This window comes from Cannabis sativa, chromosome 4, assembly GCF_029168945.1.
Source record: "Cannabis sativa cultivar Pink pepper isolate KNU-18-1 chromosome 4, ASM2916894v1, whole genome shotgun sequence".
In the NCBI taxonomy this organism is placed as follows: domain Eukaryota; kingdom Viridiplantae; phylum Streptophyta; class Magnoliopsida; order Rosales; family Cannabaceae; genus Cannabis; species Cannabis sativa.
In genome coordinates, this window is record NC_083604.1 from 299,956 (window position 1) to 437,448 (window position 137,493).

The 137,493-nt window shown below is 31.8% G+C and overlaps 12 protein-coding genes and 1 non-coding gene across 28 annotated transcripts; 5 read left to right on the top strand and 8 right to left on the bottom strand.

The window, feature by feature from the left end:
* Window positions 1-4,238: 4,238 nt before the first annotated feature.
* Window positions 4,239-8,612, bottom strand: LOC115714892 (kelch repeat-containing protein At3g27220). The gene is made up of 8 exons (XM_061113109.1): window positions 8,560-8,612; window positions 8,284-8,486; window positions 6,975-7,163; window positions 6,206-6,435; window positions 5,720-5,890; window positions 5,464-5,569; window positions 5,156-5,362; window positions 4,239-4,619 (listed from the first exon to the last, which is right to left on the bottom strand). The coding sequence occupies exons 2-8, from the start codon at window positions 8,449-8,451 to the stop codon at window positions 4,449-4,451; spliced, it is 1,242 nt and encodes a 413-aa protein (XP_060969092.1). The 5' UTR covers window positions 8,452-8,486; window positions 8,560-8,612; the 3' UTR covers window positions 4,239-4,448.
* TRNAS-CGA (transfer RNA serine (anticodon CGA)) lies at window positions 8,539-8,620 on the bottom strand. The gene has a single exon. It is a non-coding gene; the product is annotated as a tRNA-Ser (tRNA).
* A 12,387-nt stretch (window positions 8,621-21,007) lies between these two features.
* LOC115712049 (B3 domain-containing protein At3g06220) lies at window positions 21,008-29,072 on the top strand. 9 transcript variants are annotated; one of them, XM_061113110.1, is made up of 6 exons: window positions 21,008-21,092; window positions 21,260-21,312; window positions 22,465-22,660; window positions 27,157-27,460; window positions 28,245-28,432; window positions 28,626-29,072. In XM_061113110.1, exons 3-6 carry the CDS (start codon window positions 22,643-22,645, stop codon window positions 28,875-28,877), a joined length of 762 nt encoding a protein of 253 aa, XP_060969093.1. In that variant the 5' UTR covers window positions 21,008-21,092; window positions 21,260-21,312; window positions 22,465-22,642; the 3' UTR covers window positions 28,878-29,072. The 9 variants fall into 9 exon arrangements, with proteins under 9 accessions (XP_060969093.1, XP_030496126.2, XP_030496121.2 ...); XM_030640266.2 differs by having other exon boundaries at window positions 21,010-21,092; window positions 22,499-22,660; XM_030640261.2 differs by lacking the exon at window positions 21,008-21,092 and adding an exon at window positions 21,104-21,157 and having other exon boundaries at window positions 22,499-22,660.
* Window positions 29,073-29,337: 265 nt separating this feature from the next.
* LOC115712983 (DNA-directed RNA polymerase I subunit 2) lies at window positions 29,338-38,268 on the bottom strand. Its single transcript, XM_030641438.2, has 28 exons — window positions 38,109-38,268; window positions 37,368-37,535; window positions 37,064-37,146; window positions 36,835-36,957; window positions 36,508-36,584; window positions 36,160-36,223; window positions 35,877-35,947; window positions 35,647-35,724; window positions 35,495-35,540; window positions 35,209-35,389; window positions 35,047-35,099; window positions 34,865-34,938; window positions 34,671-34,788; window positions 34,384-34,471; window positions 34,125-34,240; window positions 33,899-34,026; window positions 33,709-33,788; window positions 32,978-33,219; window positions 32,733-32,897; window positions 32,493-32,657; window positions 32,307-32,381; window positions 32,119-32,222; window positions 31,943-32,018; window positions 31,620-31,748; window positions 31,032-31,172; window positions 30,742-30,954; window positions 30,411-30,668; window positions 29,338-30,053 (listed from the first exon to the last, which is right to left on the bottom strand). The coding sequence occupies exons 2-28, from the start codon at window positions 37,519-37,521 to the stop codon at window positions 29,640-29,642; spliced, it is 3,516 nt and encodes a 1,171-aa protein (XP_030497298.2). The 5' UTR covers window positions 37,522-37,535; window positions 38,109-38,268; the 3' UTR covers window positions 29,338-29,639.
* Window positions 38,269-42,142: 3,874 nt separating this feature from the next.
* LOC115715005 (epidermis-specific secreted glycoprotein EP1-like) lies at window positions 42,143-43,643 on the top strand. The gene has a single exon (XM_030643785.2). The coding sequence runs from the start codon at window positions 42,180-42,182 to the stop codon at window positions 43,506-43,508; it is 1,329 nt and encodes a 442-aa protein (XP_030499645.2). The 5' UTR covers window positions 42,143-42,179; the 3' UTR covers window positions 43,509-43,643.
* A 1,379-nt stretch (window positions 43,644-45,022) lies between these two features.
* Window positions 45,023-46,487, top strand: LOC115715277 (epidermis-specific secreted glycoprotein EP1). Its single transcript, XM_030644125.2, has one exon. The coding sequence runs from the start codon at window positions 45,072-45,074 to the stop codon at window positions 46,380-46,382; it is 1,311 nt and encodes a 436-aa protein (XP_030499985.2). The 5' UTR covers window positions 45,023-45,071; the 3' UTR covers window positions 46,383-46,487.
* A 126-nt stretch (window positions 46,488-46,613) lies between these two features.
* On the bottom strand, window positions 46,614-51,318 carry LOC115715276 (uncharacterized membrane protein At1g16860). The gene is made up of 5 exons (XM_030644122.2): window positions 51,026-51,318; window positions 48,879-49,814; window positions 47,780-47,935; window positions 47,330-47,541; window positions 46,614-47,245 (listed from the first exon to the last, which is right to left on the bottom strand). The coding sequence occupies exons 2-5, from the start codon at window positions 49,752-49,754 to the stop codon at window positions 47,053-47,055; spliced, it is 1,437 nt and encodes a 478-aa protein (XP_030499982.1). The 5' UTR covers window positions 49,755-49,814; window positions 51,026-51,318; the 3' UTR covers window positions 46,614-47,052.
* A 6,327-nt stretch (window positions 51,319-57,645) lies between these two features.
* Window positions 57,646-62,267, bottom strand: LOC115712979 (uncharacterized membrane protein At1g16860). 4 transcript variants are annotated; one of them, XM_061113115.1, is made up of 6 exons: window positions 61,944-62,240; window positions 60,521-60,966; window positions 59,444-60,443; window positions 58,712-58,867; window positions 58,270-58,481; window positions 57,646-58,199 (listed from the first exon to the last, which is right to left on the bottom strand). In XM_061113115.1, the coding sequence occupies exons 3-6, from the start codon at window positions 60,317-60,319 to the stop codon at window positions 58,007-58,009; spliced, it is 1,437 nt and encodes a 478-aa protein (XP_060969098.1). In that variant the 5' UTR covers window positions 60,320-60,443; window positions 60,521-60,966; window positions 61,944-62,240; the 3' UTR covers window positions 57,646-58,006. The 4 variants fall into 4 exon arrangements, with proteins under 4 accessions (XP_060969098.1, XP_060969096.1, XP_060969095.1 ...); XM_061113113.1 differs by lacking the exon at window positions 60,521-60,966 and adding an exon at window positions 61,455-61,490 and having other exon boundaries at window positions 59,444-60,391; XM_061113112.1 differs by lacking the exon at window positions 60,521-60,966 and having other exon boundaries at window positions 59,444-60,391; window positions 61,944-62,267.
* Window positions 62,268-67,084: 4,817 nt separating this feature from the next.
* LOC115714288 (ylmG homolog protein 1-2, chloroplastic) lies at window positions 67,085-68,866 on the bottom strand. Of its 4 annotated transcripts, none has more exons than XM_061113116.1 (2): window positions 68,088-68,866; window positions 67,085-67,371 (listed from the first exon to the last, which is right to left on the bottom strand). In XM_061113116.1, exon 1 carries the CDS (start codon window positions 68,790-68,792, stop codon window positions 68,124-68,126), a length of 669 nt encoding a protein of 222 aa, XP_060969099.1. In that variant the 5' UTR covers window positions 68,793-68,866; the 3' UTR covers window positions 67,085-67,371; window positions 68,088-68,123. The 4 variants fall into 4 exon arrangements, with proteins under 4 accessions (XP_060969099.1, XP_060969100.1, XP_030498793.1 ...); XM_061113117.1 differs by having other exon boundaries at window positions 67,085-67,398; XM_030642933.2 differs by having other exon boundaries at window positions 68,083-68,866.
* An 881-nt stretch (window positions 68,867-69,747) lies between these two features.
* On the bottom strand, window positions 69,748-76,762 carry LOC115714772 (probable helicase MAGATAMA 3). Its single transcript, XM_030643526.2, has 20 exons — window positions 76,501-76,762; window positions 76,246-76,399; window positions 75,574-75,701; window positions 74,917-75,123; window positions 74,551-74,742; window positions 74,292-74,327; window positions 73,910-73,995; window positions 73,755-73,805; window positions 73,548-73,659; window positions 73,362-73,467; window positions 72,835-72,932; window positions 72,569-72,673; window positions 72,406-72,498; window positions 72,261-72,314; window positions 72,083-72,141; window positions 71,903-71,987; window positions 70,994-71,362; window positions 70,793-70,915; window positions 70,631-70,720; window positions 69,748-70,204 (listed from the first exon to the last, which is right to left on the bottom strand). Exons 1-20 carry the CDS (start codon window positions 76,600-76,602, stop codon window positions 69,980-69,982), a joined length of 2,475 nt encoding a protein of 824 aa, XP_030499386.2. The 5' UTR covers window positions 76,603-76,762; the 3' UTR covers window positions 69,748-69,979.
* A 1,394-nt stretch (window positions 76,763-78,156) lies between these two features.
* Window positions 78,157-82,622, top strand: LOC115715329 (uncharacterized). Its single transcript, XM_030644186.2, has 11 exons — window positions 78,157-78,360; window positions 79,241-79,354; window positions 79,456-79,574; window positions 79,662-79,711; window positions 79,785-79,888; window positions 80,546-80,630; window positions 80,744-80,852; window positions 81,479-81,632; window positions 81,714-81,785; window positions 81,961-82,074; window positions 82,347-82,622. Exons 1-11 carry the CDS (start codon window positions 78,259-78,261, stop codon window positions 82,437-82,439), a joined length of 1,116 nt encoding a protein of 371 aa, XP_030500046.2. The 5' UTR covers window positions 78,157-78,258; the 3' UTR covers window positions 82,440-82,622.
* Window positions 82,623-84,146: 1,524 nt separating this feature from the next.
* LOC115715330 (uncharacterized) lies at window positions 84,147-85,661 on the top strand. 2 transcript variants are annotated; one of them, XM_030644189.2, is made up of 2 exons: window positions 84,147-84,556; window positions 85,176-85,661. In XM_030644189.2, the coding sequence occupies exons 1-2, from the start codon at window positions 84,276-84,278 to the stop codon at window positions 85,411-85,413; spliced, it is 519 nt and encodes a 172-aa protein (XP_030500049.2). In that variant the 5' UTR covers window positions 84,147-84,275; the 3' UTR covers window positions 85,414-85,661. The 2 variants fall into 2 exon arrangements, with proteins under 2 accessions (XP_030500049.2, XP_060969101.1); XM_061113118.1 differs by having other exon boundaries at window positions 84,170-84,556; window positions 85,182-85,661.
* Window positions 85,662-87,478: 1,817 nt separating this feature from the next.
* Window positions 87,479-88,000, bottom strand: LOC115724051 (mitogen-activated protein kinase kinase kinase 20-like). The gene is made up of 2 exons (XM_030653504.2): window positions 87,651-88,000; window positions 87,479-87,566 (listed from the first exon to the last, which is right to left on the bottom strand). The coding sequence occupies exons 1-2, from the start codon at window positions 87,998-88,000 to the stop codon at window positions 87,479-87,481; spliced, it is 438 nt and encodes a 145-aa protein (XP_030509364.2).
* Window positions 88,001-137,493: the final 49,493 nt, after the last annotated feature.

Below are 137,493 nucleotides of genomic sequence, written 5' to 3' on the forward strand. Positions count from 1 at the left end.
CAGATGGAAGTTTTGGTAGTAAAAATTGAGTTTTCTTTTTCTCGGTATGAAAAAGTGTGTTTCTCCCCGTAAATTTAATCGCATGATATAGACCAGTGGAACCTTTTAGCATTTTTCTTAGTAGTATAGTTAGTTTTGATTACAATTACCGAATCAAAAATAAAACAGGAACGATATTACCGAATGAAATTTTTGGGTTAAGTCTGAACTAGGTTGCTCTCTTTAAAACGTTCGTAGCACTGCCCAGGAACACCATTGCACTATAGCGAACTGTTGAATACACCCTTAAAATAGATATTGTAGATGGAAAAACTAAGTTTTTTTTTTTTTCTCGATATGAAAAGATGTGTTTCTCCTATTAATTCAATCGCATTATATAGACTAATAAAATGAAAAATTATAATAGGAAGAAGAACCAACCAACCAGCTCGGCTCGGCTCGGACAGCATGTATGTATGGTGGGTCAAGTATGTGTGTCCTCACATTTTCACACAAAACTTGATATCCCTTGGGACTCTATCCCAAGTCCCAAAATTATACCTTGTATACTTTTATAAGCAATGACTCATATCTCACGTGAGACTCGTTTTATTACACACTTAGAATACTTTTATTTTGTCAAAAATTCATAAACTTTGTAAAAAATTCCAACACTATTTATTACTATTTAATATTGATTTGTGTGGACAATAAATATATATATTTATATTTATATAATAAGCTCTTAAATAGGGGTGTTCGCGGTGCGAGTGATGCGGTTTTTAACTATTTTTTCAAATAAACTCGCACATGCAGTTTTTCTAATTTTCCAAACCGCACCCGCACCGCAAAAAATGATGTGGTGCGATTTCTGCGGTTTGAACTATTACAATTTTTTTTTTTTTTTTGAAATCATCATAAAATAATTAAACTATCATTAATATAATTATTCCAAAACACTTAAGAAAATACAACATATTTGAGACTAATAAAAGTTATAACAACAACAATAAGTCAATAATCTTTTTAAAGTTTCACTTAAATTCCAATAACAATATAGATTTACAACTAACAAACTTTCAGCAATAGATTAAAAATAAAACAAACACAAACTTTCAACTCCAAATTTCAATACACATGTATGGGCTTGGGTTTGTTGCTAAGAAGAGAGAATTTGTGAAGAGTTATGGATTTTGCCTTAAGATTTATGAGTTTGGGTTGGGCTCATATGTATGGGCTTAATTAAATAAATATAAAAATTAAAATTTTAAAACATGCGGTGCGGTACGGCATGAATCGCGATTTAATAATTCAAATTCGCAAATCGCACCGCACCGCGCGGTTTGGGAAAAATTCAAACCGCAACCGCACCGCGAAGAATTTCAAACCGTATTTTTTTTGCAGTGCGGACAGTTTGAGCGGTTTGATGTACACCCCTACCCTAAACACTATAAGTTAAGCTAGTATCTTTTTTTACTATATACAAAAACTAATTATTTTTTGAATTGAAGATCCAAATCGGTGTACAATCAAGTTGTCTTTAGGGTATGGCGATTGGGTTGCCCCTCGGCCTCAACCCAATAGCCCTCTCCATCTCTTTTTATTTTAAGTTTTTTTTTTTTTTATTTAAATATTAGCCCATAAAACCCACACAAACTTTTTGATAAAAAATTATTTGAATTACATTTTATTTTGTACTAAAAAAATACACTTTATTTACCAAATAAAATACTTATTTTTAAATTTACCAAATAAAATATAATGAGCTAAACATTCGAAGATCATAAATGATATTATTACGAAGAAAAATAGTGTCTTAACAGGAAAAAAAATGGTGTAAATGATTATTAATTTATTGTGACAATTTTATTAACCACTCCTAAAAAAACCACATAATAAATTTGTGTACAACATTCTATAATTATTGTTAATCAAAATTTGATGATGACATAAACATTATTATTGCCACAATGTTTTGTTTCTAAAGCAAACTTACACTAATAAAAGCCAATATTTATTATTAATTAACCAAGATAAAATCATAACACCCTCTAATAAAAAGTAATCATATATTTTCTCAACTTAAATAATTAGATTAATTGGTAATAAGTTTAAGGGTGATTCTATAATGCACACCCTTAAAATGGATGTACTGATGCACCCTTAACTTGTTTCGGCATCTAGAAGAATTTTTTAGTCTAATTTTTTTTCATATTCATGTATGTTATATCTATTTAAGATATCATACAAAATTTTGAAAAATTCGGAATAATTTACAATATAGAAAACAATGTTCAAACAGTCTATTTTACACGCGTATAAAATAAAATAGTCACGCGTGCAACACGCTGTTTGAACGTAGTTTTCGGCATGTTTAACTTTTCCGAATTTCTTAAAATTTTGCAGGATGTCTTAAATAACTATAACGTACATGACTATGAGAAAAAATTTGACCAAAAAATTATTTCGGATGCTAAAACAAATAGGGTGCATCAATATACCCATTTTAAGGGGTGCATTGTAGAATTTTTCTAAGTTTAATGAGAACAATTCAAAATATAATTATTTATTTATTATTAAAATGTGGATAAATAATAATTGGTGTATTTACAATGCACCCCTTTTAAAGGGGATATATTGATGCATCATTCACTTGTTTTGGCATACAAAACAAAATTTTAGTCTATATTTTTTTTAATATTAGTGCACATTATAATTATTTAAGATATTCTACAAAATTTTAAAAAAATTCAAACTAATTTACAATATAGAAAGTTATGTTCAAACAGTCTATTTTACAAGCGTATAAAATAAATTAGTCACACGTGTAACACACTATTTGAACTATGTTTTCAGCGTGTTAAATTTTTCTAAATTTCTTAAAATTTTACAGAATATGTTAAATAATTATAATATATATAACCATGAGAAAAATTGACTAAAATATTATTTTGAGTATCAAAATAAACAAAGGTGAATCGGTTCATCCTTTTAAAGGGTTGTATGGTTGAATTTTTCAATAATAATACATAATTAATAATGATAAGAAAAGTAAGTTAGCTGAGGAGAGGGGGTTGCTTACAATAATAAGTACAAAAACAAATAAGGCCATTTTTACATACTCCAAATCCACTTGGCTCTAATTTTGAACATTCTTCATTACAACTCTCATCACCACATTTTGTCAACTTCACCACCTTTTGACACGTGTGCTCTGGTATCCTCACCATTCCTTCACTCAAAAATCCCAACAATTCAACTGCACATACAAACATACCATATTCTAATTCCATCATCATCAAAATAACATTCAACAACAATAATAAATTCATAATAATTATATTACTACTTGGATTAATCTTATAAAACATGTTAAGACCATTTGGATTTCAACAATGTATAATTTTATTCATAAATCTTCTTCAAACATTCCTAACAACTAGCTTATATCTAAGATTGTCTCTATTTTTATCGGACCTAAAACAAAATAAAATTCAAATAAGTCTTTGAACCGTTTCTCTAACAATAATTTTTCTAAAGTACTAAGATTAGTGTTAAAAAAAATTAAGAAAAAGAAATTGGGAGACCTCTTGGGTTAAGGGGCCTTGGACTACTGCCCGGTCGCCCTACTCTGAAAACGATCCAGCTTATAATAAAGAGAGAGAGAGAGTAATAACCTGAAAAAAGAAGCAAGAGCAATAGATGGGAGGAAATCTTCATGGTTTTTAGTATCCCTTTGTAATAAACTTGGCCTTAGGATAAAATCACCTAACTACTTCAAAAATTGGCAAAATGTTATTGTTATTGCCTAGTCATATAACAAGACAAGCCTAACATTCTTAAAGCTGAGCTATATATAATATAATAGAATAGAATTTCTATTGGAATGGACCAAAAGGATGGCAAGGAATAAAAATGTAAAATGTATTTCTTAAGATAATTATAATAATTAATTAATTAATTACACCTCTTCTCTACTTACTTAGTAATTAAGATTTCACCATATATAGTCACTTTTGTGTGTTAATAAGCTTTTTGGCACAATCAAATTCCTTGCTTGGCTCATACTTTTCAATACTTATGTGTTAAATTGTTATAAACTCATTGCTATATATCCCTAAAAAATAAGAAATAAAATTTATTTAAACAAGTTGTCTAATCCATTTAAGGACAGTACATACTAATAAAGACCAGAGTCAGTAAAAAAGTAACAATCTTAAAAGAAGCTTGTGCAGTAGTATAGGCAAATTAAGACTAAATGAACAAAGAGAATTGTATCATCTATATATACCATTATACATTCACCAAAACAAATATATGATTAGTAATGTGTTTTAACTATGAGAATTGGGTAAAAATATTTGCTTTACCTTCAATTGAATTCCTAACTCATAAAAGAATATAACAAATGTCAAGAAAAATCACTAAGAGGCTCTTTTGACTTGAGAAGAAAATATTGGGAAGAAAAATCATGAGTTCAATTTTAATTTGGTTCTCCATACTTCTCCGATCACCTTCTTCGGTCCAGGATCCTCCGGTCCCTTGTCTCGTTGTCCTGATGTGAAATACAACCAACCATCCCAGAACCCGACTAGGGTGGTTTTTACTCGGAATGGAAGTTTTCCAATCACTGACCACTCCTGTAATAAACATAGAAAGGATTACACATCAAATCAAACTTAAGGTTGCATTTGGTTGAAAGGAATAAAACCACAGGAATAAAATGGAATGAAATTTATATTTTCTTCCATTTCAAAATGAATAGCCATTCTACCAAAATAGCAGAAAAGACATTCTGATACTTTAAAATGCAAACTAAACAAATGAATAGAATAAAAATTGATTCAATTTCATTCCATTTCGTTACCTCTAACCAAACACAACCTAACATTCTAGTACTATTACTACGAATCGCTTCTCATAGAAATTAACAAATCCAAATTGTTACTAACAAAAGTTATGTTCTTGACAGGGGTTCCACCATGTTTTTAAGATAACTTCTATCTAAAAATATCGTTCGACGTGAAAAGAAGATGAATCTGAAAAGTTACAAACGCGAAGAAGACACTGCCAAGCGAAATTCTATAATGTGTGAAGCGATTACACTGTGACCCTATGCATGGTTCTGTAAGATAAGTAAGTAAAGATTTTGTAATAGATAAAATGAGAGTATTACCAGCTTATTCAAGTTAAATTGGAAAATTTCTCCAACCAAAATCATCTTTTTGGTTAAAGGGTGCTTATCGCTTGTGCCTCCGAGAAGGACAATAGAATTGTTGACAATCACCCAAGCAAATTCGATATGGGAATCTGGTTTCGGCATTGGGGGTAGTTCTTTCCACTTCATCTCATCATCCAACATATAAACATCATTATATACAACCTGCATTAACACTAACAGTTCAGTAAATAAATGAATGAATGAAAATTTCCTATCAAATGACAATAGTTACAACGATAAAAAAGGTGCACAAACTTCGTTACCTCATTCCTTCGAGAACACTTGAAAATAGGCGATCCGGGTTTTGCCATAAAGTCACCTTCCTGACCACCAATTACATAAAGTCGATCATTAACTACAACGCAAGCCCTACAAAAGAAAAAAAAGTATAATTCAGACGGCATTTCTTTAGTTGTTGTAATAATTTATGTGTCCATGAAAAGCATTTCAATTCTTCATTTCTGTGTAAGGAAACCATTTTCAAAAGAAATTTCATCTGTGCATTGCATTCAGACAAACCTATGAGGTCCTCCACGAGGAATAGGTATTTCGGGCCTCCATTCGGTTTCTAACGCTTTACCATCCTTCACAGCAAGACTCCAGTGCTCCAGTGCAGGGGTATGTCGGTTTTCCTTGCTACCTCCCATCACATGGAGTCTACCTCTCCATAGTTGGGTTGCAGGTGCATACCTGAAAAGTAAACAATATAAACCATTCATATAAGGGAGAACGAACTTAGTCGGTTTACAATAATTTACAGAGACTAATAAACTCCAATACCCAGATCACAAAATCAACAAAGGCATATAACTGCATGAATACAACTATAATTAACCATCCCTGCCCCGAAAAAAGATAATGAAGCTTTTCGGTTAGGAATGACTTTGCTTTTCAGTTTCTGTTGCTTGATGATACTAACATTAAAACAAGAACCAATAATAAGTTTTAGCAATAGAATACGAATACATGTCCCAATATCAACGTAGTCGTGATTAAAGTACATACCTAGGAACTGGTAAAGGTGGCATGTCGTTCCACTTCTTTGTCTTGGTATCGAGCACAAATGTACGAGCTGTGGGCCCTCTGCATTGCGGTCCATATTGTCCCGTCACGACATAAATGTATCCCCCATCTGTTACCATTCCCAGATGTGAATGTGCCATCTCTTTTGGCATATCAAACCTTCCTCCCCATGTGTTGTCAGAATAATTGTAAATATCGACATGAGAATGCACCTGTAGATTGTCAACCAACGAAAAAAGAAGAGAAGATTAGGATCCATGACTGTTTGTAATGATAGAATAAGAAAATAAACAATCTTTTCCGAAATAAACACAAACAAGCAAACATCAACAAATATCTTCCACTTCAAAATATGAAAACTCTAGCCTAACAACATTATACAAGTCTCAAATGCATACATTCATATGTACCAGCATCCATAGCGAAAGAATCAATGTAGCATAAGCATATTGTTCTAGCATAAATCAGTATGAAACCATCGAATTGCATTTATTAGGACGTATTGCCCCTTGAATCTAGTCATGAACATGTAATATCCTGTATTAGTAGAATCATTTAGTTCAAATGTAAGTATCCATTTGTTAAATTTCAATAGCAAGTATTTGCTTTATATAATGTATTGGAGTTATTTATAGCTGATTGTGAGATATTGTTTTGTTTGTCTATATCGTTTTCTAAACATCATAGAGCTTTTGAAGACAGAAGAGCAGCATAAAAGTTAAAAATTGAAGGAGCAAGACAAAGTTCTCACAAGATCGATGGTTCCATATCCGGCAAACACAAAAAGAAGGTTTTTTATTTGTATTGCAGCGCCATCAAGACGAGGTACAGGTGCAGGAGCCATCTTTTCCCATTGTAATTCTGGTGCAGGCAGATCCGCATAAGTTGCTGAAAGAATTCTCCCGGAAACAGTTTCATTCTTATATCTGATAGTTTTTTCCTGTGAGCAACAGGAATATCAGTCATTAGTTATGATAAACAAAATGAAATAAGGACTCAATGATGGATTCATAAGACACCAATGGCATTAGTTAACTAACAAACAATGAATAAGGTTTCATAATTCAATCTAAGTGAAGAACTGTGCCATCAAACTCTATAATGTAGTTCAAAAATACACTCTTTTCCCCTCATTTGATCGGGATCAATTGAAACCGCTCCATTACAGGACCATATATTGTCCAAATTATAATATTTTGTCATAACTGTTTCTATTTTAGATTTTGTTGAACGCTCCTGGTTATTCTCTAATGAAGGTTAGTTCGTTCGGATCAAGGAGATTGCTAATGAAGTTTTGTGAGCTGATCAACAAGGAGTTCATACTCATCTTCGAAAGTTCGAAGAAATCAACCGAGTAGGTTATTCAATTCGAAGTTACTATAGTTGTAATCTTAATCCTAGTTACCGTTTTCAAATGTTATCTTTTGCATACATTCAAACTCATATTGTTGATATACTTAATCTATCAATTTAATAGATGCTTCTTTCTGATTTGATCTAAAGTTTATAAAGCTTGTTAGTTTGAATTGTTCTAAATGACACAATTAACATTTGAGTAGCTAAACCACTTTCAAATTGAAAGATCATTAAAACTTAGATCCAAACATAAAATCCTAAACAAAAATAGCTATAACATCAACTCATTCCATTACATTTACAACCAAAATACAACAAATCAAATCCAATCAAAGCTCTCAATTTACTCAAGTGAATCATTATCCAACGAATTCACACAAACCAAACAAGACCCAGTTGAGAATCAAAGTGAATTCTTCAGAAATTGCAAACTTGTTACTGTTCCAAATAACACAATGAACATCTTGAGTAGCTAACCCACTTTCAATCTAAAGATCATTAAACCCTAGATCCAAACATAAAATCATAAACTAAAAATACAATCCAATTAAAGTTCTATACTTTAAGCTTAAACCATACTCAGTGAATCATTACCCAAGTGAATCATTACCCAACGAATTCACACAAACCAAACAAAACCCAATTAAGAATCACCAAAAGAAAGAACAATGAGAGTAAAGAAGAAGAAAAAAGATAGGTGTTACCTTTGGGGGCAATACAATGGTGGTTTGGGGTTTATCTTGAGAAGTCCATTGAGAGGAAAAACGAGGTGAAGAAGCCCAGAAAATGTCGGCAAGGAAAGCAAAGGCCAAAAGGGCTACACATATGAGGAGTAACCTCGTTGATGTGTGCTTTCCGGTGACCCTAACCATCTCAGATATCAATCAATGAATGAATTCTCAATTTTCTGAAAATGAAGAAAGGAAAAGATCCAATCAAAAAATAAAAAATGAAAAAAGCGTCGACAGCAGGATTCGAACCTGCGCAGGCAAAGCCCAACAGATTTCGAGTCTGTCTCCTTAACCACTCGGACATATCGACAATTGTCTATTAGCTATCAATTTATAGATTATAAACAGATAAAATAGTTCATTGGATCACATTTACTTAATTTTGACCCAACCCAAGTACCCAACCGATCTAATCTAATTATTTACTAGATATTTGGATATTAGATTTTATCATCCGATTCAATGGATGTATTAAATTAGATTGATTTTAACTATTGGATGCATTAACTGGTTTTCTATTAGATTGGATTGGATCCATCCAATGCATTTTAGCTACTATTTTAAAAAATATATTTATAATTTAAGACCTAATAATCCAGCATACATAATAAATATTAGTTTAATCCAATATAATTCTCATGATCTCATAATAAAACTGCTAAAAAATAAAACTTATTCAATACACGCTGATAATTTTATTAGTTTTTAGAAAGATAAGAATTCATATTTTAGATCTAAAATTTCTTTCTTTGATCTCATGTGTGGATGTGCACAATAAGAATAAAATCAATTAATATATTTTTTAAATAAAATATATTAAATATATAAATATAATTAGATGACCATTAGATAATAATTGGATCGACTCGGTTCGATTCTCTATTGGATCGTATGTGCCATCCAACAACCGATCCGAAAAATCTCACCCTAGTAATCTCAAAAAATCATGAAATTTTACATGGAGGAAGCTGAGACCGTTATCGATACTTTTCTATTGGTCACGATGAGAGAAAATATAGTTTCTAAGAACTAACTATCATTTTAATCAAAATAGTAAAAATCTCACATTTTTTATAGTGGTACCCCTTTGTGAAATGTGGCCCAGACCTATCTAGGAACATATTTTTTCGTACTAGTCACAATAAATTCGTACGACTAAGATGTGACTATGAAGATTGGTTACACATTAAATTTAATTAAAATGACACTCTAATTCAAATATAGAAAATGTTTTTCTTTTCAGGGTCAATTTCAACAAGTTTTTTTCTTACTCTTATACTCGTTAGTGTTCTCTTAAAATCTTACACATCTCGAAAAATTGTGAAATTTTACAAGGAGGAGCCCGAGACCAGTGACCATCACTTTTCTATTGGTCAAGTTGAGAGAAAATGTAGTTTTCAAGCACTAACAATCATTTTAATCGAAATAGTAAAAATCTTATATTTGTTTATAGTGGTACCCATTTATGAAATGTGGTCCGGACTCATTTGAAAATATTTTTCCACACTAGTTACAATAAATTTGTATTACTAAGACGTGAATATGAAGATTGGTTTTGCGTTAAATTTGGTTAAAATGGCCTCTAATTCAAATATTGAAAATGTTCTTTTTTTTTTCATGGTAAATTTCAACAAGTTTTTTCCTTACTCTTACACTCGTTAGCGTTCTCTTAAATTCTCACCATACGTATCTTGAAAAATCGTAAAATTTTACAAGGAGGGAGCTGAGACTGTTTTTCATCACTTTTCTATTGGTCACGTTGAGAGAAAATATAGTTTCTAAGCAGTAACAATCAGTTTAATCGAAATAGTGAAAATCTCATATTTTTCATAGTGATACCTCTTTGTGAAATGTGGCCGAGACCCATCTCATAATATTTTTCCGCGCTAGTCATAATGAATTTGTACTACTAAGACGTGATCATGAATATTGATTCCACGTTAGATTAATTTGGTGAGAAAGGCTTTTAATTAAAATATTGAAAATAGTCTTCTTTTTAGAGTATATTTCAACAAGTTTTTTCTATACTCTTACACTCGTTAGTGTTTTCTTAAAATCTCACCCTACACATCTCAAAAAATCGTGAAATTTTATAGGGAGGAAGCTGAGACCGTTTTCCATCACTTTTCTTTGGTCACGTAGAGAGAAAATGTAGTTTCCTAGCACTGACTATCATTTTAATCGAAAATAGTAAAAATCTCACATTTTTGATAGTGGTACCCCTTTGTGAAATGTGGTCCAGACCCATCTCAGAATATTTTTACACATTATTCACAATGAATTCGTACTACTAAGACATGACTATGAATATTGATTTCGCATTAAATTTGATTAAAATGACACCCTAGTTCAAATATTGAAAATGTTCTTTTTTTTAGAGTGAAAAGTTTTTCCTTACTCTTATACTCGTTAGTGTTCTTTTAAAATCTCACCCTACACATCTCGACAAATTGTGAAATTTAATAGGGAGGAAGCCAAGACAATTGTCCATCACTTTTCTATTGGTCACGTTGAGAGAAAATATAGATTTCAAGCACTAATAATTATTTTAATCGAATAGTAAAAATCTCACATTTCTGATAGTACGTGGTACCCCATTGTGAAATATGGCCCTGACCCTTCTCGAATATTTTTTCCTACTAGTCTCAATGAATTCATACTAATAAGACGTGAATATATTTATATATATATATAGATTTCACGTTAAATTTGAATAGAATGACCCCTTATTCAAAAATTATAAATGTTCTTTTTTTGAAGAATTTTTTTTTTTTTACTCTTGCACTCGTTATTGTTCTCTTAAAATCTTACCCTACACATCTTGAAAAATCGTGTAATTTCACAAGGAGGAAGCCAAGACTGTTGTCCATCACTTTTTTATTGGTCACTTTGAGAGAATGTTTTCAAGCACTAATAATTATTTTAATCGTAATTGTGAAAATGTCACTTTTTTTTATAGTAGTACCCATTTGTAAAATGTAGCCCGAACCCATCTCAAAATATTTTTTCCCACTAGTTAGAATGAATTCATACTACTAAGTCTTGAATATGAGGATTAGTTTTGTGTTAAATTTGGTTAAAATAGCCCCTTAATCCAAAAATATCACGTGTTCAACTTTTTAAGGTAAATTTCAACACATTTTTTCTTACTCTTACATTCGTTAGTGTTCTTTGAAAATCTCACCAGAGGCATCTCGACAAATTGTGAAATTTAACAAGGAGGAAGCCAAGACCGTTGTCTATCACTTTTCTATTATTCACGTTGAGAGAAAATGTTGTTTTCAAGCAAATAATCATTTTAATCGAAAATTGTGAAAAACTCACTTTTTTTGATAGTGGTACCCCTTTGTGAAATGTGGCACGAATCCATCTCAAAATATTTTTTTCTAAGTCGTGAATATGAAGATTTATTTCGTGTTAAATTTGGTTAAAATAGCTCCTTAATTCAAAAATTGAACATGGTCTTATTTTTAGGGTAAATTTTAACAAGTTTTTTCCTCACTCTTACACTCGTTAGTGTTTTTTTTAAAATCTCACCCTACACATTCAACAAATCATAAAATTTTACAGGAGGAAGCCAAGACCATTGTCCATTAATTTTCTATTGGTCACGTTGAGAGAAAATATAGTTTCAAAAAATAAAATCATTTTAAATGAAATAGTAAAATCTTTAACGTATAAGAAAAACAGTCTTTTTGCAACTAAATTTTTTTAACATTATTTTAGATACTATATAAACTATTGGGTAATTCTACAATGCACCCCCTTAAAAGGGATGTACTGATACACCCTTGACTTGTTTTGGCATCCAGAAAAATTTTTAATCTATTTTTTTTTCATATTCATGTACGTTATAACTATTTAAGATAACCTACAAAATTTTGATAAATTTCGAATAATTTATAATATAATATACAATGTTCAAACAGTCTATTTTACACGCGTATAAAATAAAATAGTCATGTGTGCAATACACTGCTTGAACTTAGTTTTCAGCGTGTTAAAATTTTCCAAATTTCTTAAAATTTTGCAGGATGTCTTAAATAACTATAACGTACATGACCATAAGAAAAAATTTGACTAAAAAATTATTTCGGGTGCTAAAACAGATAAGGGTGCATCAATGTATCTATTTTAAGAAAGTGCATTGTAGAATTTTCCTAAACTATTTATAATTTTTAAAAAATTTATAAGTGATCCTAAATAATTACAACGTACACGATCATGATAAAAAATTAAACTAAAAAGTTTTATTAGATACCGAAACAGATAAAAATGTGTTCCAAAATAGCTTTTTTAACGGTCCTAAATAATAATAATAATCGGTTAAGTAATATTCCTTATTATCTCATTTATATCAATATTTACACATATAATTATTAAAATATTATATATAAATATATTTTGTAAGGAACATGAATATCTTTTTTTTTTTTTTCCTTATGTATATATATTACTTAATTATTACGTATGTATTCTACAAAATTACAAATTTTATGTTAGTGATTTTTTTCTTCAGATAAATAAAAAAATAAATGATATTATAATTATATAGATAAATTATTACAATAATTTGTTAGAAACAAAATAGTAAATCAACAATAAATTTAATTATATTTTTATAGTAGTACTAAGTATACCATGGCAAACCTAAAACTAATATTATATATGTAAATTTTAGTATATAGGACATGTGTCTTATTATTATTTTTTAATTAATTTACTTAAAAACTAGTATATATATAATATGAGTATTAATATAATGTTGACCAAAAGAACAAAAACAATCATACTTTTACTTTTACCATAACCAAACAATTAAATAATCATAATTATATATACAATCATAAACAATGATTTTATCATAATTACGTATATAATCATAATCGATTATATAATTATGATTAATTCATTGTTTGGTTATGGTAAGATCATATATAAATCATCTTTTGCTCATAATTAAATAAATAAAGCATGGTGACGAGGATGCAACTTAATATTTGAGAATGACTATATCCACATTTGATTTGGTAATTAAATAAAAAAAATAATTGACTGTAAAATATTTAATCTTTTAAGCTCGTTTTTTGGAAAAGTTAATTTTTTTTTTAAGTTTAAAATACTTAAACTTCAATTAAAAAAAAGTTTATAATAGTTAAAATACTTATGTTAAACTTAAATACAAAATAAATATTCTAATAGAGCATAAGTATTTGGTATTATAGTATTGTGTGACACTATTATATTTTTTAACATAATTTATAGTATTTATATTATGCAATTATATCCAATATCAATTCAATTTAATCAAATTATAAAAAATTAATATCCAATTACAATTAAATTGTATTATACTTAATTTAAATAATTAGATTGGATTGAATAGTGAATAATGTACGTTGTCAAGGCCGATTAAATTCAATTGCAAATAATATATATTAAAAATAAATATATTTCTTTATATATAAAAATATATATATTCTATTATTATTTATTAGTTTTTCCTACACTCTTCCACACTTAATTAGAGAAAATTTTAAAAACTATATCTTATTATTAGTTGTTGCGTTGAATATTTTGAAATATTTTAATCATTGTTTATTGTATTACTTTAAAATTAATTGAGTTGTATTAAAATTATAAAATTAATAATTTTATGTTATATTTTTGATAATATTTATTTTGTGTGTTATATTATATTTTGTATATGTTTTAGTTAATATTACTAATAACTTAAATATAACTTGAAATCCAATTTAAATACCAAACTAATTTAATTAGTAACTAAATTAGATTGAATTTTGAAGTTTAATTTAATTGTATTGGATTATAATTTTCAAAATCTAATTACTAATTATATTAAATTAGATGGGTATAAAAATATTGAATTGGATTTTAAAATTTGATTTGATTGAGTTGGATGAAGATTTTTAAAATCAAATTACTAATTAAATTAGATCGAATGAGAGTAAAAATGTTTGATTAGAAGTGATAATAAGAAAGGAACTATATGTAAGTGTGATTAAATACTTAATAGTTACTTTAAGAGTAATGTAACATCCCCGCTTCAAGCTTCCATTGGGTCCTTACACCCACGGAATGAATGGCTCTTATACATGAGTACGCCACTCTAGCTACTTCCTGGATTGATGACTGACCCTACAGACCAACACGAGTGTTTCCAGCGTGCTTTGTTCTCACTCGCACGCTTCCTGGAAAAATTTCCCAGGAGGTCACCCATCCTGAAATTGCCCCAGGTCAAGCACGCTTAACTGTGGAGTTCTTTCGAGATGGGTTACCGAAAAACAAGATGCACCTTGTTGATATAGGTAGTACCAATCAATCCATTTAAGCTCTCTTCAACTGTGTAGTCTCATACCTATACAGTCTTAGAATCATCCCACTTGACCTTCCCCAGGCGATGTGGGATTGCACAGCTTACCCGGTATTTCCCCTTACGGATCATGGGACTACTGACTGTCACAATTAATTTACTGTATAAATATTTAAGTTTAACTTTCGATTGCAGATAAATATCTAAGTTTAATTTTTAACGGAAATAATACTTAAGTTACATTTTTAAAACTTCCATAGGTACTTGAACGTTAAGTGTCAAGTTAATGGTCACGTGACAGTTTCTGATTAGTTTAGGTCATTAAATTTTTATTATTTATTTAAAAATTAATTTAAATATATCAATAAGAAAATGACACGTGTATAATAACTTGACACTTAACGGTCAAGTACCTAGAAAGTTATAGAAATATAACTTATTACATGTAAAAATTTAAATTTAGGTATTTATAGCAAAACTAAACTAAGTATTTACACCATAAATTATAATTACTCTTAATAATTAACATTAGTTAGTGACCTGTAACTTGATATTGATCACTCACATTAAGATTTTAATATAATTTTTGTTAAATTAAACAAATAATAAAACTATATATGCACTGATGTGTCACATAAAATGACAATATGCCAACAAAACTTAACATCAAAAGTAAAAAAATAAATAAATAAAGTAAAAAAAATAGAATAACATGCCATGCCAACTTTTTTCTTTAGCTGAGCAATACGTAACTAGAATATTTAGTGGAACATTAAAAGGGAGTTCATAAGGAAAATTAGTAATTATAATTATAAAATAAAATAGCATTATCTAGTAACTACTAATTTTAATTAGAAAAAATTACACTTAATAAAATCAATAGCAGACTTGACTCGATCTTGAGCTAAGGGCCGAGTCAAGTCTGCCATTGATGCATGTAGGGTTTTGCCCTTGAGGCCATAGTATATATATAATTACTATACAAAAATTTGTTTAAATAACTTAAGTTAGTTGTTATCAAGTATAATTAATGATCTTAAACATAAAGTCTAAAAATAAAGATACATAATCTTAAATTTTGTCGTTATTAGAGTACTATCTTGCATTAGGAAACTATTTGCAAAAATAAATGAAATGGAACCGGATAAGAAAATTTGCAATCCAAGGGACCAAGGCCGTCGTTAGGCTAAAGCAGACTATGCCTGTACTTAATTAGGACTCACCCAATCTAAGAGCCCAAATAAAGAAAATAAAATATCATTTTTTAAAAAAATATAGTTTTTTTTTAAAAAAAATTTCTTAAAAATACTAATTTTTTATTGTGACAGTTAGTAGTTCCGTGATCCGTAAGGGGAAATACTGGGTAAGCTGTGCAATTCCACATCGCCTGGGGAAGGTCAAGTGGGATGATTCTGAGACTGTGTAGGTATGAGACTACACAGTTGAAGATGGTTTAAATGGATTGATTGATACTACCTATATTAACAAGGTGCATCTTGTTTTTCGGTAGCCCATCACGAAAAAACTCCACAGTTAAGCGTGCTTGACTTAGGGCAATTTCAGGATGGGTGACCTCCTGGGAAGTTTCCCCAAAAGCGTGCGAGTTAGGACAAAGCACGCTGAAAATACTCGTGTTGGTCTGTAGGGTCAGTCATCAATCCAGGAAGCAGCCAGAGTGACGTACTCGTGTATAAGAACCATTCATTCCGTGGGTGTAAGGACCCAATAGAAACTTGAAGCGGGGACGTTACATTTATAATAAGGGTTCCAATAATTATTTTTTCGAAAACCTAATACAGTTCAGGGTCGGTCCTACAGGACCTTGCAGGCACAAAGCTTGTTGGGATAAAATTTTTATTTAACACACATATCCTTAGAAGAAGGATCCAATAATTTATTTTTAATTAGGTTAAACATGACTTTGGGAGAATTTTTATTATTAAATTATGGTTTGTGGAAGTGTCTGCTAGCTGCCTTTATATAGCTTAATATCATCATTCTAGCTATTCAATATATATTTATACAAATATATGTATATATATATATACACTTTAATATCATTCTCAAGGTGTTTAAAAAAAATATATCACCATCAAAGTGATTTCAAATATATACATATACATATCACATAAAAAGTTACTATTCCATCTAAAAAAGAAGAAAGAAAAGTAACTATGAAGTGTGATAACATATTAAGTGTGATAATAAATTATGGTTTGATTGTGATTGTGTGGGTGTCACCACCTTTGTCTTTTATCCAGACAGAGTATATTCCTTTGAATTACAGCTATTATAAATAAACTTGTAACCCAAGATGTGCATTGCATAACTCATAGTTATTTTCTTCCTAAGTTCCCAATATATTAGGAGAAATTATTAAAAAAAAATGAGTAAGTTCATTACCAATACCAAAAAACTAGTTGCAATATATGGTGGTAAGCTTAGCCATATTATTCTCCAAAAGTCAGATGAAGCCGAAGCCAAAGCCGAAGATGAAGCCAATCAACAACTAGGGCGCTCACGACCCATCGAGTGGGCGTGGCCGGAGATTATTATGGGGTTTTGTTTTGCATCGGCCTTGCAAATAGCAACTCTACAATCCCAACTTCAATCCAAGTTGTCTCCAAACTTGGTTTTGGTCTCTCTAGCCATTTTATTCTCATTTACTTCGATTTTCATTAGCAAGTACATTGCTTCTAAGTGTCCGAAAACAGCCCTAGTGCTTGAGCAACTCGGGGTGTGGTTTACCATCACCGCCTTCTTCACCGCCATTACTGTTTCGCTTACTAAACCTCTGGTTGTTTTTGCATGGTTTCTCTACATTATTTCTTTAATTATTATTATGGTTTGTAATTACATCTTTTAAAAATATTGTTGCGTGTTATATTTAGTGTAATATTATTTTAGTGCACATTTTCTTATAGTATATTTGTATTGCTTGTTGTCTTAGTGAGAATTCAAAAGACTCTTTTCTTTTTCACTTTATATGTATGTGATAAAACTAATGGAAATATTCCATGTAGTATATTATAATGATTATGATTAAGTTGTTTAAGTATTTTGTAATTGAGTTAATGTTGTTTTAGCTTGTTTAATTATGTTGTCAAGTAAATAAATACTTACGTTAATTTTTTATAGTAACAATGCATAAGTTATATTTTTGAAACTTATATAGAGGTATTTGACCATTAAATGTGTCAATGGTCACATGGCAATTCTTGATTAGTTTAGGTTATCAAATTTTTAATTTTTAATTAAAAATTAATTTAAATATACACATTTGTACGAAAGACAAAAAGCATGCAACCCAAAAAATACTTTTACTTTTGCATTATCTTCACACCATAACCAAACAATGAATTAATCATAATTATTTTTTAATAATTAAATAAATTAATAATATTAGTTTAGCATTGTAAAAAGTCTATGGGAATTTTGATTTTACAAGTTTAATGCAACTAGAATCTTAAAGTACGTATGTCATCACCATGGACACTATTTGTTTTATTGTATTATGTACTTTAAGTTTTTTTTTTTTTTTTAAGAAAAATGAATTAACATTTTATTAATTAAAGAGTTTCAACTATTACAATAAGTTAAAATTTAGCATGAGTGTTACTTAAAATACAATTTAAATAAAAACAAGAGTCACGCACAACATAATATTTAAAATTAAACTTAATAATTTCACATAATATTTAACTAAAATTGTATTATAGTAATCATTGTAAATATGTTTTTTCAGTTGTTATTCATCTTTGAGATAATTTATTAATGACTAGAATCAGAGGTATAATTATATAACCTATGTTTAACAAATTAATATTAACTGAAACCAAATATAATAGTCTTAAACATACAAACATTAGTTAAACACAATATGATCCACAATCTCAAATTTTATCGTTACAATACTTTTTATGTAAGTATTTTTATTTTAGACCCCTAAATTACAATAAATTAGCATTTAATTTGATTAGTCTTACATCAGAAAGTTATTAACAAAATTGAATGAAATTCAACTTAAGGGAGAAATTTGCCATTTTTTTCGTAGTTTAAGAGAACTTTTTAGGAAAAAATATTACTAGAGTAAAACTCTACGAGCATTATAATTTAGGAAGTAAAAATCTTATTTATGCTAAAAAAAAAATTATATCTATATAAATTTTTGATATCTTTCAAAAGTAACATGTAATTTAATACTTTTTTTATTATTTATTTATTTTTTAATTTTTTTACAAGGCTCATATTAACACTCTCACAGCCGGCCTCAATGGTTTTTACCTTTTTTTTAAATTTTTATTTTCATTATTTATTTTTTATTTTTTTCTAAGGAAAAAGGTATTATTTTTATTATTATTATTATGTTAAACAAGACTTTGGAAGAAATTAAATTAATAAATTATGGTTTGTGGAAGTGTATGCTCTAGCTGCCTTTTATCCTAACTTAGCATAGCACATTTGATCTAATATCATAATGAAGAAATAGATAAGTATGAATATAATTTATATATTTACATTTATAATATGAAGGAGATCAATGGGTGTGCAAGTGCATTTGCATATGTTTTCTTTTCTTTTTTCTTTTCAAAATAAAAATAAAAATTAATAAATTATGGTTTGTGATTGGTGATTGTGGAGGTGCCACTACCTTTGTCTTTTATCAAAATAGTGTTATATTTCTTTGAATTACAACTATTATAAATAAAAATGTAACCCAAGATGCATTGTATAGTAATTCATAGTTTTTTCTTTGTTTTACTCCTATTAGAAGAAATTAGTTATAAAAAAAAGATAAGAGTAAGTTTATAATCAATATTAAAAAACTAATTGCAACATAGCGTGTTGAGAATTATAGAATTTCATCTCAAAATCAATTGGTGATGAGTAGAGTAACTCATGTTCTTATATATGAGAACATTTAATCCATGTGGGACAATGTTCTCTAATATAGGAGTAAACTTAACCATATTATTCTCCAATGCTCAAATGAAGCCTAGGCCGAAGCCTAAACCAATCAACAACTAGGGTGACCAAGTCTTATCGAGTGGGCATGGTTATAAATTATTATTAGGTTTTACTTTGTGTCAGCCTTGCAAATAGCAACTCTGGATTTTGGTCTCTCTAGCCATTTTACTCTCAATTCACAAGTGATTTTCATCAGCAAATACATTACCTCTAAGTGTCCGAAAACAACCCTAGTGCTTGAGCAACTCGGAGTGTGGTTTATCATCACAGTTTTCTTTGTCGTCGCCAATACTGTTTCGCTTACCAAATCTCTTATTACACTCACGTGGTTTGTCTACATAATTTCGTTAACTATTATCATAGTTTGTAATTGTTTCTTTTAAAAATATTGTAGCGTTATTCTATGTAGTATTTTAGTGCATACAGTAAATTCTTATTAGTTGTTATATTAGTGGAATTTTGATAATTTTTTTTCTTTTTTCATCTTCACTATGTATATTAATTTGTAACGATTATGATTAAGTAGGAATAACATAGTAAAATAATTTTCTTGTCAAGCCATAATTTTGGATTATTTATTTATTTTGTTAAAAAAAAGACTAATTAGAATTTTTACTCATTGAATTTGTTAAATTCAAGGACTTTTGTCCAATTCCATTCATTTTTACTAACGTAGTGGTGATTGTTCATATGCAAATCGTGTCCTCCCAACATTGATATCTACCAAATCATGTCCCCCAAACTCTAACTGGTATAAAATCGTGCTTATTGAACTTTCATTTCATCCATATTAGACTTTCGTTAATAAAAAAAAAGGATAAATACCATTTTAGACCCCGTATTTTGCAAAAGTTATCAATTGGATCCTATATTTTGTTAAATAACAAAATGGACCATGTATTTTCTAAAATGGTACAAATAGGACCGTGAATTGATTTTTTGTCAAAATAAAATTTAATTATAATCCGATTTAAAAGTGTTTATGACAAAATTGTTTACATTTTCTATATCTGTTCGTATTAGGAATTGTTTTCAAGTTGATTATATTAAAAAAAAAGTTGTCAAAAATTAAGTTCAGGATTCTATTTTTACTATTTTGGAAAATACAGGGTCCATTTTGTCATTTAACAAAACACAGAGTCCAATCGGTAACTTTTGCAAAACAAGTGTCTAAAATGGTATTTACCCTTAAAAAGGGGACAAAAGTTTTTGAATCAAATAATCTCAATAGTTCATAAGAAATTTTTAACGTTCTGAAAAGTTCAAGATTATGATTTAGTACACGTCAAAAGTTCGGAAAACAAAAATCCTAATTAGCCTACTTCATGTCAGAAACCAAACAAACTACATAATTTCTACAAAACGACAATGATTCCATATTATTAAACAAATATATATTTAGTAATTAAAAAAAAGTATTTAGATAATATTAAAAAATAATAATTTTATATTAGGTATCTCTTCTCTTACTTCGATTTAGGTATCATTATTTTTTTTTTTTGGGAATTCAAGATTTGATTTTTGTTTCAAATCATAATCATAAAAGTATATCTAATGATTCCCATGGTTCTCTTCTCTTTTTTCCTTAGATATTTCTCATCACCCACTTCAATCTTCTCTTACTGGTGTTATGATTTTCTTGTTTAGGTATTATGGTTTTGGGAATGGAAAATTGAAAGAAACAACTAAAGAATAAGATGGTAAGTTCTCCTTCTTCTTCTTCTTCCAATCTAACAAAGTATTCATCTTTCTAATGGTGTATGTATTTATGTATAAACCCACTTATATATTTATGTTTTATGGTATATTTGTTACTTTAGTCCCATAGTTGAAGGGGAAAAACTCAGTAATAATACCCATTAAGCTCTCTGATATATGTTTTCTGGGTTTGCCACTAATTTTGATTTGAAAATGATAAAACTCAGTAGTACCCATTAAGCTCTCTCATATATGCTCATCATGTCGAATTTTGCTGAGGCAACTCTGATTCATGTTCGTGGGTCGGCTAATATGGTGTGCACTTAGAAATGATGAGCTAGTTTGGATGGATGATTTTCTTTCATACATTTATGATGTATTAAACACTGATTATCTTCAATGAAAGTTCATTGTTTAACAAATTTTGATTTGAAACTTGCTTTGTTTGTGTATAGAAATATGATCAGACAAGGTTAGTTCATCAAGAAATTTGATGTTGTTGTTGTTTGTTAAACTATTTAAATTTCTTTTGTTTACTTTGAACTATAATAAGAGGTATAAGATAGCAAATTTGAATGTTTTTCTGTAGAATCAAATTGGGGTACCAACAGCTTAGGATTGAAAAGTATGCATAATGATCACTCAATGTAAAATGTTTCTTTTGTTACATTGAAAGTCTTTAATGATGTTAATTTTACAATCACTCTTCTTTGCAAGTGGAAAACTGATGAGACCCTATTTCGATCAACCAAACCAGTAGCAAAACACACACACAAACAGCTGCAATAGTAAACCAATTACAATTGATGGGAGCCCTTAGACCCCTTTGATGCAAAGATTTTACTCAATACATTGCATATTGCATACCCTCTCACTTTCTATATGCAAGCACACCATCCTAATCATAGGGCCTAACAAAAACTTTCATTAGAGAGAGTAAAGATTGTTCTGTTTTTTTTCACTTTCAGCTATTAGAATACTCTCATCTATCTTTGTCATTATGTTGTTATAACTAAGCTTAAATATTGTGTATGTGAACACTTTGATTCTTTTCAAAACTCATTTGTTTCTGAAGAAATTGTATATGAAGGTGGTCAAATTCGATGCCATCATCACTAAGAAGATCCTTTGTTACTATCTTCTTGTATATATAGGGAAGAAGTGTTTATATGGTGATTACTTGTGCAGATTGTTAATGGTTAAGAGTGTCATTTAATCAGGTTGAATCGGAACTCTCTCTTGCTTTGAACTTGGTCTATGCTACAATCATATCGGCTTTTGCTTGTTTTGTTGTTAGCAAATTCATAGCTTCCAAGTTTCCTCGATCGGCCCATGTGCTCGAAAGAATCGGTGCGTTTTTTGTTCTAACTGGTTTCTTCATGGCCATTACAATTCCCTTTCATTTTTCTCTCAAACTCTTTTCTTGGATGCTCTATGTCATTTGCTTACTTGTCATAGTACGTTTCACTTGATATATATACGAGTAATTTGCGGTATAAATATTTAACTTTAATTTTCAATTGTAAATAAATACTTAAGTTTAATTTTTGGCGGTAATAATACTTAAATTATAATTTTGGAACTTCGGTAGGTATCTTAATGTTAATTGTTAAGTAAATTGCTATGTGACAATTTCTGATTGGTTCAGGTAACTAATTTTTTTATTTTTTTAAAAAAAATAGTTTAATTATACCAATAAAAAAATAACACGTGGATAATGACTTAACATTTAACGGTCAGGTATTTACGGAAGTTCTAAAAATATAACTTAAGTATTATTACCACAAAAAATTAAACTTATGTATTTGTTTGCATTCGAAAGTTAAACTTAGGTATTTATACTACAAATTATTGTATATAAAATGTAAATATATATATATATATTAGAGTTGTATTAGAACAAGTGATGTAAATTTGATTCTAATGATATATGTTTTGGTTTGAGAAGAATATTACCTATATGATGAATATGGTGTTTGTTGGATATAATGTGTCTGGTTTTAGAATGGTGTCAGCTTGAATTTGATTATAAGAATTTTAGGATCAATGCTAATAATTGAATTGTCTTACTTTGATGATGTTTGTATGGGGTTGAACATAATTATTTGCTTTCCAACTTCTAGGGAAGATTGCTTCTTTTAATGGATGTTTGACAAGACTATATTATATATTTGATATAGTAGGAAAGAAGTGGAAAAGTGTTTTTTTAGTGGAAATATAACTTCATTTTATTAATAAGAATAATAGTCTATAATGATACACATAAATTCAGTAGGAACATATCTTGAAAAAATGACCTAAAAGAGAACAAAATGTTTTGGCAAAACTGTGAACAACTCTATTAGCAGAATGATAAACAATAATGCTTAATTCAGTAACAAGTTTTTGACAATCATCAACTATTAAACCAAATCGAGAATTCAAAGTAAACTCACTCCGAATACCCTAGATTGCTGCAAGACAATCTGTTTCAAGCACAACACTCAACCACGGTTTTGCTTTGATTCAATTAAGAGCTTTTTGGATCCCCATCATTTCTGTTAGGTCAAGTTCGACAACTCCCCTCAGGAAGCTTGTTCTGTCTTCCACAAGGCGACCCTCATGATCACGAGCAAAAAATATGAATTCTAACTAATTACGATCTTCAAACAACTAACAAGTGGTTTTAGAATGAAAAGGATTAACTTAGAAGTGTATGTGAAATTCTTAGTTGCAACTATGAATAAATTTGGGGGAAATCTTTTGTGAATGAAAATGAGACTTTAGTCTTTTTTACTGATTTTCTTTACAACCCTACATGAAAATCATGATTTCATGTGCTTGAATACAAAAGATGAAAAAAACAAAATTATGTAATTAATGCAAGGTTGACCAAAGTCAAAGGTAAACAAAGAATGACATTATGGTCACATGTGTAGAAATCCTTAATATAGTAAAAACTGTCTTTGATGATTTTATTTGTTAAAAAATGGAAAGATTTTATTCAGAAACAAAAGCTACTTTTTGATAGAAGGACCACTACCTACTACACCTAGTAAAGAGAAGAGACCATATTGATTAATTAAAGAGCTTAGTAATAATATTAATGAGAAATCATGTTAAAATTGAACAATTTATCACTAATTTATGTAAGAGAGCAATTAATGCTGCATCTAAAACACTATTTTGATTAAATTATGCCCCTGAACTTCAACATGTATTAAATTGTGTCCCTGAATTTTTGTCAACGTTAGACAATGACTTATTTTAATAAAATTGTTCAAAAAATTTTAAATCTAACAATTTCAATAGTTCAGGAGGAATTTTTAATGATTTGAAAAGTTCAAGAGACATAATTCATTACATGTCAAAGTTCAGAGAACAAAAATCTAAATAAATTTAATAATAATAATAATATATTGTTAAAGAAAGAAAATTGGTCATCTAAATGGAAAATTTAATTAAATTTAAAAACACATTATTTATTCTATGTTTAAACCTCAAAACCAATTAATTAATTTAATATTATTAGAGATTAGTGAAACTTAATAATTACCAAAGACCAGTAGAAGAACTTAATTTGCTAAAGTTCTGCATCTTTTCACCTCAAATTTTCCACAAATATAAAAACTATTTCATTTTTTGCATTTAAAAAACAAATAAACCCTAGTAATTAAAATGGGAAGATTTTTTCAGAAGAAAATAAACAAAAAGATACCCAAAGAATTTTTTTCTTTTTAAAGAAAAAAGCTGTTTTGTTTCATTATTATTACTATTTACTCTTCTATTTGTATATTTGTTTTCTCACTCATAATTAATATTTTCTCTCCAAACCAACCAAACAAATAGATACAAGATAGCTACATTATTAATAATCACCCATGATTAATGACTAACTACAATGTGAAGTTAGGGGGTCACATTTGATGTTTGTCGGCCGTATTCGTGTTGTGTCGAGACTCATGTATAATTAGTATATCATATATGCTCGATTCGAACACAGTCCATTAAGTAATTGCATGTCAGAAAATTTATAAACGGATCGACATGACACGACCTGTGTAACCCATTTATAAATATATTTTGTTTAAATATGTCAACTAGTTGACATATTACGTTTATGGCCCATGTTCTATTAAAAAACTAAAATAATTTTAAATGGATTATTAAAGAGTTAGTTTCGTGTTACTCCTGTCAATCTAAACACAACTTGAACTTATTTAAAACAAACTCAAACTTGTTAACTCTCGTACAGATTTTGAGTCGTGTTATTTTATTTGAACCGTTGCCTCTCTATGGTATGATTTTTATTTAATTATAATTTAAAAGTCAAGAGTGGTCACATGGGTTGATAGAAATAAATCAAGCTTGGAGACCATAATATATGTACACTTCCTAATATAGTAAAAACTCAAAAAAGTAAAAAAAAAAATTATTACAACCTTAATAGAAAGATTCTGATTTTATTCAGAAAAAGTTGTTTTCAAATATTTGATTTCATTATTACTACTCATTTTCAACTCTTTCTCTCTCTCTCTCTTCTCTTTTGTACTATACATACTTTTACATTTTCTCCTCTTTTACTAGCTGGTAAAATATTTTCTTAGAAACCAAACAAAAAGAAAAGAAAATATTTTCTTAGTGATAAGAAATGGGGAGGTTTTCAAAGCTTAAAAGAGTTGAAGTAGTTGATGATAATGATGATGAAGATTGTCATGAGTTTTTCAAAGTGTTCATGCCAACATTTAGTACTAAGAACATGGTATGTATCTTCTAATTATTACTTTCTCTTTCATTTTTTTTTCTTTTTCAACTTTATATTTCATACAAATAAAAAACAGATTTCTTCTTCTTCTTTTTGTATATTTTTATATGTATAAAAGAGTTTGTTTTTTTGTTTTTGTTTACAAAAAGTGGGTACGAGGAATTTGTTTCTCATAATAATCTTTGTTTTTATGTTTGAACAAGTGGGTACGAGGTTTGTTTCTCATATTTGTTTTTATGATATATTCTATAATATTTATTAAATCAAAATAGAGATTATTTTAAAAATATACAAAAATAACAAAAATACAAAAATACAAAAATGCGATTGTGCAGAAGTTTAAATATTTTCACAGTTTTAAAGATTTTATTTACATAAAATATAGATTTTTGATGTATTTTTTATGTTGTACTCTTATTATTTTATTGTTGATTTTTTGTTATTTGTATATTGTTTTTTATGTTGTTTTAATGTTTTTCTTCTGTTATTTTTGTGTTATTTTATAAACACCGTAAAAATATAAAAAAAAATTCTTTAAACGTAAAACAGTAATTTTTTTTACCAAAAATAATTGTTTATGTAAATTTCTTATTAAATTATGTGTGATCGGATACTTAATTATAGCAATAACAACAGGGTCGGTCCTGAGTTGAAATGGGCCTTAAAAATAAATTATACCCTTATTATAAGAACAAATGGTATTTTTAAAAATTATTAAAATTAAAGATATTTTATTATTTAGGTCCTTAAAATAGGTTGGCCCTAGGCACTAACTTAGCCCGCCTTAGCCTAGGGCCGACCCTAAATTACGATATGTCATATTAAATGGTACTAAACACTACTAGTGTATTTTAATATTTATATTTCGTAACATATCATTTATTATTTATTTATTTATTAAAATCTATTATTTTGTTAAATTTTAAAACCACAGAAAAATTGTCTTCATGAGTCTAACCACATAAAGATTCTAACTTTATCTATATTTTGAGCATTAATTAAGGATTAATAGCAACTACTTTCATCTCTATTAATTTCTTATTCTTTTTTTTAAAAAAAAATGTACATTAATTAAGGATTAATTTGTCATATAAATTTACAGTGGATACCACCAAAGTTTGCTGAAAAATTCATGAAGAGAATTCCAAAGGAAGTGAAAGTAAAAGATGAGAATGGAAAAAATTGGTCATTTGGGATGAAAAAGAAAGAAGAAAAAGTGTACATTGTTAATGGAAAATGTCAATGGGAAGAGTTTGTAAAGGAGCACAAGCTTAAACGTGGAGACTTTTTAGTGTTCAAATATTACACTTCCATTGCTAATAGCAACTTTTTTCATGTCAAAATCTATGCTTGCAATGGATGCAACAAGAAACAACTTCATCACAAAACCACTATTACTCAACCAGGTAATATAATATATATGTACTTTATATAAATATATATGGCATGTATAATAGATTCGATTTGATGTACTTTTGTTTTCAACCGTTAAATCAACTTCATTTTGATCCAATAGTTATAGTAACTATGGGACAGGGTTGGCCTTAGGCACAAATTTAAGCTAAAGCGGGTTAGGCCCACGCTTAGGGCTCAAAAAAATATATAATTTTTTAAAATAATGGCCCAATTTTTTTTTTAAGGCTCTTTAAAATTCAGGGTTGGTAGTCTTACACGGGGTGACCACAGAATCATTTTTATAAGACAAAATCTACTCCCTATATATGTACTTTCACATTTTTGTATTTATTAATTTAATAGAGAGGTATTAATAGTATAAATACATAAGTTTATGCATGTTTTGCACTTAAATAATTTAATTATTTTTTTCTTTTAATATTGGGGGAGGGAGGGATTCTAAATTAAGATTCCTTTGTGAGGAGAAGTGTAAAACTACTCGATTATGTTTATGATCATACTTAATTTTTTATTTACATGGCATTAAAATCTAACTTTTAATTTTTGTTGTAATTAACCTTTAATTTTTTAATTAAGGATATTGACATCATATATACTTTTTTTTTTGATGGGGACATCATATATACCTAAATTTATACAAATGTTGCACTTAAATAAACTAAAGGTCAAATATTTAAGTATAATACATGCATAAAGTTAGATACTTATACTTCCTAACATTCTAATTTATTATTCACACATATATATATATATCATCTTATTATATGTGTGTAGGTTCATTTTGTGAGCATGATGAAGATATTAAACCTACTGATGAAGAACTTGAAAAAGTTGGAGAAAATTCTTCAAATGAAGAAGAATATGGTGATGTTAAAACTAATACTACAACTCCTCCTAGTAATAGTATTAGTAGTAACCTTCACTTTTTGACTATTATCAATGATAATACAAGAAAAAAAGTGGTAAATATTCTTTTCCTCATTCATTTCTCTTTTATATTTATGGCTATTTACGAGCTTTGCTCTCGAATTATGACATATGCATCATTGAGCCTCCTAAATTTTCCAATCTGTTAAAAATGATTTTTGAACTATTTACAGTATAACTTATATTTATTTAGTAATAATAATAATATGTCTAGATATATTTTTGCAGAAAATTCCTAGTGGTGTGGTGAGTAAGGTAAAGTTGGAGGAAAAAATAATACTTCATTGTAAGAATAATGAGTTGTTTGGAGTTGGAATAACATATGATAAAGATGGTCAAGCTTTTATATCAAGTAAATGGAGTCATTTTCTCAAGAGGAAGAATCTCAACAACAATGACAAGTGTTTGTTTGAATTTCTCATCAATCCCAAATCCAACATTTGTAGGGAAATGAAAGTTTATATCATCCATACATGGTGAAGATGGTGATCATCACATAATATATATACATAATAGTACTTTTATCTCTACTTAATTAACATTATTATAATTATGATATTATTAATGGGTTTCTTTTGTTATGTTTAACTAGTGTTTGAAATGAACTAAGTATGTATGAACATGTTGGAGTACCAATGACTTTTAATGATTAATGAAATATGTATTATTAACATATCTTATTGTCTCCAAAAAAATTCATTTTGTTTGGGTGTGAATACAAATGATAATTATTGAAATGAAATTGATTGTGTAGACTACATTTCATCACCAAGTTTTAGATTGTAATATCAAGTTTTAGAATTTTTGTAACTAATTGTATTTGTTCTTTTTAAGAAAATATTAGATCAAAATTATACTAATATTATTAGGAAAAAGCCATTTTATCTATACCATAAAATTCACTACTTTTCTCCTTAAACTTAGTAAGTACCAAAAAAGAAGAATATAATATGAATCTATATATTAGGATATTTAATTTCCATAACATCCATAAAAATGAGATACAACTTCAAAAACTCAAAGATCAAATTGAAAATTTAAGACTAAAGGAAGAATCCTAATCTCTCCAATCTCTAATAAATCAAATAGGGTTCATTCCATATTTCAATTCAAAATTAAGGATCATCATCATCTAGAGTAAAATTTGGCTATATAAGACATTTGAAGGAACCAATAAAAAGATATGTACAACAAAATTGAGAATATTTCTTACTCATTCTTTCCGAATTAGTTGCTCGAAAATCAGGCTGTGGCGCTATTACTTAGCTGGAGGCTCATTTTTATGTTCATAGCGGCTAACTCTGCAGCCAAATACCGAAAAACAAAGGGCATTGCGACTGTCTCCATCCCTTTACTCGATTGACACGAATGGCATATGATCTTTCTCGACGATTGTCTAGGAGGTAACCCGCCCACCTGAGGAACAACTCGCTTTTGGTTCTGAATAAAGGATGTTGTGAGGAGACTTCCGCATAGAGAACACACGTTAGCAATATGATGATCGGAACATGTATGAAGCCTATCGTGTAATAAATATGAAGCTCCGTGGGCGAGCATGGAGTCTCTTTCCATCTCCCCGAAACGAATACCACCTCCACGTTTTCGACCTTTGATGGGTTGTCGGGTCACTTGGTCTATAGTTCCCGTGGATCGAACCTGCATTACAATTCTCAATTCTTAAATAGAAATCTCGAAAAGATACACCCAACTTATCCTATGTTTGGTATGGTGGAAAAATAAAAGGAAAGAAAAGTTAGAAGAGAAGGTAAAAAGTTTTCCATCCCTTCAAATTTCTTTCCTTCTTACCAAACATTCACTTGGAGATGAAAACAATTAGTTCATTTTATTCAAATGCAAATATTGAAAAGGAGAACAAACAAAACAAGATTTTCAATTACTCCCCAATGTTTCATAACATAACAAATATTACCATCAATGATAAAATTGTATAAAATTTCAGCTGATATAAATATGTATATAGTTCTTATAGGTAGAGTTTGTAGTGTTGCACACCTGAAATTTATCGGAGACCATGTGTCGTAATCGTTGATAATAGACAGGACCGATAAAGATGTTACATTCGAGTTCTTCACCATAAACCCCACTGTATAATACCTCAGTACCATGGAAATTGAATCCCTTCTCTTTTAACTTTTCACCAAGTTCATCAACAAGTGTCTTGACAGATTTCGATTCAGTTCCATCATCAGCCTTTTTAACTGAACTCGAAAATGGAGTCGCGTTGACAAATTTCCCTTCCAAGCTACCTCCCTATGACAAGAATAATCTATTCTTTAGATTATTCAAAAACAAAAATAATGACAGAAGGAAATGCAAAACAAACCTTCGCAGCGATTGATTCCATAAGCATGCCTATTGTCATTCGAGAAGGAAATGCATGAGGATTTATAATAAGATCCGGACGCATTCCTGTAATTTCAGAAAATGGCATATCGATATCAGGCCACAACTGCGAGCAGACACCTTTCTGCCCATGTCGGCTGCTAAATTTATCACCGATAATGGGATTCCTTGGTTGTCGAAAACGTATACTGGCCTGTTTGAATTAAACAACTTAATATCATGATTTATAACTTAATTTGGTAATATACAATAGTCAAGATTACTACATACCTTATGAACATTTTTCTTGGTCTTCATATCAACAGAAACATAGTCAACAAACGCAGGTTCTGCACCTTTTCGCTTGCTGGTTCTTGTATGACCTGTCACCTCATTGTAAATGGAACAAAAGGGTTCGTTCGGATTTATCATCTGAACACGAAACGAAAGAGGGAGAGAAAAAGAAAGAGGTCAGCCTAACAACAATTTTCGCATAAACATTATATCCGATATCTAATGTGTATGAATGAATACTTTACTACACTCATATTCTACTCTTGCCTAAACACGCTTAACTACGGGACTCTGATAAGATCCAAAGGCATTACTAATATGATTTCACATTACTATTAAATCTGGTGCTTAAGCTAATTGCTTGCAAGTTACTAAGTCTCAATTATCTGTTCTAAAGGAGAAATACACTCTTTATTTATACTGGAACAGAATTACATATGGGAGGAGGAGTTTCTTCCAACCAGAAAGGCTCATCGTCTAGCCAAAGATACTTTCTTTGAATTAAAATTGCACAAGAACAGATTATACTATGTATAAGTAAGGATATAAAGTCACCTTCTTTCTATGTCAAGAGATAAAACTAACCTGACCAACATAAGGGAGGCCATCTGAATCAATCAAAGAATGCATTGATTTATCAACATTACTTCTTCTAAACATTGTTTGATTCCTTTCAGACCTGCTTCCTTGATCAGATAAATCAATTGTCTCTGTCTGCCATATATAAGCGTAAATTAGTATTCATAAACAATCAACTGTAATTGAAGAACAATTTAATACTGTCTAGGAAACATGCTTCACATTCAACAATAATCTAGAACAGTTTGACTAGAACTATGTCTCATACGAATCGTAACGATAAAACTATCATAATCCAATTAGATTTTCTGAAATAAAAAGAAACAAACCTGATATATTTGTCCACGAAACATTCCACGATCGACAGATGACTTATTAAGAATCATAGCATCTTCCATATCGTATCTGAATTTCATAAGAAATAAATGATAACAATCTACAACTTTGAAAAATACGTATAAATATTCATCCTTCATTGGAAAAATACGTATATATACATCCTCACCCGGTATATGCAAGTACAGCAACTATTGCATTTGTGCCTATTGGATACTCATCCAAGTTGTACTTCGTATATGTACTCGTCCGAACAATGGGAGATTGCGGCGTCTATGAATACAACAACAACAACAAAAGAAGGTTCATAAGATAAAGTTATCATTGTTAGACAGAGAGAGAGAGAGAAGAACAAACCTGAAGATGATATAGTTTTTGATCAGCACGACAGTGAAGCGCTTGTATAGCGAAACCCATTGTTTGCTTTCCCATCTACAATTTTTCATAAAAGGAAAATAAGAATGGAAAAACAAGCAGATACCGAAAATTTCTAAACAAGAACAGGAAACAACTTCATCTTGACTTTCGGAAAAGAATAAGAACCTGACACTGGTACATGTTACGTGGACTCTGATTATGATCTGACCAAGGTGTAAGATTAGCTACCATACTTAACATCCCGGTTGGATGTATTTCTTCGTGAGTGGCAGGAAACGCTTCTTTTCTTCCACCATCCCCGCCATCAGGGCATTTTATTTCCATGAAAACCTGACACGACGCGTAATTTGTTAGCGTGTGTTAGTATTTTAGAGTTTAATACACACACTATAGTGCAATATTAACCTGCTCAAATGGACCGACAAGCTCAATATTTTGGTCTTCGGTAGAAGGGATTGAAATATTTTTGACTGGCCGAACAAATCTTGACGGACATGTAGACAGATATAAACCAGGATAAGTACCGTCGATGCTTAAAGGTACATATCCCACTTCGAGATCATCGGGAATCTGAAACGTATCAATCATCATATCAGCATCATGGAACATGTATTAAAGAAAAACAAGGACAGAAAAGAATAAGAACAAACCCCGGAAACAGGTGAGACTTTCAGTTTCCGTAAATGAGCCACTACTTTCTCAATTACACTAGAAGATATAGAACCAACTATTCGACCGTCCAATAGAACAGAAAGAACTTCGGGAGGACCAGCTTGAACCAACTTCGGCAATGCAGGTAACATTCCAACCTGAACCAAAACATTGAGGATAGACATTCTAATCTTGTAAAAGTCTCTAAGTTCTCCATGTGAATCGTAGAAAGATGTGATTCCTGGAAAAATAACATATTTTACTTCATTATTAGCAACACAATAACATTGCCAACCATAGTATCGAGCATCGGGGAATTGAAATTTTTAATTTGTCAAACAGAGCCATTGCTTATCACTGTTTTCATAATTTTTTCATAGATGAGTCAAATTTCAAATGATTAAGATCACCAAATCAAAACTAAACAGAAAAAATCACAACCTACTCAGAAAAAACAAATTAAAGCACACATAAAATTACAACGAGCATGATGCAACACAAACTGAAATAATTTCAGAGATTTTCCTTGACATTGTCCGTGTCGACAAACAATTCGAAATGCCTAGACTTTTTTAGAACAGATCCGAGTCAAATAGCAATATGATTCGAAGCATTTCTTTTTTACACTATTACGGAAACCCAAGAACTCAATTGTATGGTAACCGGGTAGCTGCTTCCCCGTTAAAAATCATGTGAATATTAGTTTAGAAGATAGTTTAAATAAACTTACGGCAATTGCAAGTCAAATGATTTAGCAAGCCACAAGGTTCGCCATCAGGTGTATGAACAGGGCACAGGAAACCCCAAGATCTGTAAATTCAACGTAAAACAATTAAAGAAAATCCAACTTGAATTATTGTTCTTATTAAATAAAAACCACACACATGTTAACATATCAAAACAAAAGCATATATGCTTACTCAGGTAACAGCTTCCGCACGCTGGTTGTACGAAGTCCCGCAAAAGAAGCCCCTCGATGAACCGCACGAAAATGAGAAACGAAACGTAGATAATTAAGCCTCTCTGCCTGAACTGTATAGCCTGCCCTCTAAACAAAAAGTAGAATCCCTTAATAGCAATTCATATTATAGTTTTTATAAGTAATGCAAATCATTGAACTGTAGAAGCATCACCAAGAAGCCATACCTGCTGCAAATCTAAACCAGTCTGAGTCATAATTCTTCCGGTTTTTAAAAGGTTTTCAATAGCTAAACTGACTTGTTTTGCCGGAGCTTTATCCATAACCTTCTTTACTTGAGCCACTGCAATTCCAAAAGTGCCATTTGAAGTTAAACACAATGAAACAACACAATTTTTCTGCTTTGTAAGAACAACCATTTATATACGTATATGCACTCGTGGGACATTATACTAGAAGAGAGATAGGTAAGGCGAAAGCACATACAGTCGCCCAAATCAAAAGGTTTGCCCTTTTTGTCGATCTCATCTTGAAGAAGCTTCTTTACCTTGGACAACCAATCTTCTAATTTTTCCTACAAACCACAATAAGCAATGAATGAGTATGCTAGAGTTTCAAACTAATGTTTCGGAAAACAAGCTGCCGGGCCAATTTAATGCACCGATGGTGAATATAATTCGAAATGTAAGATGTAAGAATGAAAATTCATTATTCCTTTCATATTTTCATTTGACATTTCTTTCCAAATAAAGAGGCATTAAGTTCTTACTTACCTTCAAATAAAGGGTAATCAAGTGACCAGGGAGTAAGACTTCGTGATTTTGCAGGGAATCGGGGTTGTCTGTTACTGAAGTCTGATCGATGAATGAAAAAAGCTTCTGCGCCATAAAACTAGAAACGGGCAAGAATTTAATAAATTATGAACAAGATGCAAACTTTAAAAAGACAATGACGAATTGTAGCTCACATCAACAAATTGAACTTGTCGTGATTATTATCAAGGTGAACAAATATGTAGTCCTTCAGAACAGCATTTGCAATCTGCACAGGCCAAAAACAAGATTACAAACATGAACCGAATAAAACTGGAAACCAAAGCTAATAGTATTGTTTGTTCCGAAAAAACAATATAAGGCTACAGATACTTACATCAGAATAGCTTGCGTTTTCAAGTCCATGCATAATAGGTTTGAAATGCTCTCCTAATTGAGAGAAAGTGAGAATTCACAGAGTTAACACTATAAGTTATAACAAGGAAAACACTTTGAAAAGATAAAAGATTAGAAAGACACAAAAGAATGTAGAAAGTACCAATGTGCTCTAGACATTGAATACGATTAAAAAGGTCCAAATCTCGAACTTCATCTAGAATAATTTGTGCTCTTTCCCCCAATAGCTGAGTCCCAACAACACCTTTTCCCTTATCATACTTCTCATTATAGCAGCAGGTTAAGCTCGCATAAATTTCGTGATCAGTTGTGTCAATAAGGGCCTGCACAATGCATTATTAGAAAATCGAAAATTTTTATAACATTAGAAGTAAAGCAAAAACATGACATAAAAATAGTAGAAGCATAAACAGGAAAAAGATTCTAACCTTTAAAACAATGCCAACGGGAAGCAAGTACTCTCTTCCCTGTACCCTGTAAAAACGAAAAATAAGTAAGTGCATTTGTACATACATTGTAGTTGTATTGGAAAGACAAAAAGCTTGAATTCTTTACTTGAGTCAAACCTAAAACTGCTCACCAGAATCCAAGTCTTGCACTTCCATTTCGAAGGTAGTACAATTTGATTGTCACTGAAGATTCATCTTCCCTTACACATCTAAGGGTCAAAATCAAAAAATCAAGCGGGTGAACAAAAATCGAATATCCTTTATAGATGTTTGAACCAAATTTTAGTTACAACAAACCAAAAGATCTACTTTTAAAACATCAGAAAATTAAAAGATGGGGGCATTATCATGAAAGGAAAACCTTATAATAACTGCTTTATCAGTATATCCTTCTCGCCGATCACGAAATGAACTACGAACAGTACTCATTGGCTGGAGAAATTAAATACCAATATAATGTTAAAACCAAAAATTTCTTCATACTAACTCAAATTTTATTACTAAATTAAAGAAAAAACAATACTAATAATAATCATTACAAGAAATCAACAATTCTCATCAAAAGGCTCAGTGGTTATATTATAAATATGGCACCAATCCAATCACAAAAAGAGGCTAAATGCATGATGAAACAGATTACTTACATAGTTCCTTTTTGGCATTATTATGAGTCGAACGACTCTTTCAAGCCCATTCATGATGAAGTAACTAAGAAATTGAAAGAAAAGATTAACGATTAGACAGGTAAAGCAAGAAATATAATAAAAGAAAAAAAGGTAAGAAAGAAAAGGCACGAGAAGACTACATAATTGCTGAAATATATAATAATAATGAACGTGAAATTAGAGCGCTGAACTAGTTTCTTTTTTAATGAAATAAAATCTAACAGCAGACATAAGACATGCCAATAATTCCAAGAAGACTAGAAAAAAAAAATCTTTGTACCATACCCCAAGTTCATTTTAAAGTACATATAAGCTTAAAATACTCACCCACCCATCTCCGATGACTCTTCTTTGTAAGAAACTAACTTCTGAGGATCAGCATGTCTCAAGTGGCAAAGCTTTGACTGCATTAAACAAAAACATCTTATCAAAAGCATGATAAGAACAATAAAATGAAAAACACAATGCACTTCAAATATGACTGAAATAATTGTGTAATAGGCAACTATGGATTAAGACAGAAAGTTTTTCGGATCCTATTTTAGTTGCTTACTTCTCAAATTACAGAGTGTTCCTAAAAACATATATAACTAATAAAACACTTAGCCCAATTATCATGTAAAGACTAAAAAGCTAATACTAAATAACACAAACCTTTAGCATTATAGGCATCTGCCCGAAATTGAAATTGTCTCTTATAGCAACTCCTTTATTATTATACTCAAAGCAAACTTCAGCCATGAACTTTCCTGTATAAGAGATTTTAGCCTGCCGACACTGTTTAAAGAAAAGTCATTAAATCCATTTGACACTTTTGATAAGTCCAAGATGATAACATATGCACATTTATATACTCTACACACAATGGCAGAAAAAATCTTACTTCAAAAGGGAGAAGAGGCTCCTTCATCGTTTTCAACATTTGTTCCTTTACCGGTGCAAATAAATGAGATTTCCCCAGCCATAGTAAGTGAGAAGTCAAGAATAAACAATAATCGCATAATCGCATAACAAAACAAAAGAATTAACAAGAAAGTCCTTTTCTTTTTTGTTTCCCCCGGAAACCAAGATATAGTGAAAAAAATGGAAACTATATTTTATACTATACTGGAGTGTAGCATTGTCAGATAGATTAAACATAAAATAAGAAATAAAAATATAGAGAATGAGAGTGATCAAAAGGATATTCCTGAGGCTGGTCTTAGTGGAAGGATCATAGACTGTGATAGGCTTAATGCAAAGTAGTAATGTATCCAATCCTGCTTCAACAAAATGATCAAAGGACTGTATGTGGTGTCTAAACAGTTCCTGTAGCTCGTCGAAATTGCCCGGTGTGCCCATATCCACACTAACTCCTTTTTCAGTAAAGAAAGAAAAAAACAGTCAGCTAAAAATCTTTAACAAATCCCAATTTTTCAACACAAAAATTCAATCTTTCAAACTACAAAGTAAAAAGATTCCGATACAGAAAAAGATGGGCAATTCCATCCATCCCGAAAATAAAAGCAAAACTTATATAAACAAGCTTAGCTCTACTGTAATTCAAGGCATTTGTGCAAATTGTCTTACCTTACATTCAACTCTAAAACTAATTCAAACTCAAAATGACTTGAATCCCACAAAAATTGACTAATGAACTACCTATGAAAAACGAGAGTCTCCAATTAATCCATAAAAATATAAATATATAATAACACCATGAAGAATACAAGGAACGGATAGTAAAGTAGAAACCTTTATTATCGGTTTCAGCAAAAGCCTATCTAATTCAACTCTAAAACTAATTCAAACCCAAAATTACTTGAATCCCACAAAAATTGACGAATGAACTACCTAAGGAAAACGAAAGTCTTCAATTTATCCAAAAATAAAAATATATATATAAAAACACCATGAATAATACAAGGAATGGATTGTAAAGTATAAACCTTTATTATCAGTTAGTTACTTGTGGACGAAGAATGAGGGCAACAGCCGGCGAGGAAGGGAAATTGAGGAGCGGCGGTTTCCGGCGAGAGAGAGAGTAGAGAGGTAAGGGATGAAAGGGGTTTATTTAGGGTTTAAGGAACAATTTATTGTTTTGCAGTTTGGACCGTTGAAACTATTTTCTTTTTGTTTTTGTTATTTTTCTAATATTACATTTACACCCATGGTTTTGTTCTATTTTTACATTTACACCCCTATTATTTTTTGTTTCTCTTTGGCAAAGTGATAGATAGAATTGTCCTTAAATAACTTATTAGTAGATTAAAAGATTAAATGACATTTATTATCCATATTTTCATATGGTGACCCGTGTAATTCTAAAAGCGATTACAACTTAAATACTTCGAGCCCAATAGTAGACCCAAATAGAATAATAGACTTGGTCCATTATCGAAATCAAGTCTTCCATATGACGGACACATGACTCGTCCAAGTGAAGTACTCCTCTAGCATAGCTCGTATCTAGAAGACTTTAGCCAAAGTGTTTGAAGAAGTAGTCAAATAACATCCGAACATCCAACTCTGTATCATACTTATTAATTACCAGATCGTATATATTAGAACTTAACTTTCAAGATCTTGTTCACAGATTATATCTTCCCAATATAAAAAAAGAGTAATTAAGTATCAAGCATTTAATTTCTTTATTATCTATTCTCAAGAAACTAAACTCCCACAATAAACAAACTCCACACACCCGTAAAAATGACACCAAACATGTGTTTGGTTTTACATTATCATTTCCAAGAAATTAAACCCCCACAATAAACAAACACATTATAATTAGTTATATTTTATTGAGCATTGTTATTAGGCACCTTAAGTGTCCAACATCATATCGATGTGATATATTATGAGTAGTTAACGATATCTTATATTAATTATTAAATTAAAATATGTGAGACTTAATATAAAATCTAAGATGCTTGTAGTGCTTGGTAACTTAAGATGTCCCTTCCTTAATATTTCTCTCCTTTTTCTAATAGAAAGTTTTTTTATTAGAGTATCTCTAATTATTCTCTCTAAATACTTTTAACTTAAAATAGGGAATTTGTCTTTAAAAATAGCTCTAACTATAAGAAAAGGAAAAAAATAAGCCACTAAATTACAATGAGGAATGGATATAGTTAAGTATCAAATTATTATCTACGTATTTTTTTATTAGTAAATTTAAATTATTTTCTAAATAAAGAATAAAAATTTAATAATCTGGACCAATTAAGGACTGTCACGTGACTATTGACTTGACAGTTGACACTTAATGACCAAATACTTACGTAAGTTTCAGAAATATAACTTAATATTATCATAGCCAACTCAAGGGTAGGACAGTAGGGACCTACGCTTAAGGCCCCCACCAAGCCCGAAAAATTCTTTAATAAAAAAGTCTTAAATTTATTTTTTACAAATACCATGTTTTGTATTTTAACTACTATTTATTAAAAAAAATATATAGCTATTTTTGAAAAAATACTTAATTTATTTTTTAAGATATTACATTTAATATTTTATTTAAATAAAATACCTAATTATGTTTTCAAAATACTACATTATAGATTTTTACTACAATATATAAAAAAAAGCTTAATTAGATTTTTTGGCCCAAAGCCCCTAATTGGCTTGAAACAGGTCTGTGTATTATTACCGTTAAAAATTAAATTTAAGTATTTATCTACAACTTGCAGATAATTTAAGTATTTATGCCACAAATTATTCAAAAATTAATAAATTTAACAAATTATAAAGATAAGAGATTTTACATTGTTAATCTCATACAAAATGAAATAATAATAATTATTATAATAATAATAATAATAATAATAATAATAATAATAATAACTCGAATGGATATGATATGTAGAAGATGCCGACACGATTTATATTTATAAGACATTTTTTAATGGAATATTTATAAAAAATAAATTTGAGAGAAAAGTCTAAAGTTAAATAAAGTAATATTCCATTTCAAAAAAATAAAAAATAAAGTAATATATTGTCATCATTTATCAATATAAATAAACTTTTATTATACTATTTTATTTGGTTTAATCTCATTTAGTGACTACTTTCACTTTAGAAAGACTACATTTTTTAATTTAAATATTTATTTTATGAAGTATTAAAAAATTCAAAATAATTTTACAAAAGCTATGGATTAGATTTTTTATTTTGCTTAATAATAAATTGAACTATTTATTTTCTAAAAAGGTACAAAATAATACTCTGAATTTATTAAAATAAAAATTAATAATAACTCGATGTAGAGTTGTTACGACAAATTTGAGTATATTTTTACATATATTCATGTTAGAAATTATCTTTAAGTTAGTTCTATTAAGAAAAGGGAAATTTGAAAAAATATGCATAAAATACCTTAAAATTTTTTTCCCTAATCTAATACATTTTAAAATTTAAAAAATATGACCACTTTACAATAAACCCAAAAATACCCCTCTCATTTTCAAACCTCAACTCTCTCTCTTCCTCTATCTCTCTCGGTTGTTCTCTCACCATCTCACCCTCACCAACCCTCTTTTTTTTTTTTCGTCGGATGTGATTTCGGCAAAATCTGGATTTGGGGTTTGATTTCGTCAGGCCCGATGCAGGCCCGATGCCGGTCCGATCGTAACACAAAAAATTGAGAAAGACAAAGGCCTGATAGTGGGCCCGATGGTGGGCCCGATGCATGTGTAAAAAAAAATAGAATTTGATATGGCTCGATGGGTCCGATGGGCCCGATGGTTGGCCCGATGGAGCCCGATTGCATGTGTAAAAAAATAGAATTTAATATGGCCCGATGGGTCCGATGGGCACGATGGGCCCGATGGTGGGCCCGATAGTGGGCCCGATGGTTGGCCCGATAGTGGGCCCGATGGGGCCCGATGGTCTACAGTGTAGTGAAAGAGAGAAGAAAAGAGAGGGGGTAATGTAAATGGGGGTATTTTAGGAATATTATAAAATGTGTCATATCCCACAAATATCAAATATTATGAGTTTAAGGGAAAAATTTCAAGAATATGTAAGCATAAAAAATCAAATTTCCCTAAGAAAATTATCAAAAATTGAATTTAGGGTACTATTTTGTACTATTTTGAAAAATATAAAATTTAATTTGTTATTTTACAAAAGAGATAGTCTAATCAGTAACTTTTACAAAACACAAAATTTAAAATAATATTAACCCTTATTAGGTTATTTATGAGAAATATATTATTAAATTGAGATAATTAACTTTGCAAAACCAAAGAAAAAACACACAATAACCTCAAATCAAAAGAGATGAACCTTTCAAAACAATAATTAAATTATTTTATTTTAAAACAATTATTAAAATCAAATTAAATAAAAAATTAGTTAATACCATTTTGGATCTTGTATTTTGCAAAAGTTATTAATTGGATCTTCTATTTTGTTAAATAAAAAAATACACCATGTATTTTCTAAAATGGTACTAAATAGGACCCCTAAATTAATTTTTTTAAATATTATTTAATAATAACCTAATATAAAAGTGTTATGACAAATCTAGTTACATTTTTTACATCTGTTCTTGTTAAAATTGTCTTCAAATTAGTTATATTCAAAAAAAAAATTGTCGAAAAATGAGTTCAATGTCTTATTTGTACTATTTAGAAAATGTAAAGTCAATTTTATCATTTAACAAAAGACAAAGTTCAACTAATAACTTTTACAAAATAAAAAAAATATAACAATAAAAAATGGTTTGGACTTAATAAATGAAGTGAAATAAGAGATGATGAGTACATCTACTATCTATCTGTTAAAAGAAGCCGCCAAAGAAGATTATGACATTTAGTTATATTATTATTATTATCATTAACTAAAGTTTTGAGTACAATAGACAACTTGGATATGAATAAATGCTATCCAATACATATCCAACTTTCATTTGTCAAAGTTGGCAACTTTGCCTAATTAAATAGTACTTTTGTTGTTATATATATAAGAACCATTACCAAAAGCTCAAACAACACACAAATTATCATTCATTCATGTCTTCCTCACCCAACAACAATAGAGCCTTAATGGCTCTCTCATTATTCTTACATCTTTTCCTAATTAGTCTTTCCATTACACAAGCTCAAGTTCCTCAAAATGCTACTTTTCAATTTGTTAATGAAGGCGAATTTGGTCCATACATTGTTGAATATGGTGCAGATTATCGTCCTATAGGCATTAACAACTCACCATTTCAAGTATTTTTCTATAACACTACTCCTAATGCCTTTACCCTTGCCATTCGGATGGGCACTCAACGAGCTGAAGCGCTTCGTCGATTTGTTTGGGAGGCCAACCGAGACAATCCCGTTGGCGAAAACGCTACACTCACTCTTGGAGTTGATGGAAACCTTGTTCTAGCTGATGGTGATGGTAGAGTGGCTTGGCAAACCAACACAACCAATAAAGGTGTTGTTGGCCTTGAACTACTTCCAAATGGTAACATGGTTTTGTATGACTCAAAAGGTCATTTTGTTTGGCAAAGTTTTGATTACCCAACTGATACTATTTTAGTGGGCCAAGCTTTACGAGCTGGAGCTAAATACAAGCTTGTAAGTCGTCTCTCTGAAAAGGAGAACAAAAATGGGCCTTATAGCATGGTATTGGAGCCCAAAACACTTGCTCTCTATTACACAAGTAAGAACTCTCAAAGGCCTTTGCTTTACTATGACTTCTCATCATTTGCTGGCAGCACATTTCAAAACCCTCCAATGAACTTGACGTTACAAGCTGATTCTGACCCTTATGATGGTTTTGCTTACGACATGTTGTTTTCACCCTTAAATGGTGGGGGTTACTTATTTACAAGACCCAACTACAACAGTACATTGTCATTCTTAAGGCTTGGAATAGATGGAAATGTTAGACTCTATACGTACTATGACAAAGTGGATTGGAGAGCATGGGAAGAAACTTTCACTCTTTTCGATAGACAACAAAGTCGGGGTTGGGAGACTGAGTGTCAATTGCCTGGACGATGTGGGACTTTTGGAGTTTGCGAAGATGATCAATGTGTTGCCTGCCCTTCGGAGAATGGACTTTTGGGTTGGAGCAAGAATTGTGAGCCTAAAAAAGTAAAGTCTTGTAAATCAAGTGAGTTTCACTACTACAAAATTGAGGGAGTTGATCATTTTATGAGTAAGTACACTAAAGGTAGTGCAATCAAGGAAAGTGATTGTGGCAATAAGTGCACTATGGATTGCAAGTGTTTGGGTTACTTTTATCACAAACAAGCCTCAAGATGTTGGATTGCATATGATTTGATGACTTTAACCAAAGTTGACAACTCCACCCATGTGGGTTACATCAAAACACCTAATTAATTAATTACTATTATTATTATGATTATTAAATTTAAGTGTGTGTAGTTTGTTTGTAGTAATGCTTATTTGGGAATAAAGTGTATCCAACACATGTTGAATAGTTTGATTGAATATATAATTTGAGTCTTTTGAATGTTTGATTTTTTTTTCAGTCAAACTAATAATTAAACAAATATAACATAATAAAAACAAAACAAAAAAATGACTAGAACATTGGTTAGCTAACTTCAAATTTCAAACAACTGTTTTATCAATAAATAAATAAATTCAACCAACTAGCAACAATTCATTGGTTTTCTTTTTAATGAATTGTTTAGACCACTGATAATGAATTGTTTAGACCACTGATTTGTGGTCCTATTATTATTATTATTTATTTATTTAGTTTTTTTAAAATGGGGATTTGTAGCCTATTTAATATCAACATTTTATATATATATATAAAAAATATATTAACAGTAAAATTATTTGAATTATACAATTTGTAACATTTAATCTCACAAACTAATTTTTTTTTTTGTGAAAAAATCTTTCAAACTTACATTTTGTTGTGGTTTTTACCATTGTGTTAAATTTCTAAAGTTAAGTGCTAAGATAATAAGTCTATGTGTATACAATTATACACCTGTTATGTTTATTTATCCACAAAATTTTAATTATATTTTTATTAAAAGAGGAAGTTTTATTAATCAAAACAGAATAAATGTTACACAGACCAACATCCACAAAACAACAAAAGACAGACTTACTTACATGTTACAAACAAAATAAAAAATTTGTTGGTCCCTCTTAAAGATTTTTTTCCTATCAACAAGTAATAATCTCACTTTAAGCGCTACTCTAATCAAATTATCCACATAAAAAATCATAAAAATATTTTGTTCTAAAATATAAATATTGCGATTCCACGAAATAAAATAAACTACTCAAAACTAATTAAATATTTTAAAAGTAATTTAAAAAATATTTTTTTTTCTCTCTTTTTTTCTTTCTCTTTGCCTAGCCCCTTCTCTTCTCATCCTCCGGATAACCCTCCTCCTTTAGATGGTGGTACGATATTTTGGGTAAGTCATGATTTTTTTGATAACCATCTTAGGGACTGTATATATATATAAGCCTCAACTTACTCCTCAGTAGTCTTTAGAATTGCTAAAAAGTGAAGGATTTAGAGATAAAATGTGTATCTCCTAATAAAATTTGAATGTATATTGATAATGCTTATTTACAGTTGAGATCTACTTCTAATTTTTTTAAATAAAACATAAATATGATTAATGTTTAGATACACATGTTATATTATTATTACCCTAAATAATTATTAACGAGATGTGATGTCATAACTTTGTGTTGATCAAAAGAAGGTCAAGGAGGCTTGAATTGACTAAGATTACACAACTTGGTGTGAATAAATGCTATCCAATCCTATCCACAAAAAGTAGAATTGGCAACTACCCATTTGAAGAGGTGATTATGGTACTATAAATATCAATAACCAAAGATATTTTTCTTTGTGTATATATAAGAAGCATTGCCTAAGCTCTAATAACACACAAAATATCAACAATGCCTTCTTCACCCAATATATTTCTCTCATTTTTATTACTTCTCTCCCTAATTGCCATTCCCATTGTGCATGGTCAAGTTCCCAAAAATGCAACTTTTCAACTAGTTAATGAAGGAGAATTCGGTCCATACATCGTCGAATATGATGGAAACTATCGTCCCTTGAGCATCTCAAGCTCACCATTTCAACTTTTTTTCTACAACACAACTCCAAGTGCCTACACTCTTGCAATGCGGATGGGCACTCGTCGATCTACATCTGGTCGTCGATTTGTTTGGGAGGCCAATCGAGACAATCCTGTTGGCGAAAATGCTACACTAACATTTGGAGTCGATGGAAACCTTGTCCTAGCCAATGTTGATGGTAGAGTGGCTTGGCAAACCAACACGGCCAATAAAGGTGTTGTTGGCCTTGAATTGCTTCCTAATGGTAACATGGTTTTGTATGACTCAAATGGTCATTTCGTGTGGCAAAGTTTTGATTACCCAACTGATACTATTTTAGTGGGCCAAGCTTTACGGGCCGGGTCTCAATACAAGCTTGTAAGTCGCTTTTCAGCGGCGGAGAACAAAAATGGGCCTTATAGCATGGTATTGGAGCCCAAATCACTTAAACTCTATTACACTAGCAAGAACTCACTAAAGCCTTTGCTTTATTATGACTTCTCATCATTTCATGGAGGGTCTTTTCAAGACCCTCCAATGAATTTGACGTTGCAAGCTGAGCCAGAGTATGATAATTCTGCTTATGATATGACGTTTTCTTCCATAAATGGAGGTTATCAAATTGGAAGACCTAACTACAACAGTACATTATCATATTTAAGACTTGGAATAGATGGAAATGTCAGACTCCACACTTTCTATGACAAAGTAGATTGGGGAGCATGGGGAGCGACTTTCATTCTTTTTAATAAAAATCTTCGTTGGTATGAGAAGAGCGAGTGCAACTTGCCTGAGCGATGTGGGACTTTTGGAGTTTGCGAAGATGATCAGTGTGTAGCTTGTCCATCGGAGAAAGGACTTTTGGGTTGGACCAAGAATTGTGCACCCGAAAAAGTGAAGTCTTGCAAACCAAGTGATTTTCACTACTACAAAATTGAGGGTGTTGATCATTTCTCAAGCAAGTACACCAAGGGTAGTGCTGTTAAAGAAAGTGATTGTGGCAAAAAATGCACTTCAGATTGCAAGTGTTTGGGTTACTTTTATCACCAACAAGCTTCAAGGTGTTGGATTGCTTATGATTTGATGACTTTAACCAAAGTTGAAAACTCCACCCATGTGGGTTACATCAAGACACCTAACAAGTAAAACTAGTTTACTAGTTTGAAACTTGAACTCAACTTAGTTGAAGTGTTAGTTTCTAGTTTGTAGTAATGTTTAATTGGGAATAAAGTGAATCCAACTCATTGAAAATTTTGGGCATTTGAATTCAAGATTCTAATTTGAACTTTTATAGTCAAACTAATAAAAAGATGACTAGAAAACTTGTTTAACCAAACTCAAATTTTAGACAAGTGGCCACAATTCAGACATGAATTGTTTGTTTCAAAGGAAAAGATGTAAAACCATGTTATTTAAGGTAATGAAATTATATAACACTTTTCATATTTTTTTTCCCTTCTTTTATAATGTATTGCTCAATATCTCAAAACACATAAAAATTTCCCCACTACATCAAATTCACACCCCATTGCAAAAGCTTTCAAACCTAGAAAAGAAGAAGAAGATAATAGAAATGAATTGCTAGAAGAAACTATACACCAACTAAAAAAAAAATGAAAAGTGAATAAGAACATCACCGTAAACGAATTTACCACACTCCTTTTTCGTTTACAACTACCAAAAGCAGCCACCACTACTACCACCACCGTCGCCATTAACACAGTTAATTTTTTTTTTTACCAGCGACCCAAAAAAATTGCTCGATAGATCAAGCTCACCGGGAAAATCTACTGAAAAACACGTTCATTCGATCGAACTAAACAGGTATAACATCATTCTTGGACGAGTCTTCACATCTCAAGACGATTCCCTCGAGATTAGAAGGAAAGATACATTGCATATATTGGCATCCTGTTGTCAACGGCTCGGGTGGAGGGACAATCATAAGTACATTATCGTTCCTTTGTACAACTCCCATCACGCTAACCGTGCTACCTTCTTTGATGTACCTACAAAAAGATTAAAACTTTCCCCATAAATAAGCATCAGAAAGCAACCCAACTCGGGCCATTTAAGGACATAGATATTTTTACCCTTCTTTCAATCGCATTGTGCGATCATCACTCGAAAGATTTTTCTCCCTCAACCACTTGGCAAACTCGGGAGACAAGTGTTCATTTGTTGGGTTCACATCAACAACGAAGGAGTCATCGACGTAGGGAGTCACTCTCGCTCCATAACCAGTCTTAACCAAAGCTCTCAAGCCAGACTGAAAGTCTGAGATGTAGAAGTCTACCACATGCCTCTGACAACCAACATAGGAAAGATTTTGATAGGCTAAGGCTTGATATTTGTCAAGAATCAAGGAAACCAAACATAAATGTCTCAAAGTATCATCAAGATCAAACATTTTATTTTTAACATTTCCTAAATTTCGGGTGAACTCTACAATTTAACACCTGTATCAACTATAAAAGAAGTCTTTTGTTTTATGGTATTTCGATCGGTTAAGTAATTGCAAAATTAATATCTCATATACTCACCTCTGAGGATCTAACTCCCCAAGTAAAACGACGATGTGTTGAGTTTGCTGGTTTCGAACCCCATCCTCGATACTCATACAAACTCGTTGATGTGTAGACACACCTAGGAATTTTTCGGAAGGATGATTCAAGAGGAACATTACCACAAGTAACCACCTGCAAGTGTTACAAAATCACAATGTCATAAATTCGAAACATACTTCTCCATATGATCGCTCTCCACCATATACTCGAGAGATTTTTTGACTATTACTATCATTTCCTCAGAGTGGAACTTATTCTGATGTATTTACCAATTTCCACATGCTAAAAGCCTCTTATAGAAATCCTAACTGAAAGAGTTAAGACATATTACCCCAACAATAAGCAAAATAATTACAAAAGATTCCTCCCATTTACAGAATGGAATAGGATTTAACTACATAAACCGCTATGAGTTCACAGCTGGTAGTAACTGCCACATTAAAGTTCCATTTTTTCCAGTAAAATCCAACTTCGAGTTTCTCTCGAATACCCCCAACTAGATTCTCTCCACCATGAGAGATTTTCTGACTACTCAAATGTTGGCTAGAAGAACATTACTAACCATTGTTTTGAGAGTAGAAATTGCTATGATATAATTGCCAATTTCCAAATGCATAAAGTCTTAAGAAATACACAGAGAAAAATCAAGTCTTTACCTCAAAATTAAGCAAAAGTAATTACAATTCTCCCATATAGAGAGAATCTTACACTACTTTACTTCATAAGATTCATTAAGGTTTTTAACTAAAGAAACCAATTTCAGTTCAAAAGTTTATGTCTCTAACACTAAAAATTTCCCAAGTTCCAAAAGAATTTCACTTCAAAATTCAAACTTTACGAGTTTCCCCGAAAGCTTGAATTAAACTGTCATTGTTCCATCCTGATCCTACCCAACTAACAAAATAAAGACAAGGAATTGCTTACTTTAAACAGCAGAGGATTCTACTATCGTATTAGCTCTATCGGTCCCCTAGACTAAAAAAAATTCGATTTAGTCCTCACAACAAAGTTTAAGGCACCATGCACATACATACATATAACTAAAGTGCTTAAAAGATAGGATGAAAGAACGTACCCCAGAAACTTTCACGAGCTGACCATTTTTCGCACTTCTAAGCTCAGCATCGGGATAACTAGAAATGAAATTAACAACAGATGTTCTTCCCCAACACGTATTCCAAGTGAACAACGCAACAACAAAGGCGAAAAGAATCACAACAACAATGAGAAGAACAGCATTATGAACCGCTCCAAGGATAAAACCACCAGCAATGAAACCCATCACGAACAACAGTATCACAGACCAAAGTACCGGCTTTGGAAAGTTCCTCCTAAAGGAAAAGTCATCATCTTGACTCAATGTAGTGACAGCCTGATTGTGAACGACAGCTGAACCAGGTACTTTCATCGATCCCATAGATTCTAAATTACCAGATACTCTCTTAGGGGCGCCAGATAAATTTTGAGGACCAGAATGAATCGGTCCAGATGTTAAAAGTCCTGTAGTGGGAAGATTAGGAACAGGGCCAGAGTTTTGGCGAGTAGCTCCTCCCGATTGAGGGCCAGATACTTTCTTCATAGGTTCCCCATGTTTGTTCAATGGTCCCGAATTAGTCTTTTTCATTGCAGCTGAACCAGAACCCGAAGAAACAGGACCTGAAGTATAAACACTACGCCCCGGTGCATTAGATGTAATAGGTCCCGAATGTGACACAGCACCTCCAAACGATCCAGTCCTCAAAGGAGGATTGTTCATTTGTCCAGATTTCCTAGATTTCGAACCATCGGGGACATTTAACATTTTTCCCAACTCTCCTGACTTCTTAATATCGCCACCAGTATATGGCATTGCTGTTGAGCTCATTGTGGGAGTCCTCTCTTTTGGCTGCTCGGGCCGACCTGATACATACAGCCCATTGCTGAGCTGATGAGATGGGAATCTGGAAGCCATCGTGGTTCTTTAAGGAACACAAAACTACAAGATAACTATGCTGCAACGATCCTCAAACTCCTACAACAAAACATAAAACATCGATCATTGTTAGAACTTTCAACCCGAAAACAAAAAACCAAAAGGAGCAAAAAAACTAAGATTCAGTGGTTTGTTGTAGATTCTACAACTACTTTAGTTCAAGGTAGTAAAAGATCTATGAAACAATATCAACTAAGTTATTTTCCTCTTCTTACAAATATTAGAAAAGGTTTCCACTTTCCAAATAAAATTAACAAGAATCTATAAAATACTTATAAAAATCATAAAGTTTCAAGCTTTGAATCAAGATTTTGGACTATTAAACTCTCCCCACCTTCATAAACAAAGGAAATATCTATTGCTAGTAGAATTTACACAGTCCCCACTTGAAGAAACAAAGATTCATGAAAATTGAGCTATTACATGAACTAACTAAACAAAAAAAAGACAAATATATAAGAACACCCATTAAAATTATTTGATCAAAAATGACTTATTTTAAAGAAAAACTAGGCTCCCCACCATATTTGGGGAACTAGGAACTACAGAAATTGCAATGAAGATACCCACATAGAATAGAACCTCCTCAGACCTTGTGTGAACACAATCCACATGCCTCACTAAGATACCATACTTCATTACACAAATTTAAAACAACTTTAGTTTCAAAATCAAGAGTTACTTAACTTCCAAAATGTTATGAGAAACTACCATAATTCCTAAACATGAAAGCATAAAGATTCAACCTTTAACATAACATAAGCCACAAAAACCTATTACATAGTTTCTTATTCTACTTTTAGTAAGCTTCCAATTCAGACAACCAAACATTTAGAGAGCACAATAAGAGATCTGAAATCATTTTTGGATCTTAAAAAAAAATGAGCAAAAAATGGAGAAAAAATGGTTTCAACTTTCAAAGAGTCTTAGGAAGATTCCCAAGATCCAAAATAGAGTTAAGCAACAGAGTTAGAGTCAAAATTTCTCAGCTAGAAAAAGCCCCAACTAATTTCTTCTGAAACCCAATAAAGCTTCAAACTTTAAACTAAAAACAATAAAAAAAAACCATAAAGATCAAATTTTTTCCCCTAAATAAAAAAAAAAATACAAACCCAGATAATCATTTGTCAAAAAAATCACAATGGAGTAAGATCTAAGCAAATGTAGGCAGAGATTTCAAAAGGGTCTAATCTAAAGAGTTCAACAAACCATAAAAAGGGCATAACTGGAAAAATATGAAATATATATACCTGAACCAGAAGAAAATGAACAATGAAGAAGAAGAAGAAGATGAAGATGAAGAAGAAGAAGCAAAGTTTGTTTCAATGGATCAAAACACAGTGGTTGGAAGTGATAACAGCAGTGATTGAGCTGGTGAGAGACTGAGATCCCATCTCCATAGCAGTCACCATCTCTTTCTCTCTCTCTCTCTCTCTCTCTCTCTCTCTCTCTCTCTCTCTCTCCAAATAGCCGCAACAACTGGTGGGTTGTCTGATCCTTCAAAATCCACCAAACTGAAAAAGAAAACAAAACAAAATAAATTTAATTTAATTTAATTTTTCCAAAATTAATTTATTTTTTTATTTTAATTATTTGATGAAATTTAACAATTATTAAAAATAAAAAGAGACAAAATTTGGTTACATTTTTACAAAAAAAAAAAAAAGAAAAAAAAATTGGAACAATGATTAAGATTAAGCTTGAAGATTCAGTAAATAATTATTTATTTTTTTCTTTATACATTTATGTTGAAATTTTGAATAATTAATAATTTTTTGGCCAAAAATTAGAAAGAAATCTTAGTTTTGTTGGGTTTTATTTGTGGAAAATAAAATAGATTTTGTTGGGAGTTAAAGTAAATACTATTTTTGTAAAAATTTTATTTAAGGGAATTATTGTAAATGTTTTTATTGTTATTTTTTTTTACAAAAAATAAAATGGTATTATTTTAACATCAAATTGACTTGAAATATATATAGAAAGAAAAATTGTAAGACGTTTGGTCCATTACTTTCGTTTACTTTCAAACAAAAAACATAATATTTACTTCATAAGATTAAATAAAAAGCAAATTTTGTTAGTTTAATTTTGTTTGTATGATTGTATTATTGTATATCTTCTAGTAATTTAAGTTATTTTATAAAATTTTGAAATATTCGAAAAAATTTAACAGACTAAAAAATAAGATTAAAACAGTTAGGTATACGTAATTTTTTTTATTTTATATGCCCGTAAAATAGATGGTTTAAATTTTATTTTTAGTGTGTTAAATTTTTTTAAAAATTTTAAAAATTTCGTAAAATATCTTAAATAACTATAATATAGACGATCATAAAAAAAATTGACTAAACTTTCTTTTACATGCCGAAATAAATAAAAGTGTATTAGTAAATTCTTTTTAAAGAGTACTTTGAATTTTATTATAATATATATAATATAAATTTATTGATTTTGTTTTTTAGTGTTAAAAAAATATTTATATAAATAAATTTGCAGTTGCTTTTTTTCTTTTAATCAGAAAGAACAAAACACTGTGAAAATACTTTATGGTATGATTTTAAAATTGTGTGAGGAATTTGAAATTAACACCTCAACATTAGATATTTTATTTCATTTTTTTAGTATCTTACACTTTTATTTTATAATTTAATTTAAAAATTTAAATTATACACCCCTATGTAAAAAATTAATTTAAGTTAGTTATGTTTTAATAACAAATTAACATTGTCTTTTCTTGAGGGAAAAGAATATTACAAATATGTGGGACCCACTGTAACAATTCCTTAAAGAGCCAGCAATAATCTCATTTCCTTTTTAATTTCTTAATTTTTAGAAGTTGTAATTTTTTTTCAATAGTTTTTTGTTTATGAAAAAATAATATTCAATGTTGATATTGTAGAGCAAAATTAATGAGTATAATTTTTTAAAAAATAATATTAAATATGCTCAAAAGATTTTTAGTTTGGCCTTGAAATTTAGTAGATCAAAGGAAAAAATATATTTTTAAGTCCTTATTTGAAAAATATGGTATTTTTCAAAACTAATAAAAAATGTGTACTTTTAAAAAGAAATAATTTTTTAAACCATAAGTACAGGGCTAACCCACCTATACCCAAAATCGACCTTGAGTCATAATAAACAAAGTCATAAAATTGTTTGCTCGCCATATTTTTATAAAAAAAATAAATAAGTAATAATAAATTAATTGACTCGTGTCATCTTAAATTATTTATAAATTAAAATAATTAGACAATTTGATTTCTAAATATGAGGTATTTTAATATTTTCTTCTAAATTATAATTATGTTTTAAAATGATATGCATGCCCTAAAAGTAAATTTAAATTGCAATTAGATATTTTGGAAATATCTTGACTAAATGATATTTTAGATCTTGTATTTAGTAAAAATTAACGTTAGAATTTCTGAATCGTTAAATAAAAATTTAGACATTTTATTTTTTAAAATAGAACATAATAATATACTAAACTCAAAATTGAACACAATAATATTTTGAGCTGAAGGTATTATGAATTGATTAGTTATATATTTTGTACTTTTTTTGTGCTATAAATATTAATAGGTTGATTATATTTTATGTACCATTTTGAAAAATATTATTATTATATGTAATATAGCACACTAAACACAATAATAGTTTGGAAAAGTTAGAGAAAATATAAATAGTAATATTTAATAAAGTTAATTTCAAGAAAGAAAAAGAGTATGATAATTAGAGTTCTAAGTTTAATTGCAATAAAGATATAATTAATTATGTTAAAAGAATAGGTGGATGGTTTTATCAAATTCTTTATTTTCCCTTTTCCATTATGAAAGGATTTAATTGTTGGATTGGTAAGTATTCATTTATTTATGGATATAATAATAATAATAAATTATCCTTAATTTATGGCCAAGAAGAAATATGTACCATGTTTCATTTTTAAAGCTTTTATTATTATATAAATAAAAAATAATAGTTAAAAAAGCTTAGACTAAAATTAAATTTATACTCACACAATTCTTTTTATTATTATTATTATTTCGAGAAAATAGCTTCGAAAAACAACATCAAACAGAAACAAAAAAAATTAATGGGGCCAAAAATTAGAAGATATTATTGATAAATGGCATCAGTAAAAATTCTTATTATTGAGATGCTACTCATAATTTTTTTTTTTCAATAAAAGAAATCATTATATTATATATATATATAGATTATCTTATAATTATTTTTTATTAAAAAAAACATAGAGAAAATATAGCCTAATGATATCAAGGATGTAAATAATTAGAACTACATTTTTTATTATGTGTTGTGTAATCAAAATCAACATAATTATTTGTTGAAAAAATTAACATAACTATCAAATGATTTATCATATTTATTTATTTATTTATTTTTTAACAAATTTATCATATTTATTACTAATAAGATTAGAGAGAAAGAAAAGGAATTAATTAAAATCCTTAAATCCTAACATCATTTTAGAAATATATCAATAGACCATGTGAGTTTTTCCTTGAAAATAGTAATAATATGTTTTTTTATCAATAAATGGACATATCTACATGCTTTTATATATTTAAAATTAATATATATATATATATATTCATTTTGGTTGGTAGAATTAATTACAATCTCCTTCATCTTACATTATTAATATAATTTTTATTATTATTATTTGTTATCTAATATATTAAGAAAATACATTTACATAATTTGCATATGTTGTTAAGCACTACTTATCACCAATCCTCCTCATTAACAACAAAGTTGAAAATAATATTTTCATTTAGTTTAATTGAAAATTAATTATTTATTTTTATTAATTTATTTAAATTTTTAATTAAAGAAAATAATAAATTGGTTTGAATGAAAATTGGGGAAGAATGGGAAGTTGGTTTGTTTGTATTGTCCAATCAAATGTAAGATTAAGTCTTAAAAGTCGTTTAAATGTCAAATCCTTTGAGAAAGACTTTTTTCAATATTAATTAAAAATTGACAATTCCATCTCACCTTACTCTTACTCTCTATATATATAGTAACTGAATTGAATAAATAGGTTTAAATTTATTTGGTAAAAAGTTAAAAAAAAAAAATGGACGAGTGAAAAGATGAATTGTATATGAGGTGTGGAAATTTAATAAAGTTTTCGGTCTCGATTGAACTTAGTATCTCGAGTAACGTGGTTCGAGATGTTAGATTCAATCGAGCCTTACAATTTTACTTGTGTAAATATAAGAGGAAAAAAATAGATTATTCTTATTGTTTGAGTCACAGTTATTCAAATAAAATATGATAATTTTAAAAATATTTACTTTCACAATCATTTTTATTTTTTCTAATTTTCCTGAGTGGACTCTAAACACGTGCCTAATGACTTAGCCGAAGACCAACATTAGTTATGTGTATACTTAACATTTGTTCGATAAGTTAGAAAAAATATAGAAAATGATACATAATTATTAGCATATTTGTAACAATTTATGATAATTAGTCATATTATTTTGATTTTTATTAATTACAAGAAAAAATGTTTAATCTCATGTCAAAGACAAAGTTAACAAATAATATTTTTTAAATATTTAACATATGATATTTTTCTTTTTTACCAATTCTCAAAATAGAATGTTGTAGTCTAAACTAATATTATATAAAAGAAATTAAAATTGTATAAAACCATAAATAAATAAATAAATAACATCAATTTAGTTTGAGAATTATCAATAAGATTTATTTAAATTATTTCCCCCCTAAAATTAACTAAGTAAATAGTAAATAGTGTATTAAAAGTACTAACATTATTGACCATTTGCAAAGTTAAAAGAAATTTCATATTTATTTGAGTAGAGTAGAATTTTATTTGTCATTGTCAAATTTGTTTGTCTTTCTCTATCAAAACCTTTTTTCAAAGCTTTTTCCAATTTAATATATATATATATATGAATATTATAAATATATATGTGGGGTTAGGTGAAGTTCTATAATTAATTTAGTTCCAACAAAATTTATTAAGATTAGAAGTAATCCTTACTAAAAAAATCATGGACACTTTGATTTTTTACATTTTCTAAATTAGAGGTTTTACCAAAAGGATTAAAATGCATTTTTTTAAAATAAATAAATAAATAAATGTTTATTTTCAAAATTTGAATTTTTAATTAAATTTATATATTAATTTCAAATTATCAATATATAAACTTTGACATTATATTTAAGGTAATTACCCGTTAAATTCTATGTTTAATTAAATTATTTTCGACCAGTATTTTACAAAATTAAAATAATAATATAAATTATATATTAATCTAAATAATTTCACATATCACCCAATAATTAACCTTATAATTATTATTTATACCAAATTTAGTACATGGCATTATTTTTAGGGGAATTTTTAAAAGTACTTTTTTTTATGTTTATTTACAATTTTACGGTCTAAAATCTTTATTTATAAAAGTATGTTTATAAATTTTTAAAATTATAAAAATACATTTTACTTAACAAAAAGTAAAAAACAAAAAACAAAAAACAAAAAACCAATCTCACGACAACTATAAAATAACGAAAAATAATAAAAAAAAAAACCTCAAGACAACGATAATACAACTATAAAACAACCAAAAAACGATTTATTATTTTTACTGAATAGATATTATTGTAAATTAAAAAATTAAAGTGTAAAAAATGAAAAAATTTACGCGTTGAAGTATTTTGTAATTTTTTTAAAAATTTAGGTCAATTATGTAAAAAAAATTCTTATTTTTATCTATTTTTTCAAAATGAAAAAGAAAATTACAAGGGTCAAAATGTCATTTTTCCATAAATTTATAACCTATTAAAAAAAGTTGCATAAAGTAATAAATTAATGCCTTTTCAAAAAAAAAAAAAAGTAATAAATTAATGAAGCATTGTCCAACTAAAATGGCATATAATTTAATGTAACAAGATTATTATGGATATATGATTTATGTAGTAACATAATATATTGATATTTTATTTTTAAATAAAATGGATATTTTCAATGATTTTGAAAAATCAGCCATTCTTTTAAAATTATATTTTTTTTTTCTTCTAAACATTAAGAATTATTTAATTAAATCATAATTAAGATGATATAATATCACATGGGTCCTCAACTATTAGCATATAATATAATCTCTTAATTTTATTATTTAGTAAATATAAATACTAAATACTCTGTATTTATGGATTCCCAATTTATTTTGCTGTCAAATTTTGGTATTAAATATTAATGTGAATAATGTTAAGGGGGCATGTGTTGGATATTAAAACAATGAGGCCTTCTTTCTTCTTTATGTTTTTTCTTGACTATTTAATTTTTCTATCTCACTTTCTTTTCAATCAAACACAAATTAAAATTAAAATGACAAAAAAAAAATTAAAATAATTTAATTATATGTTCTTAATCTTATTTTGAACATCTTAAATTATTAAAAAAAAAATTAAAACTTAAGTAATCATAATACCTATAACGTACACGACTATAAAAAATAAAATAATAAAAAAACTCTCTTAAATACCGAAATAGATAAAAAATCTATTGAAACACCAATAAAATAAAATATGGAGAAGTATAGACATGCCCTAAAATAAATTATAAGTACAAGAACCATAAATCACACTTTTATATATATAAGTAAAGAAATCAAATATAGCTAAAGATAGAATACAAATTACAAACAAATTAAATTCAGAAATCTGATTTACAAACAAATCTCAACCCAAAGAACAAATATCAATATGGAGTGAGTGAGGCTAACAAAAAGAAAAATTAAATACATAAACATATTTATATATATATTTATATAAGTGGCAAGGACTAGAAGAACCAAACTAAAGGGAATTATATAACACTTTTCTTCTTCTTCTTCTTCTTTTTTATAATGTACTTTTCTCAAATAGGTAAAACTTTTCTCACTAAATCAAAGCCACACCCATTGCCAAAGCTTTCATTTCAAACCTAAAAAGATAATAATATAAACGAATTCCTAATAACAAAAAAAGATAAAAAAAAAAACTATACACCAACCAACAAAATGAAAAAGATTTTTAAGGATATCCAACCGTCTTACTCGCTCGCTCGCTCATTTTCATTTCCACCACCACCACCACCACCACCACGGCCACCCATAACCGATTGCCCATTGCAAGTATTAGCAAAGGATTGTTAAGTTTTTCGTTTAAACATGTAAAACCCGAAAAATCTAAACAGGTATCACGTCGTGTTTGGACGTGTCTTCACATCTCAAAACAACGCCTTCAAGGTTGGCGGGAAAGATACATTGACCCCATTGACATCCTGTTGTTAACGGCTCGGGTGGAGGGACGATCATGAGTACATTCTCGTTTCTTTGTACAACTCCCATCACGCTAACCGTGCTACCTTCTTTGATGTACCTACAAAAATCATCACTTTAAGATTGGACTCATCAAAGGTAACACATTCAATGATTTTGTTTTTGTTTACCCTTCTTTCAATCGCATTGTACGGTCATCACTCGAAAGATTTCTCTCGGTCAACCACCTCACGAAACCTGGAGACATGTCTTCGTTGCCCGGGTTAACATCGATAACAAAGGAGTCATCGACATAAGGTGTCACTCTTGCCCCGCCACCCGTCTTGACTAATGCTCTCAAGCCAGATTGGAAATCGGATATGTAAAAGTCCACAACATGTCTCTGAGATAAAAAAAAAATGAGAAAGATTTCAGTTCACACAACACAATATGTGAGATTTATAAAGCTTCCTTCTTTTTCTTACAAATATAGCCTAAGCAAGGTTTTGTATTGAGATAAAATTTTGTGTGAATTACACCGAAAACTAATATTGAAACTTCAAAATTTATCAGTGTGTTCGAAAACAGATGAGCTATAGAATGATGTAAGTAAGCAAAATAGCAATTACACACCTCCGAGGATCTAAGTCCCCACGTGAAGCGACGATGTGTGGAATTTGCTGGTTTTGAATCCCATCCTCGATACTCGTATAAACTCGTTGATGTATAGACACATCTTGGAACTTTTCGGAAGGATGACTCCAGGGGTACATTACCACAAGTAACAACCTTCAAGAATTACAAAAAAGGACATAACATTGTAATTAGCAGCATGCCATTTTGTGCATTTGCAAAATAATCGAAAATGAGATCACATTATTATGTTTCTTTTTATGCCTAATTAGCCAACCTATGACAGAAACCATTATCATTTTTCTACTTATTTTCTATACCATAACCCTCACTAATATACAATACATAGTTACATTTCCAACATTAACTTTTTCTTCTTCTTTTTTTCTCTCGATGTTGAAATATGTGTCAGTTTTTTTAGGAGGGCGCCGAGCCCATGCAGTAGTGCAAAGAACGAACAATACTCAAGAGCCCCAATAGCAAGCTCGTGTGAGTCAATCGCCCACATATCAGATACTAAACTGATAAGAACAGATACTAGCATTTCATAACATTGCAGATTGGATTGTATGTGGAATTATATGAAAATTATAGAGTAATGCAATCAAGGTAAAGAAAAGAACATAGTGATCATGTTACTTAGACCTACAAACACAACAAAGATTAAATAAAAGTTAAATCTATGAATGGAAGAAAGGAAAAAACTTTATCAGATTTCAGTAAGCAACATACCCCGGAAACTTTGACAAGTTGTCCATTTCTCGCAGTTCTAAGTTCAGCGTCGGGATAACTAGTAATGAAATTAATGACAGCTCTTCTTCCCCAACAAGTATTCCAAGTGAACAATGCAGCAACAGCACCGAAAAGCACCACAACGACGATGAGTAGAATCCAATTGTGAACAGCTCCAAGAATGAAACCACCAGCTATGAACCCCATTACAAACAACAGAATCACAGACCATAGTATCGACTTTGGAAAGTTCCTCCTGAATGAATACTCATCATCTTGGCTCAAAGTAGTAACAGCCTGATTATGAACAACCGAGGAGCCTTGTCCTTTCATGGATCCCATCGAGTCTAAAGGACCCGATACCTTTCTAGGAGCCCCCGACGAGTTCAGTGGACCAGAAGTTATCGGTCCAGATGTAATTAGCCCTGTTGTTGGAAGAACAGGAATAGGGCCTGAATTTTGTCGAGTCACACCACCTGATTGAGGCCCCGACGACTTCTTTATAGGTTCCCCGTGTTTGTTCAATGGTCCAGAATTTGTCTTTTTAACTGAGGTTGAACCAACCCCTGAAGATACAGGTCCCGAAGTGTAAACAACCCGAGCTGAAGTAGATGTAATTGGTCCAGAATGTGAAGCAGCGCCACCAAACGATCCAGTCCTCGAAGGTGCATTGCTTATAGGCCCGGATTTCCTAGACTTAGAACCATCCATTGGGATATCAAACATTTTCCCCAATTCTCCAGATTTTTTTATATCGCCACCAGTATAAGGCATGGCTACCGAGCTCATAGTGGGAGTCCTTTCCTTAGGCTGCTCGGGTCGGCCTGACACATAGAGCCCATTGCTGAGCTGATGAGATGGAAATCTTGAACCCATGATTCCTTCTTTTAAGAACAAAAAACTGAACAAAAACTAGGCTGCAATGCTGCAGTGATCCTCAAAGTCCTACTGTTAAACAAACAAACACCGAGCTTTGATTAAAAACCGAACAAATACTAGGCTGCAATGCTGCAGTGATCCTAAGTCCTACTGTTAAACAAACAAACACCGAGCTTTGATTAAAAACCGAACAAATACTAGGCTGCAATGCTGCAGTGATCCTAAGTCCTACTGTTAAACAAACAAACATTGAGTTTTGATTAAAAACCGAACAAAAACTAAGCTGCAATGCTGCAGTGATCCTCAAAGTCCTACTGTTAAACAAACAAACACCGAGCTTTGATTAAAAACCGAACAAAAACTAGGCTGCAATGCTGCAGTGATCCTCAAAGTCTTACTGTTAAACAAACAAACACCGAGCTTTGATTAAAAACCGAACAAAAACTAGGCTGCAATGCTGCAGTGATCCTAAGTCCTACTGTTAAACAAACAAACACCGAGTTTTGATTAAAAACCGAACAAAAACTAAGCTGCAATGCTGCAGTGATCCTCAAAGTCCTACTGTTAAACAAACAAACACCGAGTTTTAATTAAAAACCGAACAAAAGCTATGCTGCAATGCTGCAGCGATCCTCAAAGTCCTACTGTTAAACAAACAAACACCGAGTTTTGGATGAATGTAACAAGCATACTGAATACTGATCAAATTCCATCAACAGTTTCTAACCATATCAATATCTAAACTAAGTAAATTAAACTTAAAGACTGAATAAAACTTCAAAAAATCAGTACAATTACACTTAAGAATAAAGTACATAGTAAATATGAAATACACGAGATCCTAAAAGTTCTTATCCACACAATTGGATATGGTTTGAAAGAGTTTAATTTGCACTAACAATCCCCACATGAACACCAAATTCTTACTATCACTAAAAAAATTACTCTTCATTAAAAAATATGTGTAATACCCAATCAAATGATAGATAGAATTTTAAATGGGAATAACTTCATATTTAGTTAATTTCAAACTTAGGGTTCTATAATATATATATATATATATATGTAACATCATCCAATACCTAATGTTTGATGACTATAACAATATTATAAAATAAATTTTGAAACTTACTATAAAGTCCCAATTCAGGCCTCAGAACATTAAGATCTGAAACAAAGAAAAGAACTGATTTTGGATCTCAACAAAATGAGGCAAAGAAAATGCTACTATATATATAAATATATGTATACAAGAATTTTCTCCAGATCCAACCAAAAGGCATAAACAATAAAAACCCAGTAATTAAAAAAGCAAAATTTCCCACTTAAAAATTAGTTTTCTGACAAACCAAACACAATAAAGAGTAGAAAATATCATCAAAAATCACATCTTTTTTCTTTACTATTATTCTTTCTCCCTATATAGAAAGGTAGTAAGTCGTACAATAATACCCTAAATCAAAAACTAAATGATACTCAAAGATTTCTTTTTTAAAAATAAAAAAGAGAACTTTAGTCATACCCAGATCAACATTTTGAAAATGAGAGTGAAGATCGAAAGAGATTAGGAAAAGGGGTTAATGGGAATTAATAATTTTGAATAAATAATATATATATATACCTTAATGAAGTGTTGTTTAGAAGAGGGAAGTGAGAATGGATCAAAGAGAGTGGTTGGAAGTGATGATAAGAAAAGAAGAGATTATTGAGGAGTTTAGAGAGTGTAAAGATCCCATCTCCATAGTTGAAGAAGCAGAAGAAGTAAGAGTAGGGAAAGTCACCATCTTTCTTCTTCTTCTTCTTCTTGTTGGTTCTTCTGTTTCTCTCTCTAAAGGATTTAGCCGCAACAACTGGTGGATTGTCTGATCTGCGAAACCCACCAAACTGGGAAAAAAATGGTGTTTTGTACTCTCTATCCTTTTTTCATTTTTTACTTTTTTTTTTTTTTTTCTAACAATAAATAAAAAATGGTAAATACCATTTTGATTGGGTAACCTAAAAATTTAAGGATAAGTTAAACACTATTATTTTTTATTACCTATTAATTAAGGTATTATTTGGTAATATTTTTGTGTTTTAAATTTTTATTTATAAGAATAAAGTTTAAAAATTTTGTTAGTGAAAAACAAAAATAATTATAGAATTATTTTTGTTTTTCAATTTTAAAAATAAAAAATAAAAGTGTGTTTTAGGTCTGGGTTGAATACAGGTTAGGAGCCAAGTTCGATGTCAAGGCGGGAGTCTACTCGGAGTCCAAATTATTAATTAAGAAAAAAAAAATGATTTAAAAAAATATTAAGAGTTATTTTTTTATATTTTTAAAATTTTGATATTGAATTAAAAAATTGAAAAACAAAAATAGTTTTATAAAACATGATTTTGAAAAATATTTTTACTCTTTTAATTTTATATACAGAAAAATGATTAAAAAAGTGTTACCAAACGACACTTAAATAGGACTACAAAATAGTTTTAATTGATAAATACTCTCTTTTATAATAAAAGTATCAAATATAATTTTATATAACTTATCAAAATTAGAGTCCCTACCACACAGAGATATCACCTATAAAACTGTGTATAAATTAAAGAGTAATAAATAAAAGTAAATATTAAATAGAAAATAAAAAATGGTATACAATCTAATTTCCTCAAAAATTTATAAGTAGTAAATATATCTCATTTCAATTAGAGAATAATTTATAATTTTATAAGATGGAAATAAAACTTGAAATTTTGTATATACTTAGTTACAATATTATAATATTTTAGTTATCAAAGAAAACATATTGAATTATACTAAATATAGCTTTAGGGAGTAAAATTAACATGTTTACATAAAATTACACATTAATTAAATAAATATACTCCTCTTTTTCTTTTTAAATATTATTTTACAAAATAATTTTCTGAATTATTAAGCAAGTACACACTGAATTTTATGTTTAAAAAACTACTTCATCAAAATTTAAAAATGGAGGGGAACATTAACATTTTATCAAAATTATTTAAACAATTTACATTTTTTGTAGGTTATTTTTATTTTATTTTATTTATTTATTTATTTTTTTTGCATAGTAAAATTAGGTATGGTTTATTTACATTTTTGTAGTTATTTTTTGTAAAGTAAAAGAATATATGTTTTTATATGGTAAAGATTTTGTTAGTGTAAAAGTGGTATAAAATTTAGTAAATGATAGACATTAGATATAGGGGTATAAATATATATAATGATTAAAGTGTTAGCGTAAAGACTCAGTCAATATTCTTATTACTACTTTTTATATACCAAATAAATTAAATTCATAATTATAATTATAATGTATGCTCTAAAATTATTACATTTACAAATGTTACATAAAAGCTCATAATCATAGTATGGAACATAGTAAAATACACTCTTCTAAACAAATGTTTTGGTATATTTTTTATTTGTTTTGACATTTTGATGTATATTATAGTTATTTAGAATCATTTATAAATGAACAATAATTCGAAGTCCCGAACCACTTTCAAATTTCTGATGACACATATTAGAGTACCAAACAATATAGTTAGCATCTTTACAATTAACTTTTCCATGTCAAAGAAATTTCCTGTAGATCTAATTTATCTTTTTAAGGAGATTCTTCACGGGTATTATAATTTGTGCCTTGTAAATATGAATTGAAATCAACATTAAATTAATAAGAGTTACTCTTTCGGCGAAGGACAAATTTCGAGAGCTTTAAGTTGTTACTATGCTAACCATATTCTTCATTAGAGCATTACAATCTATCAACCATAGAGATTCTTGGAACAAATCGAAACATCTAAGTAATCATTAAGAAAATTAGACTAAAGAACTCTTTAGAAAATTCGAAATAATTTATAGTACTAAAAATAAAGTTCAAACAATTATTTATTATTGTATAAGAAAAAATAATCACATGCAGAACAAAATATTTAAACTTTATTTTTAACATTATAAATCATTCGAGATTTTTTTAAAATTTATAAATAGTGCTGAATAACTATAATGTATATTAAGAAAATTAGACTAAAAAACTATTATGAATAGGGCAATAATTATACTGAAATATTCTTTTAGAATATATATATATAAAAAAATATAAATATAAATGGGCTGAAATTGAATAATAATTATAAATAATAATGAAAAATGTCGTACTCATTTAAACTATTAAAACACTATAATGACAAAAAGATTTTCTCAAATTTGATATTACATTTTGGAAAACGATGTCGTTCCCTTTTCACACTATATTATCAAAAGTATATTTTTATATAATTATATAATCTTAACAAGTTTAGTAAAGTGTACACTACACTTCACATCTTTGCAAAAACATGCAATAATTTTTTTATTATTATTATTAAATATTCCACCTTTAATTCAGCCTGAAAATGAGTTTCGTAAATAGAAAAATAAACCATTAAAAAAAGAGTCAAATATAATCTTTAGAAATTGAAATTTAGTTAGGAAAGAAAAAAATAAGAAAAACGTAAGAAAAAAATGGAAAATAAACAAATTATCATATTTAGTATTGAAAGAAAAATTGTATTGAAAAACATTTAATTCAACAAAAAATTTCATTTCAATTTTAAAAAATTGATTTATTTTTTATTCTCTACACTTTTTTTTTTTGTGGTACATTTTTTTTTTCACCAAAATCTAACTTACAAACGTAACCTAAAAGTTAAAATGAAAATTTAAGGTCAATTAAAATAAAATAAAATATGAACATATTTATAAGCAAAATGAAGCACAATAATAATACTTTGAGTTGAAAGTGTTACGATCTAAGATTTTGTGCACTTCTTTGTCTTAGAAACTAGTTTAAGCTTGGTTATACTTTAATGGTATTAAGAACAATGAATTAACATTAAGTTCAAGGTATTATTACACACCATTTTGAAAAAAAAAAAAAGGGAATTTTTTTATTTTTACACTTGAAAACAGTTTTTTTTTTTTTTTTTTTTTTTTTTTTTTTGTATTTTTACGGAATTTTACATAGAAATCCATATTGCTACTAGCGCTGCAACCTAAATTGCAACAAAAAATCGTATATAAACCCGTATTGCAACTAGCGCTGCAACCATGTTGGAAACCCAAACTGTAAATTTGAAAAAAAAAAAGTTAAAAAAATAATATATGTAGTAATATACAAGAATCAAATTATGATTAATAAAATAAAGAGAAATTTACATGGTATACTAACTTTTGCCATTTTTTACAAAAATACTGCCAGGTGGTATTTTTTACTATTTTACTGTGTTTTTTTATAAGTTTCATATTGCAATATACTGTGTTAAGTTTTCACTGGTATTCTACTGGTGTTTTACTAGTGTTCTACTGTTGTTTTGAGTTGTTATGCTTTGTGTTTTACTGGTGTTTTATAAAAACTCAGTATTTTTGAAAAGATTTCCGTGTGACAGTATTTTTGTAAAAGTTAACTAAAATTCCAGTATTTTTATAAGTTTTTCTAAAATAAATGGCCCAATCAAAAATTGTCAGCTCTAGGTCAAAGGTTTAAGTCATGTCCCAAGTCTTGTTTGAGCAGGGTTGGGCTTGAGCAGGCTCGACCCTGGGCATAGGCGGGCTCGGCCTGTGCCTAGGGCCCACCTAACCATGGGCCCAAATTTTTTTTCTCCCTATTAAAATTATGTATTTTTTTTTACCAACTTTAAAAAATACCACATTTTTTCTAACATAAGGGCCCAAAAATAATTTTTTTTCCTGTGGCCCACTTTGTTTCGCCCTAGGTTTGAGCTAAGGCATGTTAGGCCTAGCCTAAGGTGCACTAAGCCCAGAAACCAAAAAAAAAAATTTTTTTATTTAAAATTATAAATATATTTTAGTAGTTTTTAAAAATATTATATATTTTTTAAAACAAAGAGTCTAATAATTTTTTTAAGGCCGTCTAATCTCAGGACTACTCAAGTTTGTGGTTAGGATTACATCATTCTTCTTGCATTTTGCTTATAATATCTTTTATTTCACTTATATTTGTTGTGAGCTCAAAATTGTGCCACAATGAGACAATGCATGTGATTTAATGAACTTTGGGGGGCACATTAGTAAGATTTTAGGTGTTTGGTCAAACTTGCTCAATGAAAAGATTTTAAGAATTTAATTATTTTTTTAGTTCTCAAATAATTGGTATGGAATTTTGTTAAAAGCTTTTGAAATACCATACATCTTCATTAATGAAAACATGTGAGGACCAACAAGCCACCAACCAAGTTAATATAATACCGTACATGATTTCGATCAGGTTGGATCAGAGTCGGATCAAATCCGATCCGTCCCATTGACATTCCTATAATACACACATTTAACAATGAAAGATGTAAAAATTGTGATATATTTACATCAATAATTTTTACAAAATATTGAGTCTAAAATAATACTAACCCTTATATATATATATTTTTACATGCTCTTTGGAGTTAAATAAGACATAAACATATTAAATTGATCATAAATGACTCCTAACAAGATTGTAAACATCTTAAACTTGTTATACCTAAACTTCAAAACCACAAATACGAATTGCCACCCTAATTGTAATGTAAAATTTACATTATTTAATATTGTGATCTCAATTTAAATCAACTTTTGACACACCATTACAACAAAATTTTTACAAAATAAACTACATTTTAACAATAAATCACCAATTTGAATCTCATGGAGATACTCTTATTTTAGTTTGTATTATTTGAAATCTCGGTTGGGGAAGTAATATGAACAAAGAATTTATGTGGAACAAGCACCTTAACACATGATTTCATGAGTAATAGAATATGAACATAAAAGATACACTAAACTAATATTACATGTAATATTTTAGTGCATATTTTGTGTGCATACATTGTTACTAAAATGTTCTTTGGTTACTCTTGTACATATTGGAATAGTCATTTCTCTTCTACACATTGGAATAGTCATAATAGTCATTTCTTCTAGAGAAAGAGTCCCACATCCAAAATGGGATGATGAAAATGTCCTCCATCTTCAAATTTATACCCGTTTCATGTGCTACCTAAATTTTATAGAGGTTTTAAAACAACTTTACCACAAATAAACAATTTATTATTAAAAAATAAATATGAAATAGTTGAATTAAAACACAAATGTGATAACTAAATATGTGATTAACTTATTCAAATTTCTATATGCAAACAAAATGTATTTCAATGTAAATAAAACAAATTATAAACTTAAAACATAATTCAACTTATTTTGCTATTAGTGTACTAACAAAAAAATGTTTTGGTCAAATGTGTTAATATAGCTACTCAATGTAATAACTAATCTCATCTCAAAGAAGATGATAAATACTACTCGTGCCCGATAATGGTCAAATCTGAATCAATATCACTAACCAATCGAAAAATACTACCACTACTTGATTCTAAACACAATTGGTAGCAAATGACAATAATGCTCGTTCTTCTACCATAAGATAATTATATAATTATCTTTTTTTTGATATAATTTGCATCAAAAAAAAGATAATTATATAATAAACACAAAACATTCAAAAACAAACCTTAATTGAATCATATCCACACCATAAACATCAAAAAAACTCAAACTTTGCAAATTATATTCTATATATTTATAGCTATTCAACCACTAAAACATTAAAAATCCCTTAGAAGAAATTCAATATAATTTCCAAGTCAAAATTTTTATATATAATTATAAAATATTCAATTTTTTAAAAAAAGAAATTAATGAAAACTAACACCTTACTATTGCCGGCGATTAAAAACCCAATCTTTCTCCGATCTAAATTCCGGTACTGCTACTGAGAATCGAGCCTAGGGTTCCGAGAACGGCGAAAGCCAAGAGAGGACTAACATCCAATGTATCAAAAACCGGCGGAATAATATTGCGAAAGAGATTCAAGTAAGGATCACAAAGATCTCTAATGGCGGAAAGCGGTTGACGATCCCAAGGAATGTTCGGAAACCAACTCAGCAAAACCCTAACCATCAAAACCCCACTGTATATATCGAGCCACTTCGATAGCCCGGCGGCGACCACAGTCAGCGGCGTGTTGAGGTAGCCACTGGGTCGGTCTCGGAGCGCCGCGAAAAACAAGGGTCCGGCGGCGGAAACAAGGCGGAGATGAGTTTGGGAATTGAGATTGAGAATTGGAACGGAGAGCTTACGTGTTATTGCGAAGATTAGGGCACAGAGCGTTGTGAGAGTCCGAGTTGACCCGGCGAGTTGAGACTCGGTCGGAGGAGGAGAAGGAGGAGCGGTTGAAGCTGCGGCGATTGGAGTTAGGGTTTTGCGATTGGGGAAGGAGAGTGAAATTTGGGGGCGGCGCGTGAGGGGGAATTTGTTGAGGGATTGGAATTGGAGGGAGAGGAAAGGTTTGGTGGAAGTGAAGAGAGGTCGGGAGGAGGAAGAAGCCATTAGAGAAGTGGAAGGTGAGGCCATGGTCGCCATTGTTGGGTTGGGTGAGTTGAGCTGAGTTTGGGTTTTGGAGAGAGTGTTTGGATGGATGAGATTAAATAAATGCCAAACAAACTAAAATCTTATTTATATTAAAAAGTAATTTACATCATAATACCTAAATTTAATTATTGTTTGCAAAAAAAAATTATTTAAATTTAATTTTGAATACAAATATAAGTTAATTATTATTATGATTAAAAATTAAATTTAAGTATTTATTTATAACTTAAAGTTAAATATTTATACTGTAAATTAATTATTTTTTTTAATATAATTGAAGTGAAATTTTATTGAAGAAAAAAATGAGATAGAAAATGTTATGACATTGGAGATAAAAGAATAATTATAGGGATGTTATACTATTGGAGATAAAAGAATGTTATTCTTAAAATTTATATTGATACCACACAATGACATTGATGCTATGCTTTTTTTAAAATAAAATATTAAAAGTGCAATATATATAGTATTTTAATTAAAAAAAATTTATATATATAATAATGTGTGAGATCATAATTATAACATTATTAAAAATGTTATACTATTAGAATATTTTTAGAAATAAATGTGCGAAAAATGAAATAAAAAAACTATGAGACTGCTCTAACTAATTTGTGTATAATTATAACGTGTGAAATAAATTACTTAAATTTTGATTTCAAAAACATAATTATTAAAAAAAAAAATCATACAATACAATACCGAATAATATATGAAAAATATCTAGCTTAACTTCCGATTACAAATAACATATAAATTCTAAAGTAATTTGCGGTCTAAATAATTAAACTTAACTTCCGATTACAAATAAGTATCTAAACTTAATTTTTAAGGTAATAATATCTAAATTATATTTTTAGAAAGTATCAAGTCAATGACCACACTGGTTGGTCCAAGTTATTAAATTTTTATTTTTTATTTATAAATTCATTTAAATATACCAATTAAAAAAAAAAAATCATAAATATTCACTTTAACACTTAACAGTTAAATATCTACCGAAGTTACAAAAATACAATTTATTGCAATTATTCATTTATAAAAAACTCGAGGATACACCAGTACACCTCTTTTTCTCATTTTAAGGGGAGTATCGTAGACACCCCAATTGAATAATATACTAAATAAAAAAAATAGAGATATAAATTTACATGTGTTTGGAGTTTGGATAGAGTGAATCAATCATCATCCATTCCACCTGCATCATCAATGTCCATATCACCATCTCCATAATCATTATTATCTTCAGGTTGAGCATGATCATCAGCTTCCCCTGGATTGTATGCACCACCTCCTACAATGTTCTCATCTTCATCATCATGTGTTGTTGCTAGTGCTCCTTCTTTTACTGCCATTGATTTTAGATTCTCTTCGCTGAAAAATGAAGCGTACGGCTTCGATACCTGTGTCGGGGACGACGAGTCAGCTATTATAACTTTCAAATAGCTTTATCTATGTTAAACGAGAATGAAGTGTGTGTAAAGTCGAAACGAGAATGTAGAAAGTGAAAAACTGTTCTTTATTTTAGCTAATGCTTTGAAGTATATGGTTTCGATAACTGCACCAGAGGGGCGAGTCAGCTTTCGGGATTTCATAATTGTGAAATTGCTGGGAAAAAAAGAACTGCGATTCGTGGTTATGAAAAGGAGGGGTACGGAATGCAGTGTATGTAGGAAATGAAGGAAATTTTGCATGAAGGAGCAAAAGTTGTCAAGGCTAGTATAGTGTTAGTTAAGGTGGGAATGTGAAAAATTGTTCTTCATCAAGAAAAATTCACAAGTTTCGATTGTTAATATGAAAAATGAATACCCGGTAGAGACAATGTTTACCTTAAACATGCAGTCCCTCTTCTCTGCACTTTGCACTAAGTTATTCCAATGCTCATCGCCTCTTTTTAGTGTTGATGCCGATCCAACCACCTGATCGAAAACTAGACGTTAGTCTTGCATACGAGGCTAGGTGATACATTTAGGTCTGATATAATGGCTTACCAAGACAGAAGACTTTGCTCTAGTTATGCCCACATTCATTCTCCGAAAATCAGCAACAAATCCAATGCCATTTTTCTCACTCGCCCTAACACAAGAAAATATTGCAACATCCTTCTCACGACCCTGAAACAGGAACAAAAATATGTTTCCATAATCTTGCAAAGGTTCCATATCTTACAAAATAATATATTCGAGTTCTACCTGGCAACCGTCAACAGTAGTAATATCCACTACTTTCTCTGATTCAACTCCAAAAGTATTCTTAAAACGTTCTTTCAAGAGATTTACTTGTGCACTGTATGGGGATATAATTGCGAACTGCTGACTTGATTTGAGTTCAGGGTGTGCACTAATTAATTTCTGAAACAAGAGGAACACAAATTCAACCTCGTCGTTATTTATCCAAGATCCACTTCCTGCGGGTTTAGATTCTTTCCCTTCGTGCAAGTCAAAGAAGCAAAATGGTCCAAAACATCGATAATCATGCCACAAGCGCTTTGTTTGATCTTTAACGTTAGGACCATCCTCCAATGACTCTGCGTAAAACTCGCCTGAAGGAAAGCTCCTAATCTGGTTTAACAATCACAACAATATAATCATTAATCATATACTCATAAAATGAAGCTTTATCAATACTATAATAGCACAAAAACTTGCTTTCAATGACATCCATCGGTACATTTTTTTTTTCAGGCTAATTAGCATTCCCCCAAATTTCGATACATATCAAATTGAGCGCTCTGAACTTTTCAGGCTATAAAAAGTTCCCCAAATTACTGAGATTATCGGGTTCAAGAACTTTTATTCAATTTTATCAACAAGCGTCTGACATGGATGAAAGTTCGAGTGACACGATTTGGTATATGGAATTATGGACAATAGCTCATTAGACGTTTGTTAGTAAAATTGAACGGAATTCGTTGAAAGTCTTTTAATCTAACAATTTCAATAATTTCGGGGAAATTTCTAACAGCTAAGAAAAGTTCGAGGAGCAAAAAACATTTTTTTTCTAAACTTGTTTAGAAATTCAGTCATGCGGATCAGTGAAATATTGGTCTCCAGTTCCATTATCTCAAAAATTCATATTTGTTTTAACTGAATATTACCAACCTCTGGATGCATTCGGTACTGTGTTTTGAGCATGGTAACTGGATAGCCAGCCTTCTGAAATCGCTCGAACATACTCATACCATATCTTCAATGAGGTAATCAAGAAAGAGGAGAATAAATAGTTATGCTTCAGCATTTTTCAAAAAATAATAAAGATACAAGATAGTATATGAGTTGTACCCATAATTTCCGGCAATTGGAGAAATTACAGTAGCTGGCAGTTGAACTGGATCACCAACCTTTACATTCCGATAAGGAAAAACAGAATGTGAGTAGCAAGATAAGGGATAAAAGTTCCTTGGTATGAAACCAACATGTTAACAAAAGTTATAATAAAAGAGTAGCACCGGAAATTTACCAGAAATACTTGTTTGCATCCATTGGCCAACGGAACAAGAATAGCTGGCTCTACCTGTTCGAAATATATCAAACAAAAGATATAGACGGTAAGTGAGATTACTCAGAGGACTAATACTTAAACTAGAAAATATTACAGGGCTTACAGCTTGGGCGGCTTCATCTATTATAACAACATCAAAACCGCGATTCCATTTACTGAAAAGAGCTGAACCGCTGAAACTTAACGTGGAGAAAACCTGTGAATGAAGAACATGGTCAGAGAGAAAACCTTTACAATTGAATCTTAGTTAAGTTAAAGTTGCATACAATAACAGCCTCCTCCAAGATTGCAGCACGAACGCTATCCCTATCCCTTCCTGCAGCTCCAACTCTCTCTTTATCAACCTCCATGCTTTCGTTTTTTTGCTTTAACTACAAAACAAATTCAAGTCTTTTTTTTAAGTAGAACATAAAGCAAAAGTAGAAGCAATCACTCATTGACAGTTCTCTTTGAAAACACCACACTGAAGAATAATAATGATAATAGTAATAACTAAATAAAGTTTGTTAACGATCGATTTGTGCAGACATACCAAATAATCCATGGAGACCGCACGAACAGAATGATGTGCTTTGAGACCAATCCGCACAATTTTAGGGTTATAAGCGCGATCATTTTCATCACGAACACCTGAAGATTTACAAAACAATATTACATTATAACAGATGTTACTTAAAACTAAAAAGCCATTTTCATCACAAACACTAGCAGTTAATTACAGGTGAAATGATGTACGGCGAAAACTATCTGTACAAAAACATTCAATTTCTTGAATTGTATACATCTTAAGAAAGTCTTGGTACATGCTAAATGTTGCCATATACACCCAAGGGGAGATGAGGCTCCAAGTTCTTCCATGTGAAAACATCAAAAAGTCAAAAAAAATTGTACTATAAAAGGCCTTCAATATAATTTAGTACCATATCATGCATATCAAGATTTTTTAAAAAAATCAATAAACAAGAGAAAAAAATCAAAAGTATAAAAAGAAGAGTCAAGCAGCATTTAGCAAAGAACCAAGGAACCGAATCACACATAGGAAGTAAGGCGGAGCTGTACCATTGTTTAAAACTCGCAATACAATCTCATCTAGTGCAGAGTTTGAAGGGGCACATACAAGGACACGCACACGATATTTACGGCTGGAATTGACTTGTTCTGGTTTCTGCATATATTCATGTAGTTGAAAGATGAGATTTCTTTAAAATCGCAAAAACACGAAGCAATGGACGATGGAGAGCTTACCAATTCATTTCCTGACGTTGGGAAAAAACCATCATCACCATCAACAGGCACTATCTCATCTCTTGGATTATTACCTCCAAGCCATGGAGCTGCTCGTCCCCAATGATTGTACCTACATTACATATGTAAAGGCATTGTTAAGAATTTAGTAATTTACTAGCATGCTTAAAAACCTATTGAAGATATTAACAATAAGAAAACACATACGTTTCATGAACAGATAATTTTGGTCCACGCTTTACGTTCAACAATCCACGCCTGCACAAGAAGGATAACAAAAATGGCAGACATGTAAGCCATACAATAAATAACAGCTCCAACACATGACAAAAACGAGTAGGGCGATAAACAATAATCTTCACCTGGAATGCAGTCTTGCTGGAGTTGCATGCAATATCGCACTTAGAATCCCAAGGATGGTTTGTGTCTTTCCTGTTCCTGGAGGACCCTAAATGAAAAAACTAGTTCACAATCCACATAATGCACATGAAAAGATATTCTCGAATTACCAAAAGTAAGTTAGCACAGGCTTCTTTTTCAAACATAATGCACTAATATCAAGGCAAAGACCCAATTTTTCAGCTACTTTCACACTCTCAAGTCTCTAACATATTATTATCATTTTCCAACTAATTTTTTTAATGTCAGAGAAAGAATACAACTATTTTAAGATTTTAAAAAATGAAGAAAGACGCAATTTCATTTACTAGTGAACAAGAAATTTTGAGAAGACATAACACAAACCTGTATCAGAACAAAAGGCTTGCGTGACAGACCTGCCTGCAGAAGAAAATACACATTTCTTGTCAACAAATTTTGAAACTCTTTTCCAAATTATTATAAATGAGATACATAGCAAAGAGTTTCCAAGAAAATGAAAATAGGAGACATTTCTTTGTAAACTTGTAAAGCTAGTCAACAATTAATTCACAAGTACAACTCACTCACAAAAATATAATATAGTACTATTTGTAAGCATTTATGACTATAAATAGTTACTAACCTGAATAGCATCCCATTGGGAATTATTAAGAGTGTCTTTTATATATTCCTCCAGAGGTCTAGATATTTTCCAAGCATGATCTTCAAGATCAATTTTCTTTTCAGTTGCTGTTATTATCAAATCCTTAAAAGGGAGAGAGCCAATTGATTGCAGAGCTACATACTCACGAATAATAGTTGATAAACTGCATATCTGCGTAACAGTAAAATAATAATTCAGAATAGCAGAAACAGAAGATGTGCTTTATAATATTAAGTGTGGCATAGTTAAGCTTCCATATAGGTGAAACGATATACGAGCATTTGTAACAATAACAAAGCAAAAGGCTGAACTATTTTTGTTACTATTTATCTAGCTTCGAATTACCTTCATACTGTAAAAAAGTCGGTCTGCTTCATTGTTAGATGTAATCAAGGACCGAACACTTGAAAGCCTTGAAGAAATCTCAATGACATCTTTTTTCCCAGGTGTGAATTCTCCAGCCAGATACATTCTAAGTATGATACGATTGTTTTGGCAACTTTCCACTAAAGCAAATACATATGCTGTTGGAAGTTTTGCACCCTCTTGAAACTGCAGCAGCATACAATGCCTAAAAATAAGTACCCCAATCCATTTCAAATAGATATACCTACCGATTTCATTATTTCAAACACAGCAGGACCCTCGAGCCAAAGTGCAAATGTGTTACCCATTACACACATTGGTCCGGTCAAAAATCATCTTGGTGAGTAACATAACATAGTCAAGATGATCTTGAAAACAAAATTTCAGTGCCTAGAGTTAAAAGCATTTGCGTTCTTAATAAAATGTTGTTTAAGAATAGAATATAGCACCCTTGAAATATAGTACATAACTTATATAAAAAGGAAGATGGATTTGAAAAAATCAAAAACCTGATATGAGAATAGTACTAATTACTTATAAACTAATTAGAAAAAGCACTAATCTGTAATTGAGAATACTAATCCCTTATTATCTCAAATGCAAAAGAAGACATTGAATTGAGATGCAAAAAATCACCTTGACTTTAGAAAGAAGCAATAGATCATTCTGAGAAATAAATTCTTCATTAGCATAATTAACAACTGCTAAGTGAAACCCATCAACCTCATTACAATCCACAACCACTCTGCTCTCCCATTCTGTCGCTGCAAGCAATTCCACAATGCCCAATACATTATTATACCAAAAAAAAAAAACAATCAAAACAAAATAAGGTGGCGCTTGAGTGACACATTTCGAGTGTTTGGTAAAAATAGTCATTTGCAAAATAACCATATTTGGTCGCACTGAGTGACAGAAGACTACACTAAGGTGGCGTTTGGTCGGAAGAAATAGAAAAAGAATTGAATTAAATTTAAAATGCATATACAAAAATTGAACATGAAAAAGTCATTCCTATACTTTAAAATGATACGAAACAAAAAAACAGAATAAAAATTATTTCATTTCCATTTCATTACCTCCAACCAAACGCCACCTAACCTACCATAAAGCAGTCTTTTCTCGATCATAAATTTACATTTTGCGACCATAATAATCATACATTATAAGTACAACGCAATTATTTTACTAATTTAACATTTTCATGTTGTTAATTATGCAAAATTTCCCAAACATTTCAAACAAAAACATTGAATAGATAACAAAAAGAAAAGCCTAATGATTTACACAATGAAACTATTACCGTACCTTCATCGTCGTCTTTATTCTGACAAATCTGAGCTTTAACTTCTTCAAAAATAAGAGGCTCAAATGTAGAGATGTAATCATCAACATCATCATATCTATCCTTAACTTTCTTCAATCCCAAAATACTTCCGTCCTTTAATTTCCCCTTTCTCTTCTGTCATTCACGCCAATATCAGAGCTCGATTCAGTATTATAATATATACACACATTAAAAACGACGAAAATGAGAATGGAAATGAGAGAGAGAGAGATTACATTAGATTCTTTGATGAGGCGGAAATAGTCCCAGCTGAGAACGACCTTGTGGAAACGGGCAATGGAAGCTTCTTCTTGAGGCTTGTCCACGCCTACAGCCATGGAAGGAGTAGAGAAAGTACAGTACGGGAGAGAAGAGAAGAGAAGGGTTTATGTATAATATTCCAACTGTTTAAACCCATTAGCCAATACCAAATAAATCAATTAATTGCTCAACTTACCCACATTTTTTTATCTAATATGATTTTCAACCCTACATTTTTGTCTATTTAAGATTTTTGACTATGATATATATATAGGAGTGTATATAAATTAATTAAATCTAATGACAACCCACTACTATACTTTAATTGTAATTATGGATTGGATGTTATTTTTAACGAGAAACTTACAAAAATACTAGAATTTAGGTTACAAAAATACTGTTACACGGATACTTTTTTAAAAGTATTGTGTTTTTATAAAACAATAGTGGAACACAAAACAAAACAATTAAAAATAACAGTGGAACAACTAAAAAACAACCGCAAAACAACAATGAAAACTTAACACAGTACACAGCATAAAACTTACACAATATTTTTGAAAAAAATTCTGCCCCACAGTATTAAAGTAAAAAAGTTAGAAATTTTAGTATGTAGTGTAATTATTTATTTTTTAATATCTAATTGGATCGGATCGGATATTGGATGGGGTGTCTAAAAATTCAATAAATCTAATATCCAATCGAATTAATTTTAATTTTATGTTGTTATACGTTAAAAAAATATATGTATTATACGTTAATTTTAATTTAATTTTATGTTGTTATACGTTAAAAAATTATATGTATTATTGTGCTCCTGAATTTATTTAGTATTTTACAATTAATTCATGAACTATTAACATTATTATAAATTAATCATTCTATCAAATTTTATCACACATGACAAATAAAATGATGACACAACTGCTTAGTAAAATGTCATATCAACATCATATGTATAATTTAACATTAAAAAATAAAAATTTCCACGAGTTACGTTAAATAAAGGAAAAAATTACACTAAAGACCTCTTTTAACACCTTTAAAATTGATGCATTTAATTTTTATTTTTTCTTTAAAAATATACTATGTTTACTTCTTTTTTCAATTATTTTATCCTGTCATTTTATGATAATCATTATTCTTCTCTAATTAAAATTTTGTTCTAATTTTTTTACAAACTTATATATTTATAATTTATTATGTTTGAAATTGTGTATGTGAGAATATGAAAATAATTTGAGTATAATATTTATAAAGAAAGTATATTTAAATTAAATATATTGAGAAATACCTCTTTTATTTATCAATTAACTAAAACTACATTTAATTTTATATTTAATTGAAACATACCTCTTTTTATATGTATTGTACCTAAAATACCCTGATATAAGGGAGTCACATGGAGAGTATATTGATATGACAGGGGTAAAATCGGTAAAGTGTTTAGAAAAAAAGGTAAAAATAATAGGTTTTAGAAAAGAGGGTAAAAATGAAAGAGAACAATATAAAAAGGGTATAGAGTATAATTTCCCCCTTTTTTTTTTTTAATGTAAATTTAGTTAATATATGTATAAGAGAAAAAATGGTATTCTTCTCTCCCTCAAAGAAGGCCTCATATTTTCAGTGAGCATTGGGCCTAGTTAAAAGGCCCATAACCAAATTTTGCGAAGCCTAAACTGAGTGATGCTCTGCTGAGCTGAACGGAGGAGAAATCAGAGGTGGTACTGAAAATGGAGTGCGCGTGGAAGGGACGCGCGAATCGATGCTTGGGTCCAGCCAGAAGACGATGCGGTGTCTGCGGAGCCGTTGCTTATTGCTCTGCCTCTCACCAAGTAACTTTCAACTTAGTTTTTCTCTCAGATTTCTTTATTAGTTTGATTGTATTGGAATTACTTCATACCATGATGCCCACAAATCAATTATAGTGAAATAGTGTTTTGTAAAATTGAAATGCTAAAGGCCATTCAATCGTATCGGTGTAATTTAATATCGGATTTTATTTATTTTACTTGAATAATAATTATAAGAAAAGAAAATACTATGATGATACTTTATAATTAGTTAGCAATTCTTTATCTGAGACTTGATACTGTGGGTGCCCTTTAGCATTTATCGATGCTAGACAATATGGTGCCTTGTAAAGAGAAATGTTAAAAGAAATCATAAGTGCCTAACACATTCTTAGTGTCATATCGCTATTAGTGTAATTAAATACTACTTCTGAAAAGTGTTGAAAAAGTGTTGAACATTACTGATATTCAAAAATAATGCTCTAAAAAAAATTATTAGCATTTAACAAATTTTACTATTTGATATTGTTAGTTTGGACATGATACTATGACTCTCTACTACTATTATGTTAATTACTTACTGCTTATGCTGAATTGAGGGTAACTGTTAACCATGGTCATGCCCACAATGAATTATGATGAAATAAAGCTATTAAACCTGTAAAGACTAGAAGAAGATGATGATGATGATTGGAGTTTTTGATTCATTGGGCATGCTACTATGGCCTCTATTACCATCATGAATTGAGGGTAATTGTTAACCATTGTCAAGTGCCATGATGAGGACTACTTAAGTTGGTTGCTATGAATACCTTACTACCATATTTGGCATGCATTTATTTAGGATTTTGTTAATAACATTTGACAGATTTTCTGTGTTGAAAAATTATTTTTGTTAAGCATAGGAGTTTTTCCTTTACAGATTTCGCATTGGAGCGAGCACAAAGAAGAATGTGAAAGATTAAAACAGCATATGAAGCACATCGATTCGTTGAATGAATTTCCTTTCACTTTTTCAAGTCATGCTACAATTGAGGTAACCAACCAACCAGAGTTTTAGAATTCAAGTAATGCTAATTGTACTGTCTCAATTTCGAATTCAAGGATGCGTTTTCTTTGAATGGTAATCTTTGTTAGGTGTGCGAAAAGCGGGAAACAAGGTGTTCATTATTGAGAAAATGGGGCATTCATCAAAAGGGAATGTGGTTGTATGAATGCCAATGTGGGAAATCTGTTACATCTTTTAACTGCAACAGGTTTCTTTTTAGTCTTTTCTTTGTTAAAACAGTTTATTAACACTAACTTGGTTATCCACTTCTCATAAGTTTTTACCAAATTGGCAGTTTGATGGATTATAGTTGGGATCTTCCAGATACCATGTGCCCATGTAACGGTACTATCTTTTGCGTCGTCTGTTCTCCTTGTTTCGGGTAAAACTTGAATATCTGTATAATTCGAAAATGCAGAGACTGTTTCTTCTCCACCAACAAAACATTTTAGTGATTGGAAAGAGTACTATGAATGGAGGTGCATCCCATTAGATTCACCTGTTGCTTTGCTTCTTCATTGGGTAAGTATGACTTGTTTAGTTTTCGAAGCTTCTCAGTTTTGTTCCATATTTGTATCTTAAATCAGTGCACTATTGATCCAATTTTAGTTCTTGAAAGAATTAGAGAATAGGCATTTTATTGATATAAAGTAAGACATTGACATTTTGGGTAAGTATGACTTGTTTGTGCTTATGTAAATAAGCCTTCTTTTCTTTCATCTTAATCTTCATGCAATAGCTCATAGTTTACTTCTAAGCAGGGTCGTCTTTAGGGTAGGGCAGTCAAGGCCGTTGCTCATAAAAGCTAGAGTCGGCCCTGCTTCTAAGCTTCTTGGTTTTTTGAAGACATTGACTTTTTATTGCACATGTTGTTTTGTTCCATATTAGTTTCTTAAATCAGTGCACTATACTACACTATGATCCAATTTTAGTTCTTGAAAAAAATTAGAGAATAGGCATTTATTGATATCAAAGTAAGAACTACAAATTTCGAAACTTTTCGAGACAGTTCGGTATCTCCCTAAAGCAATGTCTTACTCTAAATAATTCACACAAAATTCCATATTCCTCATAAGACTCCATCTTAGAATTTACAATCTTAAACAATCATCTCAGACACTGTAAAACCAGTTGTAATTCTAATATAATCTTTTCTTTTCCTTATTGTATAAATTTCAGCCTCTTACAATCTACCACGCAATCCAAACCGTTATGGGAAACCAAATTTCAGACACCAATCAAAAGTTACAGATACACTATCTTGGTATGGTTTGATCTCTTACTTGCCTGTCAAATTTACTAAATTCTAGTGAATATACTTCTTGACATGGTGATAATCTCATGAATTTACTGAAATCTTATGATTGAACACTGCAGGTCCAGAGAAAGAACTTCTACAACTTGATGTCTTTGCAGAGTTGCATCCACTTTTTCCTGGTTTGGATGTACACATAGAGTTTATTGGACCTGAAGTTCCACAATGTAGGTAAGAACACTTAGTAATAATTTTGTCAATGTTACTGGTAGCCATTTAAGCTATTTTTACCAATTGTAGTCAGTTGTGCTGGTAATCGAAATAAGAGATATGTTATATTTTCTGAGTCCCTATTCATTGATTTGTTTACTTAACAAATACGATGAAAATACGGGTTCCATGGACCAAGTGTAAGCTAGCCAATACTAGAACAGTCGAATGATAAGACCCGAGTAATCCAAGCTGAAGAAAATAATAAAACAGTAGCCAAAACTGTAGGAAATTATAGAGGATTGATACTGAAATTCGAGAAAAACTGGTTACATGCTACATGGGAGCGCTTAGGCTCCTCTGATGCAAAGAGTTTTACTCAATACATTGCATACACATTCTATACTCGAGAGCAATACAGGCCTTATCCCCATTAAAGTTAGGGAAGGGAGGACGATAATCCAACCATTTTTGCTTAAATGAGAATTTATGAAAGAAAAAAAGTGTCATTTAGTGGTTTCATATGCCTTTGGAATGTCCAATTAAAGAGAGCACAATTCCTTACATTCCTTATCAACACCATTCCCATTATGATCTTTTTTGGTAATAATGTAGTTCCTCTATATTTTTTGTCTCAAGATCAACAGGGATGGTAAGAGTTTCACTCTTCGGAAATATCCACGTTGCATTAGCGCAGACTGCATTTGCAAATCAACTGAGGATGTTAGCTGGGGTGAACAGACAGTATCTATAAAACTTCGAAGAGGGTTTTATCACGATTGCTACAAAGATATAGTAAAGGTTGTGACACTGCCATGTTTAGAGACTCGTAGAAATTCGGATATTCTTTTATTAGTTTTTGATATTTTTTACTGTGTTCAGGATTCATTTCCTCATTTGATCATTGCTCCAAATGCTGGGATTGCTGCATATTCAAGTTGGTTACCAACAATTGTATGTCGTCCATCTCGTCTCTTAACCATTTTGCTTGTTTTTTGTTTGCTTTGTTAGAAAGTTTCACTCTGATAATATATAAGATACATGAGCTACTCCTCTTATTGTCAATTAATTTTGAGATGAAATCTCGTACATCTTACCATACAACACCTCACTCTATTACATATTGTAGGAGCTAATAAAGGAGATAAATGTCCCAGCAGTTTTTTCCGACTACTGCGAAGAAGCCTGCAATCTCGGAGCTAAATACATAACCAACACAACCGGGAGACCCCTCTCGTTTCCGGTAAGTTTGAATGAATTACCATTATTGATTTGTTCATGTTAGTTGTAACCGTTAGTACAGTTAATCGACAGTTAAGATTAGTTAGCTCCTTCCTTTTCGGGATTATGTACAGTTTCAAGTGGTAAATCCTATTGGACTAATTGTCTATTGATTGATTCATTCAAACACATTGAATCTAGTTATGGTTGTGGGGCATTCGAGTTAGAAACTTTACAGTTGAATTCAACCAAAATCATCAAAATCATAATAATTGTGTGCATATTGTTTTGTAGATTCATTTAAATCCATTCCGGCAGCCAATGGTGGTTGAGGATAGCGCTTTGTTTCTTCCTTGTTATTCCAATTGCTTCCTCTTTGGAATGTGATCGACTAATCGTGTTGCCTATTATTGTCTCCATCGTCTATGTTTGATATTTACTGAAATTATAACTCAAATTTTCCATACAATGATGTATATTACAGTGATAGTATCACTTTTATTGTATTAATTTCTATAAAATTTTAAATAATTTTTGGTAATGAAGATAAAATTGAAGTACTTAAGAACATTTTCAATAATGTACTACTTTTTTGGAATTAAGTTATAATAGTAAGAATCTAATATTGAACATTGTTGTTACTTATATGTATGGACGAGTCATTATTATAACTTTTTCTTAAGAATTAATGTTGTATTTAAAAATTTAAATAACAAATAAATTTAGATTCCGTATTTTGTAACTGTTTTGTTAAATAATAAAATGGATTTTGTATTTTTTAAAATTGTAGAAATAAGACCTTGAATTAATTTTTTATCAAAATAAAATTTAATAATAGTCTTACTTAGAGATGTTATGATAAAAATAGTTATATCGTATTTAGGCCCAGGCCTGGGCATAGGCGGGCTAGGCCTGTGCTTAGGGCTCACCTAGCTCAGGGGCCCAAAAAAAAATATTTCCCTTTTAAAATTATACAATTTTTTTTTTACTAATTTTGAAAATACCATGTTTTTTTCTAAATAAGGGTTCAAAATATTTTTTTTTTATGGCCCACTAAAAATCAGGAGTAAGGGCCATCCTATCGCATTAGAAATTATCTTAAAATTGATTATATTAAAAAATAAAATTATTGAAAATTGAATTCAGGTTTTAATTTTATCATTTTAGAAAATATAAAATCTATTTTATTATTTAATAAAATAAAAAAATTAATTAATAATTTTTATAAAATACAAAATTTAAAATTATATTTATCCATAAATTTATAATTTCTTTTTGCTATTATTCTTATTTATCATAATTATTGATAAATAAAACAAAGAGAATATATATATATATATTGTTTACAAAAATCTTAATATTTAGATATTATTAATTAAAAATGGCCAATAAAGGAAAGAAGTAATCTTTACTAATAATTTTATCATTACCTAAAGTGGTAGACAGTGTGTACTTTTGTTTGGATTTTTATAAGACAATACAGATATTTTTTTGTTTCAACACTTATCATTTTCACCAATATCTATGTCTTAATATCATCCAACAACAAACAAATATCAACAATTTCAAAAAAAGAAATATCAGATTAGATTATTAGATCATTGATGATAAGGCCAAAAAGTCTTTTCTACGTGTAAATACTAGAAAATGACACGTGTGTAAGTCTCATAACAAAAACTAAACACGTACTCATATGAGCATTGTTAACCGACTACCATTTTTTAGAGTACCATTCTCTAATGGGATAAGATTATTAATTCGACATTTAATTACATTAATAATAAAAAAATATTAAATATTACTAATACTTATTTCTCATATAATAGCTTTTTAATTAAAATATTTTGTTAATATTTAACAAATATTGAACCAATAATTCATATTATATAATCACTTTTAATATATAAAATTATATATAAATATTGTTATTGAATATTTACACTACTTAACATTTTTTATAAATGATATTTTACAATTAGTTAGTTGATATTTAAATTAATTTTTTAATTTATACATAACTTAATATTAAATTACACCAATAATAATATAAGACACAAAAAAAACTACTAAATACACATTTAGCATTTCTATATATATAGTCATATTTTCATATTTATTATTAGTTAATTCTAATAAAGTGTTCTTCTTCTCTCTTATTTATTCCTACTTATACTAGTTTCTTTTCATTCAACAATTTAGGGCTTAAACTTGAGAAAAGAAAAGATGAATAGAGTTAGAAAGTGTTGTGTTGTGATAACAACATTGTGTGTGTTTTTGATGTTGTTTACAAACTCCATAGTTGGAGAAAAAAGTAGTAGTATAAGTGATGAAGAGTGTGAAGTGAAACCCATTAAAGCATCTTTAACACAAAGAATCACAAGTTTACTTTTTGTGTCTTCATCATCATTATCATCACCAACAACAACTTCTTCTTCTTCTTCTTGGGATAAGCTTAAAACACTTCTCAAAAATCTTCACACCCACTTCTTCCCTCCTAATCTTGAGTAAGTGTTTTTCTTCTCTCTTTTTTGTTATAATTATTAAGATTTACACTAATTTTGCACTAGATCTTGTATTTTATTTTTTTAGTAATGTTTTTGGTGTAGTGAAAAAAAAACCCATGTTTTAGATTTGTGTAAAAATTAAAGAAAAATGTTGGACTGGTAGCTTTATTAATTGGATTAACATTATTATTATTACCCTTATTGAGATTTACACTAATTTTCCACTAGATCTTGTGTTTTTGGAGTATAGTGAAAAAAACCCATGTTTTCGATTTGTGTAAAAATTAAAGATAAATGTTGGACTATTAGCTTTATTAAGTGGAATTATTATTATTATTATTATTACCCTTGTTGAGATTTACACTAATTTTCCACTAGATCTTGTGTTTTTAGAGTCTAGTGAAAAAAACCCATGTTTTAGATTAGTGTAAAAAAATTGTTGGGCTAGTAGCTTTAATTGGAAATAATAATAATTATTAGCCTTGTTGAGATTTACACTATTTTTGCTCTATATCTTACATTTACAAATATATAAAATACAAATGGACATGAAGTTTTATTATTTATATTTATATTTATTTATTTATTTATTTATTGTGTGTATTTAATTTGTTTGTAGTTTCAGAGGTGGTGAAGAAATTAGAGGGGTTAGTAGTAATAGTGTTGGTAGTAATGGTGAGAATGTGAAAGGAGCTATGGGAAAAAGCTTTGAGAAAGGTATTGAAACTGTGGAAATGTCTGCAAAAACAGCTGCAAAAATTGCTGAAGAAACTCTCAAAATTACCAAAGACAAAGTCAAAAACACCTTCTCTAAAGATCATAATAATAATAATAATGATCAACAATCTGAGCTTTGATCTTTTTTTTACTTTTTACTTTTACCTTCTTTGGGTTATTTTCATCATAGTGATTAGCTCTCTTCTTTGTTTGATATATTTATTGTAGTTTTAATTTCACTTTTTTTTTGGATTTTGTTTATGAGTTGAATTTAAGTCATTTGGTGTAATTTAGAATTTATAATAACTAAGGATGAAGTATTTGATTGGTAAATGAAAGTAAAAATAAAATAAAATAAATGTGTAATAAAATAATTTGGTTTGTATTATTCATCTTTTTCCAACTTTGGTTATTATAATTTATTTACTTTCATTGTATAAACTAATTTACATTTGAAACATAGATTAGAGGAAACATGTGAAATATTAGTATTTAAACTTAGATATATAATTTAATTAAAATATATATTTATTTTTTAACAATAAAAAATATATATTTATATATAAAAAAATATTAACATAATTTTTTTTTCAGAATAATTTTTTTTAATAGGTTGTGAAGTAACTTTGGAGATTAGTCTAAAAGTGATAAAAGATATAATGACAAATTACATAAATTCAATAACTTTTGTCAAAAAAAGAAAAAGAAAATCTTGAATAGCATATCCCTAGAACATGTACCTTATTATTACTTTTGGGGTTGCTATGGAAATATTGAAATAGTGAGATATTTATCAAGTTTAATTTATTTTAAATTTCTTTATAAAAAGAAAAATAAATTAAAAGATACTATCTAGTCTCTACTAGATAACAAAAAAAATGATCCCAACCAAATTGTACCAATTATACCCTTTCTTTGAGTTGGGCTATGAGGTTATGGGCCGCGTGTCTATCGATTGGGCTGGCCCAGATCAAAATGGGTCTTCAACCCAAAATGTGATCTCAATCAAATACCATATCATCACCTTCTCTATCTCACTCATTTTTTTAAATATAACAAATTATTAAATATTCCAAAGCCAAAATTTGTTTGAACTATCTTTCTATCTAAATTAACTAACTAATCCAATATATTTTGCTAATTATATAAAATTCCAGATTGATTTATATATATATATATATATATGTTTTTATACTAAATTACAAAAATGACATTATTGACTAATTAAATGTTAATTAACACAGTTTAGTTTTTAAACAAAGTCTACAAAATTTCATAATTAAAAATTAAATTGTGAAGAAACATGATTACACTAAAAAAAGAAAACATAATAAAAAATAATTATTGGAAATGAAAAAACATAAAATCTCTTAAAAAAAAAATATATCAGAAGTGAATTTTTTTTTTTTACATATTTGTTGGGTAATTCAGAAGCATCTTTACTGATATAGATAGTTATTCCAATTTAGATTAACATGAACAAAACCATGACACAAATTGCCCAAATGTCCGAAAACTATCCTTGAACTCTATTTTCACTGTGACACTCAAGAACTAAATATGCTTTAGTACCTCTAACAAGAGTAGGGGTCGTCGAGTCATCAACCATCTTCGCCAATCCAAAATCAGAATTTTTAGCCACAAAGAAAAAAATCTTCTTCTCTTATCTCTTTGACTAATAATATGTTCTCAGGCTTCAAATCACAGTGTACAAACCCCTTCTCATGAATATAGTCAACACCGCTAAGAATACATTGTAAAATACTTTCTCTTTACCATCAATAATAGTAAGAGTAGTATCATGACCAACACACTTAATAATATAAGGGCAGTCATCGAAATATTCAATAAATTTCTTCTCATTTTCTAATTCTTCACTCTTTTCAAGACTCGAACACTATTTCTAATCCTAATCAAATTAGTTTCATTATAAATTTTAAATAAAAAATTCTCTTTTTTAAATATGTATATATAAATTTTAAATTATTATTTTTCAATATTATTTTTTTTCTTTTTTTAAGGTTAACCCTTATTTTAAAGTTTAAAATATATATATCTATCTTTTTTATGCAAAAGTAATTTAATATCCATGTGGTACACTAAAAGATAATTTTAATGAAATTAATAAATTATTTAAAAAAAAAAAACTTTAATAATTTTTTTCTTCTCTTTTTTTTTTTTTTTCATTTTTTTTCTTCTTCTTTACTACTTCAACTTCTTTCTCTTTTTCACAACAAATAATCGAACACAAACAAGTTTGTTCTTCAACGCTGATCGTCGAGTCATCAACCATCTTTGCCAATCCAAAATCAAACATTTTAACTACAAAGAAAAAAATTTCTTCTCTTATCTCTTTGACTACGTTCTCAGTACAAACCCCTTCTCATGAATATAGTCAACACCTATAGGAATCTGTTGAAGGAACTCTTTGACTTGTTTAGATTCGTTGTAAATGGGAGAAGCTATGATAAAATCAAATAGTGTCCCTCCAACAGCGTATTCCAGGAAGACATTGTAAAACACTTTCTCTTTACCATCAATAATATTAAGAGTAGTATCATGACCAAAACATTCTATAATGTAAGGACAATCATCGAAATATTCAATAAATTTCTTCTCATTTTTTAATTCTTCACTCTTTTCAAGACGCGAAGTTTTGACCGCGGTAATTGGATGGAAGCCACAAACGAGCGTAGTTCCATAAAATGACAATGGTTCTTTAGCCATTCTCGCAGAGTAGACTGAACCAAATCCACCTTTTCCTAACATCGAACCCCTAATCCAACATAGAGAAGAATGCAAACTCTCTTCTAAATCTCATTCTCTATATTTTTCCATCTTCAAATTTTTTAAATTTTATCTCTCTCAATCTCTTATCTAATATTACTAATGTCACTAATATTTATTAACTTCTATTTCATCCAGATGTAATGTAATACAATACTTTCTATATATATATTGACACAAGTAAACACTATTTCTAATCCTAATCAAAATAGTTTTATTATAAATTTAAAATTTTCTAATTCTAACTGTAAACTTTTTATTATTGGTTTTGTTTTATATTTGCACCATTATTTATGGATTTAGCGCCTTACAAGGCTATTGCGCCTATTATATGGCGAGCCCTTAATTATTTAGAGTAAGTTGTTTAAATTTTTCACGTCTTCCTGTATTGAAAGTATAATAAAATTTTAAAGTTAACAAGTTATGCACTAAACAGATTTTACTAGTTGGGATTAAAGGATTATTTTGGTTAAGGTATGTTTAAGGAATATTTTAAAGTGAAATAGGGTTTTTAAGAGGATTAAAGCTTAAAGGGTAATAGCTATTAGCTATGTTTGAATCATATTTATTTAGAAATTTTTAGCAAATAAGGGAAAGTTTTTGGAATTGTTAGTATTCAAATTCTAATAATATAATTTAAAATTAATCAAGTAAATTGGAAAATAATAAACATGAGGATCTCGTAATAATGGGAGGTGGGAACACTAATTGTCAATTGTAAATATATTGTGTTCAGATATATTTGGGAAGTCAAAATTTATGAGATATTAGTTTGTACTTAAGTCGTATAGGAAGATATCCTTATAAAGGCATTTTATGGTAATTTAAAAGGCTATAATAATATATAAGTTTTACAACCTTTCTTTAGAGATTAAATAAGGAATAATTAATAACTGAATTGGTTTATTTTAAGTAATTTTAATTCAATATAGGTTGACTATAATAAAATTCTACCTTAAATAAATATGTAAAATAATATTGCTTTTTTGGACTAAGTACAATAAATGAATTTTCTTCATATTCATTTCTTAGTAGTACAAATCGATTGTGATTAGTGGCAAAAAATATTCTGAGATTGGTCCGGGCCACATTTCACAAAGGGGTACCACTATCAGATATGTGAGATTTTCACTATTTCGATTAAAACGATCGTTAGTGCAAGAAAATTAATTTTTCTCTCAACGTGTCCAAGAGAAAAGTGATGCACAACGATCTTGGCTAGGCCCCCCTGAAATTTCATGATCTTTGGAGATGTGTAGGTCGTGATTTTAACATATAACTAACGAGTGTAAGAGTAAGGAAAAAACTTGTTAAAATTTCCACTGAAAAGAAGAATATTTTCAATTAGGGGGCCATTTCAACAAATTTTAACCCCAAACCAATCTTCATATTCATTTCTCAGTAGTACAAATTCATTGTGACTAGTGGCAAAAAATATTCCGAGATTGGTCCGGGCCACATTTCACAAAGGGGTACCACTATCAGAAATGTGAGATTTTCACTATTTCGATTAAAACGATCGTTAGTGCAAGAAAAATAATTTTTCTCTCAACGTGTCCAAAAGAAAAGTGATGCACAACGGTCTTGGCTAGGCCCCCGTTAAATTTCATGATCTTTGGAGATGTGCAGGTTGAGATTTTAACATATAACTAACGAGTGTAAGAGTAAGGAAAAAACTTGTTAAAATTTCCCCTGAAAAGAAAAATATTTTCAATTAGGGGGCCATTTCAACAAATTTAAACCCAAAACCATTCTTCATATTCATTTCTTAGTAGTACAAATCGATTGTGATTAGTAGCAAATAATATTCTGAGATTGGTCCGGGCCACATTTCACAAAGGGGTACCACTATCAGATATGTGAGATTTTCACTATTTCGATTAAAACGATCGTTAGTGCAAGAAAACTAATTTTTCTCTCAATGTGTCCAAGAGAAAAGTGATGCACAACGATCTTGGCTAGGCCCCCCTGAAATTTCATGATCTTTGGAGATGTGTAGGTCGTGATTTTAACATATAACTAACGAGTGTAAGAGTAAGGAAAAAACTTGTTAAAATTTCCACTGAAAAGAAGAATATTTTCAATTAGGGGGCCATTTCAACAAATTTTAACCCAAAACCAATCTTCATATTCATTTCTCAGTAGTACAAATTGATTGTGACTAGTGGCAAAAAATATTCCGAGATTGGTCCGGGCCACATTTCACAAAGGGGTACCACTATCAGAAATGTGAGATTTTCACTATTTCGATTAAAACGATCGTTAGTGGAAGAAAAATAATTTTTCTCTCAACGTGTCCAAGAGAAAAGTGATGCACAACGGTCTTGGCTAGGCCCCCGTTAAATTTCATGATCTTTGGAGATGTGCAGGTCGAGATTTTAACATATAACTAACAAGTGTAAGAGTAAGGAAAAAACTTGTTAAAATTTCCCCTGAAAAGAAAAATATTTTCAATTAGGGGGCCATTTCAACAAATTTTAACCCAAAACCATTCTTCATATTCATTTCTTAGTAGTACAAATCGTTTGTGATTAGTGGCAAATAATATTCTGAGATTGGTCCGGGCCACATTTCACAAAGGGGTACCACTATCAGATATGTGAGATTTTCACTATTTCGATTAAAACGATCGTTAGTGCAAGAAAACTAATTTTTCTCTCAACGTGTCCAAGAGAAAAGTGATGCACAACGATATTGGCTAGGCCCCCGTGAAATTTCATGATCTTTGGAGATGTGTAAGTCGATATTTTAGCAGATAACTAACGAGTGTAAGAGTAAGGAAAAAACTTGTTAAAATTTCCCCTGAAAAGAAGAATATTTTCAATTAGGGGGCCATTTCAACAAATTTTAACCCAAAACCATTCTTCATATTCATTTCTTAGTAGTACAAATTGATTGTGACTAGTGGCAAAAAATATTCCGAGATTGGTCCGGGCCACATTTCACAAAGGGGTACCACTATCAGAAATGTGAGATTTTCACTATTTCGATTAAAACGATCGTTAGTGCAAGAAAACTAATTTTTCTCAAAACGTGTCCAAGAGAAAAGTGATGCACAACGGTCTTGGCTAGGCCCCCGTTAAATTTCATGATCTTTGGAGATGTGTAGGTTGAGATTTTAACAGATAACTAACGAGTGTAAGAGTAAAAAAAAACTTGTTAAAATTTCCCCTGAAAAGAAGAATATTTTCAATTAGGGGGCCATTTCAACAAATTTTAACCCAAAACCAATCTTCATATTCATTTCTTAGTAGTACAAATTCATTGTGACTAGTGGCAAAAAATATTCCGAGAATGGTCCGGGCCACATTTCACAAAGGGGTACCAATATCAGAAATGTGAGATTTTCACTATTTCGATTAAAATGATTGTTAGTGCAAGAAAACTAATTTTTCTCTCAACGTGTCCAAGAGAAAAGTGATGCACAACGGTCTTGGCTAGGCCCCCGTGAAATTTCATGATCTTTGGAGATGTGTAGGTCGTGATTTTAACATATAACTAACGAGTGTAAGAGTAACGAAAAAACTTGTTAAAATTTCCACTGAAAAGAAGAATATTTTCAATTAGGGGGCCATTTCAACAAATTTTAACCCAAAACTATTCTTCATATTCATTTCTTAGTAGTAAAAATTCATTGTGACTAGTGGCAAAAAATATTCCGAGATTGGTCCGGGCCACATTTCACAAAGGGGTACCACTATCAGAAATGTGAGATTTTCACTATTTCGATTAAAATGATTGTTAGTGCAAGAAAACTAATTTTTCTCTCAACGTGTCCAAGAGAAAAGTGATGCACAACGGTCTTGGCTAGGCCCCCGTGAAATTTCATGATCTTTGGAGATGTGTAGGTCGAGATTTTAACATATAACTAACGAGTGTAAGAGTAAGGAACAAACTTGTTAAAATTTCCCCTGAAAAGAAGAATATTTTCAATTAGGGGGCCATTTCAACAAATTTTAACCCAAAACCATTCTTCATATTCATTTCTTAGTAGTACAAATTGATTGTGACTAGTGGCAAAAAATATTCCGAGATTGGTCCGGGCCACATTTCACAAAGGGGTACCACTATCAGAAATGTGAGATTTTCACTATTTCGATTAAAACGATCGTTAGTGCAAGAAAACTAATTTTTCTCTCAACGTGTCCAAGAGAAAAGTGATGCACAACGGTCTTGGCTAGGCCCCCGTGAAATTTCATGATCTTTGGAGATGTGTAGGTCGAGATTTTAACATATAACTAACGAGTGTAAGAGTAAGGAAAAAACTTGTTAAAATTTCCCCTGAAAAGAAGAATATTTTCAATTAGAGGGCCATTTCAACAAATTTTAACCCAAAACCATTATTCATATTCATTTCTTAGTAGTACAAATTGATTGTGACTAGTGGCAAAAAATATTCCGAGATTGGTCCGGACCACATTTCACAAAGGGGTACCACTATCAGAAATGTGAGATTTTCACTATTTCGATTAAAACGATCGTTAGTGCAAGAAAACTAATTTTTCTCTCAACGTGTCCAAGAGAAAAGTGATGCACAACGGTCTTGGCTAGGCCCCCGTGAAATTTCATTATCTTTGGAGATGTGTAGGTCGAGATTTTAACATATAACTAACGAGTGTAAGAGTAAGGAAAAAACTTGTTAAAATTTCCCCTGAAAAGAAGAATATTTTCAATTAGGGGGCCATTTCAACAAATTTTAACCCAAAACCAATCTTCATATTCATTTCTTAGTAGTACAAATTGATTGTGACTAGTGGCAAAAAATATTCCGAGATTGGTCCGGGCCACATTTCACAAAGGGGTACCACTATCAGAAATGTGAGATTTTCACTATTTCGATTAAAATGATCGTTAGTGCAAGAAAACTAATTTTTCTCTCAACGTGTCCAAGAGAAAAGTGATGCACAACGGTCTTGGCTAGGCCCCCGTGAAATTTCATGATCTTTGGAGATGTGTAGGTCGAGATTTTAACATATAACTAACGAGTGTAAGAGTAAGGAAAAAACTTGTTAAAATTTCCCCTGAAAAGAAGAATATTTTCAATTAGGGGGCCATTTCAACAAATTTTAACCCAAAACCATTCTTCATATTCATTTCTTAGTAGTACAAATTGATTGTGACTAGTGGCAAAAAATATTCCGAGATTGGTCCGGGCCACATTTCACAAAGGGGTACCACTATCAGAAATGTGAGATTTTCACTATTTCGATTAAAACGATCGTTAGTGCAAGAAAACTAATTTTTCTCTCAACGTGTCCAAGAGAAAAGTGATGCACAACGGTCTTGGCTAGGCCCCCGTGAAATTTCATGATCTTTGGAGATGTGTAGGTGGAGATTTTAACATATAACTAACGAGTGTAAGAGTAAGGAAAAAACTTGTTAAAATTTCCCCTGAAAAGAAGAATATTTTCAATTAGGGGGCCATTTCAACAAATTTTAACCCAAAACCATTCTTCATATTCATTTCTTAGTAGTACAAATTGATTGTGACTAGTGGCAAAAAATATTCCGAGATTGGTACGGGCCACATTTCACAAAGGGGTACCACTATCAGAAATGTGAGATTTTCACTATTTCGATTAAAACGATCGTTAGTGCAAGAAAACTAATTTTTCTCTCAACGTGTCCAAGAGAAAAGTGATGCACAACGGTCTTGGCTAGGCCCCCATGAAATTTCATGATCTTTGGAGATGTGTAGGTCGAGATTTTAACATATAACTAACGAGTGTAAGAGTAAGGAAAAAACTTGTTAAAATTTCCCCTGAAAAGAAGAATATTTTCAATTAGAGGGCCATTTCAACAAATTTTAACCCAAAACCATTATTCATATTCATTTCTTAGTAGTACAAATTGATTGTGACTAGTGGCAAAAAATATTCCGAGATTGGTCCGGGCCACATTTCACAAAGGGGTACCACTATCAGAAATGTGAGATTTTCACTATTTCGATTAAAACGATCGTTAGTGCAAGAAAACTAATTTTTCTCTCAACGTGTCCAAGAGAAAAGTGATGCACAACGGTCTTGGCTAGGCCCCTGTGAAATTTCATTATCTTTGGAGATGTGTAGGTCGAGATTTTAACATATAACTAACGAGTGTAAGAGTAAGGAAAAAACTTGTTAAAATTTCCCCTGAAAAGAAGAATATTTTCAATTAGGGGGCCATTTCAACAAATTTTAACCCAAAACCATTCTTCATATTCATTTCTTAGTAGTACAAATTGATTGTGACTAGTGGCAAAAAATATTCCGAGATTGGTCCGTGCCACATTTCACAAAGGGGTACCACTATCAGAAATGTGAGATTTTCACTATTTCGATTAAAATGATCGTTAGTGCAAGAAAACTAATTTTTCTCTCAACGTGTCCAAGAGAAAAGTGATGCACAACGGTCTTGGCTAGGCCCCCGTGAAATTTCATGATCTTTGGAGATGTGTAGGTCGAGATTTTAACATATAACTAACGAGTGTAAGAGTAAGGAAAAAACTTGTTAAAATTTCCCCTGAAAAGAAGAATATTTTCAATTAGGGGGCCATTTCAACAAATTTTAACCCAAAACCATTCTTCATATTCATTTCTTAGTAGTACAAATTGATTGTGACTAGTGGAAAAAATTATTCCAAGATTGGTCCGGGCCACATTTCACAAAGGGGTACCACTATCAGAAATGTGAGATTTTCACTATTTCGATTAAAACGATCGTTAGTGCAAGAAAACTAATTTTTCTCTCAACGTGTCCAAGAGAAAAGTGATGCACAACGGTCTTGGCTAGGCCCCCGTGAAATTTCATGATCTTTGGAGATGTGTAGGTTGAGATTTTAACATATAACTAACGAGTGTAAGAGTAAGGAAAAAACTTGTTAAAATTTCCCCTGAAAAGAAGAATATTTTCAATTAGGGGGCCATTTCAACAAATTTTAACCCAAAACCATTCTTCATATTCATTTCTTAGTAGTACAAATTGATTGTGACTAGTGGCAAAAAATATTCCGAGATTGGTTCGGGCCACATTTCACAAAGGGGTACCACTATCAGAAATGTGAGATTTTCACTATTTCGATTAAAACGATCGTTAGTGCAAGAAAACTAATTTTTCTCTCAACGTGTCCAAGAGAAAAGTGATGCACAACGGTCTTGGCTAGGCCCCCGTGAAATTTCATGATCTTTGGAGATGTGTAGGTTGAGATTTTAACATATAACTAACGAGTGTAAGAGTAAGGAAAAAACTTGTTAAAATTTCCCCTGAAAAGAAGAATATTTTCAATTAGAGGGCCATTTCAACAAATTTTAACCCAAAACCATTATTCATATTCATTTCTTAGTAGTACAAATTGATTGTGACTAGTGGCAAAAAATATTCCGAGATTGGTCCGGGCCACATTTCACAAAGGGGTACCACTATCAGAAATGTGAGATTTTCACTATTTCGATTAAAACGATCGTTAGTGCAAGAAAACTAATTTTTCTCTCAACGTGTCCAAGAGAAAAGTGATGCACAACGGTCTTGGCTAGGCCCTCGTGAAATTTCATGATCTTTGGAGATGTGTAGGTTGAGATTTCAACATATAATTAACTAGTGTAAGAGTAATTAAAAAACTTGTTAAAATCTCCCCTGAAAAGAAGAATATTTTCAATTAGGGGGCCATTTAAACAAATTTTAACCCAAAACCATTCTTCATATTCATTTCTTAGTAGTACAAATTGATTGTGACTAGTGGCAAAAATTATTCCAAGATTGGTCCGGGCCACATTTCACAAAGGGGTACCACTATCAGAAATGTGAGATTTTCACTATTTCGATTAAAACGATCGTTAGTGCAAGAAAACTAATTTTTCTCTCAACGTGTCCAAGAGAAAAGTGATGCACAACGGTCTTGGCTAGGCCCTCGTGAAATTTCATGATCTTTGGAGATGTGTAGGTTGAGATTTCAACATATAACTAACTAGTGTAAGAGTAATTAAAAAACTTGTTAAAATCTCCCCTGAAAAGAAGAATATTTTCAATTAGGGGGGCATTTCAACAAATTTTAACCCAAAACCATTCTTCATATTCATTTCTTAGTAGTACAAATTGATTGTGACTAGTGGCAAAAAATATTCCGAGATTGGTCCGGGCCACATTTCACAAAGGGGTACCACTATCAGAAATGTGAGATTTTCACTATTTCGATTAAAACGATCGTTAGTGCAAGAAAACTAATTTTTCTCTCAACGTGTCCAAGAGAAAAGTGATGCACAACGGTCTTGGCTAGGCCCCCGTGAAATTTCATGATCTTTGGAGATGTGTAGGTGGAGATTTTAACATATAACTAACGAGTGTAAGAGTAAGGAAAAAACTTGTTAAAATTTCCCCTGAAAAGAAGAATATTTTCAATTAGGGGGCCATTTCAACAAATTTTAACCCAAAACCATTATTCATATTCATTTCTTAGTAGTACAAATTGATTGTGATTAGTGGCAAAAAATATTCCGAGATTGGTCCGGGCCACATTTCACAAAGGGGTACCACTATCAGAAATGTGAGATTTTCACTATTTCGATTAAAACGATCGTTAGTGCAAGAAAACTAATTTTTCTCTCAACGTGTCCAAGAGAAAAGTGATGCACAACGGTCTTGGCTAGGCCCCCGTGAAATTTCATGATCTTTGGAGATGTGTAGGTCGAGATTTTAACATATAACTAACGAGTGTAAGAGTAAGGAAAAAACTTGTTAAAATTTCCCCTGAAAAGAAGAATATTTTCAATTAGAGGGCCATTTCAACAAATTTTAACCCAAAACCATTATTCATATTCATTTCTTAGTAGTACAAATTGATTGTGATTAGTGGCATAAAATATTCCGAGATTGGTCCGGGCCACATTTCACAAAGGGGTACCACTATCAGAAATGTGAGATTTTCACTATTTCGATTAAAACGATCGTTAGTGCAAGAAAACTAATTTTTCTCTCAACGTGTCCAAGAGAAAAGTGATGCACAACGGTCTTGGCTAGGCCCCCGTGAAATTTCATGATCTTTGGAGATGTGTAGGTCGAGATTTTAACATATAACTAACGAGTGTAAGAGTAAGGAAAAAACTTGTTAAAATTTCCACTGAAAAGAAGAATATTTTCAATTAGGGGGCCATTTCAACAAATTTTAACCCAAAACCATTATTCATATTCATTTCTTAGTAGTACAAATTGATTGTGATTAGTGGCATAAAATATTCCGAGATTGGTCCGGGCCACATTTCACAAAGGGGTACCACTATCAGAAATGTGAGATTTTCACTATTTCGATTAAAACGATCGTTAGTGCAAGAAAACTAATTTTTCTCTCAACGTGTCCAAGAGAAAAGTGATGCACAACGGTCTTGGCTAGGCCCCCGTGAAATTTCATGATCTTTGGAGATGTGTAGGTTGAGATTTTAACATATAACTAACGAGTGTAAGAGTAAGGAAAAAACTTGTTAAAATTTCCCCTGAAAAGAAGAATATTTTCAATTAGGGGGCCATTTCAACAAATTTTAACCCAAAACCATTATTCATATTCATTTCTTAGTAGTACAAATTGATTGTGATTAGTGGCATAAAATATTCCGAGATTGGTCCGGGCCACATTTCACAAAGGGGTACCACTATCAGAAATGTGAGATTTTCACTATTTCGATTAAAACGATCGTTAGTGCAAGAAAACTAATTTTTCTCTCAACGTGTCCAAGAGAAAAGTGATGCACAACGGTCTTGGCTAGGCCCCCGTGAAATTTCATGATCTTTGGAGATGTGTAGGTCGAGATTTTAACATATAACTAACGAGTGTAAGAGTAAGGAAAAAACTTGTTAAAATTTCCCCTGAAAAGAAGAATATTTTCAATTAGGGGGCCATTTCAACAAATTTTAACCCAAAACCATTATTCATATTCATTTCTTAGTAGTACAAATTGATTGTGATTAGTGGCATAAAATATTCCGAGATTGGTCCGGGCCACATTTCACAAAGGGGTACCACTATCAGAAATGTGAGATTTTCACTATTTCGATTAAAACGATCGTTAGTGCAAGAAAACTAATTTTTCTCTCAACGTGTCCAAGAGAAAAGTGATGCACAACGGTCTTGGCTAGGCCCCCGTGAAATTTCATGATCTTTGGAGATGTGTAGGTTGAGATTTTAACATATAACTAACGAGTGTAAGAGTAAGGAAAAAACTTGTTAAAATTTCCCCTGAAAAGAAGAATATTTTCAATTAGGGGGCCATTTCAACAAATTTTAACCCAAAACCATTATTCATATTCATTTCTTAGTAGTACAAATTGATTGTGATTAGTGGCAAAAAATATTCCGAGATTGGTCCGGGCCACATTTCACAAAGGGGTACCACTATCAGAAATGTGAGATTTTCACTATTTCGATTAAAACGATCGTTAGTGCAAGAAAACTAATTTTTCTCTCAACGTGTCCAAGAGAAAAGTGATGCACAACGGTCTTGGCTAGGCCCCCGTGAAATTTCATGATCTTTGGAGATGTGTAGGTCGAGATTTTAACATATAACTAACGAGTGTAAGAGTAAGGAAAAAACTTGTTAAAATTTCCCCTGAAAAGAAGAATATTTTCAATTAGAGGGCCATTTCAACAAATTTTAACCCAAAACCATTATTCATATTCATTTCTTAGTAGTACAAATTGATTGTGATTAGTGGCATAAAATATTCCGAGATTGGTCCGGGCCACATTTCACAAAGGGGTACCACTATCAGAAATGTGAGATTTTCACTATTTCGATTAAAACGATCGTTAGTGCAAGAAAACTAATTTTTCTCTCAACGTGTCCAAGAGAAAAGTGATGCACAACGGTCTTGGCTAGGCCCCCGTGAAATTTCATGATCTTTGGAGATGTGTAGGTCGAGATTTTAACATATAACTAACGAGTGTAAGAGTAAGGAAAAAACTTGTTAAAATTTCCACTGAAAAGAAGAATATTTTCAATTAGGGGGCCATTTCAACAAATTTTAACCCAAAACCATTATTCATATTCATTTCTTAGTAGTACAAATTGATTGTGACTAGTGGCAAAAAATATTCCGAGATTGGTCCGGGCCACATTTCACAAAGGGGTACCACTATCAGAAATGTGAGATTTTCACTATTTCGATTAAAACGATCGTTAGTGCAAGAAAACTAATTTTTCTCTCAACGTGTCCAAGAGAAAAGTGATGCACAACGGTCTTGGCTAGGCCCCCGTGAAATTTCATGATCTTTGGAGATGTGTAGGTCGAGATTTTAACATATAACTAACGAGTGTAAGAGTAAGGAAAAAACTTGTTAAAATTTCCCCTGAAAAGAAGAATATTTTCAATTAGGGGGCCATTTCAACAAATTTTAACCCAAAACCATTATTCATATTCATTTCTTAGTAGTACAAATTGATTGTGACTAGTGGCAAAAAATATTCCGAGATTGGTCCGGGCCACATTTCACAAAGGGGTACCACTATCAGAAATGTGAGATTTTCACTATTTCGATTAAAACGATCGTTAGTGCAAGAAAACTAATTTTTCTCTCAACGTGTCCAAGAGAAAAGTGATGCACAACGGTCTTGGCTAGGCCCCCGTGAAATTTCATGATCTTTGGAGATGTGTAGGTCGAGATTTTAACATATAACTAACGAGTGTAAGAGTAAGGAAAAAACTTGTTAAAATTTCCCCAGAAAAGAAGAATATTTTCAATTAGGGGGCCATTTCAACAAATTTTAACCCAAAACCATTATTCATATTCATTTCTTAGTAGTACAAATTGATTGTGACTAGTGGCAAAAAATATTCCGAGATTGGTCCGGGCCACATTTCACAAAGGGGTACCACTATCAGAAATGTGAGATTTTCACTATTTCGATTAAAACGATCGTTAGTGCAAGAAAACTAATTTTTCTCTCAACGTGTCCAAGAGAAAAGTGATGCACAACGGTCTTGGCTAGGCCCCCGTGAAATTTCATGATCTTTGGAGATGTGTAGGTCGAGATTTTAACATATAACTAACGAGTGTAAGAGTAAGGAAAAAACTTGTTAAAATTTCCCCCGAAAAGAAGAATAGTTTCAATTAGGGGGCCATTTCAACAAATTTTAACCCAAAACCATTATTCATATTCATTTCTTAGTAGTACAAATTGATTGTGACTAGTGGCAAAAAATATTCCGAGATTGGTCGGGCCACATTTCACAAAGGGGTACCACTATCAGAAATGTGAGATTTTCACTATTTCGATTAAAACGATCGTTAGTGCAAGAAAACTAATTTTTCTCTCAACGTGTCCAAGAGAAAAGTGATGCACAACGGTCTTGGCTAGGCCCCCGTGAAATTTCATGATCTTTGGAGATGTGTAGGTCGAGATTTTAACATATAACTAACGAGTGTAAGAGTAAGGAAAAAACTTGTTAAAATTTCCCCTGAAAAGAAGAATATTTTCAATTAGGGGGCCATTTCAACAAATTTTAACCCAAAACCATTATTCATATTCATTTCTTAGTAGTACAAATTGATTGTGACTAGTGGCAAAAAATATTCCGAGATTGGTCCGGGCCACATTTCACAAAGGGGTACCACTATCAGAAATGTGAGATTTTCACTATTTCGATTAAAACGATCGTTAGTGCAAGAAAACTAATTTTTCTCTCAACGTGTCCAAGAGAAAAGTGATGCACAACGGTCTTGGCTAGGCCCCCGTGAAATTTCATGATCTTTGGAGATGTGTAGGTCGAGATTTTAACATATAACTAACGAGTGTAAGAGTAAGGAAAAAACTTGTTAAAATTTCCCCTGAAAAGAAGAATATTTTCAATTAGGGGGCCATTTCAACAAATTTTAACCCAAAACCATTCTTCATATTCATTTCTTAGTAGTACAAATTGATTGTGACTAGTGGCAAAAAATATTCCGAGATTGGTCCGGGCCACATTTCACAAAGGGGTACCACTATCAGAAATGTGAGATTTTCACTATTTCGATTAAAACGATCGTTAGTGCAAGAAAACTAATTTTTCTCTCAACGTGTCCAAGAGAAAAGTGATGCACAACGGTCTTGGCTAGGCCCCCGTGAAATTTCATGATCTTTGGAGATGTGTAGGTTGAGATTTTAACATATAACTAACGAGTGTAAGAGTAAGGAAAAAACTTGTTAAAATTTCCCCTGAAAAGAAGAATATTTTCAATTAGGGGGCCATTTCAACAAATTTTAACCCAAAACCATTATTCATATTCATTTCTTAGTAGTACAAATTGATTGTGACTAGTGGCAAAAAATATTCCGAGATTGGTCCGGGCCACATTTCACAAAGGGGTACCACTATCAGAAATGTGAGATTTTCACTATTTCGATTAAAACGATCGTTAGTGCAAGAAAACTAATTTTTCTCTCAACGTGTCCAAGAGAAAAGTGATGCACAACGGTCTTGGCTAGGCCCCCGTGAAATTTCATGATCTTTGGAGATGTGTAGGTCGAGATTTTAACATATAACTAACGAGTGTAAGAGTAAGGAAAAAACTTGTTAAAATTTCCCCGAAAAGAAGAATATTTTCAATTAGGGGGCCATTTCAACAAATTTTAACCCAAAACCATTATTCATATTCATTTCTTAGTAGTACAAATTGATTGTGACTAGTGGCAAAAAATATTCCGAGATTGGTCCGGGCCACATTTCACAAAGGGGTACCACTATCAGAAATGTGAGATTTTCACTATTTCGATTAAAACGATCGTTAGTGCAAGAAAACTAATTTTTCTCTCAACGTGTCCAAGAGAAAAGTGATGCACAACGGTCTTGGCTAGGCCCCCGTGAAATTTCATGATCTTTGGAGATGTGTAGGTTGAGATTTTAACATATAACTAACGAGTGTAAGAGTAAGGAAAAAACTTGTTAAAATTTCCCCTGAAAAGAAGAATATTTTCAATTAGGGGGCCATTTCAACAAATTTTAACCCAAAACCATTCTTCATATTCATTTCTTAGTAGTACAAATTGATTGTGACTAGTGGCAAAAAATATTCCGAGATTGGTCGGGCCACATTTCACAAAGGGGTACCACTATCAGAAATGTGAGATTTTCACTATTTCGATTAAAACGATCGTTAGTGCAAGAAAACTAATTTTTCTCTCAACGTGTCCAAGAGAAAAGTGATGCACAACGGTCTTGGCTAGGCCCCCGTGAAATTTCATGATCTTTGGAGATGTGTAGGTCGAGATTTTAACATATAACTAACGAGTGTAAGAGTAAGGAAAAAACTTGTTAAAATTTCCCCTGAAAAGAAGAATATTTTCAATTAGGGGGCCATTTCAACAAATTTTAACCCAAAACCATTCTTCATATTCATTTCTTAGTAGTACAAATTGATTGTGACTAGTGGCAAAAAATATTCCGAGATTGGTCCGGGCCACATTTCACAAAGGGGTACCACTATCAGAAATGTGAGATTTTCACTATTTCGATTAAAACGATCGTTAGTGCAAGAAAACTAATTTTTCTCTCAACGTGTCCAAGAGAAAAGTGATGCACAACGGTCTTGGCTAGGCCCCCGTGAAATTTCATGATCTTTGGAGATGTGTAGGTCGAGATTTTAACATATAACTAACGAGTGTAAGAGTAAGGAAAAAACTTGTTAAAATTTCCCGGAAAAGAAGAATATTTTCAATTAGGGGGCCATTTCAACAAATTTTAACCCAAAACCATTATTCATATTCATTTCTTAGTAGTACAAATTGATTGTGATTAGTGGCAAAAAATATTCCGAGATTGGTCCGGGCCACATTTCACAAAGGGGTACCACTATCAGAAATGTGAGATTTTCACTATTTCGATTAAAACGATCGTTAGTGCAAGAAAACTAATTTTTCTCTCAACGTGTCCAAGAGAAAAGTGATGCACAACGGTCTTGGCTAGGCCCCCGTGAAATTTCATGATCTTTGGAGATGTGTAGGTCGAGATTTTAACATATAACTAACGAGTGTAAGAGTAAGGAAAAAACTTGTTAAAATTTCCCCTCAAAAGAAGAATATTTTCAATTAGGGGGCCATTTCAACAAATTTTAACCCAAAACCATTATTCATATTCATTTCTTAGTAGTACAAATTGATTGTGATTAGTGGCAAAAAATATTCCGAGATTGGTCCGGGCCACATTTCACAAAGGGGTACCACTATCAGAAATGTGAGATTTTCACTATTTCGATTAAAACGATCGTTAGTGCAAGAAAACTAATTTTTCTCTCAACGTGTCCAAGAGAAAAGTGATGCACAACGGTCTTGGCTAGGCCCCCGTGAAATTTCATGATCTTTGGAGATGTGTAGGTCGAGATTTTAACATATAACTAACGAGTGTAAGAGTAAGGAAAAAACTTGTTAAAATTTCCCTGAAAAGAAGAATATTTTCAATTAGGGGGCCATTTCAACAAATTTTAACCCAAAACCATTATTCATATTCATTTCTTAGTAGTACAAATTGATTGTGATTAGTGGCATAAAATATTCCGAGATTGGTCCGGGCCACATTTCACAAAGGGGTACCACTATCAGAAATGTGAGATTTTCACTATTTCGATTAAAACGATCGTTAGTGCAAGAAAACTAATTTTTCTCTCAACGTGTCCAAGAGAAAAGTGATGCACAACGGTCTTGGCTAGGCCCCCGTGAAATTTCATGATCTTTGGAGATGTGTAGGTCGAGATTTTAACATATAACTAACGAGTGTAAGAGTAAGGAAAAAACTTGTTAAAATTTCCCTTGAAAAGAAGAATATTTTCAATTAGGGGGCCATTTCAACAAATTTTAACCCAAAACCATTATTCATATTCATTTCTTAGTAGTACAAATTGATTGTGATTAGTGGCATAAAATATTCCGAGATTGGTCCGGGCCACATTTCACAAAGGGGTACCACTATCAGAAATGTGAGATTTTCACTATTTCGATTAAAACGATCGTTAGTGCAAGAAAACTAATTTTTCTCTCAACGTGTCCAAGAGAAAAGTGATGCACAACGGTCTTGGCTAGGCCCCCGTGAAATTTCATGATCTTTGGAGATGTGTAGGTCGAGATTTTAACATATAACTAACGAGTGTAAGAGTAAGGAAAAAACTTGTTAAAATTTCCCCTGAAAAGAAGAATATTTTCAATTAGGGGGCCATTTCAACAAATTTTAACCCAAAACCATTATTCATATTCATTTCTTAGTAGTACAAATTGATTGTGATTAGTGGCATAAAATATTCCGAGATTGGTCCGGGCCACATTTCACAAAGGGGTACCACTATCAGAAATGTGAGATTTTCACTATTTCGATTAAAACGATCGTTAGTGCAAGAAAACTAATTTTTCTCTCAACGTGTCCAAGAGAAAAGTGATGCACAACGGTCTTGGCTAGGCCCCCGTGAAATTTCATGATCTTTGGAGATGTGTAGGTTGAGATTTTAACATATAACTAACGAGTGTAAGAGTAAGGAAAAAACTTGTTAAAATTTCCCCTGAAAAGAAGAATATTTTCAATTAGGGGGCCATTTCAACAAATTTTAACCCAAAACCATTATTCATATTCATTTCTTAGTAGTACAAATTGATTGTGATTAGTGGCAAAAAATATTCCGAGATTGGTCCGGGCCACATTTCACAAAGGGGTACCACTATCAGAAATGTGAGATTTTCACTATTTCGATTAAAACGATCGTTAGTGCAAGAAAACTAATTTTTCTCTCAACGTGTCCAAGAGAAAAGTGATGCACAACGGTCTTGGCTAGGCCCCCGTGAAATTTCATGATCTTTGGAGATGTGTAGGTCGAGATTTTAACATATAACTAACGAGTGTAAGAGTAAGGAAAAAACTTGTTAAAATTTCCCCTGAAAAGAAGAATATTTTCAATTAGGGGGCCATTTCAACAAATTTTAACCCAAAACCATTATTCATATTCATTTCTTAGTAGTACAAATTGATTGTGATTAGTGGCAAAAAATATTCCGAGATTGGTCCGGGCCACATTTCACAAAGGGGTACCACTATCAGAAATGTGAGATTTTCACTATTTCGATTAAAACGATCGTTAGTGCAAGAAAACTAATTTTTCTCTCAACGTGTCCAAGAGAAAAGTGATGCACAACGGTCTTGGCTAGGCCCCCGTGAAATTTCATGATCTTTGGAGATGTGTAGGTCGAGATTTTAACATATAACTAACGAGTGTAAGAGTAAGGAAAAAACTTGTTAAAATTTCCCCTGAAAAGAAGAATATTTTCAATTAGGGGGCCATTTCAACAAATTTTAACCCAAAACCATTATTCATATTCATTTCTTAGTAGTACAAATTGATTGTGATTAGTGGCATAAAATATTCCGAGATTGGTCCGGGCCACATTTCACAAAGGGGTACCACTATCAGAAATGTGAGATTTTCACTATTTCGATTAAAACGATCGTTAGTGCAAGAAAACTAATTTTTCTCTCAACGTGTCCAAGAGAAAAGTGATGCACAACGGTCTTGGCTAGGCCCCCGTGAAATTTCATGATCTTTGGAGATGTGTAGGTCGAGATTTTAACATATAACTAACGAGTGTAAGAGTAAGGAAAAAACTTGTTAAAATTTCCCTGAAAAGAAGAATATTTTCAATTAGGGGGCCATTTCAACAAATTTTAACCCAAAACCATTATTCATATTCATTTCTTAGTAGTACAAATTGATTGTGATTAGTGGCATAAAATATTCCGAGATTGGTCCGGGCCACATTTCACAAAGGGGTACCACTATCAGAAATGTGAGATTTTCACTATTTCGATTAAAACGATCGTTAGTGCAAGAAAACTAATTTTTCTCTCAACGTGTCCAAGAGAAAAGTGATGCACAACGGTCTTGGCTAGGCCCCCGTGAAATTTCATGATCTTTGGAGATGTGTAGGTCGAGATTTTAACATATAACTAACGAGTGTAAGAGTAAGGAAAAAACTTGTTAAAATTTCCCCTGAAAAGAAGAATATTTTCAATTAGGGGGCCATTTCAACAAATTTTAACCCAAAACCATTATTCATATTCATTTCTTAGTAGTACAAATTGATTGTGACTAGTGGCAAAAAATATTCCGAGATTGGTCCGGGCCACATTTCACAAAGGGGTACCACTATCAGAAATGTGAGATTTTCACTATTTCGATTAAAACGATCGTTAGTGCAAGAAAACTAATTTTTCTCTCAACGTGTCCAAGAGAAAAGTGATGCACAACGGTCTTGGCTAGGCCCCCGTGAAATTTCATGATCTTTGGAGATGTGTAGGTCGAGATTTTAACATATAACTAACGAGTGTAAGAGTAAGGAAAAAACTTGTTAAAATTTCCCCTGAAAAGAAGAATATTTTCAATTAGGGGGCCATTTCAACAAATTTTAACCCAAAACCATTCTTCATATTCATTTCTTAGTAGTACAAATTGATTGTGACTAGTGGCAAAAAATATTCCGAGATTGGTCCGGGCCACATTTCACAAAGGGGTACCACTATCAGAAATGTGAGATTTTCACTATTTCGATTAAAACGATCGTTAGTGCAAGAAAACTAATTTTTCTCTCAACGTGTCCAAGAGAAAAGTGATGCACAACGGTCTTGGCTAGGCCCCCGTGAAATTTCATGATCTTTGGAGATGTGTAGGTTGAGATTTTAACATATAACTAACGAGTGTAAGAGTAAGGAAAAAACTTGTTAAAATTTCCCCTGAAAAGAAGAATATTTTCAATTAGGGGGCCATTTCAACAAATTTTAACCCAAAACCATTCTTCATATTCATTTCTTAGTAGTACAAATTGATTGTGACTAGTGGCAAAAAATATTCCGAGATTGGTCCGGGCCACATTTCACAAAGGGGTACCACTATCAGAAATGTGAGATTTTCACTATTTCGATTAAAACGATCGTTAGTGCAAGAAAACTAATTTTTCTCTCAACGTGTCCAAGAGAAAAGTGATGCACAACGGTCTTGGCTAGGCCCCCGTGAAATTTCATGATCTTTGGAGATGTGTAGGTCGAGATTTTAACATATAACTAACGAGTGTAAGAGTAAGGAAAAAACTTGTTAAAATTTCCCCGGAAAAGAAGAATATTTTCAATTAGGGGGCCATTTCAACAAATTTTAACCCAAAACCATTATTCATATTCATTTCTTAGTAGTACAAATTGATTGTGATTAGTGGCAAAAAATATTCCGAGATTGGTCCGGGCCACATTTCACAAAGGGGTACCACTATCAGAAATGTGAGATTTTCACTATTTCGATTAAAACGATCGTTAGTGCAAGAAAACTAATTTTTCTCTCAACGTGTCCAAGAGAAAAGTGATGCACAACGGTCTTGGCTAGGCCCCCGTGAAATTTCATGATCTTTGGAGATGTGTAGGTCGAGATTTTAACATATAACTAACGAGTGTAAGAGTAAGGAAAAAACTTGTTAAAATTTCCCCTCAAAAGAAGAATATTTTCAATTAGAGGGCCATTTCAACAAATTTTAACCCAAAACCATTATTCATATTCATTTCTTAGTAGTACAAATTGATTGTGATTAGTGGCATAAAATATTCCGAGATTGGTCCGGGCCACATTTCACAAAGGGGTACCACTATCAGAAATGTGAGATTTTCACTATTTCGATTAAAACGATCGTTAGTGCAAGAAAACTAATTTTTCTCTCAACGTGTCCAAGAGAAAAGTGATGCACAACGGTCTTGGCTAGGCCCCCGTGAAATTTCATGATCTTTGGAGATGTGTAGGTCGAGATTTTAACATATAACTAACGAGTGTAAGAGTAAGGAAAAAACTTGTTAAAATTTCCCCTGAAAAGAAGAATATTTTCAATTAGGGGGCCATTTCAACAAATTTTAACCCAAAACCATTATTCATATTCATTTCTTAGTAGTACAAATTGATTGTGATTAGTGGCATAAAATATTCCGAGATTGGTCCGGGCCACATTTCACAAAGGGGTACCACTATCAGAAATGTGAGATTTTCACTATTTCGATTAAAACGATCGTTAGTGCAAGAAAACTAATTTTTCTCTCAACGTGTCCAAGAGAAAAGTGATGCACAACGGTCTTGGCTAGGCCCCGTGAAATTTCATGATCTTTGGAGATGTGTAGGTCGAGATTTTAACATATAACTAACGAGTGTAAGAGTAAGGAAAAAACTTGTTAAAATTTCCCCTGAAAAGAAGAATATTTTCAATTAGGGGGCCATTTCAACAAATTTTAACCCAAAACCATTCTTCATATTCATTTCTTAGTAGTACAAATTGATTGTGACTAGTGGCAAAAAATATTCCGAGATTGGTCCGGGCCACATTTCACAAAGGGGTACCACTATCAGAAATGTGAGATTTTCACTATTTCGATTAAAACGATCGTTAGTGCAAGAAAACTAATTTTTCTCTCAACGTGTCCAAGAGAAAAGTGATGCACAACGGTCTTGGCTAGGGCCCCGTGAAATTTCATGATCTTTGGAGATGTGTAGGTCGAGATTTTAGCAAATAACTAACGAGTGTAAGAGTAAGGAAAAAACTTGTTAAAATTTCCCCTGAAAAGAAGAATATTTTCAATTAGGGGGCCATTTCAACAAATTTTAACCCAAAACCATTCTTCATATTCATTTCTTAGTAGTACAAATTGATTGTGACTAGTGGCAAAAAATATTCCGAGATTGGTCCTGGCCACATTTCACAAAGGGGTACCACTATCAGAAATGTGAGATTTTCACTATTTCGATTAAAACGATCGTTAGTGCAAGAAAACTAATTTTTCTCTCAACGTGTCCAAGAGAAAAGTGATGCACAACGGTCTTGGCTAGGCCCCCGTGAAATTTCATGATCTTTGGAGATGTGTAGGTTGAGATTTTAACATATAACTAACGAGTGTAAGAGTAAGGAAAAAACTTGTTAAAATTTCCCCTGAAAAGAAGAATATTTTCAATTAGGGGGCCATTTCAACAAATTTTAACCCAAAACCATTCTTCATATTCATTTCTTAGTAGTACAAATTGATTGTGACTAGTGGCAAAAAATATTCCGAGATTGGTCCGGGCCACATTTCACAAAGGGGTACCACTATCAGAAATGTGAGATTTTCACTATTTCGATTAAAACGATCGTTAGTGCAAGAAAACTAATTTTTCTCTCAACGTGTCCAAGAGAAAAGTGATGCACAACGGTCTTGGCTAGGCCCCCGTGAAATTTCATGATCTTTGGAGATGTGTAGGTCGAGATTTTAACATATAACTAACGAGTGTAAGAGTAAGGAAAAAACTTGTTAAAATTTCCCCGAAAAGAAGAATATTTTCAATTAGGGGGCCATTTCAACAAATTTTAACCCAAAACCATTATTCATATTCATTTCTTAGTAGTACAAATTGATTGTGATTAGTGGCAAAAAATATTCCGAGATTGGTCCGGGCCACATTTCACAAAGGGGTACCACTATCAGAAATGTGAGATTTTCACTATTTCGATTAAAACGATCGTTAGTGCAAGAAAACTAATTTTTCTCTCAACGTGTCCAAGAGAAAAGTGATGCACAACGGTCTTGGCTAGGCCCCCGTGAAATTTCATGATCTTTGGAGATGTGTAGGTCGAGATTTTAACATATAACTAACGAGTGTAAGAGTAAGGAAAAAACTTGTTAAAATTTCCCCTGAAAAGAAGAATATTTTCAATTAGGGGGCCATTTCAACAAATTTTAACCCAAAACCATTATTCATATTCATTTCTTAGTAGTACAAATTGATTGTGATTAGTGGCAAAAAATATTCCGAGATTGGTCCGGGCCACATTTCACAAAGGGGTACCACTATCAGAAATGTGAGATTTTCACTATTTCGATTAAAACGATCGTTAGTGCAAGAAAACTAATTTTTCTCTCAACGTGTCCAAGAGAAAAGTGATGCACAACGGTCTTGGCTAGGCCCCCGTGAAATTTCATGATCTTTGGAGATGTGTAGGTCGAGATTTTAACATATAACTAACGAGTGTAAGAGTAAGGAAAAAACTTGTTAAAATTTCCCCGAAAGGAAGAATATTTTCAATTAGGGGGCCATTTCAACAAATTTTAACCCAAAACCATTATTCATATTCATTTCTTAGTAGTACAAATTGATTGTGATTAGTGGCAAAAAATATTCCGAGATTGGTCCGGGCCACATTTCACAAAGGGGTACCACTATCAGAAATGTGAGATTTTCACTATTTCGATTAAAACGATCGTTAGTGCAAGAAAACTAATTTTTCTCTCAACGTGTCCAAGAGAAAAGTGATGCACAACGGTCTTGGCTAGGCCCCCGTGAAATTTCATGATCTTTGGAGATGTGTAGGTTGAGATTTTAACATATAACTAACGAGTGTAAGAGTAAGGAAAAAACTTGTTAAAATTTCCCCTGAAAAGAAGAATATTTTCAATTAGGGGGCCATTTCAACAAATTTTAACCCAAAACCATTATTCATATTCATTTCTTAGTAGTACAAATTGATTGTGACTAGTGGCAAAAAATATTCCGAGATTGGTCCGGGCCACATTTCACAAAGGGGTACCACTATCAGAAATGTGAGATTTTCACTATTTCGATTAAAACGATCGTTAGTGCAAGAAAACTAATTTTTCTCTCAACGTGTCCAAGAGAAAAGTGATGCACAACGGTCTTGGCTAGGCCCCCGTGAAATTTCATGATCTTTGGAGATGTGTAGGTCGAGATTTTAACATATAACTAACGAGTGTAAGAGTAAGGAAAAAACTTGTTAAAATTTCCCCTGAAAAGAAGAATATTTTCAATTAGGGGGCCATTTCAACAAATTTTAACCCAAAACCATTATTCATATTCATTTCTTAGTAGTACAAATTGATTGTGATTAGTGGCATAAAATATTCCGAGATTGGTCCGGGCCACATTTCACAAAGGGGTACCACTATCAGAAATGTGAGATTTTCACTATTTCGATTAAAACGATCGTTAGTGCAAGAAAACTAATTTTTCTCTCAACGTGTCCAAGAGAAAAGTGATGCACAACGGTCTTGGCTAGAACCCGTGAAATTTCATGATCTTTGGAGATGTGTAGGTCGAGATTTTAACATATAACTAACGAGTGTAAGAGTAAGGAAAAAACTTGTTAAAATTCCCCTGAAAAGAAGAATATTTTCAATTAGGGGGCCATTTCAACAAATTTTAACCCAAAACAATTATTCATATTCATTTCTTAGTAGTACAAATTGATTGTGACTAGTGGCAAAAAATATTCCGAGATTCGTCCGGGCCACATTTCACAAAGGGGTACCACTATCAGAAATGTGAGATTTTCACTATTTCGATTAAAACGATCGTTAGTGCAAGAAAACTAATTTTTCTCTCAACGTGTCCAAGAGAAAAGTGATGCACAACGGTCTTGGCTAGGCCCCCGTGAAATTTTATGATCTTTGGAGATGTGTAGGTCGAGATTTTAACATATAACTAACGAGTGTAAGAGTAAGGAAAAAACTTGTTAAAATTTCCCCTGAAAAGAAGAATATTTTCAATTAGGGGGCCATTTCAACAAATTTTAACCCAAAACCATTATTCATATTCATTTCTTAGTAGTACAAATTGATTGTGACTAGTGGCAAAAAATATTCCGAGATTGGTCCGGGCCACATTTCACAAAGGGGTACCACTATCAGAAATGTGAGATTTTCACTATTTCGATTAAAACGATCGTTAGTGCAAGAAAACTAATTTTTCTCTCAACGTGTCCAAGAGAAAAGTGATGCACAACGGTCTTGGCTAGGCCCCCGTGAAATTTCATGATCTTTGGAGATGTGTAGGTCGAGATTTTAACATATAACTAACGAGTGTAAGAGTAAGGAAAAAACTTGTTAAAATTTCCCCTGAAAAGAAGAATATTTTCAATTAGGGGGCCATTTCAACAAATTTTAACCCAAAACCATTCTTCATATTCATTTCTTAGTAGTACAAATTGATTGTGACTAGTGGCAAAAAATATTCCGAGATTGGTCCGGGCCACATTTCACAAAGGGGTACCACTATCAGAAATGTGAGATTTTCACTATTTCGATTAAAACGATCGTTAGTGCAAGAAAACTAATTTTTCTCTCAACGTGTCCAAGAGAAAAGTGATGCACAACGGTCTTGGCTAGGCCCCCGTGAAATTTCATGATCTTTGGAGATGTGTAGGTCGAGATTTTAACATATAACTAACGAGTGTAAGAGTAAGGAAAAAACTTGTTAAAATTTCCCTGAAAAGAAGAATATTTTCAATTAGGGGGCCATTTCAACAAATTTTAACCCAAAACCATTATTCATATTCATTTCTTAGTAGTACAAATTGATTGTGATTAGTGGCATAAAATATTCCGAGATTGGTCCGGGCCACATTTCACAAAGGGGTACCACTATCAGAAATGTGAGATTTTCACTATTTCGATTAAAACGATCGTTAGTGCAAGAAAACTAATTTTTCTCTCAACGTGTCCAAGAGAAAAGTGATGCACAACGGTCTTGGCTAGGCCCCCGTGAAATTTCATGATCTTTGGAGATGTGTAGGTCGAGATTTTAACATATAACTAACGAGTGTAAGAGTAAGGAAAAAACTTGTTAAAATTTCCCCTGAAAAGAAGAATATTTTCAATTAGGGGGCCATTTCAACAAATTTTAACCCAAAACCATTATTCATATTCATTTCTTAGTAGTACAAATTGATTGTGATTAGTGGCATAAAATATTCCGAGATTGGTCCGGGCCACATTTCACAAAGGGGTACCACTATCAGAAATGTGAGATTTTCACTATTTCGATTAAAACGATCGTTAGTGCAAGAAAACTAATTTTTCTCTCAACGTGTCCAAGAGAAAAGTGATGCACAACGGTCTTGGCTAGGCCCCCGTGAAATTTCATGATCTTTGGAGATGTGTAGGTCGAGATTTTAACATATAACTAACGAGTGTAAGAGTAAGGAAAAAACTTGTTAAAATTTCCCCTGAAAAGAAGAATATTTTCAATTAGGGGGCCATTTCAACAAATTTTAACCCAAAACCATTATTCATATTCATTTCTTAGTAGTACAAATTGATTGTGACTAGTGGCATAAAATATTCCGAGATTGGTCCGGGCCACATTTCACAAAGGGGTACCACTATCAGAAATGTGAGATTTTCACTATTTCGATTAAAACGATCGTTAGTGCAAGAAAACTAATTTTTCTCTCAACGTGTCCAAGAGAAAAGTGATGCACAACGGTCTTGGCTAGGCCCCCGTGAAATTTCATGATCTTTGGAGATGTGTAGGTCGAGATTTTAACATATAACTAACGAGTGTAAGAGTAAGGAAAAAACTTGTTAAAATTCCCCTGAAAAGAAGAATATTTTCAATTAGGGGGCCATTTCAACAAATTTTAACCCAAAACCATTATTCATATTCATTTCTTAGTAGTACAAATTGATTGTGATTAGTGGCAAAAAATATTCCGAGATTGGTCCGGGCCACATTTCACAAAGGGGTACCACTATCAGAAATGTGAGATTTTCACTATTTCGATTAAAACGATCGTTAGTGCAAGAAAACTAATTTTTCTCTCAACGTGTCCAAGAGAAAAGTGATGCACAACGGTCTTGGCTAGGCCCCCGTGAAATTTCATGATCTTTGGAGATGTGTAGGTCGAGATTTTAACATATAACTAACGAGTGTAAGAGTAAGGAAAAAACTTGTTAAAATTTCCCCTGAAAAGAAGAATATTTTCAATTAGGGGGCCATTTCAACAAATTTTAACCCAAAACCATTATTCATATTCATTTCTTAGTAGTACAAATTGATTGTGATTAGTGGCAAAAAATATTCCGAGATTGGTCCGGGCCACATTTCACAAAGGGGTACCACTATCAGAAATGTGAGATTTTCACTATTTCGATTAAAACGATCGTTAGTGCAAGAAAACTAATTTTTCTCTCAACGTGTCCAAGAGAAAAGTGATGCACAACGGTCTTGGCTAGGCCCCCGTGAAATTTCATGATCTTTGGAGATGTGTAGGTCGAGATTTTAACATATAACTAACGAGTGTAAGAGTAAGGAAAAAACTTGTTAAAATTTCCCCTGAAAAGAAGAATATTTTCAATTAGGGGGCCATTTCAACAAATTTTAACCCAAAACCATTATTCATATTCATTTCTTAGTAGTACAAATTGATTGTGATTAGTGGCATAAAATATTCCGAGATTGGTCCGGGCCACATTTCACAAAGGGGTACCACTATCAGAAATGTGAGATTTTCACTATTTCGATTAAAACGATCGTTAGTGCAAGAAAACTAATTTTTCTCTCAACGTGTCCAAGAGAAAAGTGATGCACAACGGTCTTGGCTAGGCCCCCGTGAAATTTCATGATCTTTGGAGATGTGTAGGTTGAGATTTTAACATATAACTAACGAGTGTAAGAGTAAGGAAAAAACTTGTTAAAATTTCCCCTGAAAAGAAGAATATTTTCAATTAGGGGGCCATTTCAACAAATTTTAACCCAAAACCATTCTTCATATTCATTTCTTAGTAGTACAAATTGATTGTGACTAGTGGCAAAAAATATTCCGAGATTGGTCCGGGCCACATTTCACAAAGGGGTACCACTATCAGAAATGTGAGATTTTCACTATTTCGATTAAAACGATCGTTAGTGCAAGAAAACTAATTTTTCTCTCAACGTGTCCAAGAGAAAAGTGATGCACAACGGTCTTGGCTAGGCCCCCGTGAAATTTCATGATCTTTGGAGATGTGTAGGTCGAGATTTTAACATATAACTAACGAGTGTAAGAGTAAGGAAAAAACTTGTTAAAATTTCCCTGAAAAGAAGAATATTTTCAATTAGGGGGCCATTTCAACAAATTTTAACCCAAAACCATTATTCATATTCATTTCTTAGTAGTACAAATTGATTGTGATTAGTGGCATAAAATATTCCGAGATTGGTCCGGGCCACATTTCACAAAGGGGTACCACTATCAGAAATGTGAGATTTTCACTATTTCGATTAAAACGATCGTTAGTGCAAGAAAACTAATTTTTCTCTCAACGTGTCCAAGAGAAAAGTGATGCACAACGGTCTTGGCTAGGCCCCCGTGAAATTTCATGATCTTTGGAGATGTGTAGGTCGAGATTTTAACATATAACTAACGAGTGTAAGAGTAAGGAAAAAACTTGTTAAAATTTCCCCGAAAAGAAGAATATTTTCAATTAGGGGGCCATTTCAACAAATTTTAACCCAAAACCATTATTCATATTCATTTCTTAGTAGTACAAATTGATTGTGATTAGTGGCAAAAAATATTCCGAGATTGGTCCGGGCCACATTTCACAAAGGGGTACCACTATCAGAAATGTGAGATTTTCACTATTTCGATTAAAACGATCGTTAGTGCAAGAAAACTAATTTTTCTCTCAACGTGTCCAAGAGAAAAGTGATGCACAACGGTCTTGGCTAGGCCCCCGTGAAATTTCATGATCTTTGGAGATGTGTAGGTCGAGATTTTAACATATAACTAACGAGTGTAAGAGTAAGGAAAAAACTTGTTAAAATTTCCCTGAAAAGAAGAATATTTTCAATTAGGGGGCCATTTCAACAAATTTTAACCCAAAACCATTATTCATATTCATTTCTTAGTAGTACAAATTGATTGTGACTAGTGGCAAAAAATATTCCGAGATTGGTCCGGGCCACATTTCACAAAGGGGTACCACTATCAGAAATGTGAGATTTTCACTATTTCGATTAAAACGATCGTTAGTGCAAGAAAACTAATTTTTCTCTCAACGTGTCCAAGAGAAAAGTGATGCACAACGGTCTTGGCTAGGCCCCCGTGAAATTTCATGATCTTTGGAGATGTGTAGGTCGAGATTTTAACATATAACTAACGAGTGTAAGAGTAAGGAAAAAACTTGTTAAAATTTCCCCTGAAAAGAAGAATATTTTCAATTAGGGGGCCATTTCAACAAATTTTAACCCAAAACCATTCTTCATATTCATTTCTTAGTAGTACAAATTGATTGTGACTAGTGGCAAAAAATATTCCGAGATTGGTCGGTGCCACATTTCACAAAGGGGTACCACTATCAGAAATGTGAGATTTTCACTATTTCGATTAAAACGATCGTTAGTGCAAGAAAACTAATTTTTCTCTCAACGTGTCCAAGAGAAAAGTGATGCACAACGGTCTTGGCTAGGCCCCCGTGAAATTTCATGATCTTTGGAGATGTGTAGGTTGAGATTTTAACATATAACTAACGAGTGTAAGAGTAAGGAAAAAACTTGTTAAAATTTCCCCTGAAAAGAAGAATATTTTCAATTAGGGGGCCATTTCAACAAATTTTAACCCAAAACCATTATTCATATTCATTTCTTAGTAGTACAAATTGATTGTGATTAGTGGCATAAAATATTCCGAGATTGGTCCGGGCCACATTTCACAAAGGGGTACCACTATCAGAAATGTGAGATTTTCACTATTTCGATTAAAACGATCGTTAGTGCAAGAAAACTAATTTTTCTCTCAACGTGTCCAAGAGAAAAGTGATGCACAACGGTCTTGGCTAGGCCCCCGTGAAATTTCATGATCTTTGGAGATGTGTAGGTCGAGATTTTAACATATAACTAACGAGTGTAAGAGTAAGGAAAAAACTTGTTAAAATTTCCCCTCAAAAGAAGAATATTTTCAATTAGGGGGCCATTTCAACAAATTTTAACCCAAAACCATTATTCATATTCATTTCTTAGTAGTACAAATTGATTGTGATTAGTGGCAAAAAATATTCCGAGATTGGTCCGGGCCACATTTCACAAAGGGGTACCACTATCAGAAATGTGAGATTTTCACTATTTCGATTAAAACGATCGTTAGTGCAAGAAAACTAATTTTTCTCTCAACGTGTCCAAGAGAAAAGTGATGCACAACGGTCTTGGCTAGGCCCCCGTGAAATTTCATGATCTTTGGAGATGTGTAGGTCGAGATTTTAACATATAACTAACGAGTGTAAGAGTAAGGAAAAAACTTGTTAAAATTTCCCCTGAAAAGAAGAATATTTTCAATTAGGGGGCCATTTCAACAAATTTTAACCCAAAACCATTATTCATATTCATTTCTTAGTAGTACAAATTGATTGTGACTAGTGGCATAAAATATTCCGAGATTGGTCCGGGCCACATTTCACAAAGGGGTACCACTATCAGAAATGTGAGATTTTCACTATTTCGATTAAAACGATCGTTAGTGCAAGAAAACTAATTTTTCTCTCAACGTGTCCAAGAGAAAAGTGATGCACAACGGTCTTGGCTAGGCCCCCGTGAAATTTCATGATCTTTGGAGATGTGTAGGTCGAGATTTTAACATATAACTAACGAGTGTAAGAGTAAGGAAAAAACTTGTTAAAATTTCCCTTAAAAGAAGAATATTTTCAATTAGGGGGCCATTTCAACAAATTTTAACCCAAAACCATTATTCATATTCATTTCTTAGTAGTACAAATTGATTGTGATTAGTGGCAAAAAATATTCCGAGATTGGTCCGGGCCACATTTCACAAAGGGGTACCACTATCAGAAATGTGAGATTTTCACTATTTCGATTAAAACGATCGTTAGTGCAAGAAAACTAATTTTTCTCTCAACGTGTCCAAGAGAAAAGTGATGCACAACGGTCTTGGCTAGGCCCCCGTGAAATTTCATGATCTTTGGAGATGTGTAGGTTGAGATTTTAACATATAACTAACGAGTGTAAGAGTAAGGAAAAAACTTGTTAAAATTTCCCCTGAAAAGAAGAATATTTTCAATTAGGGGGCCATTTCAACAAATTTTAACCCAAAACCATTATTCATATTCATTTCTTAGTAGTACAAATTGATTGTGATTAGTGGCAAAAAATATTCCGAGATTGGTCCGGGCCACATTTCACAAAGGGGTACCACTATCAGAAATGTGAGATTTTCACTATTTCGATTAAAACGATCGTTAGTGCAAGAAAACTAATTTTTCTCTCAACGTGTCCAAGAGAAAAGTGATGCACAACGGTCTTGGCTAGGCCCCCGTGAAATTTCATGATCTTTGGAGATGTGTAGGTCGAGATTTTAACATATAACTAACGAGTGTAAGAGTAAGGAAAAAACTTGTTAAAATTTCTCCTGAAAAGAAGAATATTTTCAATTAGGGGGCCATTTCAACAAATTTTAACCCAAAACCATTATTCATATTCATTTCTTAGTAGTACAAATTGATTGTGATTAGTGGCATAAAATATTCCGAGATTGGTCCGGGCCACATTTCACAAAGGGGTACCACTATCAGAAATGTGAGATTTTCACTATTTCGATTAAAACGATCGTTAGTGCAAGAAAACTAATTTTTCTCTCAACGTGTCCAAGAGAAAAGTGATGCACAACGGTCTTGGCTAGGCCCCCGTGAAATTTCATGATCTTTGGAGATGTGTAGGTTGAGATTTTAACATATAACTAACGAGTGTAAGAGTAAGGAAAAAACTTGTTAAAATTTCCCCTGAAAAGAAGAATATTTTCAATTAGGGGGCCATTTCAACAAATTTTAACCCAAAACCATTCTTCATATTCATTTCTTAGTAGTACAAATTGATTGTGACTAGTGGCAAAAAATATTCCGAGATTGGTCCGGGCCACATTTCACAAAGGGGTACCACTATCAGAAATGTGAGATTTTCACTATTTCGATTAAAACGATCGTTAGTGCAAGAAAACTAATTTTTCTCTCAACGTGTCCAAGAGAAAAGTGATGCACAACGGTCTTGGCTAGGCCCCCGTGAAATTTCATGATCTTTGGAGATGTGTAGGTCGAGATTTTAACATATAACTAACGAGTGTAAGAGTAAGGAAAAAACTTGTTAAAATTTCCCCCGAAAAGAAGAATAGTTTCAATTAGGGGGCCATTTCAACAAATTTTTACCCAAAACCATTATTCATATTCATTTCTTAGTAGTACAAATTGATTGTGATTAGTGGCAAAAAATATTCCGAGATTGGTCCGGGCCACATTTCACAAAGGGGTACCACTATCAGAAATGTGAGATTTTCACTATTTCGATTAAAACGATCGTTAGTGCAAGAAAACTAATTTTTCTCTCAACGTGTCCAAGAGAAAAGTGATGCACAACGGTCTTGGCTAGGCCCCCGTGAAATTTCATGATCTTTGGAGATGTGTAGGTCGAGATTTTAACATATAACTAACGAGTGTAAGAGTAAGGAAAAAACTTGTTAAAATTTCCCCTGAAAAGAAGAATATTTTCAATTAGGGGGCCATTTCAACAAATTTTAACCCAAAACCATTATTCATATTCATTTCTTAGTAGTACAAATTGATTGTGATTAGTGGCAAAAAATATTCCGAGATTGGTCCGGGCCACATTTCACAAAGGGGTACCACTATCAGAAATGTGAGATTTTCACTATTTCGATTAAAACGATCGTTAGTGCAAGAAAACTAATTTTTCTCTCAACGTGTCCAAGAGAAAAGTGATGCACAACGGTCTTGGCTAGGCCCCCGTGAAATTTCATGATCTTTGGAGATGTGTAGGTCGAGATTTTAACATATAACTAACGAGTGTAAGAGTAAGGAAAAAACTTGTTAAAATTTCCCCTGAAAAGAAGAATATTTTCAATTAGGGGGCCATTTCAACAAATTTTAACCCAAAACCATTATTCATATTCATTTCTTAGTAGTACAAATTGATTGTGATTAGTGGCATAAAATATTCCGAGATTGGTCCGGGCCACATTTCACAAAGGGGTACCACTATCAGAAATGTGAGATTTTCACTATTTCGATTAAAACGATCGTTAGTGCAAGAAAACTAATTTTTCTCTCAACGTGTCCAAGAGAAAAGTGATGCACAACGGTCTTGGCTAGGCCCCCGTGAAATTTCATGATCTTTGGAGATGTGTAGGTCGAGATTTTAACATATAACTAACGAGTGTAAGAGTAAGGAAAAAACTTGTTAAAATTTCCCTGAAAAGAAGAATATTTTCAATTAGGGGGCCATTTCAACAAATTTTAACCCAAAACCATTATTCATATTCATTTCTTAGTAGTACAAATTGATTGTGACTAGTGGCAAAAAATATTCCGAGATTGGTCCGGGCCACATTTCACAAAGGGGTACCACTATCAGAAATGTGAGATTTTCACTATTTCGATTAAAACGATCGTTAGTGCAAGAAAACTAATTTTTCTCTCAACGTGTCCAAGAGAAAAGTGATGCACAACGGTCTTGGCTAGGCCCCCGTGAAATTTCATGATCTTTGGAGATGTGTAGGTTGAGATTTTAACATATAACTAACGAGTGTAAGAGTAAGGAAAAAACTTGTTAAAATTTCCCCTGAAAAGAAGAATATTTTCAATTAGGGGGCCATTTCAACAAATTTTAACCCAAAACCATTATTCATATTCATTTCTTAGTAGTACAAATTGATTGTGATTAGTGGCATAAAATATTCCGAGATTGGTCCGGGCCACATTTCACAAAGGGGTACCACTATCAGAAATGTGAGATTTTCACTATTTCGATTAAAACGATCGTTAGTGCAAGAAAACTAATTTTTCTCTCAACGTGTCCAAGAGAAAAGTGATGCACAACGGTCTTGGCTAGGCCCCCGTGAAATTTCATGATCTTTGGAGATGTGTAGGTCGAGATTTTAACATATAACTAACGAGTGTAAGAGTAAGGAAAAAACTTGTTAAAATTTACCCTGAAAAGAAGAATATTTTCAATTAGGGGGCCATTTCAACAAATTTTAACCCAAAACCATTATTCATATTCATTTCTTAGTAGTACAAATTGATTGTGATTAGTGGCATAAAATATTCCGAGATTGGTCCGGGCCACATTTCACAAAGGGGTACCACTATCAGAAATGTGAGATTTTCACTATTTCGATTAAAACGATCGTTAGTGCAAGAAAACTAATTTTTCTCTCAACGTGTCCAAGAGAAAAGTGATGCACAACGGTCTTGGCTAGGCCCCCGTGAAATTTCATGATCTTTGGAGATGTGTAGGTCGAGATTTTAACATATAACTAACGAGTGTAAGAGTAAGGAAAAAACTTGTTAAAATTTCCCCTGAAAAGAAGAATATTTTCAATTAGGGGGCCATTTCAACAAATTTTAACCCAAAACCATTCTTCATATTCATTTCTTAGTAGTACAAATTGATTGTGACTAGTGGCAAAAAATATTCCGAGATTGGTCCGGGCCACATTTCACAAAGGGGTACCACTATCAGAAATGTGAGATTTTCACTATTTCGATTAAAACGATCGTTAGTGCAAGAAAACTAATTTTTCTCTCAACGTGTCCAAGAGAAAAGTGATGCACAACGGTCTTGGCTAGGCCCCCGTGAAATTTCATGATCTTTGGAGATGTGTAGGTCGAGATTTTAACATATAACTAACGAGTGTAAGAGTAAGGAAAAAACTTGTTAAAATTTCCCTGAAAAGAAGAATATTTTCAATTAGGGGGCCATTTCAACAAATTTTAACCCAAAACCATTATTCATATTCATTTCTTAGTAGTACAAATTGATTGTGATTAGTGGCATAAAATATTCCGAGATTGGTCCGGGCCACATTTCACAAAGGGGTACCACTATCAGAAATGTGAGATTTTCACTATTTCGATTAAAACGATCGTTAGTGCAAGAAAACTAATTTTTCTCTCAACGTGTCCAAGAGAAAAGTGATGCACAACGGTCTTGGCTAGGCCCCCGTGAAATTTCATGATCTTTGGAGATGTGTAGGTTGAGATTTTAACATATAACTAACGAGTGTAAGAGTAAGGAAAAAACTTGTTAAAATTTCCCCTGAAAAGAAGAATATTTTCAATTAGGGGGCCATTTCAACAAATTTTAACCCAAAACCATTATTCATATTCATTTCTTAGTAGTACAAATTGATTGTGATTAGTGGCAAAAAATATTCCGAGATTGGTCCGGGCCACATTTCACAAAGGGGTACCACTATCAGAAATGTGAGATTTTCACTATTTCGATTAAAACGATCGTTAGTGCAAGAAAACTAATTTTTCTCTCAACGTGTCCAAGAGAAAAGTGATGCACAACGGTCTTGGCTAGGCCCCCGTGAAATTTCATGATCTTTGGAGATGTGTAGGTCGAGATTTTAACATATAACTAACGAGTGTAAGAGTAAGGAAAAAACTTGTTAAAATTTCCCTTGAAAAGAAGAATATTTTCAATTAGGGGGCCATTTCAACAAATTTTAACCCAAAACCATTATTCATATTCATTTCTTAGTAGTACAAATTGATTGTGATTAGTGGCATAAAATATTCCGAGATTGGTCCGGGCCACATTTCACAAAGGGGTACCACTATCAGAAATGTGAGATTTTCACTATTTCGATTAAAACGATCGTTAGTGCAAGAAAACTAATTTTTCTCTCAACGTGTCCAAGAGAAAAGTGATGCACAACGGTCTTGGCTAGGCCCCCGTGAAATTTCATGATCTTTGGAGATGTGTAGGTTGAGATTTTAACATATAACTAACGAGTGTAAGAGTAAGGAAAAAACTTGTTAAAATTTCCCGTAAAAGAAGAATATTTTCAATTAGGGGGCCATTTCAACAAATTTTAACCCAAAACCATTATTCATATTCATTTCTTAGTAGTACAAATTGATTGTGACTAGTGGCAAAAAATATTCCGAGATTGGTCCGGGCCACATTTCACAAAGGGGTACCACTATCAGAAATGTGAGATTTTCACTATTTCGATTAAAACGATCGTTAGTGCAAGAAAACTAATTTTTCTCTCAACGTGTCCAAGAGAAAAGTGATGCACAACGGTCTTGGCTAGGCCCCCGTGAAATTTCATGATCTTTGGAGATGTGTAGGTCGAGATTTTAACATATAACTAACGAGTGTAAGAGTAAGGAAAAAACTTGTTAAAATTTCCCCTGAAAGAAGAATATTTTCAATTAGGGGGCCATTTCAACAAATTTTAACCCAAAACCATTCTTCATATTCATTTCTTAGTAGTACAAATTGATTGTGACTAGTGGCAAAAAATATTCCGAGATTGGTCCGGGCCACATTTCACAAAGGGGTACCACTATCAGAAATGTGAGATTTTCACTATTTCGATTAAAACGATCGTTAGTGCAAGAAAACTAATTTTTCTCTCAACGTGTCCAAGAGAAAAGTGATGCACAACGGTCTTGGCTAGGCCCCCGTGAAATTTCATGATCTTTGGAGATGTGTAGGTCGAGATTTTAACATATAACTAACGAGTGTAAGAGTAAGGAAAAAACTTGTTAAAATTTCCCTGAAAAGAAGAATATTTTCAATTAGGGGGCCATTTCAACAAATTTTAACCCAAAACCATTATTCATATTCATTTCTTAGTAGTACAAATTGATTGTGATTAGTGGCATAAAATATTCCGAGATTGGTCCGGGCCACATTTCACAAAGGGGTACCACTATCAGAAATGTGAGATTTTCACTATTTCGATTAAAACGATCGTTAGTGCAAGAAAACTAATTTTTCTCTCAACGTGTCCAAGAGAAAAGTGATGCACAACGGTCTTGGCTAGGCCCCCGTGAAATTTCATGATCTTTGGAGATGTGTAGGTCGAGATTTTAACATATAACTAACGAGTGTAAGAGTAAGGAAAAAACTTGTTAAAATTTCCCTGAAAAGAAGAATATTTTCAATTAGGGGGCCATTTCAACAAATTTTAACCCAAAACCATTATTCATATTCATTTCTTAGTAGTACAAATTGATTGTGATTAGTGGCATAAAATATTCCGAGATTGGTCCGGGCCACATTTCACAAAGGGGTACCACTATCAGAAATGTGAGATTTTCACTATTTCGATTAAAACGATCGTTAGTGCAAGAAAACTAATTTTTCTCTCAACGTGTCCAAGAGAAAAGTGATGCACAACGGTCTTGGCTAGGCCCCCGTGAAATTTCATGATCTTTGGAGATGTGTAGGTCGAGATTTTAACATATAACTAACGAGTGTAAGAGTAAGGAAAAAACTTGTTAAAATTTCCACTGAAAAGAAGAATATTTTCAATTAGGGGGCCATTTCAACAAATTTTAACCCAAAACCATTATTCATATTCATTTCTTAGTAGTACAAATTGATTGTGATTAGTGGCATAAAATATTCCGAGATTGGTCCGGGCCACATTTCACAAAGGGGTACCACTATCAGAAATGTGAGATTTTCACTATTTCGATTAAAACGATCGTTAGTGCAAGAAAACTAATTTTTCTCTCAACGTGTCCAAGAGAAAAGTGATGCACAACGGTCTTGGCTAGGCCCCGTGAAATTTCATGATCTTTGGAGATGTGTAGGTCGAGATTTTAACATATAACTAACGAGTGTAAGAGTAAGGAAAAAACTTGTTAAAATTTCCCTGAAAAGAAGAATATTTTCAATTAGGGGGCCATTTCAACAAATTTTAACCCAAAACCATTATTCATATTCATTTCTTAGTAGTACAAATTGATTGTGATTAGTGGCATAAAATATTCCGAGATTGGTCCGGGCCACATTTCACAAAGGGGTACCACTATCAGAAATGTGAGATTTTCACTATTTCGATTAAAACGATCGTTAGTGCAAGAAAACTAATTTTTCTCTCAACGTGTCCAAGAGAAAAGTGATGCACAACGGTCTTGGCTAGGCCCCCGTGAAATTTCATGATCTTTGGAGATGTGTAGGTTGAGATTTTAACATATAACTAACGAGTGTAAGAGTAAGGAAAAAACTTGTTAAAATTTCCCCTGAAAAGAAGAATATTTTCAATTAGGGGGCCATTTCAACAAATTTTAACCCAAAACCATTATTCATATTCATTTCTTAGTAGTACAAATTGATTGTGATTAGTGGCAAAAAATATTCCGAGATTGGTCCGGGCCACATTTCACAAAGGGGTACCACTATCAGAAATGTGAGATTTTCACTATTTCGATTAAAACGATCGTTAGTGCAAGAAAACTAATTTTTCTCTCAACGTGTCCAAGAGAAAAGTGATGCACAACGGTCTTGGCTAGGCCCCCGTGAAATTTCATGATCTTTGGAGATGTGTAGGTCGAGATTTTAACATATAACTAACGAGTGTAAGAGTAAGGAAAAAACTTGTTAAAATTTACTCTAAAAAGAAGAATATTTTCAATTAGGGGGCCATTTCAACAAATTTTAACCCAAAACCATTATTCATATTCATTTCTTAGTAGTACAAATTGATTGTGATTAGTGGCAAAAAATATTCCGAGATTGGTCCGGGCCACATTTCACAAAGGGGTACCACTATCAGAAATGTGAGATTTTCACTATTTCGATTAAAACGATCGTTAGTGCAAGAAAACTAATTTTTCTCTCAACGTGTCCAAGAGAAAAGTGATGCACAACGGTCTTGGCTAGGCCCCCGTGAAATTTCATGATCTTTGGAGATGTGTAGGTTGAGATTTTAACATATAACTAACGAGTGTAAGAGTAAGGAAAAAACTTGTTAAAATTTCCCCTGAAAAGAAGAATATTTTCAATTAGGGGGCCATTTCAACAAATTTTAACCCAAAACCATTCTTCATATTCATTTCTTAGTAGTACAAATTGATTGTGACTAGTGGCAAAAAATATTCCGAGATTGGTCCGGGCCACATTTCAAAAAGGGGTACCACTATCAGAAATGTGAGATTTTCACTATTTCGATTAAAACGATCGTTAGTGCAAGAAAACTAATTTTTCTCTCAACGTGTCCAAGAGAAAAGTGATGCACAACGGTCTTGGCTAGGCCCCCGTGAAATTTCATGATCTTTGGAGATGTGTAGGTCGAGATTTTAACATATAACTAACGAGTGTAAGAGTAAGGAAAAAACTTGTTAAAATTTCCCTGAAAAGAAGAATATTTTCAATTAGGGGGCCATTTCAACAAATTTTAACCCAAAACCATTATTCATATTCATTTCTTAGTAGTACAAATTGATTGTGATTAGTGGCATAAAATATTCCGAGATTGGTCCGGGCCACATTTCACAAAGGGGTACCACTATCAGAAATGTGAGATTTTCACTATTTCGATTAAAACGATCGTTAGTGCAAGAAAACTAATTTTTCTCTCAACGTGTCCAAGAGAAAAGTGATGCACAACGGTCTTGGCTAGGCCCCCGTGAAATTTCATGATCTTTGGAGATGTGTAGGTCGAGATTTTAACATATAACTAACGAGTGTAAGAGTAAGGAAAAAACTTGTTAAAATTTCCCTGAAAAGAAGAATATTTTCAATTAGGGGGCCATTTCAACAAATTTTAACCCAAAACCATTATTCATATTCATTTCTTAGTAGTACAAATTGATTGTGATTAGTGGCAAAAAATATTCCGAGATTGGTCCGGGCCACATTTCACAAAGGGGTACCACTATCAGAAATGTGAGATTTTCACTATTTCGATTAAAACGATCGTTAGTGCAAGAAAACTAATTTTTCTCTCAACGTGTCCAAGAGAAAAGTGATGCACAACGGTCTTGGCTAGGCCCCCGTGAAATTTCATGATCTTTGGAGATGTGTAGGTTGAGATTTTAACATATAACTAACGAGTGTAAGAGTAAGGAAAAAACTTGTTAAAATTTCCCCTGAAAAGAAGAATATTTTCAATTAGGGGGCCATTTCAACAAATTTTAACCCAAAACCATTATTCATATTCATTTCTTAGTAGTACAAATTGATTGTGACTAGTGGCAAAAAATATTCCGAGATTGGTCCGGGCCACATTTCACAAAGGGGTACCACTATCAGAAATGTGAGATTTTCACTATTTCGATTAAAACGATCGTTAGTGCAAGAAAACTAATTTTTCTCTCAACGTGTCCAAGAGAAAAGTGATGCACAACGGTCTTGGCTAGGCCCCCGTGAAATTTCATGATCTTTGGAGATGTGTAGGTCGAGATTTTAACATATAACTAACGAGTGTAAGAGTAAGGAAAAAACTTGTAAAAATGAAAAGAAGAATATTTTCAATTAGGGGGCCATTTCAACAAATTTTAACCCAAAACCATTATTCATATTCATTTCTTAGTAGTACAAATTGATTGTGACTAGTGGCAAAAAATATTCCGAGATTGGTCCGGGCCACATTTCACAAAGGGGTACCACTATCAGAAATGTGAGATTTTCACTATTTCGATTAAAACGATCGTTAGTGCAAGAAAACTAATTTTTCTCTCAACGTGTCCAAGAGAAAAGTGATGCACAACGGTCTTGGCTAGGCCCCCGTGAAATTTCATGATCTTTGGAGATGTGTAGGTCGAGATTTTAACATATAACTAACGAGTGTAAGAGTAAGGAAAAAACTTGTTAAAATTTCCCCGAAAAGAAGAATATTTTCAATTAGGGGGCCATTTCAACAAATTTTAACCCAAAACCATTATTCATATTCATTTCTTAGTAGTACAAATTGATTGTGACTAGTGGCAAAAAATATTCCGAGATTGGTCCGGGCCACATTTCACAAAGGGGTACCACTATCAGAAATGTGAGATTTTCACTATTTCGATTAAAACGATCGTTAGTGCAAGAAAACTAATTTTTCTCTCAACGTGTCCAAGAGAAAAGTGATGCACAACGGTCTTGGCTAGGCCCCCGTGAAATTTCATGATCTTTGGAGATGTGTAGGTCGAGATTTTAACATATAACTAACGAGTGTAAGAGTAAGGAAAAAACTTGTTAAAATTTCCCCTGAAAAGAAGAATATTTTCAATTAGGGGGCCATTTCAACAAATTTTAACCCAAAACCATTCTTCATATTCATTTCTTAGTAGTACAAATTGATTGTGACTAGTGGCAAAAAATATTCCGAGATTGGTCCGGGCCACATTTCACAAAGGGGTACCACTATCAGAAATGTGAGATTTTCACTATTTCGATTAAAACGATCGTTAGTGCAAGAAAACTAATTTTTCTCTCAACGTGTCCAAGAGAAAAGTGATGCACAACGGTCTTGGCTAGGCCCCCGTGAAATTTCATGATCTTTGGAGATGTGTAGGTCGAGATTTTAACATATAACTAACGAGTGTAAGAGTAAGGAAAAAACTTGTTAAAATTTCCCGTGAAAAGAAGAATATTTTCAATTAGGGGGCCATTTCAACAAATTTTAACCCAAAACCATTATTCATATTCATTTCTTAGTAGTACAAATTGATTGTGATTAGTGGCAAAAAATATTCCGAGATTGGTCCGGGCCACATTTCACAAAGGGGTACCACTATCAGAAATGTGAGATTTTCACTATTTCGATTAAAACGATCGTTAGTGCAAGAAAACTAATTTTTCTCTCAACGTGTCCAAGAGAAAAGTGATGCACAACGGTCTTGGCTAGGCCCCCGTGAAATTTCATGATCTTTGGAGATGTGTAGGTTGAGATTTTAACATATAACTAACGAGTGTAAGAGTAAGGAAAAAACTTGTTAAAATTTCCCTGAAAAGAAGAATATTTTCAATTAGGGGGCCATTTCAACAAATTTTAACCCAAAACCATTATTCATATTCATTTCTTAGTAGTACAAATTGATTGTGATTAGTGGCAAAAAATATTCCGAGATTGGTCCGGGCCACATTTCACAAAGGGGTACCACTATCAGAAATGTGAGATTTTCACTATTTCGATTAAAACGATCGTTAGTGCAAGAAAACTAATTTTTCTCTCAACGTGTCCAAGAGAAAAGTGATGCACAACGGTCTTGGCTAGGCCCCCGTGAAATTTCATGATCTTTGGAGATGTGTAGGTCGAGATTTTAACATATAACTAACGAGTGTAAGAGTAAGGAAAAAACTTGTTAAAATTTCCCCGAAAAGAAGAATATTTTCAATTAGGGGGCCATTTCAACAAATTTTAACCCAAAACCATTATTCATATTCATTTCTTAGTAGTACAAATTGATTGTGATTAGTGGCAAAAAATATTCCGAGATTGGTCCGGGCCACATTTCACAAAGGGGTACCACTATCAGAAATGTGAGATTTTCACTATTTCGATTAAAACGATCGTTAGTGCAAGAAAACTAATTTTTCTCTCAACGTGTCCAAGAGAAAAGTGATGCACAACGGTCTTGGCTAGGCCCCCGTGAAATTTCATGATCTTTGGAGATGTGTAGGTCGAGATTTTAACATATAACTAACGAGTGTAAGAGTAAGGAAAAAACTTGTTAAAATTTCCCCTGAAAAGAAGAATATTTTCAATTAGGGGGCCATTTCAACAAATTTTAACCCAAAACCATTATTCATATTCATTTCTTAGTAGTACAAATTGATTGTGACTAGTGGCAAAAAATATTCCGAGATTGGTCCGGGCCACATTTCACAAAGGGGTACCACTATCAGAAATGTGAGATTTTCACTATTTCGATTAAAACGATCGTTAGTGCAAGAAAACTAATTTTTCTCTCAACGTGTCCAAGAGAAAAGTGATGCACAACGGTCTTGGCTAGGCCCCCGTGAAATTTCATGATCTTTGGAGATGTGTAGGTCGAGATTTTAACATATAACTAACGAGTGTAAGAGTAAGGAACAAACTTGTTAAAATTTCCCCTGAAAAGAAGAATATTTTCAATTAGGGGGCCATTTCAACAAATTTTAACCCAAAACAATTATTCATATTCATTTCTTAGTAGTACAAATTGATTGTGACTAGTGGCAAAAAATATTCCGAGATTCGTCCGGGCCACATTTCACAAAGGGGTACCACTATCAGAAATGTGAGATTTTCACTATTTCGATTAAAACGATCGTTAGTGCAAGAAAACTAATTTTTCTCTCAACGTGTCCAAGAGAAAAGTGATGCACAACGGTCTTGGCTAGGCCCCCGTGAAATATCATGATCTTTGGAGATGTGTAGGTCGAGATTTTAACATATAACTAACGAGTATAAGAGTAAGGAAAAAACTTGTTAAAATTTCTCCTGAAAAGAAGAATATTTTCAATTAGGGGGCCATTTCAACAAATTTTTACCCAAAACCATTATTCATATTCATTTCTTAGTAGTACAAATTGATTGTGATTAGTGGCAAAAAATATTCCGAGATTGGTCCGGGCCACATTTCACAAAGGGGTACCACTATCAGAAATGTGAGATTTTCACTATTTCGATTAAAACGATCGTTAGTGCAAGAAAACTAATTTTTCTCTCAACGTGTCCAAGAGAAAAGTGATGCACAACGGTCTTGGCTAGGCCCCCGTGAAATTTCATGATCTTTGGAGATGTGTAGGTCGAGATTTTAACATATAACTAACGAGTGTAAGAGTAAGGAAAAAACTTGTTAAAATTTCCCCTGAAAAGAAGAATATTTTCAATTAGGGGGCCATTTCAACAAATTTTAACCCAAAACCATTCTTCATATTCATTTCTTAGTAGTACAAATTGATTGTGACTAGTGGCAAAAAATATTCCGAGATTGGTCCGGGCCACATTTCACAAAGGGGTACCACTATCAGAAATGTGAGATTTTCACTATTTCGATTAAAACGATCGTTAGTGCAAGAAAACTAATTTTTCTCTCAACGTGTCCAAGAGAAAAGTGATGCACAACGGTCTTGGCTAGGCCCCCGTGAAATTTCATGATCTTTGGAGATGTGTAGGTCGAGATTTTAACATATAACTAACGAGTGTAAGAGTAAGGAAAAAACTTGTTAAAATTTCCCCTGAAAAGAAGAATATTTTCAATTAGGGGGCCATTTCAACAAATTTTAACCCAAAACCATTATTCATATTCATTTCTTAGTAGTACAAATTGATTGTGATTAGTGGCAAAAAATATTCCGAGATTGGTCCGGGCCACATTTCACAAAGGGGTACCACTATCAGAAATGTGAGATTTTCACTATTTCGATTAAAACGATCGTTAGTGCAAGAAAACTAATTTTTCTCTCAACGTGTCCAAGAGAAAAGTGATGCACAACGGTCTTGGCTAGGCCCCCGTGAAATTTCATGATCTTTGGAGATGTGTAGGTCGAGATTTTAACATATAACTAACGAGTGTAAGAGTAAGGAAAAAACTTGTTAAAATTTCCCCTGAAAAGAAGAATATTTTCAATTAGGGGGCCATTTCAACAAATTTTAACCCAAAACCATTCTTCATATTCATTTCTTAGTAGTACAAATTGATTGTGATTAGTGGCAAAAAATATTCCGAGATTGGTCCGGGCCACATTTCACAAAGGGGTACCACTATCAGAAATGTGAGATTTTCACTATTTCGATTAAAACGATCGTTAGTGCAAGAAAACTAATTTTTCTCTCAACGTGTCCAAGAGAAAAGTGATGCACAACGGTCTTGGCTAGGCCCCCGTGAAATTTCATGATCTTTGGAGATGTGTAGGTCGAGATTTTAACATATAACTAACGAGTGTAAGAGTAAGGAAAAAACTTGTTAAAATTTCCCCGAAAAGAAGAATATTTTCAATTAGGGGGCCATTTCAACAAATTTTAACCCAAAACCATTATTCATATTCATTTCTTAGTAGTACAAATTGATTGTGACTAGTGGCAAAAAATATTCCGAGATTGGTCCGGGCCACATTTCACAAAGGGGTACCACTATCAGAAATGTGAGATTTTCACTATTTCGATTAAAACGATCGTTAGTGCAAGAAAACTAATTTTTCTCTCAACGTGTCCAAGAGAAAAGTGATGCACAACGGTCTTGGCTAGGCCCCCGTGAAATTTCATGATCTTTGGAGATGTGTAGGTCGAGATTTTAACATATAACTAACGAGTGTAAGAGTAAGGAAAAACTTGTTAAAATTTCCCCTAAAAGAAGAATATTTTCAATTAGGGGGCCATTTCAACAAATTTTAACCCAAAACCATTCTTCATATTCATTTCTTAGTAGTACAAATTGATTGTGACTAGTGGCAAAAAATATTCCGAGATTGGTCCGGGCCACATTTCACAAAGGGGTACCACTATCAGAAATGTGAGATTTTCACTATTTCGATTAAAACGATCGTTAGTGCAAGAAAACTAATTTTTCTCTCAACGTGTCCAAGAGAAAAGTGATGCACAACGGTCTTGGCTAGGCCCCCGTGAAATTTCATGATCTTTGGAGATGTGTAGGTCGAGATTTTAACATATAACTAACGAGTGTAAGAGTAAGGAAAAAACTTGTTAAAATTCCCCTGAAAAGAAGAATATTTTCAATTAGGGGGCCATTTCAACAAATTTTAACCCAAAACCATTATTCATATTCATTTCTTAGTAGTACAAATTGATTGTGATTAGTGGCAAAAAATATTCCGAGATTGGTCCGGGCCACATTTCACAAAGGGGTACCACTATCAGAAATGTGAGATTTTCACTATTTCGATTAAAACGATCGTTAGTGCAAGAAAACTAATTTTTCTCTCAACGTGTCCAAGAGAAAAGTGATGCACAACGGTCTTGGCTAGGCCCCCGTGAAATTTCATGATCTTTGGAGATGTGTAGGTCGAGATTTTAACATATAACTAACGAGTGTAAGAGTAAGGAAAAAACTTGTTAAAATTTCCCCTGAAAAGAAGAATATTTTCAATTAGGGGGCCATTTCAACAAATTTTAACCCAAAACCATTCTTCATATTCATTTCTTAGTAGTACAAATTGATTGTGATTAGTGGCAAAAAATATTCCGAGATTGGTCCGGGCCACATTTCACAAAGGGGTACCACTATCAGAAATGTGAGATTTTCACTATTTCGATTAAAACGATCGTTAGTGCAAGAAAACTAATTTTTCTCTCAACGTGTCCAAGAGAAAAGTGATGCACAACGGTCTTGGCTAGGCCCCCGTGAAATTTCATGATCTTTGGAGATGTGTAGGTCGAGATTTTAACATATAACTAACGAGTGTAAGAGTAAGGAAAAAACTTGTTAAAATTTCCCCTGAAAAGAAGAATATTTTCAATTAGGGGGCCATTTAAACAAATTTTAACCCAAAACAATTATTCATATTCATTTCTTAGTAGTACAAATTGATTGTGACTAGTGGCAAAAAATATTCCGAGATTCGTCCGGGCCACATTTCACAAAGGGGTACCACTATCAGAAATGTGAGATTTTCACTATTTCGATTAAAACGATCGTTAGTGCAAGAAAACTAATTTTTCTCTCAACGTGTCCAAGAGAAAAGTGATGCACAACGGTCTTGGCTAGGCCCCCGTGAAATTTCATGATCTTTGGAGATGTGTAGGTCGAGATTTTAACATATAACTAACGAGTGTAAGAGTAAGGAAAAAACTTGTTAAAATTTTCCCTGAAAAGAAGAATATTTTCAATTAGGGGGCCATTTCAACAAATTTTAACCCAAAACCATTCTTCATATTCATTTCTTAGTAGTACAAATTGATTGTGACTAGTGGCAAAAAATATTCCGAGATTGGTCCGGGCCACATTTCACAAAGGGGTACCACTATCAGAAATGTGAGATTTTCACTATTTCGATTAAAACGATCGTTAGTGCAAGAAAACTAATTTTTCTCTCAACGTGTCCAAGAGAAAAGTGATGCACAACGGTCTTGGCTAGGCCCCCGTGAAATTTTATGATCTTTGGAGATGTGTAGGTCGAGATTTTTACATATAACTAACGAGTGTAAGAGTAAGGAAAAAACTTGTTAAAATTTCCAATGAAAAGAAGAATATTTTCAATTTGGGGGCCATTTAAACAAATTTTAACCCAAAACAATTATTCATATTCATTTCTTAGTAGTACAAATTGATTGTGATTAGTGGCAAAAAATATTCCGAGATTGGTCCGGGCCACATTTCACAAAGGGGTACCACTATCAGAAATGTGAGATTTTCACTATTTCGATTAAAACGATCGTTAGTGCAAGAAAACTAATTTTTCTCTCAACGTGTCCAAGAGAAAAGTGATGCACAACGGTCTTGGCTAGGCCCCCGTGAAATTTCATGATCTTTGGAGATGTGTAGGTCGAGATTTTAACATATAACTAACGAGTGTAAGAGTAAGGAAAAAACTTGTTAAAATTTCCCCTGAAAAGAAGAATATTTTCAATTAGGGGGCCATTTCAACAAATTTTAACCCAAAACCATTATTCATATTCATTTCTTAGTAGTACAAATTGATTGTGACTAGTGGCAAAAAATATTCCGAGATTGGTCCGGGCCACATTTCACAAAGGGGTACCACTATCAGAAATGTGAGATTTTCACTATTTCGATTAAAACGATCGTTAGTGCAAGAAAACTAATTTTTCTCTCAACGTGTCCAAGAGAAAAGTGATGCACAACGGTCTTGGCTAGGCCCCCGTGAAATTTCATGATCTTTGGAGATGTGTAGGTCGAGATTTTAACATATAACTAACGAGTGTAAGAGTAAGGAAAAACTTGTTAAAATTTCCCCTGAAAAGAAGAATATTTTCAATTAGGGGGCCATTTCAACAAATTTTAACCCAAAACCATTCTTCATATTCATTTCTTAGTAGTACAAATTGATTGTGACTAGTGGCAAAAAATATTCCGAGATTGGTCCGGGCCACATTTCACAAAGGGGTACCACTATCAGAAATGTGAGATTTTCACTATTTCGATTAAAACGATCGTTAGTGCAAGAAAACTAATTTTTCTCTCAACGTGTCCAAGAGAAAAGTGATGCACAACGGTCTTGGCTAGGCCCCCGTGAAATTTCATGATCTTTGGAGATGTGTAGGTCGAGATTTTAACATATAACTAACGAGTGTAAGAGTAAGGAAAAAACTTGTTAAAATTTCCCCTGAAAAGAAGAATATTTTCAATTAGGGGGCCATTTCAACAAATTTTAACCCAAAACCATTCTTCATATTCATTTCTTAGTAGTACAAATTGATTGTGACTAGTGGCAAAAAATATTCCGAGATTGGTCCGGGCCACATTTCACAAAGGGGTACCACTATCAGAAATGTGAGATTTTCACTATTTCGATTAAAACGATCGTTAGTGCAAGAAAACTAATTTTTCTCTCAACGTGTCCAAGAGAAAAGTGATGCACAACGGTCTTGGCTAGGCCCCCGTGAAATTTCATGATCTTTGGAGATGTGTAGGTCGAGATTTTAACATATAACTAACGAGTGTAAGAGTAAGGAAAAAACTTGTTAAAATTTCCCCGAAAAGAAGAATATTTTCAATTAGGGGGCCATTTCAACAAATTTTAACCCAAAACCATTCTTCATATTCATTTCTTAGTAGTACAAATTGATTGTGACTAGTGGCAAAAAATATTCCGAGATTGGTCCGGCCACATTTCACAAAGGGGTACCACTATCAGAAATGTGAGATTTTCACTATTTCGATTAAAACGATCGTTAGTGCAAGAAAACTAATTTTTCTCTCAACGTGTCCAAGAGAAAAGTGATGCACAACGGTCTTGGCTAGGCCCCCGTGAAATTTCATGATCTTTGGAGATGTGTAGGTCGAGATTTTAACATATAACTAACGAGTGTAAGAGTAAGGAAAAAACTTGTTAAAATTTCCCCTGAAAAGAAGAATATTTTCAATTAGGGGGCCATTTCAACAAATTTTAACCCAAAACCATTCTTCATATTCATTTCTTAGTAGTACAAATTGATTGTGACTAGTGGCAAAAAATATTCCGAGATTGGTCCGGGCCACATTTCACAAAGGGGTACCACTATCAGAAATGTGAGATTTTCACTATTTCGATTAAAACGATCGTTAGTGCAAGAAAACTAATTTTTCTCTCAACGTGTCCAAGAGAAAAGTGATGCACAACGGTCTTGGCTAGGCCCCCGTGAAATTTCATGATCTTTGGAGATGTGTAGGTCGAGATTTTAACATATAACTAACGAGTGTAAGAGTAAGGAAAAAACTTGTTAAAATTTCCCCTGAAAAGAAGAATATTTTCAATTAGGGGGCCATTTCAACAAATTTTAACCCAAAACCATTATTCATATTCATTTCTTAGTAGTACAAATTGATTGTGATTAGTGGCAAAAAATATTCCGAGATTGGTCCGGGCCACATTTCACAAAGGGGTACCACTATCAGAAATGTGAGATTTTCACTATTTCGATTAAAACGATCGTTAGTGCAAGAAAACTAATTTTTCTCTCAACGTGTCCAAGAGAAAAGTGATGCACAACGGTCTTGGCTAGGCCCCCGTGAAATTTCATGATCTTTGGAGATGTGTAGGTCGAGATTTTAACATATAACTAACGAGTGTAAGAGTAAGGAAAAAACTTGTTAAAATTTCCCCTGAAAAGAAGAATATTTTCAATTAGGGGGCCATTTCAACAAATTTTAACCCAAAACCATTCTTCATATTCATTTCTTAGTAGTACAAATTGATTGTGATTAGTGGCAAAAAATATTCCGAGATTGGTCCGGGCCACATTTCACAAAGGGGTACCACTATCAGAAATGTGAGATTTTCACTATTTCGATTAAAACGATCGTTAGTGCAAGAAAACTAATTTTTCTCTCAACGTGTCCAAGAGAAAAGTGATGCACAACGGTCTTGGCTAGGCTCCGTGAAATTTCATGATCTTTGGAGATGTGTAGGTCGAGATTTTAACATATAACTAACGAGTGTAAGAGTAAGGAAAAAACTTGTTAAAATTTCCCGTAAAAGAAGAATATTTTCAATTAGGGGGCCATTTCAACAAATTTTAACCCAAAACAATTATTCATATTCATTTCTTAGTAGTACAAATTGATTGTGACTAGTGGCAAAAAATATTCCGAGATTCGTCCGGGCCACATTTCACAAAGGGGTACCACTATCAGAAATGTGAGATTTTCACTATTTCGATTAAAACGATCGTTAGTGCAAGAAAACTAATTTTTCTCTCAACGTGTCCAAGAGAAAAGTGATGCACAACGGTCTTGGCTAGGCCCCCGTGAAATTTCATGATCTTTGGAGATGTGTAGGTCGAGATTTTAACATATAACTAACGAGTGTAAGAGTAAGAAAAAAACTTGTTAAAATTTCCCCTGAAAAGAAGAATATTTTCAATTAGGGGGCCATTTTAACAAATTTTAACCCAAAACAATTATTCATATTCATTTCTTAGTAGTACAAATTGATTGTGACTAGTGGCAAAAAATATTCCGAGATTGGTCCGGGCCACATTTCACAAAGGGGTACCACTATCAGAAATGTGAGATTTTCACTATTTCGATTAAAACGATCGTTAGTGCAAGAAAACTAATTTTTCTCTCAACGTGTCCAAGAGAAAAGTGATGCACAACGGTCTTGGCTAGGCCCCCGTGAAATTTCATGATCTTTGGAGATGTGTAGGTCGAGATTTTAACATATAACTAACGAGTGTAAGAGTAAGGAAAAAACTTGTTAAAATTTCCCGTAAAAGAAGAATATTTTCAATTAGGGGGCCATTTCAACAAATTTTAACCCAAAACCA

What these genes read in the sequence shown, in the direction of transcription:
- LOC115714892 (XM_061113109.1), bottom strand. Translation starts at nt 8,451, where the DNA reads ATGGTTAGGGTCACCGGAAAGCACACATCAACGAGGTTACTCCTCATA. An exon ending in CCATTGTATTGCCCCCAAAG is followed by an intron (nt 7,164 to 8,283) that starts GTAACACCTATC and finishes TGTTGCTCACAG; the next exon opens with GAAAAAACTATCAGATATAA. An exon ending in AGTGTTCTCGAAGGAATGAG is followed by an intron (nt 5,363 to 5,463) that starts GTAACGAAGTTT and finishes GTGTTAATGCAG; the next exon opens with GTTGTATATAATGATGTTTA.
- LOC115712049 (XM_030640257.2), top strand. Translation starts at nt 25,941, where the DNA reads ATGGGGAGGTTTTCAAAGCTTAAAAGAGTTGAAGTAGTTGATGATAAT. An exon ending in CATTTAGTACTAAGAACATG is followed by an intron (nt 26,052 to 27,156) that starts GTATGTATCTTC and finishes ATAAATTTACAG; the next exon opens with TGGATACCACCAAAGTTTGC. An exon ending in AACCACTATTACTCAACCAG is followed by an intron (nt 27,461 to 28,244) that starts GTAATATAATAT and finishes ATATGTGTGTAG; the next exon opens with GTTCATTTTGTGAGCATGAT.
- LOC115712983 (XM_030641438.2), bottom strand. Translation starts at nt 37,521, where the DNA reads ATGGGCACACCGGGCAATTTCGACGAGCTACAGGAACTGTTTAGACAC. An exon ending in TAATGCCAAAAAGGAACTAT is followed by an intron (nt 35,948 to 36,159) that starts GTAAGTAATCTG and finishes TAATTTCTCCAG; the next exon opens with CCAATGAGTACTGTTCGTAG. An exon ending in AAAACGCAAGCTATTCTGAT is followed by an intron (nt 34,939 to 35,046) that starts GTAAGTATCTGT and finishes TGGCCTGTGCAG; the next exon opens with ATTGCAAATGCTGTTCTGAA.
- LOC115715005 (XM_030643785.2), top strand. Translation starts at nt 42,180, where the DNA reads ATGTCTTCCTCACCCAACAACAATAGAGCCTTAATGGCTCTCTCATTA.
- LOC115715277 (XM_030644125.2), top strand. Translation starts at nt 45,072, where the DNA reads ATGCCTTCTTCACCCAATATATTTCTCTCATTTTTATTACTTCTCTCC.
- LOC115715276 (XM_030644122.2), bottom strand. Translation starts at nt 49,754, where the DNA reads ATGGCTTCCAGATTCCCATCTCATCAGCTCAGCAATGGGCTGTATGTA. An exon ending in AGCTCGTGAAAGTTTCTGGG is followed by an intron (nt 47,936 to 48,878) that starts GTACGTTCTTTC and finishes TAACACTTGCAG; the next exon opens with GTGGTTACTTGTGGTAATGT. An exon ending in GGGGAGTTAGATCCTCAGAG is followed by an intron (nt 47,542 to 47,779) that starts GTGAGTATATGA and finishes GTTGGTTGTCAG; the next exon opens with AGGCATGTGGTAGACTTCTA.
- LOC115712979 (XM_061113112.1), bottom strand. Translation starts at nt 60,319, where the DNA reads ATGGGTTCAAGATTTCCATCTCATCAGCTCAGCAATGGGCTCTATGTG. An exon ending in AACTTGTCAAAGTTTCCGGG is followed by an intron (nt 58,868 to 59,443) that starts GTATGTTGCTTA and finishes TAATTCTTGAAG; the next exon opens with GTTGTTACTTGTGGTAATGT. An exon ending in ACAATGCGATTGAAAGAAGG is followed by an intron (nt 58,200 to 58,269) that starts GTAAACAAAAAC and finishes TGATTTTTGTAG; the next exon opens with GTACATCAAAGAAGGTAGCA.
- LOC115714288 (XM_061113116.1), bottom strand. Translation starts at nt 68,792, where the DNA reads ATGGCGACCATGGCCTCACCTTCCACTTCTCTAATGGCTTCTTCCTCC.
- LOC115714772 (XM_030643526.2), bottom strand. Translation starts at nt 76,602, where the DNA reads ATGGCTGTAGGCGTGGACAAGCCTCAAGAAGAAGCTTCCATTGCCCGT. An exon ending in TCTTGGAGGAGGCTGTTATT is followed by an intron (nt 72,499 to 72,568) that starts GTATGCAACTTT and finishes CTTCATTCACAG; the next exon opens with GTTTTCTCCACGTTAAGTTT. An exon ending in AGAGGGACTGCATGTTTAAG is followed by an intron (nt 70,205 to 70,630) that starts GTAAACATTGTC and finishes TCCCCGACACAG; the next exon opens with GTATCGAAGCCGTACGCTTC.
- LOC115715329 (XM_030644186.2), top strand. Translation starts at nt 78,259, where the DNA reads ATGGAGTGCGCGTGGAAGGGACGCGCGAATCGATGCTTGGGTCCAGCC. An exon ending in TTGCTTTGCTTCTTCATTGG is followed by an intron (nt 79,889 to 80,545) that starts GTAAGTATGACT and finishes TATAAATTTCAG; the next exon opens with CCTCTTACAATCTACCACGC. An exon ending in GCTACAAAGATATAGTAAAG is followed by an intron (nt 81,633 to 81,713) that starts GTTGTGACACTG and finishes TACTGTGTTCAG; the next exon opens with GATTCATTTCCTCATTTGAT.
- LOC115715330 (XM_030644189.2), top strand. Translation starts at nt 84,276, where the DNA reads ATGAATAGAGTTAGAAAGTGTTGTGTTGTGATAACAACATTGTGTGTG. An exon ending in TTCTTCCCTCCTAATCTTGA is followed by an intron (nt 84,557 to 85,175) that starts GTAAGTGTTTTT and finishes ATTTGTTTGTAG; the next exon opens with TTTCAGAGGTGGTGAAGAAA.
- LOC115724051 (XM_030653504.2), bottom strand. Translation starts at nt 88,000, where the DNA reads ATGGCTAAAGAACCATTGTCATTTTATGGAACTACGCTCGTTTGTGGC. An exon ending in GACTATATTCATGAGAAGGG is followed by an intron (nt 87,567 to 87,650) that starts GTTTGTACTGAG and finishes GGATTGGCAAAG; the next exon opens with ATGGTTGATGACTCGACGAT.